The sequence below is a fragment of the Phoca vitulina genome, unplaced genomic scaffold (assembly GCF_004348235.1).
Source record: "Phoca vitulina isolate PV1807 unplaced genomic scaffold, GSC_HSeal_1.0 scaffold32, whole genome shotgun sequence".
NCBI lineage: Eukaryota > Metazoa > Chordata > Mammalia > Carnivora > Phocidae > Phoca > Phoca vitulina.
Window position 1 is genome coordinate 22,512,685 of NW_022589735.1, and position 143,840 is coordinate 22,656,524.

Consider the following 143,840-nt stretch of genomic DNA (forward strand, 5'->3'; position numbering starts at 1 on the left):
ACTTAGTCTGTCAGCACATCAGTAGCCTGAAGTTTTTCAAATTGAGTATTTCCATGTAAGAGTAAGTAAGCGCCATGCTCCTTTTTAATTTTTTTTAATTTCTTCCTTTTTTTTTTTAGATTTCATTTTAAAGTAATCTCTACAACTAGCATAGGGCTCGACTCCCAATCAAGAGTTGCATGCTCTACTGACTGAGCCAGCCAGGCTCCCCAGCAATGTTCTTTTTTTAAAAAGAAAGAGCCTAGATCAAGGAGGCTCTCTGAGTGAACTCCTTAGGTTTCCTCTTTATTATGGCAGTCTCTTTGTGCTCGCCCTCTGGCAGCATGACAGATCTCAGAAAGAACAGGTCTCAGCCCTGATACCTGCTTGGGACCTGGCCCCTCACTTAATCGCTCTGAGGGTTTCCTCGTTGACCGACAAGAAATAATTGGACCTTCCTTTAATTTTAAAATTGTTGCTAGGATTATAAGAGGTAGGGGGAAGGTGGTTTGTAAACTTTAAAACATGTATAAAAAGATATTTTTAACATCTACTCCTTGACCCCATCTCCTTGTACTTCCCCTGAGACCTTGTCCTGCTGGTCTTCTCCCTCTCACACATCTTCATCCCTCCTTCAATGTAGATATTTGGAGAGTGCGTATCACGAAGGGCCATGTAGAAGACTGTCTCGGTGTTTCCTCTGAAGCCATACTATAATCAGGACACCATAATTCCTGTGTGTGCCTACATTTGGATGAGATTGGGCTTGGGGCAAGCTGCAGTCGCAGTTCTGTCACTGGTCATCACCACTTGGTGAGGAGGGATATGTACTCGTGGGTGCACAGAGAGGAAATCTGGTGTCTGAGAATTTCCGAGAAGCCAGGGCCTCGTGCTCGGTGTTGGAGAGGGTGTTAACAGGCACTCTGGCTGAGGCGACACATTACCAGTACGGGAGACCTGTGATTCAGATGCCGTGGGTCCCAGGAAATTGGGATTGCATTTGCCGGAACATGAAACAGAGGGCTGCTCAAACATGAGTCTCTCTGACAGCTCCTGTCAGGAAAGCATCTTGCTGAGCCACACTTAGTAGTGATTTTAAGTCTATATGACTTGAGTAGGATTACACCCATTGAGATCATCAGTCATGGACTGTGGTTCATGCAAAAAGCTTAGATCTACCTTCCTTTTCTCTTTCAATTTGTTTGGTGGGCTTGAGACCCAAAGCTCTAGAGAAGGGCGTCCTACTCAGGGTGCCACAGTGGGCTGGTGTCCTGCCAGTGGGCTCCAGGAATGCTTAGATACCAGCTCCCTCCACCTTGGGGGCAGCCAAGCAAAGCTGTGGGTCTGGAGCCCCCACTCAGGGCGCCACAGAGTGCGGACGCAGGTCAGGCATCCTGTCGTCTGGGTGCTGTGAGGTTAGATAGGCTGAGGAGACTGCTTTGGAGGCCCTCGGCGTGGCCTTCCTTCCTTCCACGCCTTCTCTCCTCTCAGCGCTGCCAGGCGAGACCTCCTCCTCAGAAGTCAGCCTGCGGTTTGGCTGCCCCTGTAAGCCTTTGTCTTCTCCCTTCTTCTTCTTTCTCTGGTTAATCTTTTCCGAGAAGCAGTCCAAATATACTCTTGGCCCTTCTCCACAAGTGGCTTATTCTTCAGCCTTCTATATAAGCCTCAGCAGCTTCGGGAGTTTCTCTTGTAAAGTCACCAGTGATCGACATTTCAAACCCATTGTCGCCTTCTCACTTCTCGCCCTGTGTTTCCTGAAGCACTGGAAGCTGTTAGCCTCTCCCCTGCTTTCTGGAAGCGTCAGGTTCCTCTTGCCCCGCTTCCTCACAAGTTGTTTCTGGCTCCATCACCATGCTTGTGTCTTCCTCTCGCCCCCTTACCTGGACCCACCTTTTTCTTGCCTTCGGGTGGTTCCTCTTTCTGAATCTCAGGGCTCTTCTTGTACTTGCTGTTCTGTGTACGGAAAACCCTCCACCCTCACCTCTAGCTTGCACTTGGCTCTGTTTCATATCCCTAGGTCTTGGCTCCAGTGATTGCTTTTAATTATCATTTTTGAGATTGCAGATCACCCACACACACTCCATTCCGTATCCCCTTTCCTGTCCTTGGTTTTCTCTGTATTCTGTTTTATCATGTGTGTGTTATCTGTCTGTCCGCACACGGGAACGGAGATCTTTACCCGTTTCAGTCACTCTTGTGTCCCCCACACCTAGTACATGTGGCGTGCGCTGAGATGAACGAATGGATGGTTTTATTGGTCCCCCTGTGCTGGTGGCACCAGAACTCTGTTCCAGATCTGTCTTGTTGCTCCGGAGCTGCTGAGTACCCTCCCCACCTGCCTGCCAGGCCGATCTCCGGAGCCCTTCAGCGCCGCAAGCTGCGCGTTTGTAGAGCCATCGTGTTTTCATTCCTTCCTCCCACGCCTGAATGTGTTCCTCAGGAATGTGGAGCCGCTACTTCCGGACCTACTGGTTTTTCAGTCCACAGAAGCCAGAAGTCCAGAATTCGGGGCGTTTGATCTCATGTTCTGTTTTGTTTTGTTGTTTTATTTGCACTTACACCAGTGTTCTCCTGTAGGTCGCCTGTTTATAATCCTTGATCTCCAGACTGAAAGGACTGGAATTTATGATGAAGCAGCTGCCCTGTGCCAGCTACCAGTTAGTCTCATTTAATCCTCACACCAGCCCTCTGGGAGTAGGCATCTGTGTGTGACTTGGATTCCGTCAGAGAGCGAGACCACCATGAGTAGTAAAGAACTGGGACTTATTGTAGGAATAAGATTGTACACAACTGTGGAGGAATATGGAGAAGGAAGGGCCTGAAGGGCAAGTTGGTGGATTGGGGGGAAGTCACTGATAAGGCGTCCTGCGGCCCCGGCCCAGGTGGGCAGCGAGACCTGGCAGGTCAGGTGCATCCAGCGACCAGAGCAGGGCTGTGGTAGAGGAGTCTGGCGGGGGCCGTTGCTCCAGCATCTGACTGTGGGTCTTGGGTCACCAGGGCAAGAAGTAAAGCGGACTTGCATTCCAAGTATGTGGGAGAATCAGGGCAAGGTGCAGTCTCCTGGCACCTCTGCCTTTGTCCCTCAGCTCCTTGACCCGCAGCTGGGACAGTGGGTGCTGCTTCTCTCCTTCCAGCGGGTCCCACACAGACTCCGCGGACTGCGGACCATACAGGGAAGCACCTCTGGCCCAGGCAGGTGGACGCGGAACCAAACCACTGCAGTAGCCATTGTCATTTTTCTCAGACTTGTGACTTCCCCAGTAGGCTCACATATCGTCGGGCATGTAACGTAGCCCACTGGAAACCCTGTGCGTGCTCAGCAGTGCCCCTCATTTTAGTTCTCCGTGTCCGCTTCCAGCCTTGCTTTGTAGACGCGCCCGTGGGCCACCCCTTCCGTGCATCCCAGGCTGCAGAGAACGTGTGCTCCCCCCCATGTTCTCACGGGCCTTTTCCCCGAGGGACGGGGCCTACATTCTTCCCTTGCCCGAAATGCTTCCCCTCCCACCTGCTTCTCCTCTTTCCCCTTTTCCTAACCTTCCGAGTTTTGCCAATCTTCCTGTGGCTGGTTCCATTCTCTTTCAAACTCTTCATCGTCTCTCATCCCTTGGCCCTAAGCAATGCCTCCGTTTTCTGTATTCCAGCCATACTGGGCTCATACCATCTTCATGGCACCTCCCCATTGGCCTTAGCGTCCCCGCTATGTTGTGAGCCAGTAGGTCACATTCGTGTCCAACTCCACTTGCCCTCATACCGTGCACTTGTCAGCAAGTATTTGAATTGGCTATCCTCTCTCCCCCTCGGCATCCCGAAGTGCGGGAGGCTGAGTGTGGGCTGTGCGTCCTCCTGCTGCAGTTCATCGGCTCTTCTCCCACGACTGCTTAGCTGAGAGCGCATTTGTCCTGCAAACCCTTCTAGGCCGTGATCATCAGATGTGAGGATTCCTTTTTATCCTAGTGAGTCTCTTAAGCACTAGCACAGTTGTAGGGTAAAGTGTTCGTGTGTTTGGAAGAATTGGGTTTTCCTGCTCTGCTAGAATTAAAGCTATTTTTTCCTCTCAGGATTCATGATATAAAAGTAATAGTTCACATAAATTAGTTTGATTTCATGGTTCTTCAAAAATCTCTCTACTCCTTAATCCAGAAGAGAAATTTTCAACTCTTTGGCCTAATTTCATGTAAGCATTCAGCTTCTTGAATTTTCCTTATTTTACCTTTTCCGTGGGGTATTTTAAGTGTGAAATGGTGTATTTTTATTTTTATACCTATTTTTAGCTTCCTGCTTCATCTCTAGCTATATGATTGTTAACCTTCTTAAATTATATATTTCAGAGCACATGGACTCCTTCAGATAATTTGCTACATGCAAATAAATAGAAGAGAATGCTTAAAATTGGGCTTTAAAACCTTATGGGAGCAGTAAGTTAGCTTACACCTGTTAAAACACTGTTAAAATGTAAGTCAGTCCTAGCATCCAGGACTAGAGGCAGGAACACCTCCTTCACCCTGCCCCCAGGAGCACTGAGGTCGGTTGTTAGAACCAACCTCGGTGGTCCCTTCCATCTGTGGTGTCCATGACTATGGTATTCTGCACCACACCGAAATGATCCATATGACCAAAGCATCTCCCTTCAGGTGACAAACTCAGCAGGTGCAGTCTTTCTCTTGTTTGCACGTGCCTTAATATGTCTTACTGTAAGAGCCTTCAGTACAGAAGATTCTTTTCATACCTTCTTCAGCCAAGGCATAATGAACACAACCTTCTCTTGATGAATTCAGAAAACTATGAGAAGCAGTTTTGTATTGTACTTTAATGTAATGATGTAATATTCTTTTTTTTTTAAGATTTTATTTGAGAGAGAGCACGAGCAAGCGGGGGGAGGAGCAGAGGGAGAGATACAAGCAGACTCCCCCTCCTGAGCGCAGAAGCCCGCGGTGGGGCTTGACTTCCTGACCCTGAGATCATAACCTGAGCCTAGTCAGATGCTCAACCAGCTGAAGCACCTGGGTGCCCCTGTAATTATGTAATATTCTTGAAATGTTTTGAAGCTTGTAGGAATCATTGATGTAACCTTATTTAGCCCCTTTTGGTGCTAAATAGAATATGAGTTCCTGTGCCCACATTTTTATATTTCTTAATTGACTTATTTATTAAGATGTTACTGTCTTTTCTTGCTCTCTGTATCTGCGTCTAACACTCTAAGTTAATACTGTTAGCCCAGGTTTTTAGAATTAGTTTTTAAGAATTTTGTATAAAATATTTGAACATCTCAGGGGTAAATGTTGGTAAATGAATTTTAGCTTAAAGCATAGATTTTGCAGTAAGTGTTTTTGGCTACTCAGAGCTCAAACTTACTTCAGAAGTTATCATTGTGCAAAGCTGGTGATTTGGGCAAAGTAGAGAGTATTTTTACTTTGAATTGTGCCAGTTTGCTTTAAAGAATCCTAACAAGTAATTTGGAGAGTAACAATTAAATGCCTCTTTTTACCTTTTGGTAGGTTGGTTTTTTTTTTTTCTAAGTTTGATTTATTTAAGTAATCTCTACACCCAGTGTGGGGTTCGAACTCACAACCCTGAGATCAAGAGTTGCATGCTCTTCCGAGTGAGCCAGCCAGGCACCCCTACTTTTTGGTAGTTAATGAGTACATATTATCTGTTGGAGATTTTATATTTAATGATGTAATAATACCTGAAGTCATGGCCAGGTTGTCATGAAAGAGAAATTGAAATTGGTGGGTCACTGAAGAGGAAATAAGATTGGTAGTTGCTTAATAGGAATTATTCTAAAAGGTTACTATAAATTTGTTTTATTTTTCTCTTTTCATTAACTCATGACTGACATAGATCTCCGGAATCACTGGGAAAAATTCTGAAGATTAAATAGTTCTTACTGACAGTGACCTTTTTAATGTGCTGCCTGCCTGGAGTTTTCTAGAGGGAATGCTCACTTTTCTTTTGCCAGAGAATGCATCCAAGACGTGTAACAGTAAAAGGGAAGTTGTAGGATGAAGCGTATTATAAACCCTCCATTTCCGTAGCTGAAATTAATCAGTAGTGGAAAGTGTTGTTTCTTTTCCTGTCTGGAAAAATAAGGACATTTCAGTTCCTGAGGAAAGGAATCACTTTTGTGAGTGTACTGGTTTCCTGTTGCCTCGGACTTAGTGGCATAAAACAACACAAGTCTGTTCTCGTACAGCTCTGGAAGGCAGAAGTCTGAGCTGCCCTTCCCAGGGCTGCTTCCTTCTGGAGGCTCCAAGGGACAGTCTGTTCCTTTGCCTCTGCCACCTTCTGGTGGCTTCTGACACTCCAGTCTCTGCTTCGTAGTTCCATCGCCGCCTCTTTCTGTCATCCCCTTCTGCCCCCTTCATAAGGACACTTGTGGTTGCATTTATCCAGGGAAATCTCTCCGTCTCAAAATCCGTAGTCACATTCACCCAAAGTCTCTTTTGCCGTAGGGGGAAGCGTTGCCATGTTCCAGGGGCTAGGACCTGGACTTCTGAATCTTTGCGGGTCATTATTCAGTCTACCACAGGGAATGGATTATCCCCGCGTGTCTCCTTCCTCATAGGCCCTTCTTCTCTCCCTGCCCCCAACACGATCTCTCCCTCATCCCTCACTCAGACTTGTCTTCCTTAAATTTTAAGCTGAGTAGGTATCATATCTGCATATCTGCTTCTAGCTTGTCTGTGTTATATGTGAAAATTAGTCTGTGGGCTCAGGCAGATGGAACCGCAGTCCATGAGCACTGTGTGGTTTCAAGGGAAAGAAATCAGACTGGGGCGACAGGGAGGAGGAGTCCTAGGTTTTAGTGTCAACTCTTCCATTAAACCATGTAACTTTGAACATGTTCCTTAACCTCCGAAGTCTTTTTTTTTCCCCCCATAAGTAAAATACTTCTTAGAGCTTTAAATTATTTTATTTATTTATTTTTAAGATTTTATTTATTTATTTGAGAGAGAATGAGAGAGAGCGCATGAGAGGGGGGAGGGTCAGAGGGAGAAGCAGGGAGCCCGATGCGGGACTCGATCCAGGGACTCCAGGATCATGACCTGAGCCGAAGGCAGTCGCTTAACCAACTGAGCCACCCAGGCGCCCGAGCTTTAAATTATTTTAAATTCCTGCCTGTTTCATCAAATTAATATTGAAGACTCCAACACCTTCTGGTTATTTTAAAGGTATAATTAATTGTCTTCTAAATTTACTTTATTTTACTGATTTCCAGAATTGTATAACCATTGTTTTTTTTTCTCCAGCCATTTCATGTTATTTTCCTAGGCATCTGATTTGACGTTTGAAGTATTGTGTGGTTTCGATTAACAGGAGGATCGACTTTTTGTGGCATCGCGTCACTGTGTCTGATGGGTAAACTAGAAGAAGTTTTTTCAGAAAAAGAATTGAACCGGATAAAAAGGTGGTGTATAATGAGGCAACAAAATGGTTACCATGGAAGACCTAATAAGCCCGTAGACACCTGTTACTCTTTTTGGGTAGGAGCAACTCTAAAGGTGAGAGAAAGAATAAAATTGAGAAACCTGTACTCTGTGTTGATACAAACTGTGCTTTAAAAGTTTTGGTCTTTGTAATGGTCACTAAATAACGTTAAATTTAGGCTGCCGAGTTTTTTCTCTTGCTCCGGCAAAGCTAATCTCTGTACGGTTTTTCTATAGAATTCAGGTATCTGTTGTGCTGCTTGAAAATTGCCATTCTTATAAAACTTAAGTGGCCCAGAACATAGATGAGAAAGGATAAGGTATAAGGTATAAAGGTTGTAAAAATCTTGTTACCAAAACTGACGGACCAGTAGTCTATCTGGAGCAGGGATCTATCTGAACATGATAGCAGTAAAGGCTTTATGGGAAGTTACTAACCTTAAAAGATAAACCATGGGTCATTCCCTTGAAAACAGTTTGTGGTTTTTTTTTATTGATTTATTTGCCTAACCCTTCTGAATAACTTACTGATTGACACTTTTGCACATTTCTCTCCATTTCTTACCTTTTTGACATGCCTAATTTCATAAGCTTATTAACCACTAAATACCCTCAAGTTTGCTCTGTCTTAAAATTGCCTTTCCCCTTTAAAATGTTTCACCTAATTCTGATATTCTGAAATCTAACAAAAGTCCGTGTTCATCTTTTATATAATATCCTAATTTTTTCTCTTAAATTCTGAAATGCTGAAAACAGAATGATTAAAATGAAGGCAGTGTATCTCCCTCTCTCTCCTCACTCCTAGTGCCATTCCTCGGGTGTACCGCTTTAATATTTTTTTAATTATGGAAAATTCCAGACATATTCTGAAGTAGAATAGTGTAATGAACCCCTGTAAGTCCACAGGTGGACGCATCAGCTTTTATCCCAAAGCCAGCCCCAGTCTTATCCATATTCCAACCCCTTGCCCTTCGCCTCACTGTATTATGTGAGGGCGGATCCCAGATAACATTTTTTATATTATCTGGAAATTTTTCAATATAGTTCCTAACCAAAAATAACTTTCTAAGTAACAGAACTGTAGTGTCATTGTCACATCTGAAAAAGCCCTAATTCCTTGATACCTTTAGGTATCTAGTCATTGACTATGTATATTTCCTTTTGCATCACATCAAGAAGCACATAATCTTTGGTCATCTCCTTTTGATCAAAGGGCTCCAGAGCCGTCAAACCGGATTTATTCTCTATAAAGTCCCTCATCAGCTTTTTATTTTATGATGGCAAAATATACATAATATAATATTTATTAGTTTAACTATTTGTAAGTATATAATTCAGTGGTATTAATTACATTCACAACGTTCTATAGCCTTCACCAGTATGTATACCCAAAACTTTCATTATCCGCAGTATATACTCTGTACTCATTACCATTCCCCTCTCCCTCTGGCCCTGGGTCATCTCTCTTCTTTCTGTCTTTATGAATTTGCCTGTTCTTGGTACATCACATAAGTGGAATCACACAATATGTGTCCTTCTATGCCTGGCTTATTTTGCTTAGCATAATACTTTCAAGGTCCATCCATGTTGTAGCATATATCGAAATTTCATTCCTTTTTATGGCTGAGTAATATGCTATTGTATGTTTATATCACATTTTGTTTACCCATTTATCCGCTGATGGACACTTGGGTTATTTCCATGTTTTAGCTGTTGGGAATAAGGCAACTCTGAACATAGATGTACAAATAACTGAGTTTATGTTTTCATTTCTTTTGTATATTTACCTAGGAGTGGAATTGCTGGATCATATGGTAGTTCTCTGTTGAACTTTGTGAGGTACCACCATGCTTTCCACAGTGAGGGTGTGCACCATTTTACATTCCTGCTAGCAGCGTACCAGGGTTCCAGTTTCTCTATACCCTCAATAACACTTGATTTTTCTGTTTGGTTTTGGTTCTTATAATAGCCATCCCAGTGGGTGTGAAGTGCTGTCTCATTGTGGTTTTGATTTGCATTTTCCTAATGATTAGTGATATTGAGCATCTTCTGATGTGCTTATTGGCCATTTCTGTATCTTCTTTGGAAAAGTGTCAATTCAGGTCCTTCACCCATTTTTTAATCCTGTTTTTTGTTCTCAAGTGTTTGGGATATTAATCCCTTATCAAGATATATGGTATGCAGATAATTTTTTCCCATTCTATGGTTGCCTTTCACTCTGTTGGTAATGTCCTTTGATGTGCAAAAGTTTTTAATTGTGATCAAGTCCAGTTTATCTGTTTTTCATGAAATCATTGCCAAAGCCAATGTCATAAGGATTTTCCCCGGTATTTTCTTCCGACAATTTTTGTAGTTCTAGCCCTTGAGTTTAGGTCTTTGATTCATTTTGAGTTAATTTTTATATATGGTATAAACTAAGGGTTCAACTTCATTATTTTGCATGTGGATATCCTGCTTTCCCAGGTTCGTTTGTTGAAAAGCTGTTCTTTGCTCCATTAAATGGCCTTGGCCCTTTGTGGAAAATCAACTGAACACATACATGTGGGTTTGTTTGTTTGTTTTATGGGCTCTCTATTCTGTCCCATTAGTCCATGTGTCTCTCCCTATGCCAGTACCGTACTGTTTTAATTCCTACAGCTTTTGTAGTAAGTTTCAGAGCCAGGGAGTGTGAGTCCTTCAACTTTGTTCTTTTTCATCATTGTTGGGGCTGTTCGGGCCCCTTGCAGTTTCATAGGAATTTGAAAATTGGTTTTTCCATTTTTTACAAAAAAGGCTATTGCATTGAATCTGAAGATCACTTTGGGTAGTATTGACTTTTAATAGCTTAAGTTCTCCTACAGTGAGCATGGGATGTCTTTTCATTTATTTAGATCTTTAATTTCTTTCAGCAGTATTTTGTAGTTTTCAGTATACACGTCTCTCACGTCCTTGATCAGATTTATTCCTAAATATTTAATTCTTTTATACGCTGTTTTAAATGGAATTGCTTTCTAATTTCTTTTTGGATTGTTTGTTGCTGTTGTATAAAAACCTCATTGGTTTTTTTTTTTACAGAATCGTTTTAGCAGCCATTGAGGTTAACATATGTTTTAATCCATTATATTGTTCTTTTTGATGCTCAAAACATCCCATTTTTAGCCAGTCAGAGATCCTTCAAGTAGGCTCTTGAGTCTTTTCGATATGACCTTGGTAGTCTTTGACAATTTTCTGAAAGCAACCATTTTTAAACATTTTAAAGATTCTTAATTCTTACGAATATCACAAGTTTAACTGATTTTTTTTATTTTTAGAAGTATTTTCCTGTTTTATTTTTTTAAGTAAGTTTTCCACCCACTGTCAGGCATGAACTCATGATCCTGAGATCAAGAGTCACATGCTCTACTGACTAAGCCCACCAGGCACCCCAACTTTAAATGATATCTTAATTTCTCTTTAGACATTATCTTTGATTCCCAACTATGAAGAATGAAGATTTAGCCTCCCTTTTTTCAAGCAGATTATTACTGGTTATATATTTTTTAGTCCTGAAACTTTTCCTCTTGCACCTTCTAATTCTGTCATATTACCTTTACTTTTATAATGTCGAGTTAAGTAACATTCATATTTTATTTAGTAACAGTATTCACATATCTTATGCTTTGCCTGTAGGTTGATTCTAAAATTTAAAAACCAAGAATCAGCACTTACTATGATCGTGTAAATACTGTTTATTGCTGAACCAAGTACATCTTAAGGTTATAGTTTCTCCTTATGTAATGACCCATCGGCCACTTGATGGAAAATGTTTCTAGCTGATGGATTCTAATGAGTCTCTTTCCTTTTTATTGTATTGACTAAATTAAAATGAATGAATGTGTTTCTTATTTGTATCATAATTCTTTTAGGCTTTGTTTCTCTTTTTGAGAAATAATGGTTCTTTAATCACTCATATCTTCTATGGCTCTTTGATTCATTAACATACTTTCAACTGCTCTGTGTCTTAACAGGAATTTTTTGAACCCTCTTGTCTGCTGCCCCACCCTCCCCAATACCCTTTCATAGTTTGAGTTATTCTTTATTTTTTCTATTTAATGGGATCTTGAGAGAGAGAATAAACATATGTCCTAAATCTTAAAGCTACATAGTTTTTTATGCTAAAAGTATACTTGTGTCACCTTTTACCTTTCCTGATTAAAAAGCTACAATTTTTTTACTAGTCTCAAAACTGTCATCTGGTTAATAATTTTTGTTGCTCTTTTTTGAAATATTTTTGGTTCAAGTTACTAACGGTTTGTAAGTAATAGTTCAAAAGCCTATAATAAGAATTAGAATATAGATAGATAAAATTAATAAAATAAAAGATAAAATTGTCCTTTTTAAAAATGACTGATTAAGTTGAACAGATTGGCAGAGTTGTGTTTTGAACCTAGCTAAATGTGATGCAAAGAGATTAGTTGGGCGTGGTTCAGAAGAGGGAAGTAGTGAGTAGGTCAAGGAAAGGAGAGTAGTTGTGATCAGATGACAAAAATGATAATAATGTGGTTGACTGATTCTAAGTGCTCAGGTCTCCAGAGGCTTGCTTTGAGAGCCTTAGCTACAGAAAAGCATATTTAATTGATGTATATCTGAAAATTGAGCCAAAGGTCAATATGAAAGTTTGATGTCAGTAAATTTATATTTGTCCTGTCATTTCAGCTTCTGAAAATTTTTCAATACACCAACTTTGAGAAAAATAGAAATTACATCTTATCAACTCAAGATCGCCTAGTAGGGGGATTTGCCAAGTGGCCAGATAGTCATCCAGGTAATTTATTTTTTGTATGAATCTAGAACAACTTTATTTCTTGAGTAGACCCTTAGGCATCTTTGTCAGAAAGGGCATAAGAGAAAATTCAGCTACAATTGTAAACTTAATATGTTTTTTAAAAAGGTAAATTGTTTAAGTTTAGGGGAAATTTAGCATGTTGAGGGGTATAAAGGAAGGGTTGAATTATCAAGATGTATTGCTATAGTATGCTTTGTTTTCCATATATTTCACTTATCAGTGTTTTATTTCATTTGAGGCAGTGAGGCAGATGGTCTCAATGGGCCCTGTCCAAAATAGAGAATCATTTGGTCCATCCAGAATCTTTAGGATTATTAGCTGTCGCTAGAGCTACGTAGAATGAATTACCAAGTCCAGAAGGGAACCTGTTCTTACTCTGTTCAGAAACCATTACATCAAATATCTCTAATTCTGAAGGTAGCTGTCCCTCACTGTCCATACCCTTGTTCTCTGAATTTCATCAGATTCAGGTTAATTTTTTTAGATGGGTACTTTGCTATCTGAACTCTTATCATTCACTGTCTAAAACTCAGGAGCCAAATAGATTCAGACAATGTGATATTCATTGTTTTCCAAACTCAGGAGTGGCAGAGAAGTAAAGAACAAAAGATTCTTGGGTTTAATAAGTACAGTCGATCCTTGAACCACACAGGTTTGAACTTTGCCTGTCCACTTGTAAATGGATTTTTTCGATAAACATTATATTGTACTGTAAATGTATTTTCTCCTCTTTAATGCTTTTAATTTCTAAAGCCAAAGAATATTTTTTCTAGTTTTATTGAGAAATCATTGACCCTACATCACTGTGTGAGTTGAAGGCATACAGCGTGATGGTTTGGTGCACATCTATAATGAAATGACTGCCAGAGTAGGCTCAGCTAGCACCCACCTTCTCATAGAGATACAGGAGAAAAGAAGATGGTAAAGGGCAAACAATTTATGTTTCTGATGAGCAGTCTTAGGGTTAACTGTCCGAACACGTTTCCTGTATGTCGTATAGCAGGGTGAGCTGAAGTCCTCGTGTTGTGTGTTACACCCCCAGTACTTATTTATTAGTGGCAGTTTGTTCCTTTTGACCCCCTTCTTCCAATTCCCCCTCCCCTGCCACCCCTGCCCCTCCTAAGCACAGGTCCAATCTCTTTTTTTCTATGAGTTTGGTTTTTTGTTTTTGTTTTTTAGATTCCACATGTAAGTGAGATCACACAGTATTTGTCTTTGCCTGACTTATTTCACTTAGCATTACACCTTCAAGGTCCATCCATGTTGTTGCAAATAGTAGGATTTCCTCATCTTTATGACCGAATCATGTTCCATTGTGTATGCATATACCACAGATTCTTTATCCGTTCAGCCATCGGTGGACATTTAGGTTGTGTCTGTATCTTGGCTATTGTACATAGTTCTGTGAACATGGAGGTACAGATACCAAGGTAGTGTTTTCATTTCCTTTGGGGATATTACTGGATCGTATGGTAGTTCCATTTTTAATTTTTTGAGGCTTCTCCATACTTTTTTCCATAAGGGCTGTGCCAGTTTACATTCCCACCAGCCGTGTACAAGGGTTCCCTTTTCCACTTACACGCCGGCGTTTGTAATCGCTTATTCTTTTGATTATGGCCATTCTAGCAAGAGTGACATAGTATCTCACTATGGCTTTAATTTGCATTTCCCTCATGGTTATTGATGTCAAGCATCTTTTCATGTACTGGTTGGCCTTTTGTATATCTTCTTTGGAGAAAGAGCTATTCAGATCCTTTGCCCCTTTTTCAGTTGGGTTACTTGTTGTTGTTTTTTCTGTTGAGTTGTAGGAGTTCTTTCTGGTTTTTTTTTATGTTCTAATTTCTAAAGCAAAATAGTATTTTTAAATTTTGGTATGTGTAACCATAGCTATAAATGTTAGAGCAGTACCTCAAGAAAACTGAGAATTGTCTTGATGACATTATTTTTCATCAGAGCTTGTACTATTTTAACAAATGTACATTTTAACAAATGGGAATAGGGAAATGACAATATCTTGGAAAGCATGTCTGGCATAAACATACTTGAAATACATTTTGAGTATTTACAGTAGATTTTTTTTTTTAAGATTTATTTATTTGCCTTAGTGAGCAAGCGTGAATGGGGGGAGGGCAGAGGGAGAGAATCTTCAAGCAGACTCCCCGCTGAGTGTGGAGCTCGCCAGGGGCTCGATCTCACAACCCCTGAGACTATGACCTGAGCCAAAATCAAGAGTCGGATGCTTAACCACCTGAGCCACCCAGGCGCCCCAGAATAGATTTTTTTTTTTTAATTCTTGAAGGTATTTTCTAGCACTTAGTTGCTAACTTTAATATTTGTGTAAATACTTGGATGTAATACTTTTTACAGATATGGTAAAATGTCTTCAGAACCTGTAAACTGCAGAGCATAGAAAATCTGTGTATCATAAATTGAATTTATGTGGAAAGACCTGTTTAATAGGGCCTTTGGGAAAATCATTTTTTAAGAGTCTTTAAAATTAGCATATTCTTGGTTCTAGTTAATTTAGTAGCAGATTTGACACAGCATTTTTATATACCTTTACAGAAGAAACTTACGAAACTAATGAACTTTTATTATGAAGAAACTATATATTTCAGCATTTGATATGCTTGAATATACCTACAGATAAGTTTTTAAAAAAAGCTTTGAGGTTTGAAACAATTAAGTTCTGGTTCATTGACTTTTACGGAAAGCTTTCTGAGAAAAAAATGTTTTATTTTTCCATTACGTGGAAAGTAGAAGATCCTATTTTATGTTATCCTGGATGGATTTTATTTCTCTTTCAGTTGCATTTTTTCCTAGAAAAGTTTCCTCATTTCTAGTCAATAAAATATAATGTTGCTTTGTGCCTTCTGTAATCTTAGAATAACTACAAGGAAAATTTCATAGTACAGGGGAAATTAAATTTATTTTTTGTGGTCTGAAAATGAGAGAAAAGTGAGCCAGAAGAAACCTAAGCATTCTCTTGAGAAGACATGAAAGGAGATTGACATGGGCCTCCACTAGTGAGATAACATTTTCAGAAATAATCTTGAGTAAGCACAACTATCTGTCCCTGTTTTGAAAAGTAGTTGATACTCATGTAAGTAAAACTTTCTAATACTTCTGACAAAGTTTGAGTCGGTAAGGTGTTCTGAACTTCAGTAGCTCTTGAGGCCATAAATGATGGCCAGTACAAAAATAGGAAAAATGCCTGATGGCTACAAAATCTGTTTTTTTGTAGTATGCCCATAACTGCAGATCTCTGAGCTCTTCAGAGTCCGTATAAGGCTGTCCAGCAGGCAACAGCCATGTGATTCCTGTGGCCACTTGAATGGAAGAGGGTCGCTGCCCCCAAAAGACAGGAAATAGTAGGGAGGCCAGTATAGAAAAAAGGTTATGGTATTTATAACCACAGAGAATGTGAGTTTGTTTTTACTGTCAGGTCAGACATTTTTTGGATGATTGACATTCCCCTAAATAGGAAAACTAAATTTGGTACAGCATTCCACAGCAGATTATTCTGTTTAGGCATCTTTCACTGAACACAGTACTGAGGTAGTATTGGTTACGGAAATGTCAGAGCTAAAACTTAGGGGGGAGGGATATTGCTACTTAGAGTCAGAGGTTTATTTTCATTTTTCAGGAAAATTTTTCCTTTTATGATACAGAGCTAAAGCCCCTTATTTCTGTATTCTGTAGGAAGCAAAGAACCCCCTGAGAGGTCTTGTATTACTGCTACTCTACTTGGTTTTTTTAATCACAGAGGATGTTGGGAATGTCACCTTTTCATTTGAGAACTGTTTTCCTTTGTTAATGATATTTTCTTCGATAAAATATCTGATTTTGATCATCTGTTTTTTTTTTAATTGGTGTTTTGACAAAGACTTTGAGAAAGCACATGTTTCAAAACCTGTATTTAACATTTTTCTAAATTTAATTTTAATGTGCTGGACTAATAGATATGTAGCTATAGTACTTTGCAGTTTGTACAAATAAGAATGCCTGTTATGATAAAAAAAAAAATACCTCGTTTTCAGATGCTTTGCATGCATACTTTGGGATCTGTGGCCTGTCACTAATGGAGGAAAGTGGAATTTGTAAAGTTCATCCTGCCCTGAATGTAAGCACACGGACTTCTGAACGCCTTCGAGATCTCCATCAGAGCTGGAAAACCAAGGACTCTAAACAGTGCCCAGAGAATGTGCACATCTCCACATGACTGACTTCACTTAGGTCGGGAGGGTGGGGGGATTTGTAGCATAACTGTAGCTCAAGGTTAAAAGCCATGTATAACCAATGTGCTCTTTTTTTAAGAGGTAGTCTCACAATCAAATCTCGTGCCGATGTCACTTTGGAATATGGTCTTGAGCCAGTAACCTTTGTACTGGGTTTCAAGAAAATCTTTGTTGAAGTCTGAACCACAGTGGACTCTGTTGTGGTTCTTAAATGTTTCTACTGTATTTCTAAGAAGTTCTTTGGGGCAAATTAACTATATGTATGTAGGTTATATTTTTAAAAAACTCTACGAATTGTATCATACTGTAAAATGGACACAAATCTTCAAAACAAGTTTACAGTTCACATAGCATTGATAATCCTTGGGTGAACACTTAGTGATCATTTAAAAAGCTTGATAGCTGATGGTAGGAAATTGCTTTAATGAATTAAGTATTTAGGATTCTTCTTTGAAAACAGATGATTCCATAATTTTTAAACAGAAGAATGACTTACTTTGTCATATTAAGTGTGCCAGTTAAACTTATGAGGCCTACATAAATGAAATTAACTTCATAGCAAGGATGAATAGGCTTAACTAATACAGTAATTTTCTAAAGGGACATTGATTTAAGAAGACTATTATGTAATTGAGGGAAAAATAATTTAACTGTATGTGATTGTGAATGAGAAAGTTTTGTGCTGTGTGGGTCACTTATTTAGATGTTGTGAGGGTGAATAACAGTTGTGTTTGATTTTAATTTCATTAGTTGCTTTTTCTTCTTTCTGGGGAGAAAATAGTCATCTAGAAGGAAAGACATTGAGTGGTTTGGTTTATTTTTCTGAAATACGTGATACTGTAAATTGTACTTTTATAAGGGAGTTATTTTTAGCTATTGGTTTTTTTTTAGTTTGTTGCCTCCAGTGTGTTAGTGGTTCTGATTTCAAAATGACAATTTTCTAATTTTTTCAAAGTAAATAAGTAAAACTCTCAGTAAAAAACCAGAACCACTAAAGTAAATTTAATGGTGCAGCTCCATACATGGTCATTTATATTTTTATATTTTCAGGTAAGTGGAAGGGAAATGTTCTGTTTAGGGGTTAAAGACTGGGGTGTTGCTTTTGTTCTTCTTGTTTTGTTCATTCTGTGAACTAGCTAATTGTAAAGGAAATCGTGTAAAAACTCATCTTCATTAGTAACCAATTTATCAATAAATCACATCCATCACTGTTGTTGGAATGACGTTCAAAGATGTGAGACAAGTACTGAAATGGAGAAGAAAATCTCTTCACTGAAGGAGATAGGTTAAAGTTAAAGTCTTGGTGATAATAAATGTTGAATTATTCTACACAACTATCAGTATAAAAAATTACTAGTATTACTGTTTAGGAATTATAATATTTAAATTTTAATTTCCTGAAAATGCCCTTAAATGATGGTCCTTCCAAAGGGAAATCTGGTATGTGCTTAGAGAAATGATTCATTTGTTGTTGGCATCCTTAGTTTTAAAACTCCTCTTGCCCAGGTCAACTTTATTATTTTTTTAATTAGAAATAAAATCCATTTTCTGATTGTGGGGGAAAATATAAGCTTAAAAGCAGATGTTATCTTTCAATGAGTTATTTTAGTTGCTTCTATTTAAATCCTGGCAAATTAAGACATCCCTATCTCAAACTAAGTCACTTCCTAGACATGGGGAGTTAAAATAGCATATATGGAATGGCTTTAGAGCTATTATAAAAAACCCAGATTGTTTTTCCTGAATTGCCACTAGCAGTTAGAAGGTAAGAAAGTTAGTAATAATAGTAACCGTATCCGTAAGTGGAAGAGAACTCCCAAGTTTAAAAGTATTTCATAAAACTATTAAATATTTCCTAACTCACTTGTATAATTTAATAGCATAAAATTATAAATTACAATATGATTCTAAACAGTACACGTGTGAGGGCCCTTTTTATGAAATCTTGTGGCCCAGTGAGTGTTCACCTTCCATCGTGACGTGCTGACCAAAACACACAGGCCAGGGACCTGCAGAGAGACGACTCTTGTTTCTAAACAGTTATTTACAAGAGCAGTATTTATTAATAAACTAAATTATAAGTAATATTTCACATACTTATTCTTTGGCAGTGGTATTATAATGAGCAGGGAAGTAGGAAGTCCAAAATCTCAAATAACTCTGTGTTCTGCCCCCACCCTCATTATGGTATTTTTCAGAAGTTAGTACGAGAAGCTTTTTTTTGAGCATCTCCCTGAAAACAAGATTAATCAGGTCATACAACACAGTTCAGTGTATTCATCATCTACAGTATTTTTAGATTTGACCTGTAATATGTGTACATTTTTATCAGATCTTTAAATAGTTAATATTTCATTTCAGTTCACATAGAGGTTTTGCTTACAGTGGTCCATAGTTTGGAAACGGTCGGACCTGCTAGTATTTGAGAGTCTGTTAAGTAAGGAGGTGCTCTGGAGTCTGATGACTTGAGCTTAAATCCCAGGTCTGCAAGTTCAGCACCGTAATCTTGGACCCTAACTTCCCCATCCATAAAATCAGGGAGGGAGGGCTAACTCCTGAGGTTATTCAAGGATGAAATGAGATAATGCATATAAAGCACTTGACATAGTACCTGAAATACAGTAAATTCCTAATTATAATTTCTGTCCTAACCATCATAAAATGATTGTTATTAAAATCTCTCTTCTGTAATAGAGATCCCACAGGGGTTAAGCTCGGGGACGATGACGGCAATAGTGTACTTTCTGAACCTTCCAGTAAGAATACAGAGTAACCAGGGTAGCCCCAGACCCTGTTCTACAAAACTAGATGACCGTTGTCCTCATGAACTTCAAAGTGCAAGTAAGGAAGGAAGGAAGACGACTGGCCGACGTAGTTTCAGCATCTGTGGGAACGGGGAGAGCAGGCAGCTGTGTTTCTGACAGCCCCCCGTTTCTCAGCCGACTGGCAGGGGGCCAGTCAGCAGAAGCTGGAACTGTGCAGGCTTCGACAGGTTCCATTTGCAAGTGAGTGTCACAGCAATGTACCAGGGTATGACGAGTGTGCTAACGTAGTCTGGGCCCAGTGCTGTATGTGTCTCAGAGCTGATGAGACAGAGCCTAGCACTGAGGAGAAACTGCTAGAATTAGGATTCCAGCTTGACAGGACAGCTATGGTAAGGCAAAGAGAAGAGAAAGTCCAGGTAAAGGCTGGGAAGGAAGGTCAATAGTGATGTCCTGTCAACCACTGTCAAAATGAAAATGGAGCTTTAGGGCAGTGGAGCTAAAAAAAGTCATCGTAGAACACGCCCCTCCTAAAAAAGTACAGGAAAACACTCTTCCAAAGAAAAAAACAAAACAAAACTGTGAGAAGGATTACTATCAAATCTCATTGAGAAGTTAAGAAGAATTAAGAGAAGAAGCAAGCCGGCATCCCCAAAGATGGTGAGAGCACACCAGAAAGATAGGACCACAAGACTGATGAAGGCCTCAGTATTTTTTTAAAAAACAGTTATGACAGGAAATTTATAGTATTTAGAACTGTATCATTAAAAATGGGAGAAGCTGAAAATTATACAACCAAGCCTTAAAAACTGGAGGAAAAAAGCAAACCAGAAGAAAACTGAAGGAAGGAATTCGTAAAAAGGGAGAACACAAACCACCAGCGAACCCCTTCCAAGAAAAAAGGGAGGACGCAGAAATACACATTGAAATGACAACTGGAGAAATAACCACAAAACAGGAAATTTTTCAAAATTATAAGACTAATTTTATATAATTAGAAAAATAGTTTAGAAATATGCAGATTGCCAGGATTTACCCTCATAGACACAGAAATTTAGAACAAACCAATTACCATAGAAGAAACTAATAAAGGACTTCTTACCAAAAAAGTGTCAGGCCTTGATGATTTCAGGGGATTTCTGCTAAACCTTTAAGATTAAATAATCCCAATGTTGATACAATTCCAGAAGCTAGAAAAAGAATCCTGAACCTCAAAGTGCCAAAAAAAATTTTTTTAAGACTTCTGAATTGATTTTTATAAAGTGAATACATTAGCATTTCCAAAACTGGACAAAAGATTGTACCAAAGAGAAAATTATAGACCACTCACAAATATCAATGCAAAAACCTTAACAGTGTATTAGCAAACACTCCAACAGCACTTTAAAAAGGTAACAAATCATGACAAAGTTGGGTTTATTATAGGAATGCAAGGATAATTCTATCGTTGACAATCCATCATATTAAAAGAGTTAAGGAGAAACTCATTCCATTTTTCAGAAAAGACATTTGATGGAATTGAGCATTCAGTTCACGCTGAATGTACTCGGAAAACAGAAACTGATGAGTAATTCATTCACATTGTACCTCTGCCCAAACGCCAGCATCTTAATGTCAAAACAAAAGAGGCTTCCACAAAGTGAAACAAGACATGCCCCTATCTCTCTCTACCACTTACATTGTTGGTTTTAGCCAGTGCAGTTTGACAAAACAAAGCCATGTGAATTTCATGGACAGGAGGAGGTTATTTGCAGATACTAAAACTAAAAAATACACTTTTGATCGAAAATTAGACTTTAACAATTTAAAAAGATGTGTCCTATTCTTAAGACTCAACATGAAAACATGTTTTTCTCCCAATAAAAATGATCATGTTTCATGGCTTCTGTTTGAGAGAACATCCCAGAAAAGCTATGGAAACTGAAAAAAAAGAGAGGGACTAGCCCTACCAGACATTAAAACCCACTCTTATTAAATCCTCCATAATTAAAAGTTTGGTATTGGCACATGAATAGGCAGGACAGAGGAGAAATTCCAGGAATAGACCCAATGGTAGTCATACTGTAAAGGCAGCATCTCAATTCAATGAGAAGATGAAATTTTTCTTATTTTTTTAAAGATTTTATTTTTAAGTAATCTCTACACCCAATGTGGGGCTCAAACTCAAAACCCCAAGATCAAGAGTCGCACGCTCTACCCACTAAGCCAGCCGGGCACCCCGAGAAGATAAATTTTAAAATAAATGGTATGGGACTGACCAGTGATTACTTGGTTATCTACATATATTGTTAAAGAATTTATAGCTTCTTTCATTTCGAACCTTTTTTTCTTTGTTACAATGAACATTTATTCTTTTAATTTAAAAAATACGAAAAACAGTGGTAGTCCTCACCCCACCCCACCCCCATCCTATAATTCCTGAAGTTAATAATCACCACTGTTGTGTAAATCCTCAATCCTTTCATCTCTCTCCATACACATGTATGTTTATGTATCTGTATATTTAAGCACTGGTCATTCCAACACTACATACATACTTACAGAGTTACATATGGATCGACATATAAACATGAGGTATGTATTGGGTATTGCAACTTATTTCCATTCAGTGATATATTATAAATGTCTTTCAATATCCATACTTTGTTTTCAACGGTGGTGTAATAGTAGTAGTATTAGTATTACTAGCATTATGTGGCATAAATGTATCATGATAAGTATCTTATTTCTCACAATTACAAAAATATTGTTGCAAGATCCTTGAAATGTATCATCGCCTACTTGGGTGACTCTTGAAGCTAAATTTATGGATGTGGAATGGCTGGGGCAGAGTATGCACATTTTAAATTCTGATAGCTTTTCTGAAAAAGACATGTTTTTCAAAGATTGTGCTGGGACATGCTTCTACCTTGACACTGAGATTTTAAATATCAGAAAATAATCTTCTGATAATAAAATACCTCTCGTAATTCAGAACTGTGGCATTGGAGAAGACCTTAGTGGCTTCATTCCTCACCCTCATTTTACAAACTATAAATCTGAGGCCCAAGATGAAAGATCTCATGCAAGATCATATACATACCATATTCTTAGATAGGAATGTATCTATCTCTAGAACATATCGTATATCCACATATAAATAGAGACATGTAAGACAGAGATAGATGTAGTTTCTAACATACATAAAGTTTGTGGCGGAGCTTTCCATCTCCAGGACAGGGATTCTGCCCACCCCCCCCCCCAACCCGTGGCATTCCTTTGACGGAGGTATGCGTCCTCTTGCCCATTGTCACATTTTTCCAGATGTTCAGTTCTAATAACTTTTCACTGAGGCTCCCAAGGCTTTGACTAAGGGTTGCCATTAAAAGTGTACGTGGGATTCCCTGAACTGATGCCGTTCTACGCCATTGACGAAGCTGGGTGATGGGTGCACGGGGCCTCTTCATAGTTCGCTCACAACCTACTGTGAGTCCCTAAACATTTCAAAAAGTTTTTAAAAGTGTCTGTGGGAACATGAAAGGCATGTAAAATTCACTAGAGGAACTCCAAGCCCTTTTGCTTTCCTGTAAACCAGATGTGCAAGCCAGGAGTTTGGTAGGGCTTTATGAAGTCCCTGAGGAGTGAAAGAAAATCACTGAAGGAATCAATTTGATAAAGTACACAAGTCACTCGCTCGAATGTTAATGGATTTTCATCTTGCATTTGAATTTCAGCAGCTGACTTCCACACGAGAATATCCACAAGCGATACTCTGCTACAGAGTATCTTCCTTTCTGCTACACAACATACTGTAGAAAACTATTCAGTGGTTTAAATTATAGAGACATGCATAGAAGAAGAATCATTCAGGTAATACCTTTTACTTTTATGACTCTTGGTACCGATTTTAATATTTCTCATTCAGGGACATTTGATTATTTCCAACTTACAAGTGTTGCTGTGAACATCATATATGTTTTCCTGTGGGATTTCTAGCAGGCAATTTCTGGATTAAAGGATGTGTACTTAAAAAGTATTGGTAGTTGCCAGGTTGCAGCATCAAAGGAAAAAAAATAGTATTGGTAGTTACTATTAAATTGGATCCAAAAAGAGGGTAGCCATTCATAAGCTCACCCACAGGAGATTGGAATACCTCTTCCTCATATCCTCTGCAACACTGGATATTATCAGTATTAAAGTTTTCCCATTCTGCATACGAAAAAAATTGGCGTTCCCTTGTTGATAAACAACACGTGTAGTCAACAAGCCCTGCCAAGTCTGGGGGAGGTTGATTTGTGCTGTATCAGTCAAGGCTAATTTTTCATGTCTTTGAGAGTGAAATCAGAATAATGTTTCTCCATTAACGTAGGCTTTTAGCAACAGTTTTAAAAGTGTGTGGCCTGCAGACAGGAGCATTGGCATCATCTAGGAACTTTCAGAAATGCGAATCCTCTGGTCCCACTTGAGACCTACAGCATCAGAAGGGGGTGGGGTGGGGAGGAGTGGCTATCTCTGTTTTAACAAGCCCTCTGAGTGGTTCTGCTGCGCTGTCAAGTTTGAGAACCAGTCACTGATGCAGAAGCAGCGGCTTGGGCGGGAGAAGCAGATGAGAACCCCATAAGTAATGGCAAATATCATTTTTAAAAGACGGGTTTTTGTTTTTGTTTTTAATTTAAGTAATCTCTACACTCAACACAGGGCTCAAACTCACAACCCTGAGGTCAAGAATCACATGCTCCTCTGACTGAGCCCGCCAGGTGCCCCTAAAAAAGATAGGAGTTTGAGTCGACAGTAAGCTCAGCATGTTTCAACAATGTGATCTTCACTCCCAGCCCCAAAAGTTGATACTGTCTTTGTGTGTAGTAGTAGGGCTGCAAATGTAGTCAATGCTCAGATGTGCAAAGAAAACGCATTTTCTCAAACGGACCCGGGCTTCATTTGCCGGTAACTTTGGCTCTCGGGGTAGGGCAGGCTCAGGGGTGGGGCCATTTAAATTACGTCAACTGACCGTTTCAGTCTTGGCCGGCATCAGTGGCCGCTTCTGCTCCTTGCTGTCCCCGATGTATGTGCCTCCTGGAGGTTGATGGGGTCTCTCTTGCAGGTTGCTGCTCTGATTTGGTCCCTCACCTGGTACCCACTGAGCATCTGCCGGTCTGATGCATCCATTCCAGGTGGGTTACTGCCATTTGCCTCTGATTACACTGTCCCAGCACTGGGGCCTCTTTGCTCTTAGGCCAGTCCTAGATCTGTATGCCCAAATCTCTGTCTCCATTTGGTATTATCTAGCTACCTCCCCTCCCACTTTGGTGCTGGACGTGGAGCTAAGCTAAGTGTGTTTCTTCTAGGACTCAGCCTCTTGGAGGCTATGCCTAGAGAAGCAGGTCACAAGGCCACCCCATTACCCCATGTGTGAATATCTAAGAGTTACACATCAAACTAGAAAATGATGATGGGTCTTCCTGGTTGACAAATACACATAATGACAGATTTGGAAAAACAGGTCATACAGATAACTGTGAATAACACAAATCCATAATTAACTTCATTTTCCACCCTAGGCCACCATCTGGCAGTGGTGGTTGCTGGCCTGGAACAGAGTGTACCGTGTGCAAAGCTTTCTCCCTGGGGTGCTGGTTGGCCAGTCCTGGCTTCCTGCAGTCCCTGGGGAGATCCCCAGAATAAGTATCGGCTTTCTCCTCTTATTTTATCTATTTATTTTTTTTAGTAAACTCTGCCCAACATGGGGCTTGAACTCAGAATCTCGAGATCAAGAATTGCACACTCTACCTACTAAACCATCCAGGTGCACCATCTTTCTCTTCTTAGAGGGGGTGTAGGGACAGCTCTTTACCCACCTGCACCCTCTCCATCTGAGATGCCACACGGTCTGAGTCAGGCCATCTTTGCTCACATGTCCCCAGCCTCCTACTTCACCAACATCACCCTTTCAGGTGCCTTAGAGAAATGTAAGCCTGGAAAGCCGGGCTCAAATTTAGAAATCTTGGCCTCCTCAAGGTTCCCGGCCTGTGTCCAGCCCTCCTCTTCCCCTCCTAGGCGCCCTCCCACACCTTGAGAAGCTTCCCTCCATCACATCCTGGACCTGGGGTATACACCCTGACAAGCACGGTCCAAAAAGGATGCAGGGAAGAAGCCCATGCAGAGCCAGGAAGTGGGTTCAGGCGGGAGCACCAGGATCTCTGGTACCTGGAGCATGGTCTAGGAAGGGGCCTCACTGATTCCTCATCTTACGGGGAGTGTTGGGATGGGGTCCCCTAAAGTGCGGGGGCGTGGGGGGGTTTGATCTCAGGGCGGTACCCGTGTTCATTCCTGTCGGGACCTTGGGCATCCTGACACCTCCCCTCCTCTGCCCCTGCCTTCTACCCTTTCTGCACGGTCCCAGGGCCGGGGATCACAGAACTACCCCCTTGGCCTGTGGCGGGGCCTTGCCTTTCTTCACTTCCCAGGTCGTCTCTGCCACTGACCTGACGTGTTCATTGGGCTTGTAGGAAATCTGGAACGTCCTCTCCCATGTGACACAAGCCTGGCTTTAGGATTCTCGTTTTGCTATAACCTCAAAAGCTGCCCCTTTCTTCCTCTTTCTCCATGCCGAAATACTCTAAACCTTTGGAGGCAAATGAGTGCTTCTGGAGGAACAGGAAATGCCAAGGCAAATACATTAAAATTTTTCAGAGTTGGCTAGAATGAAGGGAGGAGGAGACACCGGTGGGCTCTGAACTTTCAGGACACCACAGTCTGTTCAAGCCGCCACACATTCAAAAGGTCGGAGGTGGGAAGATCAGGTTTTGGGGGGAGGGGCGGAGGGCAGGGAAAAATAGCCATTTGTCATATTCAGGGGGCTTGAGCTCACAATCTCAAGGCAAGGCCGTCAGTAAGCAGGTGAGTCCTGGAGGACTTGCCTGGAAGGAGATTTGCATATCATTTGCAACTCCTTTTATTTATTAGGCATTTATGTCAGGTTGCTTTAGAGGGAGCAGGTGAGGATTCAAGTGAGTCTTAACCGCACACCCCTGCTTAGCCACCCTCTGGCTCCACCCATACCAGGCTGCTGCAAACCCGAAGCGCACAGAACAAATAACACGTGGAATAATGGAATTAATCCAGGAATAGCTATGTGAGAAACCTACAGAACTTGGGGACATGGGAGCCGCAGGAAGCTGGCCCCCCCGGGAAGCCCCAGTAAGTCCCCTGTGCTGGAGAAGGGGAGGCTCGGCAGGAAAGCAGGGATGGAGCGCAGGTCCGCAGGCTGGGAGGGCACAGCGAGACCCACTTGCAGATGGCATTCGGGCTGGACGGGGCGGTATTTAATGCAAAAACAAACACATGCTTGTTTTATTTATTTGTTTTATTTTTTAAGATTTATTTATTTGACAGAGCACAAGCAGGAGGAGTGGCAGGCAGAGGGAGAGGGACAAGCAGACTCCCCAGTGAGCTGAGAGCCCGACGCGGGGCTCGATCGCAGGACCCTGAGATCATGACCTGAGCCAAAGGCAGACGCTTAACTGACCGAGCCACCCAGGCACCCCCACACGCTTGTTTTATTAACCCATTTCCCTAAAAAGCAAGCATTTAGATTGCCTGCTCCGAACAAATTGCATTTTCAGAGCAAACAGATTATCCTAATTGGTGAGGGGAAGTTCCGTTTGTTTGTTTTTTGTTTTTTTTTTGTTTTTTTGTTTTTTTTTTTTTCAGAAAAATGCTCAGCTCATACATGGAGGGCGAATGGTGGGGATAAAAAAGAACTCTTTTGCAAACACTAATAAGGTCTCGGCAACAAGCATCAATGGATACCAAAGCCTTTAGAAAAGAAGTTGATGGAGAGCTTCATGGTGGAAGGCCAGGTGCCTGCACCCGAATCCCTCAGCTTCCGAGAGAACAAGTGGACCTCACGTGCCTCTCGATGAAGTGCTCTGTGAGGTAAAGAGTATTATCAATGAAGTATCGCTGCCTGCAGAAAGTTGACACTGAATCTTAATCAGTCTGCTAGATCTAACTTCTCAGAAGGGAAGTGGGAACAAGTAAAATGGTACCACACAGAAGCCATCAGCCATACCCAGAAGGTAGGACATCCTAGAGGCGAGCGGGGTTTCTTCAACAAGTCAGTAGCATAAAAAATATGGAGGGCCAGGGATAAGGTAGGCAGCTCTAGATTAAAAGAAATGCAAAAGACAGAAAAGCAAATGCAACAACACGTGGAGTTTGGGTCCTAATTTGTACAAACTAACTTCTTTTTTTTTTTAAGATTTATTTATTTGAGAGAGACAGAACACGAGCAGGCGGGGGGGGGGGAGGGAGAGGGAGAGAGAGAGAACCTCCAGCAGACTCCCTGCTTAGCTGGGAGCCTGACTCAGGGCTGGATCTCATGACCCTGAGATCATGACCGGAGCTGAAATCAAGAGTCAGACACCTAACTGGCTGAGCCACCCACGCACCCCTGTACAAAGTAACTTTTAAAAGACATTTCTTAGATGGTTAGGGAAATTTGGTGTTATGAACTAGATCTTAGAGAATATTAAAGAATTTTTAATTTCGCTATTTGTGACAATGGCTTGTTATATAAAAATTTACTCTTATTTTAGAGATATATACTGAATTTGGATTGACAAATTCAGCACTTTGCTTTATTTTTTTTTAAAGATCTTATTTACTTATTTGAGAGAGAGCACACTCAAGTTGGGGGAAGCACAGAGGGAGAGGGAGAAGCAGACTCCCCGCTGAGCAGGGAGCCCAATGTGGGATTGGATGCGGGGCTCGATCCCAGGACCCTGTGATCATGACCTGAGCCAAAGGCAGACACTTAACCGACTGAGTCACCCAGGTGCCTCCAGAACTTTGCTTTAAAAAAACTATGGGGGGGGGGGGCGCCTGGGTGGCTCAGTTGGTTAAACGACTGCCTTCGGCTCGGGTCATGATCCTGGAGTCCCGGGATCGAGTCCCGCATCGGGCTCCCTGCTCAGTGGGAAGCCTGCTTCTCCCTCTGCTTGTGCTCTCTCTCTCTGACAAATAAGTAAATAAAATCTTAAAAAAATCTTAAAAAAAAAAAAAACTATGGGGGGTGGGGCAGGTGCCTGGGTGGTGCAGTAGGTTGGGTATCTGACTCTTTTTTTTTTTTTAAAGATTTTTATTTATTTATTTGAGAGAGAGAGTGAGAGAGAGGGGGGAGGGTCAGAGGAAGAAACAGACTCCCTGCCGAGCAGGGAGCCCGATGCAGGACTCGATCCCAGGACTCCAGGATCATGACCTGAGCCGAAGGCAGTCGCTCAACCAACTGAGCCACCCAGACGGCCTGGGTATCTGACTCTTGTTGGTTTCTGCCCAGGTCTTGATCTCGGGTCTGGGATCAAGTCCTGTGTCGGGTTCCATGCTCAGAGGCAAGTCCACTTGGGTGGGACTCTGTCTCCCTTTGCCCCTCCCTCCCCCGTGTGCTTCTACGTGCTCTCTCTCTCTCTCTCAAATAAGTAAATCTTTAAAAAAAGAAAGACTATGGGGTGCCTAGGTGGCTCATTCGGTTGAGCATCTGCCTTCAGCTTGGGATGGTCTCAGGCTTCCTGCTCAGCGGGGAGTCTGCTTCTCCCTCTGCCTCTGCCCCTCCCCCGGTTTGTGCTCTCTCTCTCTCTCTCTCTCTCTCTCTCTCTCTTTCTCAAATAAATAAAATCTTAGAAAAAAAAAGAAAAAGACTATAGTGGAGTGCGCCTGGCTGGCTCAGTTGGTGGAGCATGAAACTCTTGATCTTGGGGTTGTGAGTTTGAGCCCCGTGTTGGGTGTGGAGACTACTTAAAAATAAAATCTTTAAAAAAATATTAAAAATAAAAAGACTAGTGGGACTCACCTCCAAAGCTTTTTATTCACAAAACTACAGTAGAGACAAGAATCTTTTTGTTTTTTTTAAAACTCTGTGGGCAATTTTGATGAGAAGCCAGCTTTAGGAATCACTACATTAAATAATTCAAAAGGTCCCCTCTAACAAGGAGACTGTATGGCCTTAAGGTGACCTCAAGCTGGTAAATGCACTGTTTCTTAAAATAGTGGTTGGGAGCCATGGCTTTAGGAGGCTGTTAGGTTTCTAGCAAAAGGATCCCTTTCCTGGAAGGGGCATCAATAGTAGGAAGCCTGGAGATTAAAAAAAAAAAAAAAATCAGAAGCCAAGAACTTTCACTTTTCCACTTTAGGCCTTGCTGGTCTAGGCTATGTCCACCACTGGTAAAGGAAGATGCTGTTATTGAAAACATTTCACAGTGGGGGTTGGCTCTATGATATTTGTCAACAGAAAACATTTCTATTTTATCTCTACATACCTCATAGATGAAACCGGCAAGAGAAGGAAGCATGTCTAAATGTAAGGCCTATTTAATACGTAAATAGACAAATAGAGTTTCAGGAAGCGTGGCTCTCAAATGTCTTACCCACCAGGAGGCGAGGTGATAGGGGACAGCATGACAGAGCTTCAAACCCAAATTACTTTGGCTCCTGTTTTTACAACGGGAATGGACTCACATTACTGTAGAATCTAGAGTTCATGAAGCTCACTCCAGTTTATTAAAATGAAATTGTATTTAAGTCATAGAGGATTACAAAGTGGGTTATAGCCGGTGTATGTTTAATTGTAGTATTTATAAGAGACACAATAATGCCTCTTCCCTGCTTATAAATATATAATAACATAAAGCAGGTTATCCATTCAATGGTAAGAGCAAAGATGGCTTATCTCTGGGCCGTGCTTCTCCCCAAGGTTCTGCGATGGTGTATTTGGGGGCAGAGAGAGGGTGGTGGGGAAGGGCATCAAGGAAGATGCTTGCTTGTGTTAAACACAAATGTTTTCCTTCCGGTTCCTTTTTACGTTGTAATATTGTATCTCCTTTCGCTTATGTTTCACTGCTGTCTGAAGAGAGGGCAGAAATTGTCAGCTGGGGACGCAACTAAAAACAGTTCTGACTTATGGGGAATTGGTGATGATTTCAAAGGTTTATTTCCTCACAAACAGACTCCGGATAATGCAGCAGCGTGGGTTCAAAAACAGGAGACGTAAGGACTTTCCCCTGAAACCCACAGAACAGGAAGAGTCTCCAGGAGGAAAGTGAGTGTTCTACCCGAACCAGCCCAGCGAGGGGTGCTGCAAATGTCATCAAGTTTCCACACATCCAACACGACTCTGACTTTTCTACGATTTTTTTTTTTTTTTTTTTAGAAAAGGTAAGTGATCATATCAGAAAAGTTGTAAGCAGGACAGAAGTCATTGTTGACAAGAAGGCCTCCGGGGCACCTGGCTGGCTCAGTGGGCAGAACATGCAACTCTTGATCTCAGGGTTGTGAGTTCGAGCCCCACGTTGGCAGTAGAGATTACTTAAAAAGAAAATCTTTTTTTAAAAAAAGTCGGGGAAATGCCTGCGTGGCTCAGTTGGTTAAGTGTCCGACTGTTGATTTCAGCTCAGGTCATGATCTCAGGGTCGTGAGATCGAGCCCCAGGTCGGGCACTGCGCTCAGCATAGAGCCTGGTTGGGATTTTCTCTCTCCCTCTCTCCCTGTTCTCTCTCTCAAATAAATAGAATCTTAAAAAAAAAAACAAAAAACAGGACCTCCCTCCCATTTCTTTTCTAGAAATGGACCTGCAGATATAACCAACTATGTGTGAATACGTTTATACTCACACACTTTCTTACAACAGTGACCCAAAGACCAACAGACTCAGCAGAAATTCAAACTGGCATTCACTTGACACAGGCTGGCATCTTCCTGTGCTGGATGGATGTCCATTACTGTCATCAGGAGAAATGGCCAGCCTAATCATCTCCGTTCTGTTTTGAGGATGGACAAAGAAATGACGTAAGGGCACCTGGGTGGCTCAGTCAGTTAAGCGTCTGCCTTCAGCTCAGGTCATGATCTCAGGGTCCTGGGATCGAGCCCCGCATCGGGCTCCCTGCTCAGTGGGGAGTCTGCTTCTCCCTCTGCCTCTGCCCTGCTTGTGTGCTCGCTGTCTCTCTCTCTCAAATAAATAAAATCTTTAAAAAAAAAAAAAAAAGAAATGACTTAATGTATAAAGCCATAAATATAATAATGAAACACTAAGAACCAGGAGGTCCCAGAACGCGATTCTGTGTTTTCAGTCCATCGTTCCTTGGCTGCCACCACGTAACAGAGTCTTGCCACTTTGAGACGGACAGGGGGGCAGCAACAGAAATCACCGCAGGCTGGGATGAACTCAGCCCCACCGGCAGAGACAATTAGGAGTTGAAGTTTAAGTCTCCAAATGCCAAATGCTTAAGGAGACAAGGCTGTGGGCCACGCATGCTAACAGACCCTGTCGGTGGCTTTGGGCAACAGGAGCTGTTGCAACACTGTGGGTTCTTAGCAGAAAGCCAGGTTGTGGCTCTGGGAGCACACAGCTGCGTGTCTGAGCCGGCCTTGCTTCCCCCTTTTCTTCCCATCACAGAATGTATGGAAAATACTACTTGTAGCGCACCTGCCGGAAACCCAGGACGCGGAGGCTCTGGTGGCCCAGGTCCCACTGCGCACCCCTCCTCCCGAAGGGCAGAAGGTATCAGAGCTCAGCACACACAAGAAGCCCACTCCCGCTGCTGGAGTAGTAATGACGGGCTCCTTCAGTGAGGCCTGCAGATCCCGGGGTTGCAGCCCCAGAGCACCTGGGGCTCGTTAGAAATGGCGACACTCAGACCCATTAGACGTCATTTTATTTATCTTTATTTTTTAAAAATTTATTCATTTTAGAGAAAGAGTGAGCAAGCAGGGGGAGAAGCAGAGGGAGGGAGAGAATCCTGAAGCTGATTCCCCGCTGAGCGTGGAGACCGATGCAGGGCTCAATGTGGGGCTGGATCCCAGGACCCCGAGATCATGACCTGAACCAAAATCAAAAGTTGGCAGCCCAACTGACTGAGCCACCCAGGCGCCCCCATCAAGTGTCGTTTTATTTTATTTTACTGACTTTTTTCGAGTATCATTTTAAAGGAGCTCCCCAAGGGTGCCTTGTGGACACTGAAGTTTGAGAAGTGTTGGTCTACAGGGTAATGTCTAATGTCCTCCTCCTTTGCATGCTATATCAGGCCCTATAAATGGAGAGCTGGACCCTACCGACCTTCCCAGCCTCATCTTTGGTCATTCCTCCTCCCCAGCCCAATCACAGTGAAGTGTCTATAACCTCTGAATGCACTCTGCACTCTCTATTCTTTGCACGGCTGATTCTCTGCCTAGAATGTGCTTTACCTGCCCTTCTGAACTCTTGCTTACGCTTCGCTGTCAGTTTAAAAGTCCGGTGTCACCAGCCTCAGCTGACTTAGGCAGAGCAGGACACCGGCCCCTTATAAAGCCTTCCTTCCACCTGGTGTTCCCATGGTCTGACTATGTGACTATTATAGAACACATCATATTGGACAATAATTTTCTTTTTTTTTTTTTTTTAAAGATTTTATTTATTTATTTGACAGAGAGAGACACAGCGAGAGAGGGAACACAAGCAGGAGGAGTGGGAGAGGGAGAAGCAGGCTTCCCGCTGAGCAGGGAGCCCGATGCGGGGCTCGATCCCAGGACCCCGGGATCATGACCTGAGCTGAAGGCAGATGATCAACCACTGAGCCACCCAGGTGCCCCTGGACAATAATTTTCTGTTTACTATGTATTTTCTCAAGCAGACTGCGAGCTCTTGGTGTCAGCAGCTCGGATTTACTCATCTTTGAATTTGTAGGAGGTAACACAGCACATGGTAGGTACGAAAAATCATGCTTATTGGATCCATCAATCAGGGAATCTTGCTGTCCATTTCTTCCAGAAAACCATTTCCTCTAAAAGCAATAGCGTCATGTATGATACGTATAAATCAGCTAAAAATAATTCTCTTTGTATTCCTCTGATTTGCAGCCAGTTTCATAAAATGCAAAATAACATGTAAACCCATTTCTTATCCGTCAAGCCAGATGTAAAATTATGGCCTATCTTTTCAAGACTGAACATATTTTAACTGTAGTAAAGGTTTTGCAAGGAGAAGTTAAATCACATCTAAATAAGTTATAGAAGAAAAACATCTTCTGATATGACCTCTATCTACTCAATCACTGTTCAGTGCTTATGTTTTTAAAAATGTAAGCCTAAATATTGATCACGGTTTTTCTTTCCTTAAAGATACTAAGAAATCCGGGGTGCCTGGGTGGCTCAGTCGTTAAGCATCATGGGAAGCCTGCTTCTCCCTCTCCCATGCCCCCTGCTTGTGTTCCCTCTCTCGCTGTCTGTCTCTGTCAAATAAATAAATAAAATCTTAAAAAAAAAAAGATACTAAGAAATCCTTATGATAGCTGATCTGTATCCACTTTAAAAATCATATTCTCAAAACAAAACAAAACAAATCATGTTCTCCTATTACATCCTTTTTCTTCCTCAATAATTGTAAACATCCCCACACACATCCTCAGCTGGCCTCTACACACACCACTTTTTTTTTTTTAAGATTTTATTTATTTGACAGAGCACGAGTCGGGGGAGGAGCAGAGGAAGAGGGAGAAGCAGGCTCCCCACTGAGCAGGGCGCCCGACGCTGGGCTGATCCCAGGACCCTGAGATCATGACCTGAGCTGAAGGCAGAACCTTAGCCAACTGAGCCACCCAGGCGCCCCAAACACACACCACTTTCTAAATCTTCATCTGGATACTAGGGCCATTCTGCCATGTTGGGGAGATCCATAAAAGGAAGATGTTACAAAAGACCAACTCCCCCCCCCTCAACCTTGGCTGGACAATTATTGGTGTAATTTACCAAAGAATTACAGCCTGGGAGACCACAAGTGTGCTGAATAAAGCCAAACAGAGTTTCTTTCCTTTTCCGAGTTTAGGAAGTGGGTAGGAAGGGGATGTTGACTCTGTCAGGAGATGATGTGAGCATCCGTCTTTGAAAGGGAGAACTTTGGGACACAAGAAGGGGACAGGGTGATGATAGTGAAGACTTCAAGCAGAAGGAGAAGAGGACCCAAAAGGGGGCTGCCCACCAGCCCTCAGAAAACATGGAAAGAGGGAAGTAACTTCAAAATGTATGGAATAAAACTTTGCACAGATGACTGGTGGAGAACCCCCAGTTTAGGCAATTGCTTCTTTTAATGCAGAGACTTACTATTAAAAAGAAAAAAAAAAATCTCTCACATGTGCAAAATGGGCTTGTACAGAGCTTTGACCTGAGGCCGAGAGGCCCAATGAGTAAAGAGAATGCAAGCGGGGAGAGGGAGAAGCAGACTCCCTGCTGAGCAGGGAGCCCAACTCGGGGCTCGATCCCAGGACCCTGGGATCATGACCTGAGCCGAAGGCAGACGCTTAACCGCCTGAGCCCCCAGGCGCCCCTGAAATTACCTATTGCTACTATTACTTGCTCTCCAACCGTAGCACAAGGCCCTCGAGCAGGCAACTGAATCTTGCACGGTTTCAGATTTCCGGTGCTTCCAACACATAAGAGGGGCTAGTTCGCTTTTGTTGAATAGAATTGAATTCCTCCCAGTTTCGCTGCACAGCCTGCAGTGGTCCTTGGAAAGGTAAATAAGCAGGTCTCCCCACCCAGCTATGCCCTCGTCCTGGCAACTTCTAGCACGCCCTTCCCTGTGTCAGATCTCATTACTGTACAACACAGGAATCATAAAATGTGCCACCTGGCTCAGCGGAAACAATAAAAACCAGTGTGTCCTTGTCTGGAAAGTGCCCCAAGCTCTTTAGAGTTGAGAGGGTGTTTGGTTCAGGGTTTTTACAATAAGAGGACAGCGCATCAGCCAGCTCAGGCAAATCTCAGAGAGAACAGGACTTTCGTCTTGTTTTTTTCAAAAAAAAAACTTTTTATTTTGGAAGTTTCAGATTTATAGGAAAATTGCAAAGATGGTACCGAGTTCCCAAATACTCTGCACCCAGTTTTCCCTATTTTTTTAAGATTTTATTTTTAAGTAATTTCTACACCCACCGTGGGACTTGAACTCACAACCCCAAGATGGAGAGTCACACTCTCTACCGACGGAGCCAGCCAGGCGACCCCAGTTTCCCTATTATTAACATCTGCCGTTAGTGTGGTACATTTGCTACAATTAATTAACCAATACCAGTGCATTATTATTAACTATATTCCGATCTCAAGTTTTACCTGGTGTCCTTTTTTCTGTTCCAGGATCCCACGCAGGACAGCATATATTTAGTTATCATGTCTCCTCTTGGTTGGGACAGTTTCCAGACTTTCCTTGTTCTTGATGACTTTGACAGTTTTGAGGAACACTGGTCAGGTATTTTGTAGAATGTCCCTCAGTTGGCCTGTGTCTAATGTTTTTCTCCATATTAGATGGATTATGGGCTTGGGGAGGCAGATCAGAGAAGAGAACGCATTTTTATACCTTTCTCCTTTTTAAAAATCCCGGGTCAGTCCCCACCCCCACGCCCCATCTTTTCCTCCCACCTGCCCCACCCCCACACAAAGCTGTTATTGCTTTGAGGGTGTCTGTTAGGACCAAGGAAATGAGGTTTTATTCTAGGAAGTATTCCAGGGAGTCGTTCTCGCCCAGTCGGATGTCCCTAGCAGGAATGGCTCCTCGGAAAACAATTTCTTGTGGAGCAAGGTGACCTCAGAGCCACAGACCAGAGGCCCTCGTGGGCTTTGGACAGTGAGCTCAGCTGAAGGACCAAGCAAAGGCAAGAAGCCTCTGGCTTAGAGAACAGACTTGTTCTTGTGGTTGCCGGGCCTGGTGGAAGACCCTGCCTGAGGGATTTTATAATCCTTTGTGAGCACTAAGAGAGCGGAATGCAGAGCGACAAGTGATAAAAACATGGCCACCGTCAGAGGCACCTGGTCCCAGAACCATCCCCACTTCCTCGGGTGTGCCCGCGGCCTGAAGAAGAAAGGCAGAAGATGGAGAGGTTATGAATATGACAGATCCCGCATGGTGACGAAGAGCCCGGGCCCTCTCCTGGCCCTGCTGCTACCTCCCAAGGTCACTTTGGGACAGGTCATCCCACTGTTAGTGTCTCAGGGGGCCCGTCTCTGTAGGGAGGACGGAACAGTACATGCCTCCTCGAATTCTGCCGAGACCCAACTGGATGACGGAATTGATGGGATGCGGGGGCTGGGAGCAGAGGGTCAGGAAAGAATTCTTGAGACATTTTTGGTGCAAAAAGGTGGTTTTATTAAAGCACGGGGACAGGACCCGTGGGCAAAAGGAGCTACACTGAGTTTGTAAGGAGTGATTGATGATATACTTTTAAATTTGGGGGGAGAGGATGGGGTAGAGATAAAGGAAGTTTCCAAAGGATTTTCATACGTAAAAGAAAACTTGGGCAGGACCCTGGAGGTCAGGTGATTGGCGAGCTAAGGTTGCTTTTTGCTTCTAGCAGAGCATTAGCAAGAAGGCAGTTTTGAACTCCTCGAGGAACATCCTGCCTGTCTCAAGTATTTGTCGATGGGCTGCAAGTTGTAAGGAAACTTAATTTTATCTACATTTCTTTGGCCTTTGTTCTCCCCATCAGTAATTACTTAAAATAGTGCATGACCCATAGTGAGCGCTCAATACATATTAACTCTTACCATTATTATTATATAAAGATCAGAATGGAAATAATCTGGCAGTCATCCTAAAGTTGAAACCTTAAGGCTCAGAAGGCTTCTAAATAAACTAGCTGGAAAAAAAAAAAAATTCAGGCTTCTGGAAAAGATTCAGGAAGCTGCTCTCTTAAAAAGGAAAAAAAAAAAAAAAGGGCTCTACTTACAACCCACCTATGCACCTGTGGTCAGGTTAGGGTTTCTCCAGAGCATGGCTGAGTTATAATTCCTCATGTCCCCTCCCACATGATTTAAACTTGGAATTATGTTCAGAGGGCAGTTAGCCAGGGCTGAGTACACTGCACCGTGTAGGGCCGTGAAATGGAACGAAGCCAACTGGACCTCGTTGGAACAGCGAACTTGGATATCAGCCCCTGAGCCAGCAAGCGAATGACCTGCCAACGCAAACAAGCTCCAACCTTCACTTCATCCTAGAACTCTGGTAAGGATGAGAGGAACTGTGGTTTCTGAAAATCACTCCGTATCATATGTAAAGTGCTTTTATTTACTTATTTATTTTGAGTATATAATTCCTTAATTTATTTTTTTAATTCCAGTGTAATTAATATCATGAATTCGTTCACATTGTTAATTAACAATGTTACACAGTTTCAGGTGTACAATACAGTGATTGGACAATTCTGTACGTGACTCGGTGCTCATCACAGTAAGTGTGCTCTTGATCCCCTGCACCTGCTTCCCCCATCCCCCACCCCCTCCCCTCTGATAACCACCAGTGTGTTCTCTAGAGTTAAGAATCTGTTTTTTGTCTCCTTTTCTCTTTGTTCATTCATTTTGTTTCTTAAATTCCACATATGAGTGAAATCATATGGTGTCTTTCTCTGACTTATTTCACTCAGCATTATATTCTCTAGATCCATCCATGTTGTTGCAAATGGCAACATTTCATTGTTTTTATGGATGAGTAATATTCCATTGTATATATACATATATATATATATATATACCCCCTCTTCTCTATCCATCCTTCTATCAATGGACACTCAGGTTGCTTCCATATTTTGGTTATTGTAAATGATGCTGCCATAAACATGGGGGTGCATATATCCTTTAGATTTAATGTTTTCTTATTCTTTGGGTAAACCCAGTAGTGGAATTACTAGATCATATGATAATTCTGTTTTCAATTTTTTGAGGAACCTCCATACTGTTTTCTAGAGTGGCTGCACCAGTTTGCATTCCCACCAACAGTGTAGGAGGGTTCTCTTTTCTCCACGTTCTCGCCAACACTTGTTGTTTCTTGTGTTTTTGATTTTAGCCATTCTGACAAGTGTGAGGTGATATCTCATTGTGGTTTTGATTTGCATTTCCCTGATGATGAGTGATGTTGAGTTCTTTTCATGTGTCTGCTGGCCATCTGGATGTCTTCTTTGGAGAAATGTCTGTTCATGTCTTCTGCCCATTTTTTAATTGGCTTATTTGTGGTTTTTTGGTGTTGTGTTATATAAGTTCTTTATATATTTTGGATACCAACCCCTTATCAGATTTATCATTTGCAGATAGGTTGTCTTTTTGTCTTATTGTTTCTTTTGCTGTGCAGAAGCCTTTTATTTTGATGTAGTCCCAGTAGTTTTTTTTTTTTTTTTTGAGATTATTTTCAAATAATCTCTACACCCAACGTGGGGCTCAAACTTACAACCCCAAGATCAAGAGTCTCATGCTCCACGGACTGAGCCAGCCAGGCCCCCTCAGTAGTTTATTTATTTATTTTTTGTTTCCCTTGCCTCAGGAGACATCTAGGAAAATGTTGCTACCACCAATATCAGAGACATTACTGTCCCTCCTCTCTTCTAGGATTTTTATGGTTTCAAGTCTCACATTTAGGTCTTTAATCGTTTTTTAGTTTATTTTTGTGTTTAGTATAAGAAAATGGTCCATTTCATTCTTTTCCATGTAGCTGTCCAGTTTTCCCAGCACCATTTATTGAAAAGACTGTCTTTTCCCCATCGTACATTCTTGCCTCCTTTGTCATAGATCAATTGACTATGTAATTGTGGGTTTGTTTCTGGGCTCTCTATTCTGCCCCATTGATCTGTGTGTCTATTTTTTTGTGCCTGTCCCATACTGTCTGGATGACCACAGCTTTGCAATGTAACTTGAAATCTGGCATTGTGATACCCCTCCAGTTTGGTTCTTCTTCTTAAAGATTGCTGTGGCTATTTGGGGTCTTTTGTGGTTCCATACAAATTTTAGGATGTCAGGTGCTTTTAACTGAGAAGTATTATCCGTGTTCTGTTAAACTCTTTGCCCAGGTCTCTGCCTCTGAAGAATATGACAGGAAAGAAATGCAGTGATTTCTCCTCTTCGTATGCTCTTTCCTTTCACATTTATTCACCCGGGGTGTTATCCCGGTGCAAGTGGATAATAATAACAGAGAGGATTCATTGAGCCCTCTGTGCTGCTTACACTGCTAAGCTCTTTACATGTGTTAATTTGGGTAGTCCTGACAACTCTCTGAGCCTGTGCTATGATAATATGCCCATTTGTACAGAGGAGTAAACTGAGCCACGGAGAAGTTAAATGAATTGCCAAAGGTCAAATAGCCATCATGTGGCTTTATCGGTAGGGACTAGGTTTAGTTGCGTGTAACAGAAAACTCAAATAAATGGGTGAAGGGGAGTAGGAGGTACAGGTTTCCGGTTATAAAACGAGTAAGTCATGAGGATGAAAGGTGCGGCATAGACAAGACAGTCAGTGGTTGTGCGGTGGCCCGTGGTAGCCGATGCCTGTGAGCACAGCATTATGTGTAAAGATTTTGAATCACCGTGTCATACACCTGAAAATGCTAGGACATTGTGCGTCAGCTGTACTTGCAAGGCTGGAATGGCAGCCCCACCATTCCTAGAGACTCAGGCTGGTCATCCTAGCGCGTCACTTCCATCCTCAGGCTCTCCGCAACAGCCTGAGCTGGGGATTCCCTGGAATGCCAGACATCAGAAATGTGTGTGTCAGTCAGAAGAGAGGGAAGGAGGGGCGCCTGGCTGGCTCCATTGGTAGAGGATGTGACTCTTGATCTCAGGGTCGTGAGTTCGAGCCCCACATTAGGTGTCGCGTTTACTTAAAAAAATAACAATAAAGTAAAATATTTGTTAAAAAAAAAAGAGAGAGAGAGAGGGAAGGAGAGGGCAAAAGGACTGTCCAGGAGCCCCACCTAACAACTTCCTTGACATCTCACTGGCCATGTCTACCTGTAAAGAAGGCTGGGAAATTTGTTTTGTTTTTTTAGATAGGGCACGTTTATTAAGGTTCTGTAACAAAGAAAGGGGGGATAATCAATTTCGGACACATGTACCATAAAATATAATTTCTCACACTGGAACTCTGGTGTCGGTGGGCAGGTGAAGAAAGGGCTGAATTACTGTTTTTATTTCCCACTTGTGGCAGTCCCTTGGAAAATCAAACAAAGGTGGTGGCTACGATAGAAAAAAAGGAAAATTAGAACTTTACTAAGATTTCCAGTTTTCCCTACCCTTGAATGAGACTTTGTAATTTCATTGTATTTAAATGTTAGTTAGGCTCTTACAATTAAGCTTAAAAGCAAGACAGAAGTGGTATTACGAAGAAATAATTTCCTTCTGCATTTTTATTCTGAAAAATTTTTTTAAAGATTTATTTATTTATTTATTTATTTGAGAGAGAGAACGGGGGATGGGCAGAGGGAGAGGGAGAGAGAATCTCGAGCAGACTCCCTGATGAGTGTGGAGCCTGACCAGACCCTGGGCTTGATCTCTAGACCCTGAGATCATGACCTGAGCAGAAATCAAGAGTTGGCTGCTCATCCGACTGAGCCACCCCGGCGCCCCTTTTTATTCTGAAATTTTAATCTGACGGCTTTTATTTTCCTCAAGACATCACTCTCAGATTTCCCTTTCAAAGAGTAAATGTCCAATATCAAAGCTTTCATTTGTCTTTTAAGGAAAGAAAGGAAAAGAATATTTGCATTAGCTGTTGAGAGGATTCCATAATTGGGTTAGATACAATGCTTGGTAATGGTCCAAACCTTTCATTTGACCTCAGTTTCTCCAGTTGCAGATATATTCATTTGTTCCTTGAATAATTACTTGTAGTGGGCTTAGTAGGTGTTGGATGCTTTATCTGTGATAGTCATTTTCCTCTCGTTAACAAAATAATGGACTAATGTGTAACAACTGGTTTAAAGTTGGGTGGCTCAGTCGGTTAAGCGTCTGCCTTCGGCTCAGGTCATGATCCCGGGATCCTGGGATGCAGCCCCACATCGAGCTCCCTGCTCCGCGGGGATCCTGCTTCTCCTTCTGCCGCTATAGCTTCCCCGCTCATGCTTGCTCTCTCTCTCTCAAATAAATAAATAAAAATCTTTAGAAAAAATAAAGTTTGTTTCTCAATGAGAGCTTCTATGGTTAAATTTTTTAAAAGTATGCCTGTTCATACAGATAAACCAAACTTGCTACATTGCAAAAAGAAACTTAAAACTCTTTTTTGGAATCATGAGGTGCAAATATTTCAACTAAGTACACATTACACATAGCAAAACATATTAGGACTCTTTGTATGTAAGGATCCTGGAAGATAAATATTAACGATTTTCCTTCTTAAGAGTAAATGACATGTTGTGAAATGCCTTTGTGAAATACAGTGCTTTCCCCTAGCAAGCTGATGTAACTCTACAATGGATATATTTGCAGAAAATATTCTTCTCATATTAATGTAGCCGTATTGCTTCTCTAAGGAAATATTTATAAATATTACTCCTGTGTTCCAGAAACGTATTAGGAGGAAAAGCAGAGTGGAAAACTCCATTATGATGGAAAATGTTATAAAAATGTTTCCCCTGATAGAATTCAGAACTGTGTATGTCTCAGTAAATTAAGAGACATGAGTTCAGAGTCAGAGCCTCAGGCTGTGGCTGTGATGTTGTGGTTTGTCTTGGGTTCCTTACTAATTCTGATTACCTCCTGACACCAGACGAGCCATTCAAACCATTGAATTGTTCCCTTTTGTTTGCCAGCGCGCAGTGCCCCCCGCCCCCCCCCCCCCGCCGTGGGCTGTGGGAGGAGCCTCAGAGCACCGAGGAGCTTTTTGGTACACCAGTTAGAGACCTATCTAAATGTGTGGGCATTGGGGAAAGCCACCCCAAAAGTGGTTTGAGGCCTTAGAACAGAGCATATTCACTTGAAATTAGAAAAGACACAGCACCCTCCATTTCAATTATGGGTCCAAATAAGAAGCAGGTGAAGTAAAGCAGAGTCAATGAGAAGAGAGGCAGCTAGAATAGCGAGACTCTGAAGGAGAATGTTCTGTTGAAAGAGAGTCAGTATGGCAGATACAAAAACGCAGTTAATAAATACACTTCTCAACATGCTTTCCCTGTGGTGCCCTTGATCTTATTCAGAAAAAGATGATATATTATTTTAAATCTATACTATAGCTCCTCCCCTTGCCTTGGCTTGTGGTTTGGAGACAGGTAAAAATGTGCCTACCTCTTGGCCAAAAGGTTGTCCTTCCTGCTCCTCAAAGTCAATGTTATTTTTATAGCAGGATTTGTTTCTCCTCTGCAAATTTCTTCCCAGATATTTCCCTCCCCTATAATAGAACAGCAAGCTCGAGCCCTAGCAAATACTTTAATCAACAGATCAGCCTATATCAGTGGTGTTAATATTCTTTTTTTTTTTTTTTTTGGTGTTAATATTCTTAATTTCAAAATAATGGAGGTACGAACTGTGCCCTTTGTTGAGGAACCCCAGCACAGCAAGGAGATTTTTAATATATACCTTGGTGGCAAAATAGAACAATAGACACACTTTGTCAGTTTTTGCCGGAGCCAGTCAACTCCTTGTTTGATAATTAGCAGCCAATCCTAGACTAATTGATACCTCTTAACATACCCCATCTCCTCATTCACTGCCATCAAAAACAATACTAGATCAGAATCTGAGATCCTATAAATCGTCCCTCCACCTTCCTCCCTGTTTCTTCCCTTCCCCAACAAAACCACCTTCTAAAACAAATAAGGAACAACAGCAAGACGGCTCTTAGAGCCACCCCATTTGGCTTATTACCAGCACCATCTCTGGCTTGTGACATCTCAAAGCAGCAATGCACTTGAGATCCTTCAGGATGGCAAAAACGTCGATGCTGGGTTATGAAGCTGAAGGTTGGCTACAAAGTGGACCTTTGCCCCAGGAAGATGACTGAGGTGCCAGGAAAGGTTCTTCAGCCTTGGAAAGAGTAAACTTTTGTGGCAGTCACACTGCAAGAGGAGAGAAGCAGATCAAAGAAACTAAAAACGGAGTATGTGCTTAAATTATTTATGATGATGCTGCAGCTGTATTGATCAGAGGTGGTTTTCTCTCAACCTTACCTTCCCTGGACCTCCAGAAGCTGCCACCTGCCCCCAAAGCATTACGCCACGATGCGGACAGTGGCAGTAACCCCAGCAGGTTACTGGTCGGGACCTTGGTTAAGAGAAGACTGGTTATCCATTAGAGTTCTGCCGTATCTCATGACAAACAAACCAACGATCTCTTCACATATCTCATTTCCTAGGAAAGAAATGGTGTATCATTTCACAGTGTACCCTGAAGGAAAAAAAGGTTCTGCCCTCCCTGTCCAGATCACATTACCTCAGCATCCAAACGCCTAATACAAAATTGAAGCTTTCAAAACACACGATGGTATCAAGAACCTTGTTTATCGTGTTCACTGCTGAGTCCGCGTTGCAAGAACCCTGCAAGGCACACAGTAGGTGGTCAGTCATGGTTAGGGAGTGAATGTTGTTGGTCTATCGGGATTCGGGCAATGGATGCTGTGTGCTCAACAGCAGGTGTAGGGAGTTTGCTGGCTCCCTGGATAGCCTGAGCGGGCCATTCTAGGCTTCCCCTTGGGTAAAGTCTCATTTACTGCCATCTTAGATCGAGGATGGATTTAGGATATGGGCACACAGTTCCAACTTTGCCATTTGGGAAACCCTAAGACAAGGATTGATCCTTTGTCCTTAAACAGACAATCCCAAAGCAATTTGCCCCACGCTTTGGGCCAAAGATTAGGTGTGGTAAACTCCTGAAAAGAAGAAAATATTAGAAGATATAATGTCCTTTTCACCTCAGGGAAAAGAGACTTGAAAAGAGTTCTATTCTTTTTTTTTTTTTAGATTTTTATTTTCAGGGCACCTGGGTGTCTCAGTTGGTTAAGCGACTGCCTTCGGCTCGGGTCATGATCCTGGAGTCCCAGGATCAAGTCCCGCATCGGGCTCCCTGCTCGGCGGGGAGTCTGCTTCTCCCTCTGACCCTCCCCCCCTCATGCTCTCTCTCTCTCTCATTCTCTCTCTCAAGATTTTTATTTTCATGTAAATTAATTTAAATCTTATTTTTCTAGATTTTGTTTTCAAGTAGATTACTTGAAAAATAATATTGTGGGGCTCAAATTTACAACCCCAAAATCAAGAGTCGGATGCTTCTCTGACTAAGCCAGCCAGGCACCCTAAGAATACTGTTCTTAATGCCGCTGAGGTAATCAACACTTTATTTAAAAAAAAAATCCAATTCTGATATAGAGGAGAAAAAAATTTGGTAGCTGACCGAACTGGTTCATTCCAAGAAGAAATTCTAAGAATTTGTCCCAGATTGGTGCTGAAAGCCATCTAGGAAAGGCATATTGTGACATATCTCCATCACAGACAACTTTGGTCCAGGTACTACCTGTCTGGGGCCCCTGGGTGGCTCAGTTGGTAAGCGTCTGCCTTCGGCTCAGGTCATGATCCCGGGGTCCTGGGATCGAGCCCCGCATCGGGCTCCCTGCTCAGTCAGAGGGAGCTCTCCTCCCCGCTTGTGCTGTTACTCTCTCTGTCTCTCTCAGGTAAATAAATAAATAAATTCTTAAAAAGAAAAGGGTACTACCTTTCTTCCTAATAGTCAACATTTTATGGGATTAAATAAAAAAGCATATTATTAAAAGAAACAGAAATGTTAGGTAGGCATGCCTAGTTTTCTGACAATATTTATTTATTTATTTATTTATTTATTTATTTGACACAGAGAGAGAGCAAGAGAGGGAACACAAGCAGGGGGAGTGGGAGAGGGAGAAGCAGACTCCCCACGGAGCAGGGAGCCCAATGCAGGACTCAATCCCAGGACCCTGGCATCATGACCTGAGCTGAAGGCAGATGCTTAACCAACTGAGCCACCCAGGCGCCCCTTCTGACAGTATTTAAATCAATCAGAGAGTACTTGAGATAATCAGGTTCCAGCAAGAGTGTACAAATGGCATCAGTCTTAGATTTTAGAGAAGATGGAAGGTAGAGCCTATTTCTAGGAATTTGGGGTGGGAGGGACAGAGGGCTTTGAATGGGTTTATCTTTCTTTTGAGTCATTGAGTTCTTGAATGTGTAGATTAATATTTTCCATCCATTTTGAAAAGTTTTTAGCCATTATTTCTCCAAATATTTTCTCTACCTTCTTCTTTTTCTCAACACCATATATATATATGTATTATATATGTTTATATGTTTGTATATAAAACACCATATTTATATTTATATATACAATTTTATTTATTTTTTTAAAGATTTTATCTATTTATTTGACAGAGAGAGACACAGGGAGAGAAGGAACACAAGCAGGGGGAGTGGGAGAGGGAGAAGCAGGCTCCCCACCAAGCAGGGAGTCCGATGTGGGGCTCGATCCCAGGACCCCGGGATCATGACCTGAGCCGAAGGCAGACGCTTAATGACTGAGCTACCCAGGCACCCCTATACAATTTTATTTTAATTTTTTTAAAGTTTTTATTTTTATTCCAATTGGTTAACATACAGTGTAATATTAATTTCAGGTGTACAGTATAGTGATTCAACACTTCCATACATCACCCCGGTGCTCATCACAAGTGCACACCTCAATCCCCTTCACCTACTTCAGCGATTTCCCACCCCCTCTCCTCTGGTAACCATCAGTTTGTGCTCTATAGTTGAGTCTGTTTCTTGGTTTGTCTCTTTTCTCTCTCTCCTTTTTCCCCCTTTGTTCATTTTTTTGTTTCTTAAATTCCACATATGAGTGAAATCATATGGTATTTGTATTTCTCTGACTGACTTATTTGCTTAGCATTATACTGTCTAGCTCCATCCATGTCCTTGCAAATGGCAATGATTCTACCACATCTTTATCCATTTGTCAATTGATGGACATTTGGGCTGCTTCCATTATTTTATATAATGGAATATATATATATCATATATATATACATGTATATATATATACATAATTTGTATGCTATATAAAAACAAGAGTATGGATATAGCATAAATTATTCAAGCATTCCTTTATGGTGAAAATTAAATTTCTTCCAGTCCTTTACCATTATAAACAGTGTTACAATGAACATATTTATACATGCCTCCTTGAAAGGTGCTTCTCTGAATAGATACTGAAAAGTGAAATTGCTGGGTCACTTAACATTGTAATCACTGTTGCCAAGTTGCTCTCCAAAGTAGCTGTTTCAGTACTCAAAACTGGAAGTTCTTAAAGGGACATATTCCCTTACACTCTAGAAAATTTTAAATTTTCAAATTCTTTTAATTTCTGATAATCTAATGAATGCATGATGATGTCTCATTGTTTTAATTTCTGTTTCCCTGATTACTTTTGTGGTTCTGCATCTTTTCATGTTTATTGGTCATTTGTTTTCCCTCATTTACAAATAATTTGTCCATATCCCTTACCCATTTTTCTGTTGGGCTACTTGTTTTTTTCTTATTGATGTGTAGGAGGTTATTCATATATTCCTTTTTTTTTTTTTTAAGATTTTATTTATTTGAGAGAGAGGGAGAGAAAGAGAGTGTGCGCGGGCTGGGGAAGAGGCAGGGGGATGAGCCCACTTAGTGCCGAGCAAGGAGCCTGATGCGGGGGCTCAATCCCAGGACCCTGAGATCCAGACCTGGACTGAAGTCAGACGCTTAACTGACTGAGCCACTCAGGTGCCCCATTATTTATATATTCTTAAATGTATCCTTTTATCTATTACATATATTACAAATATTTTCTCCCAGTCTCTCTGATTTATCTTTGTATCTTGTTGTACAGACTTTTCTCATCAGTATTTGATTTGCCTCTCCTTTTACTGCTGATTCTAAATATCACCTTTAGGTAGGGGGGCAGCCTGATCCACGGGAAGGGCACCCTAGGGGAGAGGAGGACGCGAGGCACTGTGACAGGAGAAAGTGACGAGTGCCCTTCGTTGTCATCCAGGGAGGAGCACGCAGCCACTCTCCCACTCGACCGCCCACGACCAACTCCTCCAGAGACATGTCAACTGCTGGTGCCCGGGCCTTCAGGCCACCTACCACCGGGTCCTCGATAAAGTGGGAGCTCCTGCTGCCGGAGAGATTGAGGCTGGCGTACAACCACCCGGCAGGTCCCAAAACAGTTTTTTTCTGGGCTCCAATTATGAGATGGGGGTTGGTGTGTGCTGGATTAGCTGACATGGCCAGACCTGCAGAGAAGCTCAGCACAGCTCAGTCCGCTGTTTTGATGGCCACAGGGTTTATTTGGTCAAGATACTCACTTATAATTATCCCAAAAAACTGGAGTCTGTTGGCTGTTAATTTCTTTGTGGGGGCAGCAGGAGCTTTTCAGCTCTTTCATATTTGGAGATACAACCAAGAACTAAAAGCTAAAGCAAACGAGTTCCTGACCACCCGAACAATCTAGATGTGGATATAACCACTGGGACTAATTTGATTTATTATTTGGCTATTGATAAGGTGATATTAACTGTGCTGTTTGGAAGGCATAAAATTATCAAACTTTAAACGGGGGGCTAATACTTGATTCAACAGAAAAATAAAGCAAACTTTTAATAAAAAATAAAAAAAATAAATATCACCTTTATTTTTAGTAAATAATTATAAATCATGTAAAATGTAATCATGGGCTTTGAATCTAGAGTTTTTATTCTGTCTTCTGACTCTATAGAGTCTTTATTCTGTCTATTCTTATACCAGTTATTTTAATTATTATGGCTTCATTTTTGATAGAGCATTGTTCTTTTATAAATTTGGGGGGGGGGCATTCTTATGCATTTCTCCTTTGAATTGACTTTAGAATTATCTTGACCAGGGGCACCTGGGTGGCTCAGTCAGTTGAGCATCTGACTCTTGGTCTCAGCTCAGGTCTACATCTCAGGGTTGTGAGTTCAGGCCCTTCGTTGGGCTCCATGCTGGGTGTGGAGCCTACTTAAAAATTTTTTCTTTTAACTTGACCAGTTCCTGGACAATTCTTAAGATTTTTATTGTGATTGTTTTGGATTTACAGCTTAATTAAAAGATTGAAGAGGAGTTCATGACTAATAGCTTATCTTACAAGGTACACTACAGGAAGTCATCAGGGTAAAAGGAAATGCTTACAGATAAGAAGAAATGATAAGCACTGGAAATTATAAACTTGTGAGTAAATTAATTGTTTCTCTTCTCTTAATTTCTTTAAAGAACACACAGTCTTTTGTTAGATTGTGTAAAGCAATACTTGTAACACTGTACTGTTGGGTTTATAACATATATAGATGTGATATGTAATAGATAATGAAGGGAGGAGGATTATAACCGCATTATAAAGTTGCTCTGTTTCACCAGAATTTAAGTCAGTATTAACCTAGTGTAGATTGTGATCAGTTAATATTTTTAAAAATATTTATTTATTTATTTGATAGAGAAAGAAAAAGAGAGGGGGGAGGGGCAGTGGGAGAGAGAGAATCCCAGGCAGACTCCCCACTGAGTGTGGAGCCCGACAAGGGGCTCGATCCGAGGACCCAGAGATCATGACCGGAGCGGAAACCTAGAGTCAGATGCTTAACCTGAGCCACTCAGGTGCCCTGTGATCAGTTAATATTTATATTAAACTCCTACAGTAACTATTAAGAAATAAAAATGTTAAAAATCAACAGAAGAATGGGACAGGTATACTAAAAAGTATTTCACACAAAAGAAGACAGGAAAGGAGGAACAGGAGAACAAAGAGAGAAGAAACCAACTTTACCTAACTGAGTCATGGAACGTTCTACCAACCGCAGAACACATGTTCTTTGGAAGCACATGTGGAATATTACCTCAAATAGATGATTTTCTAGGCGGGGGTCAATGAGCTACAGCCCAAGGGCCAGCCACCTAAATTTTCAAAACCGTTTTTAAGTGTATAATTCAATGGCATCAATTACATTGATAATGAGCAACCATCACCATTAACCACACTCAAAACTTTTTCATCATCGCCAACATAAACTCTGTCCCCATTAAAGAGTAATTCCTCATTCCCCATTCCTTCCAGCCCCTCTAATCAACTTTGTATCCCTATGAATTGGCCTATTCTAGATATCTCATATATGTGAAATCATACAATATTTGTGCCTCTGTGTCTGGCTTATTTCACTTGGCATAATGTTTTCAAGGTCCATCCATATTGTAGCATTTATCAGAAGTTCATTCCACTTTATAGCCAAGTAATATTCCATTATATGTATATACCATTATATGTATATATGTGTGGTATATATGTAAACATATACATTGTGTATCATTCATCTATGATCAACACTTGGGTTGTTGAGTATTGTAAAAAAAATGCAGCAGTGAACATTTGTGAATAAGTATCTGGGTTTTGTTTTTGTTTGTTTGTTTCTTAAGTATCTGTTTGAGTCCCTGTTTTCAGTGCTTTGGGGTATACACCTAGAAGTGGGATTGCTGGGTTATATGATAATTTAATGTTTAGCTTTTGGAGGGACCACTAAACTGTTTCCCACAATGGTTCCACCATTTCACATTTCCACTAGCCATGGGTTCCAGTTTCTCCAAATTATCACTGGCACTTATTTTCCATTTTTGTTTGTTTTAATTACAGTTCTCCTAATAGGTATATGAAGTGGAATCCATTGCAGTTTTGATTTGTATTTCTCCATTGACTGATGATGTTGAACATCTTTTCATGTGGTTATTCAGCTGCTTGTTTTTGTAAATAAATGTTTGTTGGAACGTGACCTTATCCACTTGTTTACTTATTGTTGATGGTAGCTTGCATCCTGTAACTGCAGTGGTAAGTAGTCAAAAAGACCATATGGCTGCAAGTGTAAAATGTTTAATTGATATCTCACCCATTAAGAAAAAATGTGCTAACTCCCATGTTAGACTACAAAAAAAGCCTCAATATATTTAAAATAAAAACACTGAAACCATTTAAGGCATGGTTTTTCAAAACAGAATTAGATTAGAAATCAACACAGAAATATGGGAAATCTAAAATACTTAGAAATTTTTGTTTGCTTTAGACTTAATACTAAATACTTTAGACTAAATACTTAGAAATTTGGAATTATTTGGAAATTAAGCAACATATTTCTAAATAACCCATGAACCCTTGTGAAGAAATGCTAATGGTAATTTAGAAAACATTTCTAAAGGGCAAAAGAAAAAAAGGAGAGAGGGAAATAAGCCATAAGTGACTCTTAATGACAGAGAACAAACAGGGTCAATGGAGGGTAGTGGGTGGCAAATGGGCTGGATGGGGGATGGGTATTAAAGAGGGCACTTGTTGTGATGAGCATTGGGTATTTGTTGTATGTAAGTGATGAATCACTGAATTCTACTTCAGAAACCAATATTGCACTATATGCTAACTAACAAAATTTAAACTAAAAACATATTTCTTACTGAATGACAACAAAAACAATACATCAAAATTTATGGAATATAGCTAAATCAATACTTAATGGTTAAAGACTGAAAACTTCTCTCATATGATTGGGAATAAGGCAAGGATATCCACTGTTGTCGTGTTTATTTGATATTGTACTGAAGGTGCTAACCAAAGTAATAAGGCAAGAAAAATAAAGATTTATTTTATAAATCTGGAAAGGGAATAGTAAAACTTGTTTAATTACAGATAATATGATAAGGAATCTACAAACAAAACATACAGGAATTAATAAATGAGTTTTATAACATCGCAAGATACAAATTAATTATGCAATTATTAGTTGTATTTCTATATGCAAGCAATGAACAGCTCAAAAATGAAATTAAGAAATCAGTTTCATTCACAATAACAAAATATTCAGCAATACTTGTAGCAAAAGGAGTGCAATATATCCAACACCAAAAACTATAGAGCATAGCTAAGAGAAGTTAAAAACAATCTCAATAAATGGAGAGATATTCCAATGGTGTAAAACTGGATTGGATACCTGGGTGGCTCAGTCAGTTAAGCGTCTACCTTCCACTCAGGTCATGATCCCGGGACCCTGGGATCAAGCCCAGCGTTGGGCTCCCTGCTCTGCGGGGAGCCTGCTTTTCCCTCTCCCTCTGCCACTCCCCCTGCTTGTGCATGCACGCTTGCTCTCTCTGTCAAATAAATAAATAAATAAATCTTTAAAAAAACTGGATTATGAGATGATTGCACAACTCCATAATTTAATTAAAAAAACCCTAAACTTTCCACTTACAATTGGTGCATTTTATGGAATGCAAATCATACCTCAACAAAGCTATTTAAAAAGAAAAAAAGAACTGGGTTTTTAAAATGACCTTTCTGGGTACAGGTGCTAGGATGCATTCATGTCTGAAAGCCAGATTTTATGCTTGCACTTTTGAAATAAAAACCTTCGAAGTAAATATGAGGGTTTATTGGGGCACCTAGCTAGCTCAGTTCGAAGAACGTGCAACTCTTGATCTCAGTGTTGTGGGTTCGAGCCCCACGCGGGGTGTAGCAATTACTGAAATAAATAAAAACTTTTTTTTTTTAAAAGATTTTATTTATTCAATTGAGAGAGAGAGAGAGAGCACAAGCAGGGGAAGCGGCAGGCAGAGGGAGAGGGAGAAGCAGGCTTCCCGCTGAGCAGGGAGTCCAATGTGGGGCTCGATCCCAGGACGCTGAGATCATGACCTGAGCCAAAGGCAGACGCTTAACGACTGAGCCACCCAGGCGCCCCAAATATCTTTCTCTCAGGTAGGGAATTTCCCTGTGAAGCAGCATCTGTCCTGTGAGTTTCATTATATTTGAGAACTGTGAGTTAACCTTTTTCTTAATTTTAGTTCCTTTGGGGAAAGAAGCTTAATTGATATCAGGGTGTATGATATTAATCTTCATTTGTTCTGAGAAAGTAAATGATAAATCAGCTTGGGTCGGTGGGCTGTCTGTCCCTGTGTCTTTGAAGTCCACGCGTAGAATTTCAGGGGCAATTTCAGTGTGGTCCTCATTTTGTATGCCTGGCAACTGTGAAAGGTCTTTAACGCTCCACAGTGCCTCACACGCAGACAACAATCGAGAGTGGTAAATGCCACCAGGCATCTGAGTAAATGCCAGGACCCAGCTGAGGTTGTAACTTCTGAATTCTCAGGGGCGAGTCCACTCCTGCCACTGCAGCAGGTGATTCTAAGATCCTTGCCCCCACCCCTGTCCTGGTCTTGGGTAGGAATCTGGGCAACCGAGAGGGATATGTTCCCTGAAGTATCTCCTAGTAGCAAGTGATCAGGTGGACAGACCTTTTATAATAGCAACTGCTGGTGCTACCAGATGGCAAAGGGAGCCTTAGATCAGAGATCTTAGCATTAAGAGCAGGAGGGGTTAGAGACGAGTTAGTTCAAAACCAGTCATTTTACAGAAGAGAAAACCGAAACTCAGAAAGTTGAATGGATTTACCCGAGGGATAGCAGAAGCTACCAGTTTCCTACCCAGTATCTGTTTCTTCTTTATTAACAAGTCCTTGACTATTCAGCCTGGCGATGTTTCCAGAGTGAAATGATCACCTTCCCAGCCTTCCTTGAAGCTAGGGGTGGAGATATGACCCAGTTCTCACAAAGGATATGTGGAAGTCATTGGATGGGGTGTGAGGGAAAGCTTTTTAAGAGGAAACATTTTGGCTTGTATGCCCTCTTTGTCTCTTGCTCGAAATGCAGACATTAAGATTAGTTGTTCACTTTTTTTTTCTAAATTTTTTTTTAAGATTTATTTATTTGACAGAGAGAGACACAGCGAGAGAGGGAACACAAGCAGGAGGAGTGGGAGAGGGAGAAGCAGGCTTCCCACGGAGCAGGGAGCCTGATGTAGGGCTCGATCCCAGGACCCCGGGATCATGACCTGAGCCGAAGGCAGACACTTAACAACTGAGCCACCCAGGTGCCCCTAGTTGTTCACTTCTGACACTGGTTTTTATCAAGTGCCAGAATCCATTCTGGGCATGAAGAACTTTCACTCTGAGAGCAGTATTTCTTCCTGGTAATCTGTAGGGTATTGCTAATACTAGGGAAGAATCCATTCATAAATGCTCCCGGCCTTATTTCAACTCTCAATGCTCCTAGTTTTCTTACAGAAGCAACGACCACACAGGAGGTTCTACAGAACTTGAAAAGGACAAGAAGCTTCCAAGCAAGAAGTGTTCTGGTTGTGTCTTACCTCCTACTGAGCCCCAACGAGGAATACCTGGCTCCTTATCTTTTGCTACTTCGCTCTGAGGCTATCATCATCAGCTCATAGAGGAGTGTAACACATTGAAGAAGGAGCAGAGTTCTGGTAGATGAATAGTCAAGGAGCAACATTACTGGAGCTTTAAGGAGAGGTGCACTGGGGAGAAAAAAAGCAAGAACTTGTTATATAGCTTTCTGGGCCAGAGGGGAGAAATCCGAAAAATGACCCACGGAAGAGGCAAAAGAGGAAAAGCCCCTGTGTCTTACTTATCAAGCCTCCAAAACTGCTGTGTGTCATTTCCATACACCACCCTGCCCACGGATGCTGAGCCCAGAGCCAGAATCTGCCCACCCGCTGAAGGTAAGTGGCTTTGCTCTTGTAGTAAATCTCCTATTCGAGTCTAATCCAATGATGGCTGGCAGATTTTGTTTTTTAGGGAAAAACTCAAGCGGTTATCACTTTCCTCCTTTTCAAGGAAGATAAGAGACAGCCGAGGGTGGAGTAATAGACCAGGGCAGACTCCTGAAGCCAAGTTTTCTTTTCCAAGGGAAGCAAAGTTGTCAGGTATGAATGAAGCAGGGATTAGAGGGTCGGGCCATTTCAGCTGCAGCCTCCTAGGGGAGCTGCTATTTTAAAAAGAAGTAGAAAATGTGAGAGGCATGCCCTGAATGTGTAACTCAATTAATGAAACAAGTTAGTTGGAAAAGTGTTAGTCGTCACTAAGGGTGACAGTGTTTGGGCAGGAACCTTGCTGGCAGAAATGGTGCTTTTTCCTTTAATTAAGGGAAAGTCGAGTATCAGGAGGATACAGAGATACAATCGCCCTTACACACTTAAGAGTGTTAAAAATACAATCCTTGTGTTTGTTCTCATCTCCGAAGCGCTGGGCTTGGGCTTTGTTACCTATTGGATTTCAGGAAGGTTGACTTGAGATGCGGCGTTGCCATTTCCTGGGCCCTCGCATAAATTTTTTTTTTTTTTTTTTTTTCCGGCGCCTGCAGCCAGATCCTTTGTTGTTGCCTCCTCTGCATTCAGTCTCCCTGGCCTCGCACCTCCAGACAGTGGGATGGGGGTTTTTCCCGGTCCTGGCGCCGGGACCTCCGGACGGCCACATTCCCCGGCATCGGCGGAGGGACTGCTTTAACCCTCCCTGGGGGGGGGGGGGGGGTGTCCGGGCTGGGACCGCGCCACGCCGGGAGCGGACCCGCTTTTGTGTCGCTGTTTGTCTCTGCAGCCGCCCGAGCCCGGGCGGGAGGCGCGCGGGCCGCGACCCCCGAGGAGGCGGGGCCTGGGCGGCGGGCTCCGCCTGGTGTGCATTTCACGGCCACGGCCGCCGCCGCCCTGGTTTGTTCCGATACCCCGCCCTGGCCGGAGCGCCGCACCCGGAGCCCGGGACGACGGACGCCGCTGCCCGCGAGCGCTCTATGGCCTCCATCGCCCCCAGCCGCGCTCTGGCCTTCCCCCCCAGCTTGCTCACTTTTCCTCGTTAACCGCCTACGGGAGGGCGCTTGGCAAAACTCAGAATAAAGCAGAGAGAGGGAGGGGGGAAGAAAAAAAGAAAAAAAAAAAAAAAAAAGGAACGCATTCGATGCGCCCGCCTGGCTCCTCCAGAGTTGGTGAAGGTTCGTAACCATGTCTGAGTCGGAGGAGATAAGTGAGTTTGGCTACATCATGGAATTGCTGGCCAGAGGCAAGGTAAGTGCTGGGGCGCGCGGCGTCGCGGCCTGGGCCCCCACCCCGGGCGCTACCTGGCCTGTCGCTGTGGGCGTCCCGGTCCCTTTCCAGCGCCCGCGGAAGGCGGGGCCCCGAGCCCCGGGTCCGCGCTCCCAGCCAGGGCGTCCCAGCAGCTGCAGAATGCAAAGTAGCCGCCTTTTCTTTATCGCGCGGCATCTCTGAAATGAGCCAAGGGGACTTGGCCAGCTGGGCGACTGCGGGGGGCTCCCGGGAGGGCGAGGGACGAGAGCTCAGCTCCCGGGGATGGACAGGAGGGCGGGGCGTTGGCCGTGGGGGGCACTCCTCGACGCCCCCAGGGCTGCCCACTCGTGGTGACTTCGAGGGGGTGACCTCGAGCGTCCAGGCGCGAAGCGGGGAGAGGGGCTCGGACTAGCGGATGAGTAGTCGGGAGGGCGGGGTCGGGTTCAGCGCGCAGGGCGACCGTATAGCGGATAAATAGGGACAGAACCCCAGGTGGCGTGGCCTTGGCGTTTTCAGCCCTCCTTCCAGGTCCCTAGCCACTGCCCGAGGCCGAGAACATTGCCAGCAGCCTGCCTTTGGAGGGGAGTGGGGAGATGCCAAGGAGCCGGATTTCAGCCCGGCACCTGCCCGGGAGCGGATTCGAAACGCGGCTGGCGCGGTCGGTGGCGCCTCGCGACCACGCCCTCGGTCGGCCCGGGTGGCGCCGCGCCTAGGCAGGCAGAAAGTCTGGCAGGAGGCCGGCCTCCGCGCTGCATCCGAGAGACTGCCCAGGGAGGCTCCTAAGGGGTCTGCCGGCCGGAGGTGTCGGGAAATGCAAAGGCCGCCCCGGGCGCGCTCAGCCAGGATGCGCAGCCGGCGGGAAAGCGAGAAACGGCGTCTGCGTTTGCCCAGTGCACCTGGAATTTCGAGAGAGTGCTGGCGCGGGAGAAAAGGACTTCGTGCGTGCGGTCATCAGAAGGATGATTCTGCAGCCCTGGTGTGAGCATCTGAGACTTTAGGCTCACACCTCACCAACCCCAACTCCGCTAGGTTTTAGCTTAAGGGGCGGGCAGTCCCGGCTCCCGGAGCTGGGGAGCCGGTTAATGCATTCTCGGATTCAAGTGTCCCCGGCGAGCCGTGCGCCTCCCGGAATTAAGTCTCCTGCTCAGCAAACACGGGATACGCTCAGCAGAAATAGAATGCTTATTCGCATTTCCAAGATCGGGGCTGTGCTTCGAGCCACCCTTACCATTTGCACCCCGGGACCAGAAGGACACGTGGAGGATCCGTTTTCCACTTTTCTTCCGACCCTAGGCTTCAGCCTGCACCCGGAGGGGCCGATCGCACAGGCGTGGGGACACCCGGACCACCACATCCAAGCTCCTCGTCGCCCCAAGCAGCTTCCGGTTGGCCACCCCCCGGGGCCTGGGGTGCATGCCACAGCCCGCTCTACCCTCCGGGGGACCGACCCCGAGGAAAGGAGGCGGCCAAAAGGAAGCGGTGGCTCAGAGGAAGAGGCTTGCAGCCAGGGGGTCAGAACCTGGCCTTCTAAAGCGCACAGCAGGACCCTGGCTGTCCAGGAACTCTGGGGGGTGGGATGGGGGTGGGGAAGAAAGAGGATGCCTTTTGTTGATTACAAAATAAATGGACCTCTCTCGTTGGGGCCAGGAATGGGGTGACTGAGAGGTGAGTTCAGGCATGTGGCAGTCTGCAAAGTCAGAATTGCACTAGTTGGCTAAGAGTTTCCTTCAGTACAGGCAAAAGTTGAAATTCTGCGAGAATAGTTCTGCAGTGGGACCCAGGAATCTGCATGTTCACCACAGGGGACTGATTAGTAAGCAGACAGATGAACTTACCATCAACAGTAAGTGGGCAAGTAGGGCACCCTTAAAACTTATGACAAAATCAGGTACACAAAACCAAAAGCAAACCTCTCAGAATTACCAACGTGTTCACAATATGCTTACTGTAATGAAACAACAAAACCAGAATGACCTGGCATCATCCGCTGGATTTCTCTGCCTCACTCAACAGGCACTCAGTCGCTGACTCACTGGGTAGACCCTCTTTGATAGGATTCAGCAACCTACCTGCAGCAAAGACATGAGCCTTCTCAGTTGACTTCCAACCTTAGAGAGGCAGGTGTCCCTCTGAAATCTCTGAGGTTGGAAAGCAGGCTTGCACTGTAAGAACTTGGTTCCTCCCTCTGCCTTTTTGTTGGGGTGGAGGTGGGGGATGAGGAGTAGCCTCCTAACCATTTCCGCTCAAGCTTACTCCCTGCCCACTCTCCTCATACCTCCGCCTCCACTCCTTTTAAAACCCTCCTTGTGCTTGTGGTTGTCCAGGAGTTGAACAGCTGAATACCTCTCTGGGTACTAGCCAGGGAGTAGCAGAGCTTGGAGGCTGACTCGCTTTATTTTCCTTTGAAAAGTTAGGTTCCACTTTGTAGTTCAGGTTTGTAATGTAAAGGATGATATGAAACAGCTCTAAGGACGCCAAGCCCCCTGAGTTAAATTAGGAGAGCAGAAGCCCATAATCCTCCTGCCCCCTCCCCTCCAGTCCTCTCTTCTCTCCTCCTCTGCCCTTCCCTTGCTTTCGTTCCTTAGAGGTCGAGACCAATGGGTTGATGGCCATCACCCTGGTTTCTTTCACTTTTCTCTGATGGCTTTAAAACTCGACGACAGGGCGTCTGGGTGGCTCAGTTGGTTGGGCGACTGCCTTCGGCTCAGGTCATGATCCTGGAGTCCCGGGATCGAGTCCCGCATCGGGCCCCCTGCTCAGCAGGGAGTCTGCTTCTTCCTCTGACCCTCTTCCCTCTCGTGCTCTCTATCTCTCGTTCTCTCTCACTCAAATAAATAAATAAAATCTTTAAAAAAATAAAATAAATAAAACTCGACGACATTAACACGTGCTTGTTGCGGAAACAGCCAGACTTTACAGAAAGTTTTACAGAGTAAAAAATGGACTTTTACTCCCACCTCCAAAACACTGCGTTCCCCAGTGCAGCAGCTTCTCATGTGTCTATTTCAAATTAAATTAGCTTATTGTGTGTTCTCTGAATGTGGGGAGTGAGCCTTTCATCTTAGGGTAACCTAAAACCCACATGGCGAACTTGATCAACCTATTTGATCAGCTTGTTTTACTCTATTGTGATGATGACTTTAATATTTAAAGTCCACGGGGGACCTCTACCATTGTGGTCTTTCTGCTCATCACACAATACCCTGTAAGTATAGTTAATGCCTATGATAATTCTCAAGAGGTTTAAAATTCAACGTAAATGGATTTCCTTATATTTCACTATTAGGGAAAGTTGTACCATTTCTCGAAGATACTTTTTGGTTTCTTGTTTCTTTTGTAGCTCACTTCTTTGCACTGAAAGAGACCTTTCCAAATCTGTAGTCAATATCTAGGATTACTCAAAGCAATGTTTTCAAACTTTTAGGCTCTAGAAAGATTTGGCTTATTTTTTTTTTTATCATCTCCAGTCACCTTTTCCCTTCACACCATCACACCCTCCTCTGGAATCATCTAATGAAGATTTGATGATGAGGAACATAGAAGAATTTAAATTTAGTATACCTCTTTATATTTAGACATTTTAACATACTTATATTTATGTATAAATGGCCAGAAAGTACTTGTTTCCCATAGTTCAGTAGTTACTGTTCAGATACCTCCAAGGAGTGCGATAGTTTGAGCGAAATAAAAGAGGCTTTGGAAAACTTACATTTAACTTTGGTAGAGAAACAGGCATTGATTCTAAAATCTGGTGGATTATTACTTTTAACTTCGAACATCTCTGAGGCCTAAAAATTTCAAGACCTTTCACAAACACAAAATTTACCGTAAAGCAAGAAGATACTTGTACTCTGAAAGAACTAGATTGAGAAGATCCTCGAATCTAGACTAATGGGAAGTCTTAAACATCTCCTGGGACCAAAACAAAAATACCACCAAATGATCTGTTTCAGAGGGCTCAATGGGTAGTTGCTCACACAACTGAAATCTAAACAGGGTGAGAATACTAAGGTTGGGTCCACTGCAAAGTATTCTTTAAAATATATATTTTTTTTATATCTTGGGATTGGGTGAAATGCGTGCATGGTGGGGGGTAGGAAAGGCACACAGAAGATGTAGACTTTAGCAATATCATTTGAAGCTAGCTAGTTTCATAAATATAATTTTCCTCTGATTTTTTTTACCATATTGTACAAAAGATAATTTGAAAAAGGAGTATCTTAAATTACTTGGACAAATAATGCTTAAGTCATATTTTTTATGCAACTAAATGACATGTTTTATTGTCACCTGTGGGCGGGCAGGGCAATCGGGAGGCTGGAGGGAGACCCAAGTTTGAATCTCAAGGCTCTTTGGCATCTAGGCATGTGACCTTGAGGGTATTACTTAATCTCTGGGTGGAGGTGAAGAGCCCTTGTGGTTGTCACATGGTCCCTTTGAAGGGAATCATACCTACTCACAGGGTTATTGCTAGGATTAAATGAATATTTTATGCAAAGTTCCTCATACTGTTACTGGCACATAGTAGGTCCTCAATACATGAAAGGTATTACATCTAGCTGCTGTGACAAGTGTTGGGTGTTGAGACACCTCTATCCAAACTGTGATCATTAACAAGAGGACATAGGGAGTTGCCAGATAAAATACAGGATGTAGAATTACATTTGAATTTCAGATAAACAACACATAATTGTTTTACTATAAGTAGGTCCCTTGCAATATATGGGGCATACTTTTTAAATTTAATTTTATTTAAATTCAATTAGTTAACATAGAGTGTATTATTAGTTTCAGAGGGAGAGTTCAGTGATTCATCAGTTGCATATAACACCCAGTGCTCATTCCATCAAGTGCCCTCCTTACTGCCCATCACCCAGTTACCCCACCCCCCTACCTGCCTCCCCTCCAGCAACCCTCACTTTGTTTCCTATGGTTAATTGTCTCCCTCTCTGATTTTGTCTTTTTTAATTTTTCCCTCCCTTCCCCATGCTCCTGTTTTGTTTCTTAAATTCCACATATCAGTGAAACCATATGATAATTGTCTTTCTCTGATTGACTTATTTCACTTAGCATAATACCCTCTAGCTCCATCCACATCATTGCAAATGGCAAGATTTCATTTTTTGATGGCTGCGTAATATTCCATTGTATATATACACCACATCTTCTTTATCCATTAATCTGTCGATGGACATCTGGGCTCTTTCCACAGTTTGGCTATTGTGGACATTGCTGCTATGAACATTGGGGTGCAGGTGTGGGGCATACTTGTACTAAAAAAATTAATTATGTGTCTGGAATTCAAACTTATGTGGGTGCCCTGTGTTTTTGCTAAACCTAGCAGTCCCAAGTGTAGGAATAACATGTAGTCAAAGGGGACCTGCTTATAACTTCTAAATATGGCCAGTGTGGTTCCCCTCAAGTTGGACAAGGGACCCCTTTGCCCACCAGTGATGCAGCCTGTACACATTGCCATTAATGGAAAAGTGTCTACCAGAGCAGTACTGTGTTCGTCTCATCAGATTTCAAATTGCTGGTCTGGTGCTACTGTTTAGTAAGTAAATGTCTACTGGATTTTCTCTTAAACAAACAAACAGAAGCTTCAGTGGCTGGGAAGATAAGGCTTACAAGACATCAAACATTCATGTACGAAAGGAGAGTATGTAATCGTGTTCAACTGAGTGGAAAGACTCTTAAGTGCCCAAGGAGTTCAGAGTCAGGGGAGCTGATCAATGAAAACGAGACCAAGGGGGGAGGAGGCTCTAGATCTGCAGCCTGAAAGATGAGTAGGATTTGGCCAGGCAATGGACATCTGAACTTCCGGCCTCGCTGGACTCCTCTCCCCGGAGGTTGTTCCCATAGAAACACTTTATGACAGGTAAGCTTGGCCTCTCAGAGGCTTGGGTCAATAACTGATAACTGCCATTCATTGTCCTTCACCTGTAACCTCCTCATGCCCAGCAGTGTAGACAGTGCATGTGCCAATCTACTGGGAAACCCCGTGATTTACTTCCTTGCCAGCTACCTTGTTCCCCCTAAGTCCAAGGGCTCTCTTCATTTTGTCCCCAGGTTGTCCAATGACTAGGAGTCCCCAGCAGGGGGCAACGTGTAGGAGTATGCGGCCACATCCCGGTGTTGTGACTTCTTGTTGAGGACATACTAACAGAATGGTACCCTGGCTGTTGGATCTCAGACCAAACAGATTAAGAGCCATAGTGTCGCCCAGCACAGACTGAAATATGCGCCATGGTTGTGAGGAGCTGACTCTGCCCGGAACTTAATCTCTTGCTGGGTATTAGGAGTCAGTATGGAAAGAGACCAGGTTAGTTTAGTGAGTAGTGGATAGCCTAAAGGGTAACAGGTTTACATTTTAAATGTCAGGTAATGAACACTTACTGAGCTGCTCCTTTACCAAACCTGAATGGTAGAGAGAGAGAGAGAGAGAGAGAGAGAGAGAGAGAGAGAGAAAGTGTGTGTGTGTGTGTGTGTGTATGTGTGTGTTGGGGGTGTGGTGGTTGTTGGCAGTTGAAGTAGGGGGAAATTGGCAACATTCTTCCCTGACCTTTTGGACTTGATGAAATAGACGAAGACAGCTCACGCCTCTGTGATGGAAGAGCAATTAAGCAACACTGCATGAGATAATGTAGGCAAGAGCGCTGAAGGTCTGTGGACTTGCTGGGAGCAGTGATAGGTGTGGAGTGAGGCTTCCTTGGGTTGGACCTTGACCCCTATTTTTTTTTTTTTTAAGATTTTATTTATTTGACAGAGAGAGACACAGCGAGAGAGGGAACACAAGCAGGCGGAGTGGGAGAGGGAGAAGCAGGCTTCCCGTGGAGCAGGGAGCCTGATGTGGGGCTCCATCCCAGGATCCTGGGACCATGACCTGAGCCGAAGGCAGACGCTTAAGGACTGAGCCACCCGGGTGCCCCTTGACCCATATTTTAAAAGAAAGTCTTGGAAGCAGAGGTGCTAGGATACTCCAAACTAGGAAGGGGTAGGTACCAAGGGATAGCACGTGCAATGTAAATTGGGAGAATAATGATTGAAAAAACCAAACAATACAGATCGCTCATGTCATTCCCACTTAAAAGCCTTCAGAAGCTTCCTGAAGTCTACAGAAAAGAAGCGTGGCATTCCAGGCCCTCCGTACTGTACTAGACTCATTTTGTATTATTGCAAGTTCACCACCCCTCCTGTCCCTTGCCCCCCAACATGCCAACATTCAAATACATTAATTCACATGCACATACAGCCCTCCCTGTTATAGTCCCACACTAAGCTCCTCGTAGTCTAGGACCTTAGCTTACTCTGCCCGTCACAAATGGAGCTGTAGGGACAGCGATACCCATATGGAATGTCATCTGTAAATACCTAATTGATAGGCTGTTATTGTAATCTAGGTACGGGGAGCCGAGAAGGCTCAGGGTGGGCAGGAGAATTAGCTGTAAGGATGAGAAAGGATAGGATCTGAGAAGGAACAAGAGGATTTGAAGGCTGATCAGAGGTACAGGGGAAGCAGAGAGGAAGATTAGTTTTTTTTTTAATCTTCCTACCAATACAGCCTTTTGTTTTTAAAACTTTATGGGTTAATAGTTTAAATGAATATGGATTAAAATGTTTATGGATTAATTATGTAAATTGCATTAAAAAGTTTCCAGAAGTAAAACATGCACATATCAAGTGCAAACAATGCAATACAATGTGAGTGAAAGTGTCTTCCACACCTGATTCCATCCCCTTCTCTACAATCTTATTGCTATTTTTTGTGCTTTTATGTCAGAGACTTATTTTATTTACTTATTTGCCTATATAAGCTTTTATGCTTGTCTCACTTTTTTTTTTTTTTTGGCCAAAGTGGCAACATAAAGAATCCAATGGCTTTTTACTTCTTTAACACAATGTTTTAGAAATCCTGCTCATCAGTACATTCACTTTATTTTTTTTAGTACATTCATTTTAACTGCTGCACAGTATTCCATGCTATTGTTGTACATCATGGATGATAGTTTCTATAAATAAGGTCCCAACAAGATCTTTGTACACGTTTTTGTGCACACATGCAAGTCTTTCAGTAGGAAAATTCTTATAAGTGGAATTGCTTAGTCAAAGGTATACGCATTTAAAATTATTGATAGGATTTGCAAAAATTCCCTTCCAATAAGCTGTACCAATCTACAGTGTCACAAAAAAGCTTGAATGTGCCTAGTTCCCCACATTCTGGCCAAGTGAGTTAAGATAATTTTTGAACCTTGAGAATCAGGTGGAAAATGCTATCTCATTGCAGTCTGATTTGCATAATGGAAGGAGGGCTTTCAAATTTATTTTCAGCCAAATATTGTCTGTACATGTTTAATCTTTAGCTCATGTTAATGAAACCTTCTAATCTCTCTTACTCAGTTAACTAGTTTTGGACCAAAGCGCTATTCAGGTGGGCTGATGTGAGATTACAGCCAGAGGGGAATAATTTAACTCACAGGCCAGTATTAAAAACAAACATTGATATATAATGCTTATTTCATGGCTGAGTCTTTTTTTTTTTTTTTTTTTAAGATTTTATTTATTTGAGAGAGAGAGAGACAGCGAGAGAGGGAACACGAGCAGGGGGGAGTGGGAGAGGGAGAAGCAGGCTTCCCGCTGAGCAGGGAGCCCGATGTGGGGCTCCATCCCAGGACCCTGGGATCATCACCTGAGCCGAAGGCAGACGCTTAATGACTGAGTCACCCGGGCGCCCCTCATGGCTTGAGTCTTTTAAAAAAACTCTATGGGAACATGGTGCCCTATGCGATACAGGTAACCAAATTATGCAGGCATTTGTTATCTTCCTCATTTCCCTCCAGATTAGGATGTTTCACAACCTGTGGAAGGAAGCAGCCTCAGCTCCAGCACGTGGGGCCGCAGAGCCGGCATTAATCCGGATCAGAACAGGCCAGTCACTGCTCGGCAAGGCGCCCACCCTCTCTCCACCTCATCTGTAAACTGAGGGCATGCCATTAAGGACAATTGCTACTCCCTTGCCGCTCTGAAGTCCACACTGCTACACCATTATTTAACCGCCGGCTTGGAGAAAAGGCCACCACTGCTGACCGTGCTGCGGGAAGACGGTGGGAACTTTTCACAGCGACAGACATCCCCCCAGATGGAAAATAAAAGTGGGCAGCATTTCACAACCTGAACGGGATTCCTCTGCTGCAGCTGAGGTCCCTTCACGCAGCTGTTTAGAGCTCCCGTTTTCTCTGTCTCTACGGAAGGATGGAGTCAGCCAGCCGGGAAGGCAGTGGCCTGATCCCCTAATAGGGCTTCCAACCATCCCAGGTCATTTGTTTTCGGTTCGCGGTGAAGCGAGACACGAGAAAGGCGCTTGGGAGCCGTGGCAGGGAATCTGGCGCCGCCGGCCCCTGAGCCGGCCAAGCGCCGCGTGGCTGCGCGGGTGTCGCCGGAGCAGCCCAGGACCCGCGGCGCCCGTTTGCCCCGCGCCCTCCGTCCCCAAGGGGGCACCGCAGGGCGGCTGTCCGGGCTGGGGAGGGGGCGGCGCTCCCGCGTCGCCGGCTCGGAACCCCAAGCCCGCGCCACTTGGCGAGAACGTGTCGTGCGTGACAGCGCCGCGCCCTGGGGTGTCGAAGCAGAAGTCGAATACGAGTGGTTGGCGACCAGTCGGGGATGTGAAGTTCACCCGACGAACTGGGCTGGAAGAGAAGGAGGAAGAGCCGGGCGGAGACCGGGACCCACTAGGGGAACCCCCCGGCCCGGGAAGGGGTGGGGCGGGCGGCGTCTCGCAGTGGTCATCGCCTCCCCTGCGCGCGCGGCTCTGCAGCGCTCGGTGCGACGGCTCCGGTAAGGCGGCCCGGGCCCGCCCCCGCCCCCGCCCCCGCCGGCCGTCTAGAGTCAGGAAACGGGGCCTGGAGGTGATGATGCCTCGCCCCGCGCTTCACCAAAGCGCAGGGAAAGCAAACTGAAGAGCAGAGGGGCCGCGCCGGCCCGGCAGCCAGGCCTGCAGTCAGCCGCAGCCCCGCCCACCGCTCCACCCCGGCCCCGCCCCGGCGCCGCCCTCCGCCTCCCCTGCCCCTCGCTTCCGCCCCAACGAGGCTTCCTACCGCGGCGGGCGGCGACGGCGGCGGCCGTCCGGGAGGGGGCGAGCGGCCGGGACCCAGGCGGCGGCGGCGCCGGCGGCGAGAGCCCAGACCCCAGCGCGCGCTGCAGCCCCGCCCGGCCGCCGGCCGCCGCCCCGCCCCCTTTGTGCGGTGGGCGCTGTTGCCCGGGCGACGGCGCCGCCCCGCCCCGGCCCCGCCCCTCCGCGGCGTCTGCGCCCAGGTCTCCGCGCGGCCGCCCGCCCCGCCGCAGTCCGCAGGAGCCGCCGCCGCCGCAGCTGGCCGCGGGGCGGGATTCCGGGGCCGTCGCAGGGAGCGCAGCTCGGCCCTCCGCGCCTGTGCTTTCGCCCGCCCCGCTCCTCGCCGCGTCGGTCCGCTGGTCGGGTCCGGCTGACCAGCTCGCCCTCCGGCTCCGAACCCAGGCTCCCACGGCCGCCGCAGGGACCCGCCCACCAGACCCCGCCCGGGCCGCCCGTCTGCCTGTTTGGACCCTGCCGTTGATGACACCTGGCAGAAGGCTACCATGGAAGGGGATGGTTCCGACTCGCTGGTGAGTGGGCGACAGGGGCCGCCGCCTCACGCTTCCATGGCGGCTCCCCGGGGCTCCCCCCGGCTCTCTCTCTCCCCTCCTCCCTGAGCCGGAGGGAGCCTCTCCTCTCGAGGAGCGAGGGCGGACGTGTGGTGGCCCCGCTTCCTCTTCGCCTTCCGCGCCCCGGGTTCCGCAGTCCGGGGCGCCCCCTTTCTGCCCGTCGGAGGGCTGGACCCTGGGTCACCTGAGCCCGCGAGAGGGCGCCGATCGAGTGCGGCGATCGCCCACCTGAGCACCTTGAGGAGTCCGGGCGGGGCTCTTTCATGGGGTCCGGGCTGTAGAATTCATTCGCCTCGGGGAGTCGGGTGCCCGTCGCGGCTCGGGGCGCGCGTGCCCCGCGCGTGTCCGGCCGTCCCTTTGTCCCGGAGCGTCGTGGGGCCGGCGCTCGGGCCCCGCTCGGACCCCCGCGGGCGCGGCCCAGCCCGGGCGAGGCTCCTCCCCGGCTTCGCCAGCTCGTGCGCGGGAGGCGGGCTGGCCCTGGCAGCTGTCGGGGTACAAGTGTTTTTGTTTGAAAGGGTCTGATCTGCAGTTCTTTCCGACTTGTTAGTTTCCCGTCGAACCCCATTGATTTTGAGACAGCTTAATTGTGGGAGCCGCCACTTCACCTTTCTCTTAATCAGGTTGTTTCCCTCAGTGGCTCTAAAAGGAAAACTCATTTTTCTTTTGGGTAAGAATTACTTTATATCTGCCGTGCTTAAAAAGCTTATGTCCTGCTTTTTATGTACCAGAAAGATGGAAATAATTTGAGATCTTCCGCTGGGAAGTAAACCTTCCATCAAATGGGAATCTATCTTGGACCTTCAGAACAGTATTTTTCTTTGAATCTATTTTGGACATTCGGAACAGTATTTTCCTTTGAATTAGGTGTCAAATTCTTTGTGAAATGAGATGGGATGTGAATATTCTGTTTTCTTTGCTGTGAATTGTGAAGTGTGGTGATCTTCCAAATTTAATAAAATCCTGAGAGGATGTGGGCTTCTCTGAAATATTTATTGAATGATGCAGCAAGAAACACATCAAAGACCATGGACAGTGATAAAGCCAGTTGGATGTAGTGCTATTGTCAGGGGTTATTAAAGCACTTAGTGTCACTGTAGGGGGAATAGAAGAGCATACATTTTTATTTAATTAAAATAAGTGAATTAATTCAGTTCTAATTTTCTATGGAGCTCCAGTAATTGAAATGATTGTACAAGGTTAGGAGGACTGTAAAGCTACAAGAAGGCTGAATATAGATTCATAGCACCTGCAGTTTGGGGGAAAAACTACATATGGAAAGGATGGGAAAATGAGTATGAGGTCATCAAACCTTTTTGGTTGTGATAAGAGACTGAATGTTTCTCATGGAAAATAATGCAAGCCTCTAGTACTGAGAGCGCTTACAATGGTGCTTTCTAGTCCTCTCCACCCTTTCAGTATTCATCAAGTGCTTTTAAGATAACCACTTTGCTGGGCAGCAAGAGAACCTCAAGCATTTTAGCTACATTACAGTTGCAGCATATGAAAATTGGTCACATTTAATGTAGAAAATTGCTGATGATTCAGCTTGTAAATAGATTTCAAGGAGGCTTCCACGAACATGCCGGCTAACCCAGTTTTTGCCAGCTCTCTTCTGGCTGTAAGAGTTAGTGTGCTCAGGGGGCGCCTGGGTGGCTCAGTCGTTAAGTGGCTGCCTTCGGCTCAGGTCATGATCCCGGGGTTCTGGGATCGAGCCCCACATTGGGCTTCCTGTTCGGCGGGAAGCCTGCTTCTCCCTCTCCCTCTCCTACTCCGCCTGCTTGTGTTCCCTCTCTCACTGTGTCTCTCTCTCTGTCAAATAAATAAAAATCTTTAAAAAAAAAAAAAAAGTTAGTGTGCTCAGGAGGAACATGGTCTTATTCTTAGTGTGCTATCTTTTATTGAAGTCATCTACTTTTAGGATTTCTCAGATGTCCTAAATCAGTGAATTCATGATGATTTGAATAATTTCATAATTGATGGAATACTACAGTCCCCTCATATCTTGTGCTGATTTTTCTCCGACTTCAGTGTTTTCCATGTCTGTGTCCCTTCAGTTCTAGGCTGTGGGTGTTGGGGTGGGGGGCGATGGTATGGGAATTTCATTGCCAGAAAGGAATTTCAGATTATACACTGTTTCTTAATTCCTTTTGGCATGGTAAACACACGTACTCATCCAAGAGGTATAAGGATGTTAATATATTTACCCACTAACCATGCAAGACTGTGGACTCTGAGAAACAAACTGAGGGTTCTAGAGGGGAGGGGGTGGGGGGATGGGTTAGCCCGGCGATGGGTATTAAAGAGGGCACGTATTGAATGGAGCACCGGGTGTTATATGCAAACAATGAATCATGGAACACTACATCAAAAACTAATGATGTAATGTATGGTGATTAACATAATAAAATAAAATTAAAAAAATATATTTACCCACTAAGAGCTCTTGATTCTGATTTCTTTTCCTCAAGGTTACCATTAAGAATATCGAAAGAGAGCTCATTTGCCCAGCATGCAAGGAGCTGTTCACCCACCCGCTGATTCTCCCTTGTCAACACAGTATCTGTCATAAGTGTGTAAAAGAGCTCTTACTGACCCATGATGACTCATTCAATGACGTGGGATCAGACAACTCCAATCAGAGCAGTCCTCGACTTCGGCTCCCGTCCCCTAGCATGGACAAAATTGACAGAATTAGCAGACCAGGTATGTGGTGGAAGCTTGGGGCCTGGGAGTTTCAGCGATAATCTGTGGAGGGGAAATTATTTGTGCCCTTTTGTGGGTTGGTCTTTCTGGGTGAATAAATTAAAACTAGTTGTAAAGGAACCCTTCCCTCTTTTCAAATGTCAGAATGAACTGTTACGCACTTAAAGTTGGATATTGAACACGAGCTTTGTGTTAGACCCCTTAATAACCGTCTGTATTTTAGGGGGTGTTCTGACCCCGTGAGTCCTTTATATGAGGGATGAAATAATGGACCACGGAAGTACTTACTAGGGAATCCTCTGTCTATGGTAGTATGTAAATAAATATGCCAAATTAAGGACAAGACTCCATAATGACTCTTCCTAGAAGGTTTTTTAGATGAATTATTTGCTGTCATTTTGTTCTTCCTGAGGATTTTATCTTCTTCAGCCATTTTAAATCCATTTTTTGAAATCAGGATTTTTGAATATCAACCAACTAGGGGTAGAATTCTGTAGTAATGATAGAAGTAGATCCAGATGTTATAGGGCACATGTACTGTATATTATACGGCCATTGGTTCCCATGGGGATGGTGTTACTTAGTTTCTTCTGGACATCCACTGCAGGAGTAAGGTAGAGCAAAATTAATTTGAAATTCCAGGGAACAGGGCCACTGGGGATTTCAGGCCCAACATCAGCAGTGAGGACCAAGGGGAGGCAGAGGTTTGGGTAGAAATATCTCAATACCATGTTAGGCACACACTTCGTTTGGAGGAGAGGACGTGAGTGGCTGTAAGCACCAGACTTCCAGGCCTTCAGTTCTGCCCAATTTGGGCTTGAAGGTTTTACGTTTGGTCCTTTAGGCCACTCTGTTTATTTCTCCCCCTTGGAGCATAGTAATAATTTTTTAACCTTATAAAAAAAAAACAGCAGAAGAGAATCTCCTTCTCCTCATTGGCATTTAGTGAATGCTGTCTTTTTTGGTCCACACTGTGATATGGAATCTCATCTTTGTGCTCCATCAGACAGTGGGTAAGAGTGGATTTGATCTAAGAGCAGTATTATGCTATTTTAAAAACACGTATTTTTCTTTAAATGGTAATCACAAATTACTTGGAAGCTATTTTGCACATATAAAAAATTATAAGAATATATTTAAAAAGGGACATTAAGTGATTGGGGATGCAGGGAGTATGAGGTCAGAGAGGGTCATGCTTATTGTGAAGTCATCACTTGTATGTTTCCCTCCCTGCTAGGAACTAGCTGGCACGGGGGACGGGGGGGGGGGGGGGGGGGGGGGGGGGGGGGGGAGAGGGGGTGGGGGGACAGATCTCAATAGCTTGAAATTACCTACCAGAGAAAACAGAGATTCTGTTGGTAGATCCTCATTAGCTAGTTAGGGACAGATCCCCTGATTGACTGACCAAGGAAATTCACTTCTTGTATATTAATATTTAGCATAGACCATTCAAAGGAATTTTAGTTATGTACTAATATTTCTATAATTAGATTGTGCTTCTATACATATTATATGAAATCCTGTATCTTAATGTGGGCTCTAATCTTAACATTTGATTGGTATGTGATTCATATGGAGTTTGAGTGAAATATAGATGAATATTCTTAAAAAATATAAATTATATATAATTAAAAATATATAATTTAGGAGCTCACCTAGATAGTACTTGGTGGATGTTTAATAAATATTTGTGGAGTGGTTGTTGAATGACAAACCTCTGCTAAAAGATTTCTACAAAGCATGCCATGATGGCTTTTATTCAATAATAGTGGCCTTTTTTTTTCCCCCCAGAACAAGAGATCCATTCCACCATACTTTACACCTTCTAAATCAGAAAAAGAATTACTGAGAAGTTCCTCCCTGTCCTTTAGGAAGACCCCTGTCAAGTTGGATCATGTCCTGAGAGGGCGGGGAGTTAGAAAACTTTGAAAGGGCAGTTAGGGGAAATAAAAGAGTATTTAACTTTGAGAGGGAGAGACTGCAGAACATGATGGCTGTCTTGTGAAAGAGAAAGTAAACTGGGTATCTTCACAGCAGAGATTCCAGATCAGTGAGTGAACTAGGAATGCAGATTTCCAGGCTCAGTGGGAAAGAAAACCAATAGGACAGGCTTTCCAAAGATGAGACTGTCATCTCCCTGTCCGTGGAAGTGTTCAAATGCGGGGTCAGATTGAGATGCTGCAGGGACCAGATACATTAGGGAAGCAGGTCCCAGGCATAGTAAATACAGGACCCTCTTTGCTTTTACTTATTTGATACAGAGACAGTAAAGAGTTCATTTTCCCATCAGCTCAGCTGCCGTCAGAAAACCAGCAGCCTAGGTATCAGCGGCCAGCTGACTCCAGGCCTCGCCTGTTAGGAGACAGCGGTGCATGGTTCTGTAGACTAGACTGGATGCCTTGTCTAAGGAGGCCACAGCCCCTGGGCACTTGGCATGTGTGCATTATCATATGGGTTTGGGGGTGCCAGATTGTCAGATTTACTGTCCCCCCCCAACAAAAACCTGATAGTGGTTTTGATGTGTCATCTGTCTGTTGAACATTGGCAGTTAATTCAGATCATTTAAAAACTCCATGCCAGCTCAGCATAGGATAGGGTAGCCAGAACACATCTTGGACTATGACCCATCCAGCATTTGGGCCATCAGTATTTGAAGTCTTTGTTTTAAGCAATGGCTGAGGGACCACCATTTGCAGACATTGTAGAGGGGATTTCCGCCTTGGGTGGTAGGTCGAGTCAGTTGTATATCAACTGCTTTATCTTCTCCAACACTGAAGTTCAATACCTTGCATTCATTTGCATTCATTCAGTCAACAAATATTTCATTTACCTGCTGGTTGCCGGACATGGCTAAATGCTTGAAGAGAGGTGAACAAGATAGATCCGTCCCTCCTTTTTAAGAAGCATATAGCCTGCACTGTACAGAGCTTCATAGTTAGAACCCAGTCATTCATTAAGAAGAGCGTACAGAGCAAATTAACGAATACAAATAAAGCCCTCAGAGGGTGGGAAGGCCCCAAGTGTAGTAATCATTCCTGGAGGCTTTTATCAAATGAATGTGGATTTTAGGATTGCCCTCCTCCTCATGATGGGAGTTTTAAATTAGTAGAGGTGATTATATTACAAATATAATGCCACCCTCCATTTATGGGGCATTTGCCTCTAATTTTTCTTTGGAGAGATTCAAAGAGAAATTCATAGGGAAGTAACGTTTCCCCCCCCTCCCTTTTTTTTTCTTGGCAGGTTTCTTTTTCTATTTTTCCTCATTTAGACATACTTGGGAAGGAAAACCTATTCTGAGCAATTGGTGTGGGAGGAGTAGAATTCTAAAAATTAGTTTTGCCACTGGCTTAATAAAGGGATTAATTAGACCAGGACTGCCCAGAACAGTAGCCCCTAGCCCCGTGTGGCTGTTGAGCACTTGAAATGTGCTAGTCTGAGCTGAGATGTGCTGGAAGCATAAAATATAACTCAGAATTTCGAACACTCAGAATGAAAAAAATATGAAACACCTCTAGTAGTTTTTATCTCTTAAATTTTTGAGGGGATGGTATTTTGGATATATTGGGTTAAATAAATAACAGGTATTATTAAAATTAATTTCACTTGTTTCTTTTTCATCAATCTGGCTCCTGGAAAATTGAAAATGGCAGATGTGGCCGACGCTGTTGGCTCACTTGGCCCCTTTTGGATATCATTGCCTTGGAGACTTGACAGATTTTTACAATAAAAGGGTGCCTCGAAAGGCTGGTAGGGTTTGTGTGTACGATACTGTAACACATTCGATTAGGTAAAAATAGCCACATTACTGTACATTTTAGGTCACATGTGTGCAAGCTTTCCCCACATTTTGTATTTCTTTTTGTCGGGAAGATACAGTCCATTTTAGCAACGTTTATGTACAGGGTTGATACACATCAGTAAAAAAAAAAAAAAAACCCAACAAAAGATGCTTGCTATTACTGTGTCTTTTCAGCAGTTACCAGAAATACGATCCTTTACAAATGCGAACCTACAAGATCGGGTTTGGGCCTTTTGAGGGCTGCCCCAACAATGAGTAATTCTGAACTCCAAGGTCAGCTTGATGAACGCTCTTTTAGAGGCTGGTTCCATTAATACCACGTGTGCCAGGGGAAAAAGCACATTTTCTTACTGTTAACTCAAGAATTGTGTTGTATACGGGACACAGTTGCTGCTTTATCTTTTGTCAACAAGTTGTGAATCTGCTCTTTGAAATTAAATTCTAAACCCAGCTTTCTGTTCATTGTTCACAGCGGCGCAGCGGAGATCTTTGGGGTGGAGAGGTAGAAAATGCTTTCTTGCTTGTGCGGCCTCAGGCAGTGTAGTGTGAGATGGTTCAACTTAATGACCTTGTATTTCATAAAGTTCTGAAACATCAGTGGTCAAGTGTTGTAAATTTTCTCGAAAGGGGACAAATTGGGCCGAATGACTTAAAGGTCAACAGGACTAAATTTCCACGGGAGGCGTCTGGGGTTTTTAAAGGGAGCTCCGATCCCGCATGCTTCCTTTTTGCCCATCTGCATGACAAGATGTTTTTGAAGAAAATGACATACCCGTGTTGTGAGCTTTTTTTTTAATAACCTTAAAAATCCTCTCCATTTACTTCGTGGACCAAAGCTCATATTCACGGCCATCTTGCTACCTTGGGGAGGTTAAATGAGCCAGTACTTTCTTCTGCATTTAAAAATTTGCTGAAAAAAAAAATTTGCTGAAAAGCACTGGCAATTTTTTTGTACTTAAGAATATAATCTTGTTTTGTGCATATGGTGTCTTTCCTCTGTTAATGGTCTAAAGTGTTTTGAGTTTTAACATTGAGGTCTCACCCATTTGTGGGTAAATAATGTACACACACTGCTTTTTTAGGCTTTCCGAAGTATTTGACTGTGGGCTGGGCGAACGATGGGCCAACCCTATCTTATTAAAAGGAATTTTTTTTTTAACTCCAGTTGACCTTTAAAGTAACATTGGCTACTTTTTTTTGTAGAATGCTGGTGATACCTTATATTTTATTGGAGAAAATAAACACCTGAAATGTTATCCCTTTTCTGTCTTCCTTACCTTCCTCTCTGCGTGCCTCAATTTACAGATCTTTACAGTTCCAAAAGCCACATGTCATCCTTTCTCTTACAGGCTTTAGTGAGTCCCTGAGATTTTTCAGTGTCGAGATTTAGTAAATAGGAGGAAAGGTAGGAGAAGTTTGCTTTAAAAAAGTTCATTGCTTGTTCCAATTTTTTTTATTCAGACAGTAGTTGAGAAAAAGGCTTTTGCAGGTTGAAAATGCTCATAGTACTCAAAAGGTAATTGTAACTCATAAGCATCAGATGGTCAGAATGTGCTGAAAGAGGCATCAGCCCATTGCCAAGCACCTGGAAGCCCAACCTGAATGTCCAGCATAGAGGGAGATACCCACTCCCTGCCTGGGAGGTAACAGAGGGTCAGTAGCTGGGAGTCAGAATATGGGAGAGGATGCAGCTAGCAGAGGTTTTGAACCTGTTCTGAATTGACTCGGTTTTGAAATACTTGATTTTCTCTTTGATATTTAAATGACAAAACTTAATGGCTGAAAGCTCATTCTGGGGGGAAATTTGCTACAAACCAATTGAAGATTTTCTGGAGTCCTCATTTTAAAATTGTGTCATGTTAAACAAATTTGTTTAATTTGTCTTTGAGGTCAAGGGATATGGGGGAAAAGAATTGATTCCGCAAGGTGACAGTATTCAGATAATCCGCATATATTGGCCCCGTAAATGCAGTTTGACATATACAATTGCATTGCTTGGCATGCATTGCTTCTTTACCTTTCAGAGTCATCATTACTTTCCTTTTCATTATGTCATGCTGTCGAGGAGTCTTACCCAATGGAACATTCTGTGATCACGGGAATGTTTGTTTGACCCTGCACTATAGAGTGTGGGAGTCACTGGTCAAATGTGGCTCTTGAGAATTTGAAATGTGGCTAGTGCAACCAAGGAACCGAATCTTTGAATTAAATTTAGGTAGTGACGTTTGGCTAATGTTTACTCTAGTAGACAGCACAGCTATAGCGAGTAAAAAGTTGACTCTATTACATTTCATTTTTAGTTCCACTTTCTTGATTTTTTTTTCACTAGACTTACTTCCCAGAATATCCTTAGATCTGTTCTGTTTCCTTATTGCCCAGAGCATATATTCTGTCGTTTGTTTTTGAAAACAATGGTGGAAGTCCAAGGCAGGTGAAATAAAACATAAATGCTTTGGAATTCACGGAAAAATGGGAGACTTTTTTACGGAAAAATGGGAGACTTGTTTAAAGGTCTGTTTAGGAAAACAGCTGAGATATGTTGACTTAATATTTTGTCTGATTAGGCTAGTGTGATGCTTTACACCTTATTTTTGTTATAAAAATAAAAGAGGTTTACAGAAAAGGGACAAAACATCTCATTTGAAGTTTCTGAACATGAAGGCCACAATCTGGGTGTCACCAGTATATAGTTTAAAGCATGACATGACTTTGTTGTCATGATTTAATTTGGTTTGATCCTGTTCCTTAAACTGATCGCCACTTTCAATGAGTAAAACCAGTAATAACCCATTTTTTTTCTTTTTAACAATCTTCATTTTGATTTCTATCACCTGGATCATGTGGGGAGGCATGCAGTTAAATGTGATTTTCCATTTGTTTCAACTTGACCACTGCACTCTTACCACTTCCAGAATTCTTTGGCTTGTCTTTTCACTGAATGAAATTTTCATTAGCATGTGCCTTAAAAGTGGCTTTGCTGCTTATTTCGTTATATGCCTGCTGTGTTGTGAACTATCTTGGACTTGTGTTGCATGTTTTAAGAATTATTATAAGAATATATTTTATGTAGAGTTTTCTAATTTTTATGGGGCAAGCATTTCTGGTCATGCTTTTTTTTTTTTTTATAGGTTTAGAAATGTAAAGGTAAATGAAGATCTTAAAAATACTCTGCATGTTTTGGCATTAAGTAGTTTTGGGTACCCAGTCCCACTTGGCATGCTGTAGAATCACTTCAAATGAATACTATTGTGGGCTGATTGCTAAATTTTACCTTAAGTGTTACCATGGCCAGACCTATTTGAAGACAGTGTTTTCAGTGATGATGGTAATGTGCCAAGGCAATATTAACATAGCTGTTGAAAGACCTTTGCTAAATGTGGTATACTAAGTTTAGCCATTCGTTTTTGGTACTGGATCCATGGCAGAATAAAGGAAGGCTTTAGGTTAAGAAGTTTGTGTTTATAATTAGGTACTTTGTGGCCAACCGAGACTGTGTCCTCTCGGGGTAGATTTCTAAATGAGAGCAGGGAATATGATACGCATGCGCTTAGGCTAAAGGGACAACCCCAGATTCTCGTGAACCTGTGGGTAAGGACGGTCATGCCTTGGTCTCTTGATCTGTTAAAATCAGGATACTATTGAACAAAAGTGGGCTATTTATGGTCATTGACTGTATATTATATATATATTAGAAAATTATAATACTTTTTGGGTTAACTTGTGGCTTACTGAATTAAGTAATTTTAATGATTCTTTTTTTCAGGTCATAAGAAGATACTAAATGGTTGGTCCCTCATAAAGTCACTAGATTCTAGGTCTATGGATGAGCTTTTCACTCTTTGATAGATTGCACTCGGTTAACTAATGATTTAGCCTACCCAGATAACACAATACTACCGTGGGAAACTCTCTTTTGCAGTGGCTCTTAACCGTTTTGTGATCACATATTCCTTTGAGAATCTGACCAAAGCTATGGATTGTTGAACTAGAAAATAAGCATCGGTATATAGATGCAAAATTTGCATACAGTTTCAAATAGTGTACAGAACTATTTGGATCTTTCTGGAGCCTATCCATGGGGCACTGGGTAAATGACTCCTGTCATTTACATATGAACTCATTTCCTATCCATCAGCCAAGGCTGTGTTCATTTAAATGGAAACCAAATTACTGTGGATATGATATATAGAAATAACAGTAAATGTTAATTATATAATTCAAAAAAATCCTGACCCTGTGTAGTATTGTATTCTGTGTTTTGTCCATATATCTGTTTGGTTTGATAAGGCTTTTGTATGGGGTTTACTGTGGATTTTCCTTTCCTCTTTATACCCATTTAATAAGTTGGGTTTGTCTTTCATATACCAAGGAAAAACAAGCATTAAGCCTTTTCAGCATACAGACTGATTCAAGTGGAGCCACTTTGAGTATTATTTCGGGGGGTGGGCGGAGGGGGAGCTATATTATGTAGATCTGTCTTTCCAAAACATCACTCCTTTCTTCTTCAGTCTGTTCGTTTTCCTACTGACATAACTAAACAAGGACTTCCAATTACACAGGCTGGAAGCGCGGTTCCCTGACCCCTAGGACAACCACTTTTCCTTGCCCCGGCTGTGAGCACGATGTGGATCTGGGAGAACGAGGAATCAGTGGTCTCTTCCGCAATTTCACTTTGGAAACTATTGTCGAGAGGTACCGGCAGGCCGCGAGGGCGGCCACGGCCATCATGTGTGACCTGTGTAAGCCGCCACCCCAGGAGTCCACCAAGAGCTGCATGGACTGTAGTGCGAGCTACTGCAATGAGTGCTTCAAGATTTACCACCCTTGGGGTACGGTGAAAGCTCAGCACGAGTATGTGGGTCCAACCACTAACTTTAGGCCCAAGGTAAGGCAAGTTTTGATTGAGTTAGAATAGTCATATTGCAAAAGGAATTATTACGTGTCCGGAGCTTGACAGCAAGAATGGAAAGAACTTGAAAAGCCTATATAAGAGGGCCTCCCCCCCCCGCTGGCCTATTTGGTTGAGCGTGCGACTCGATCTCGGGGTTGTGAGTTCAAGCCCCACGTTGAGCGTAGAGCTTACTTTTAATTAATTAATTAATTAATTGGATGGTTCATGAATATAGAAGCCTATGTTTAGTTCGTTAAAAGAAAATGAGAACATTAAAAAAAAAGTCCGTACAAGAAATGAAGGCCTGGTATCTGGAGTTACTTCGTATGTGGCTGTACACCCCCACACGGCCTAACGGCGGTATTCTGGATCGCTGTGTAACACATACGTCGTGTCACACACGAACGCTCGTTGGGATTCCTCTGCAAACAGGACAGGCTGAGTCATCTCAGAGGTACTCTCTTAAGATCGAAACGGTTGTGAAGTTCAAACGCTTTGTGCTTTAATGTGATAAACCCGTAGTTGTCTAAAAGATTTGACTGGGAAACGTTTTTCTGACGTTTTTAGTTAGCTAACCTTGTGCTGGGGATAAATAACAGTAAGTACAGCCTAAGGTTCTGAAGCTTGTGGTATAACGTTTATATAATATCTGAAGTGGAATTAGCATTTCTTAAATACTCTGGGTAATCTCTCTAATAATGCCCAGAAAACCTTTATGCACTATTGTTTGCTCTGCTTTGTGACCGAAAAGCAGAATGATGTTTGGCTATCCTCATTTATACTGCTTTCTGATTGAGATAGATTTAAAAAGAAAAAAAACCCAATAGATTCTTTTGATTAAAGTTCTTATTCCTTCCAGTTTAGTAACTTGTGTGAGTATGAAAATCTGTTTACATTCTTGAGCATAAAACTTTGCTCTCACTTTAATTTGTAGTAGAAAAATGGGGGACACCTGGGTGACTCAGTTGGTTAAGTGTCTGACCATTTATCTCAGCTCAGGTCTTGATCTCAGGGTCTTGAGTTTGAGCCCTACGTTGGGCTCCATGGTGGGCGTAGAGCCTACTTAAAAAAAAAAATAGGAAAAAAAAAAAATCCCAAAAGTTATCTTGAAACTATGAGCTGAGTATTTCTTAATTTTTTTTTCTTTTTTTTAAGTAAGCTTTATGTTCATCGTGGGGCTCGAACTCACTAACCATGAGATCACGCGTCACGTGCTTTACTGACTGAGCCCGCTGGGCTCCCCTCTGACATCATTCTCAGTAGTGCAGGACTGGTAGATTAAAACAAAAACAATCTGTGCTTCCAGCTTTGACTCTTCAAACTGGGTCAGTGTGGCGATAGATTTATCAAAGAGTTTTTAATCCCCTATTATGTTCCTTATCTCATTTTAAATGCGCCAGGTCACAGACTCTTAAAAATTTATGACTTCAACTTGGGGCTTTAATGTCTCTTTTAGAAGATTAATTAAGTTGATTAATACTATTCCATTATGAAAGAACCTATGATTATTAAATGAATTATATTAGACTTGGGTTTTTATAATTTAAAACACATGAAGTCTCGAGTAAAATTTTTTGCATATAAGTTGCAGACTTATTCTACTTACAAATACAATAAAAGATTGGTAAGAGAGAACTGAAGAGGTAGGGGTAGGTTTTATTGAGGAAAATACTGTTTTCCTTAAATTACAGTGTTATGCCATATAGTAAAATTCTACAAACTTGTCCCTTATGGAATATTTGCGTCTAACTTTGAGTTCTTACCATCCTTCCTTGTAGAAAGCCAGGTTTTATATTTTGTTAAAATGTAATGAAATGTAATGGCTTTGAAAACTAACGTAACATTGTGTGTTAACTATGCTGGAATTAAAATAATAACAAAGAAATAAATGTAGTGGTTTTGAGAATGTAGGAACTTGGACATGCTGGAAATTTTGAATTTTTTTCCAGTTGTTTTTCTCCTGGTCCTGCACATTGGTATTAGGACTTTTCATATTGGACATTTTCTTTATGTCTTGATATTATCAAACCAGTTGTGATTGCTGGAAGTCGGAACTGTTGGAGCCACGGACGACTTTTTGATTTCATTGACACACTAGTCTACACACTAGTCTAAAGGCATCTCCTCTTTCTTGCAAATGTGAAACCAGTTATTTCATGTACAATACCTATGGTGATAGTTTATAGAGTAAATAAGAAGGTAGAAACTTAAATCAGAAAAACACAGTCCAAAAAAAAAAAGAGAAAGAAACACAGTTCTAATTTGGTCAACGTGTACATGATTAATATGTAAAAGCAAACATCTGGAAGCTTGTATCAGAAAGTGTTTCAAGACTCCTTAGTTAGCAGATTGCTTTTTTTTTTTAAGATTTTAAGTAATCTCTATACCCCATGTGCAGCTCAAGCTCACAAGCCCCAGATCGAGTTGCATGCTCTACCAACTGAGCCAGCCAAGCGCCCCCTTAGTAGCGCATTTCTTAAGAGGATGGTGAGAGGCCCTGGGTCCCATGAGTTATTTGTTATGGTACCTTACAAAAATATTGGTCGTGTCATTCAGATTTGCCAGTCAGTGTGGCCAGAGGGCCTTTCTGGCTGGATTCAGAGAGTAAGTCTGATAGGAATGAAATTATCACCACCTTAACACCAAGTTTTAGTGGCAGTAACATCTGCATATTTAATCGATTGTTTGAACCCTCAATTTGAAAAAGAGTAATTCTAATACACCAAATGCTTTTACACTTTTATTCATTTAAATGGCTTTATTTAGTGATTTTGTAAAGCACGTCTTTGTGTATCCTGCAAACTCTGAGGACCCTTAATTACACCTTTGTTCTGCACTCAATAGATTTTAATGTGCCCAGAACATGAAACGGAGAGAATAAACATGTACTGTGAGTTATGTCGGAGGCCAGTTTGTCATCTCTGTAAGTTGGGCGGTAATCATTCCAATCACCGGGTGACCACCATGAGCAGTGCCTACAAAACCTTAAAGGTAGGATTTGTGTGTTTGGGGAACTAACTTTTGAGTCTTTTATAACTTTGGTTTTACTTTATGCCTTTAACTTTGTCTTTATAAAATCATGGTTGCCGTGTGGTCTTGTTTTACTGAAACGAGTCAACAACGTAAAGGGTCCCTCAGTGATCCAGTACAAGGTGGTTAGTGTGTTTGAGTCGGCAGTCTTTGGTCATACTGTTGGGCTAGCTCTGAAGAAAGAGGGATGAAGGCCACGCCATGATGATCCCCATGTGAGCCTGGTGCCTGCAGTTGAGTGTGTGTGTGTGACAATGACACGCCTGTTGAGTGTGTGCGTGGAAATGACACACCTGTTGAGTGTGTGCGTGGAAATGGCACGCCTGTTGAGTGTGTGCGTGGAAATGGCACACCTGTTGAGTGTGTTGGGGGAATGGCACACCTGTTGAGTGTGTGTGGAAATGGCACACCTGTTGAGTGTGTGTGGAAATGGCACGCCTGTTGAGTGTTGGGGGAATGGCACACCTGTTGAGTGTGTGTGTGGGAATGCCACACCTTGAAGGACGGTAGCCATGTTAAGACACTTGATTCCTGTTGCTTGTGTGTAGAAATAGTGGAAACTATTTACAATAAGGGTCTGGTGGGACCCTTACCAGCTAAAACTGAGTTACTTCCTGTCTCTGAACCTTATACATGGACCTTTGAAAACTCTCAGACTTGACTGATAATCTGCAGCAAGGTAGGCAATGGTATGATGCTATTTTTTGTTTTACTCTTTTTTCTTTCAAATGATACCTTCATTGTAAATCCACCACCCATTTTAATTAGTTTCCTTTCTACCTTTAACAATATGTACATGCCTTTGGGGCCTAGATCTAATTCTTATTTATCCACACAGCTTTATCTTTTGCATTTGATTTGTCTATCACTGAGCTCAGTCTTTCTTCTATTTGAATACGTGGATTATGGGTATAATCGTTTTGTTGTCCTGGTCTGCTAATTCTGCCATCTGTCATTGCTAGGTCAGTTTTGTAAGTTTTACCTTGTTGGGCAGTGGATCTTCTGTGCCCTACAGATATTCTTGAGTTTTCTTCTAATGTGTGATTAAGTTACCTCAGAACAGTTTGTTGCTTTTGGGTCTTGCTTTAGGCTTAGTTAGGACAGAGTAGCATTTAATTCTCTTACCAGACTATTCTTCTCATTTACTCTTCTCAATGACTTTTGGATTTTGAGTTTTGTGAGGTTTTTTGAGAGGTTTTTAATTTGTTGTTTGTTTGTTTGTTTAGTTTGGTGCGTCACGGGCAGTATTCCCAGACTGGTGTGAGCTCCTGGAATTGTTCCTTGTAATCCTCTTGGGTGATCCTTTCCCTGGCCTCTGAAAGCTTCCTCACACATGGGAATTGGTCAGTACTCTGCTGAATAAGCCAGAGGAACCCTTGGTACATTCTCCAGAGTTCTGTCATTTTCTGTTCTTGGGGATTTTGCTTTACAAACTCTGGTCTCCCTGGACTCTTGGTTTCGTCTCTTCAGCTGCTGGGAGACCCTGGATCCACCTGAGTTCTCCTCTGCCCTGGGCCTTGGAGGACGCCGGGTCTAGACAGGATGGTGGTCACAAACATGGGCCCATCTTGTTTCCCCTCTCTCCATGTCCAGCGTCTTGGGAGCCATTTTATATTCTGTTAGGTTTTAAGATTTTTTTCAGGTCGGAGAATCGATCCAGTCTTTGTTACTCGTCTGTGCCCCCCGGTGGCATTACCTTTGTTTGCTAATTAAATTTAACTTTTTATTTTTTTAAGATATTATTTATTTGACAGAGAGAGAAAGCGGAAGTAGGCAGAGTGCTAGACAGAGGTGGAGGGAGAAGCAGACTCCCTGCTGAGCAGGGAGCCTGATGTGGGGCTCGATCCCAGGACCCTGGGATCATGACCTGAGCCGAAGGCAGATGCTTTTTACCCGACTGAGCTACCCAGGCGCCCTGTTATAGAGAGCGTTGCAAGAACAGAAGAAAGATGAGCGTCACAGTGGTGTCACCTAGTCCACCTGACTGCTGCTGTTTGTTGAAAGGACTGAAGCTGGGGCCAGGCTTCCCATCTGCCTCTGTTCGATCTGGCTTCTAATACTGGTCGACTGTGTGGTAGTGTCTGGCCTCTCCTTGGAATTTCTACCAAGCTATGTAATTGAGGGTGCCCTTCCAGTTGCGGAAAGTGCTGACGCTTTCTGGTGAACTGGCCTAAATAGTGAATAATGGAGAGGAATGGTCCTGTCCTGTTGGCTGGCAGTCTTCTGTTCTTCTGTTGGGGTGAGACGTGTATTTTTTGTTTTGTTTTTGTTTTTGCTTCCACATAACCTCATTCCTCCTGGTAATCCCCGGATAGAAAGACACCTGCCTATGTGGGCATACGCTGCAGATGGCGTGGTTCCATTTCTTTTGTAGCTTGCCTTTGTTTATTGACCTCGCTTTTCCAGCAATATGGAGCCCTTCCCACCTTCCAACACAGGAAACCATGTTCACGCTCTCCTCTGACCAGTTTGGACTGCTAAGCCTTCGGAATCCTGCTTTGCCCTGAACAAGGCCCCGCCATTGGGTATTTATTGTCTCTTCCTCGCCTCATCTCAACACCCTGCTTCTCCCAACTTTGGGTGTTAGTGGGTTTTCTAGGACTTTTTCAACTTCTCACACAACTGTACCGTTTTTCATTAAGGAGGGTTGGTTGTAGGGCACCTGGGTGGCTCAGTTGGTTAAGCGTCTGCCTTCAGCTCAGGTCATGATCCCAGGGTTCTGGGATTGAGCCCACATCCGGCTCCCTGCTCATCAGGGAGTCTGCTGCTCCCTCTCACTCTGCCGCTCCCCCGCTCATGGTCTCTCGCGCACGTGCTCTCTCCCTCAAATAAATAAAAAATCTTAAAAAAAAAAAAAAAAAGGAGGGTTGGTTGTTAGCTCATCCTTCTTCATTTGTGTACTTTCTGGTAGTTGGTGCACAGTTTACTGAGGACTATTTCCTGAGGAGTTTTTCCTACTTTTATTTTTTCTTTATTTCCATAGATTTCTAGGAGGGAGTTAATGGTCTTGTTCATGTGCGGTTATCTCTTCTGGAAGGGGTGGCTTTGTGATTTTAATCATAATTGAAAGATTGGAAACTAGGACTTAGAAAAGTAGAAAATGTACACATCCCAATACCAGTCCCCATTGAATGAGAAAGTAATACTGCTTTTGTATTTCTGGGGTATGTGAAATTTGTGGTGAATACAATATTACCCTATTTTCTGAAGTCATTTGGCACTTGACTAAGATGTATCATTCTATACTTTTTCTTCCCATCATTTTATCCTAACATTTTCAGACATGTAGCAAAGCTGATAACAACTTTAAGGTGATATGCCCTAAGGGGACAGGGACCATATTGGTTATACGTTACTCTCCTAGCCTACTCCCATGAAAGATATTCAGTGTGATTGTTGAATGAATTTCTCTCCCTTTTTCTCTCCCTTCTCCCTTGTTTTGTGGACTAATGTTTCTCTGGGTACCTTTGACCCGTGACCTGATTAAAAGCAGGAGAGAGTGGTTCTCAAACTTTGATGGGTGTTAGGATCACCTGGAACACTTGGTATACACCACAGAGGCCAAGACCTGCCCTACTCGAGGGGCTCTGTGGTCCCGATTAGCTCTCAGGAGACTGATGCACACCAGCTTTTGAGAACCACTGTTCTAGGGGAAGGCTTTGGAGCAAATTCGGCATCCTTGAGCAGTTAGCCTCTGGTCAGTTCCTAAAGAACTGGGGCCCTAATGTAGCTAAAGGATTTAAAACATTCCCCCATTAGATGTATTTCCTGAAGGTAGGAGCCATGTCTTTTTACATTGTCCTTTTCAGTGTCTAGGATTGGTGTCTGGTGCTTATACTTTTTGGAGGCCTATGAATAAATGGACACACTGATTATTGGTTAATGCATGTCAACGTATCACAGGCTGCCTCGTTTTGAGGGGCCAGAGAGGACTCGAGATAAAGTCTGTAGTTGGCCGGAGACTTTGGCTAAGCATTCCTGCTCCCTGCGAGTGAACCCTGGCGCTCTTTGACTTTCGACCATCCTTTCTTCTCCAGCCTGTCTTGCACTCCCAATGTAAGCTGTCCTACCACTAAGTCCTACTTCAGGCGAAATGGCCCCCTTCTTCCCTTCGCTGCTGTAGCGACAAAGGAGTATGACCACCTGCACCCCTCACTGTGGTCCCAGCACAGGCCTGCCGGGACGGTATGGGAGGAACTCCTCTCCCTTGCAGCCTGGTGCTGAGGAAGCACCTGTCAGCCTGTGGAATCGTGGTCAGTGTGCTGAGCAGTGAGGAACCTTCCAGCTCAGCTACTGACTGTGTGATATTTGCACTCAGTGAGCTTTGGTTTCCTCATCTGTAAAACATTGGATCAAGACACAAGATTTCATGTCTCTCCTTGACTCCCTGTCCTTAGCCCTCAGAAATCTTACTCCTCTAGCTCATGGGTCCTTCTTCTGTCCCTCCAGTGAGCCTTCAAGCCATCAAGGAAACTCAGTGTGTCTGATTGCTGGGTGTTCCAAGGAATTAAAGACGGGTCCTGCCATAGGCCTGCCGTATTAATTTCAACATACGTTCTCTTACCTTATTACGTGGTCTAAGTGAGCAAAGAGGAAAACGATAAAGACAGGAGACTGACTTCTTGAATTCCAGAAGTTAGATCTCTGGTCCTCTTCTTTTCTTACCCACCCTTTCATTCGGGGCAGCCGTGATTGAGAAATGCTCAGATCCGCTTGTCACGGCTCCAGCTTGGGTGGAGTTTTCTGGATGACGTTCTTCTTATTTAGACTGCATACGTTTGTCTCTTATAACTTTGTACCCCATGGTGCTTCAAGGGGTTTTTGGTTTGGTTTTTAATATACTTCAGTCATACATACTATTTTTTCTGGGTTAAATTAGGGATCTCACCAAAACCTATGATGTTATCTCTATGGTAAGCAGAGAGTAACTACTTTATAAATACTTTAGTAAGCTCTGGGAGCTTAATGAGCTCTGTTTTTATAAATCTATATTATTATGTATGTGTAATTTAATGAATAGTCTTGGCTAGGCTGCGAAGGTCATTTTGGAGGGGTCTCTGTTGCTTTTTTGGGTCTTTGTGTGTATGTGTGTGTGTGTGTGTGAGAGAGAGAGAGAGAGAGAGAGAGGGAATGAATGATAAAATCTGATGGAAGGCAATCCTATTTGAATTGCTGTTTTTCTATTTACTTAGAAACCTGGGGAGGAAGACCAGGGAACAATGAAGAGACAACAAAAATGTATTATTTATGTATTCTGGTTTTTTGACTAATCTGAGCATCACTGCCTTGTTCTTTTATTCAGCCTGCTTCTCATCTCTCATAGATCCGTGGGCCTCTGTGCTCAAGGCCAGTAACTGTTTACCCTGGGTTAATAACGAGAATCCTTAGGGTTGGTTTTACTGCCTGTTCATCATAGGCTAAAGAATTGTGTGTAAAAATATAATAAGAGGACAGAAGGAAGGAAGGAAGGAAGGAAGGAAGATAGATCTGCAAAGCCTTTGTTAAACTTCTGCTTATTTGTATTACTGATATATTCTAACAGGAAAAGCTTTCAAAGGATATTGATTACCTTATTGGCAAGGAGAGCCAGGTGAAGAGTCAAATTTCTGAACTAAACTTGCTAATGAAAGAAACAGAGGTAAGTGATAAAGTGGTTTACGTATTTTTATTTCTCCATCTAGAGAATTTATTCATTCATAAAATCTGGAAGGTAGTAAATGAGTTGGGAGTACAAAGTTGTGTTAGATTTCACCCCTGCTTTTACGGGACTAGGAAAACCAGTATAAAAAACAGGTTCTAATGTGTGATCAGTGCCCGAGAGAGGTGGTGATTAAATGCTACTGAAACACAGGGGGAAAGAATGACTGACCCTTTACGTGGGCAGTTTTGATCTCAGAAGTAGTAACATAAAGTAAATTTTGGAATTTTTAACAATTATCTGTATTTTACGAAATTAACAGATTGCTTTTGAAGTATGTACTATATGTTGACTTAAAATGCGCTATTCCCAAGTATATACCTGAGACATGTTCACCAAAAGACATACATTGGAATGTTCATGGCTGCAATCAAACAGCTACAAAGTGGAAACTACCCAAGTATCCCTCAGCAGTGGAATATAATCAGCCTTAAGCATGAATAGCTGCAACTAGATGCAACAGTGTAGCTAAATCTTGCAATAATATTGAAAGAAAGATGCTGGAGCAAAAGGGTACAAACCCTGTGACCCCCTTATAAAAAGTACCAACAAAGGTGAAACTGTTAGAACTCAGGAGAGGCATTGTTGAAAGGTGGGGGAGGGGAAGGATGGGTGTCTGGAAAGATTGACGTCTGGGGTCTGGGTAATGTTCCTTTGCTTAATCTGGATGAGGGTTACATGGGTGTATTTGCAAAGATTCGTCTGTCTCCACACTCATATATATTTTTCTGTGTGTATATTATACTTCAATAAAAAAATGGAGAAAATCGATAGCATTTAAAAAATACGATAGAAGAGGATAGGACTGGGTTGTTTTAAAATTCCAAATATTCTTCATTGATTTGGATGTGTTTCTCTTCTCTAGTTGAAATAAATTGAAGAGCCATTATTCCTGATCACTTTTAGAAGTTATGATGAAATAGAAAAATACCCTGGCTAGTATGAGACTGTTAATTTCTTGAAATTTCATTTTCCAAAATGGGTAAAAAAAAATTGAGACATTATGCAAATTAGCACCAGATAACCAGCACTGCTTTTGTTTTTAATACTCTTTTTCTGATACTCACTAATTGCATTTACCACCCTAGTAAATTGTTCTTCCATGTACTTGAAAAGCGGGATTTTGTTTTTCTCCTTTTTGTCTGATGACCCACTCTCTCAGTGCTGGATCATCCCCCAGCCCTCTTGGCAGGTGATCACCTACATGGAGGAGTTTGCTCCAGAGATCGTATCTTGGGTCATTTTAGGTTTGTTTCACTCCTGGTCCTCAGTCATGCTGCCCTGACTTCTGAAATAAGGGAGCTCCAGCACCATTGCTGAGTTGTTGATTCACATCAAGTGTTCATGCAGACACTGAGTCCTTGGGATCCTGGAGAAATTACTTAGCTTCTCTGTGTCCCTTTGACCAAAGCTGCATTTGTGAGCTTATTAGCAAGAATCTCCTACACTGGAGAATTTGTCTGCATTCTTGACTTTTCCTCAGTGAGGACTGTGACACTGTTTTTTTTTTTCTGTAATTACAGTTAGCTGGGGAAAAAAAAAAACAAAACCCTTTTTACCTATGTGGAATGATCTTTTGAATTTAAGGTTGCGATTTTTATCACTGAAATACTACCGAAATGTCACCACCCTCAGTCCCCCTTTCTTCCTTCCCTCCTGCCCACCCTTTATAAAAATTTTTGCCTGTTGGGTTTAGGAAACAGAGAAAGGAATCTGGAAAAAATTTCCTTTCATCAGAAATGTTGGCCAGAAGCCATTGGGAAGTGCACAATGCACTTCTTCCATATGTTGTCAGCTTTTAAGAATGTGTTTGAAGACATTTTTTTTTCTGTTGGCTGTTGCTTATGGGTCTGTAATGATGATTGCGTATGTGTGCTCTGCTGGTCTTATTTTCAAAGTCAAGTTGGTCCCTGATTTTATGGACATTCAGAATGTTTTGTAAGCACTACAGACAGGATCATTTTAGGACCAAGTAGAGGAAGAGCTGTGTGTGCAGTGAGTATAATAATTCTGTGTACAGACAGAGTATGTGCCGTTGTTGTGGGCATTTTATATACATAATATTTTTCAATCTTCAAAAAAACCCAAATCGACACCTGGGTGGCTCAGTCGGTTAAGCGTCTGCCCTCAGCTCAGGTCATGGAGCTCCTTGCTCGGCGGGGAGCCTGCTTATCCCTCTGCCGCTCCCCCTGCTTGTGCTCTGTCTCTCTCTCTCTCTCTCTGTCAAATAAATAAATAACAACAAAAAAAAAAAACCGTTAAAAAAAAAAAACCCAAATGGTTTCTCTTATCCCCAGCTTTCAGAAGAGAAAAACTCAAAGACATACAGAAGTTACATAATTTGCCTAAAGTCACACAGGATTTAATTCTAATTAAGTTATATTAATTTGAAGAGAAGAGTTACAGTTTTGGATCTTAGTAAAGGATGTCATCTTCCTGAGTTTCATGCTGCGATTTAAGTTTTCTTAAAAAAATTGGAAGACGGTAGAAAGGGTCAAAAGTTGCCCAAATTAGAAACTCCAGAATTGTATTGTACAGTGTCTTCGGTTAAATCAGTTAATTTCTGCCTCAGATGCCTTTGCATCCACGTTGAAGGTTGTTTCCTTATGGGATTATTTACTGCTGAACTCTGGAGATGAGAGTTTAAGGAGAATACAGTATCTTACGATCACAAAGTATGTCTAAGAGTTGGCGATCATTCCTCGCTAAGTGTACTCGATGCCAGATTATTGTTCTGAAAATGTCAGAGTCGGACAAAATTAAATTTTGGTTATTTTGAGAAAAGACATTTGGATTTAGCAGATGAGGTAACACTTTCACTCGTTTTATAATAGTGTAATGGAGAGAGAGCAAAAGAAGAAGCAATCACACATTTTGAGAAGCTCTTTGAAATCCTAGAAGAGAGGAAATCATCTGTTTTGAAAGCGATTGATGCTTCTAAGAAGCTAAGACTAGACAAATTTCAGACTCAAGTGGAGGAATATCAGGGGCTTCTAGAGAACAACGGGCTGGTGGGATATGCCCAAGAAGTGCTTAAGGAGACGGATCAGTCCTGTTTCGTACAGACAGCGAAACAGCTCCACCTCAGGTACGTTGCTTTGAATTTAGAATCTCCTTGGCAGCGACCTTCAGTGCCGCTCTGTTTCACCTTGAGCTCTCGGGGTTCCTAATGCAGTGCTCTGCAGAGACCCCCTTGCTGCACTCTTAACTGGAACCTTGAGCGACGTGGTGTTTTTTTGGTTTTTTTAATCACATTGCAGTTGTTTAGTCTGATGGGCCTTTTACGGAGTTGTTTTTATATAAACTCTGTCTGTCTGCAGAATACAGAAAGCTACGGAATCTTTGAAGAGCTTTAGACCCGCGGCTCAGACTTCTTTTGAAGACTATGTTGTTAATACATCTAAACAAACAGAACTGCTTGGAGAATTGTCCTTTTTCTCTAGTGGTAAGTTTCAGTGACGGGCAAAAGCTTCTTACTCTTGTAGTCGGAATTCACATTACATGGGAAAAATGCACTCTTCGGTTTGACAGTATGAAAAACCATGTTTTTCTGCAAAAGAGTATATATTCTGTTGGTTTGTGTGGTTTTTAAACATTGTATGGGTGGCTCAGTCGTTAAGCATCTGCCTTCGGCTCAGGTCATGTTCCCGGGGTCCTGGGATCGAGCCCCGCATCGGGCTCCTCACTCGGCGGGGAGCCTGCTTCTCCCTCTGCCTCTGCCCCTCCCTCTCCTGATGCGTGCGTGCACGCTCACTCTCTCTAATAAATCAATAAAATTTTTAAAAAAACACATTGAATAAATGGCATCACATTGCATATGTATCCTTTCTGTGAATTGTTTTTCAAGAAAATGAAGTTTAAGATACTTGTTACTCACAAAGTTCTGGTTGAAAGCTATATTTTAGCTGTGTATAGTATTTCATTATATAAACCATTTCCCTACCAAGAGACAATTTGTTTCTGTTTTTTTCTCCATTGCTGTGTTGAACACCTTCGTCAGTGTTCACTTGTGCACACGTATGTGGGTTTCTCTAGGGCAGAAACCTAGAAATGATGTCTCCAGGCTAAAACTGACTCCAAGAGGTTTTAAGTGTTTACCTGGCTGTATTAATTAGTTTGTGAGGGCTGCCGAAACAAAATACCACAGACTGCCTGCCTTGAACAACAGAAATGTATTTTCTTCCAGTTCTGGAGGCTCAAAGTCTGAGATCAAGGTGTTGGCAGGATTGGTTTCTTCTGAGGCTGTTCTCCTTGGCTTGCAGATGGCGGCCTTCCAGTGTCTTCACGTGGCCTTCCATCTACATGTCTGTCTAAATTTCTACTTATAAGGACACCAGTCATGCTAGTCATGGTGGATTAGTTCCCATCTTAATGACTTCATTTTAACTTAATTACCTCTATAAAGACTCTTTCTCCAAATAAAGTCACAATCTGAGGTACCGGGGGTTAGAACTTCAGCATGCGAATTTTGGGGCCATAACACGCGCTTACGATTGTGTTTTGCTGTTCCCCATTGCGGAGGTCTTCCTTTCCTTTTTCCCTTCTTGCCTGGTTCGTATCCCCCCCCCGCCCCCCCACCCCTGGTTTCTCTTCTAGTGCTGGTGAACAGTTCAATCCTTAGAATGGAATACTTATGGATTGATGACTGTATAAGGATGTATGTGTGGATTTGTACTCATCTGGAGGAAATTTGTCTTGTTTGAAGTTACAAATTCTAGGGGTTCCTGGGTGGGTGGCTTAGTACAGCATCCGACTCGATCTTAGGTCTTGACCTCAGAGTTGTGAGTTCAAGTCTCACATTGGGCCTGGAGCCTACCTAAAAACAAGAAAAAAAATTAAAGTTAAAAACTCTGAAGGATTATTACCACGACCTGCTTTCTTTCAAATCTGTATCTGAATCTCCTTTCAGATATGTGCTTATCTTTTTTTTTAAAAAAGATTTATTTATTTATTTATTTTTAGAGCGTTTATTTATTTATTTATTTTTAGAGTGAGAGAGTGCACGCGAGTTGGGGGGAAGGGGGAGAGGGAGAGAGGGAAAGAGTCCTCAAGCAGACTTTTCGCTTCGTGTAGAGCGTGACGTGGGGCTCAATCCCAGGGCTCAATCCCTGAGATCATGACCTGAGCCTAAATCAAGAGTCGGACACTTAACTGACTGAGCCACCCAGGCACCTGAATGTGTGCTTATTTTATTATAACGATCTTCTTTTTCCAAATATGTATTTGTTACTCTTTCAAATGCTAATTCTACTTCAGGTACTATAGTCTCCCTTTTTCCAAAACGTATACTTGAATTGTTTTTCATATACATGCTAGTTTACTTAGGAGAACAAGGTCCTCTCATCCCTGGGGGTCCCAAAACAGTCCTTGGAAAGATGATGTTGAAGGTTGGTAATCTTGGATTGGACCTAACAAAGAACCAAGTGTAGAGGATGGGTGACCATGGAAGGTTGTTACCCAGCTTCTGACTGATGGATGGTCTCATTGTTTCCTGCATGCACATTTTTTTAGTAAGCTATGTTTCAAAAAAAGAAAAGAAACGGGTATGGGGTGGAGTATGTACTACTCATGTAATTTTGCCCCCCAAAATGTATTTTGAATGACTTTCCAGATCTCATACGGCTGTGTAACATTCGGTTGCATGAACGGACCATACACAGACATGCGTCTACGTTGCTTATATATATCTGGGGGAGGCCAAGAGGGGGACTTTTATGTTCACTTCATCTACTTCTCTGATTTGATGTAAATGTGTGTTATGTGCGTGTGTGACTTTTATAGCTTATCCTAAGCACTTAAGCTTACTGGAATTTCTTCTATGGAAGGGATTCTGCATATGCACAAAGGTTAAGCTGTGATACTTTTGTATCATAGTTTTTATGAAAAACTGGAAACCCGTTTCTGAAAATTGTTAAATGTTGATACAGCCGTGGAGTGAAATGCCAGTGGGAGAAAAATACTGGCAGGATCTGTACAAAATTATTGTAGTGATTATCTTTGAGTTACTTAAAGTGTCTTTTATGTAGTTTCTGATTCTCTTACAAAAAATACTATGTATCATATTTTCAGATCTTCATTTTATAACACCTTGACTCTTTTTTTTTTTTAATTTTTTTATTGTTATGTTAATCCCCATACATTACATCATTAGTTTTAGATATAGTGTTCCATGATTCATTGTGCATAACACCCAGTGCTCCATGCAGAACGTGCCCTCCTCAATACCCATCACCAGGCTAACCCATCCTCCCAACCCCCTCCCCTCTAGAACCCTCAGTTTGTTTTTCAGAGTCCATCGTCTCTCATGGTTAATCTACCCCTCCGATTTCCCCCCCTTCATTCTTCCCCTCCTGCTACATTCTTCTTCTTCTTTTTTTCTTTCTTAACATATATTGCATTATTTGTTTCAGAGGTCCAGATCTGAGATTCAACAGTCTTGCACAATTCACAGTGCTTACCAGAACACATACCCTCCCCAGTGTCCATCACCCAGTCACCCCATCCCTCCCACCCCACCCCCCACTCCAGCAACCCTCAGTTTGTTTCCTGAGATTAAGAATTCCTCATATCAGTGAGGTCATATGATACATGTCTTTCTCTGTTTGACTTATTTCGCTCAGCATAATACCCTCCAGTTCCATCCACGTCGTTGCAAAATGGCAAGATCTTATTCCTTTTGATGGCTGCATAATATTCCATTGTATATATATACCACATCTTCTTTATCCATTCATCTGTTGATGGACATCTTGGCTCTTTCCACAGTTTGGCTATTGTGGACATTGCTGCTATAAACATCGGGGTGCACGTAGCCTTTCGGGTCCCTACTTTTGTATCTTTGGGGTAAATACCCAGTAGTATAACACCTTGACTCTTAAGCAAAACAAGTTTTTGTGTTTTTTTTTCATGATGGAGTTATAATGTGTACCTTGTGCTTGGCTGAAGACGTGGTCTTGGAAGATCACTTATAAATTGAACTTTTATTGTATGTGGTGAGGTGAGTGGATTCAATATGTGATGAAGTTTGAGAGTTTTAAGGTACTTTGTCACTCCTTAATTTGTTTCCCCATTTTGATTCTTTTTGCCCTAACTGATCTCTCCACTTTCAGGCAAAGCACATCTGACAATAAGTATCTGTAGCCCAGAAATGATTTTCCTGGTAAAATTTGTTGAGTTGCCAGTTCTGCTCATAACTTTAACATGTGACATTTAAAAAAAAAACAAAACCTTTTTTTTTTTGAGTAATCCCTCCCCCCAAGGTGGGGCTTGAACTCCGAACCCTGAGATCAAGAGTCGCACGCTCTTTCGACTGAGCCTGCCAGGTGCCCCTCACGTGTGACATTGGAATTCCTTCTTAAATGTACCTAATATGCCTTCACATTGTTGGGTGGTGAGGAAGCCTAAAGACATTTGTAAAATGCTGTAGACGTCCGTACATTGTAGTACGAGTCGAAGCAGTGATCTAGTGGGAGTTGATAGGTTTGGAGGAAAGTTGGTGTGCTGCCTTGTTAGGCAAAGTTAGATACTTGTTTTATATTTGGCAGCAGGAATTCTCACAGCATTGACTGCCTGTGTGATTCTATGGAACTCGTGTCCAAAGTAGTGGTTGGTGTGGATTTTTGCTTTGGATTCACGTGAGTTTTGTCATTTAATATCTGTGTGATTGTATTTTTTATTTATTTTTAAAATTTTATTTATTTGAGAGAGAGAGAGAGAGAGAGAGCACAAGCAGGGGGAGTGGGAGAGGGAGAAGCAGACTCCCCACTGAGCAGGGAGCCCCACCAGGAGGATCCTGGGATCATGACCCGAGCGGAAGGCAGACGCTCAACTGACCGAGCCACCCAGGCATCCCTCACAACGCTGCTTTTCAACAGCATTCCCCAAAAATGGTCTTTTCACGCCATAGATATCTTTTAGGAATGATCAGAATATCTTCAAATACACGATTGTACCGGGGGAATCATAAATAGTATGTTCACCTGCTATTACTTGCCTCTAATGTCCAAAGCCAAACTGGAAGAGGTACATGAATCACTTGAGGTAGAATTCAGACAGATAAAAATTAACTCTAGATGCTGAGAGACCAAGATCATAGGGCCCAGGTGTCTTTCTTTGTTATCACGTAACAAGGAGCCGGCGCTCATAACACGCAGAGGAAAAGATTTCAGGTAGTCCGTGTTAGTCCGAGTCAAGCATCAGCTTCGCAGGGAAACTTAGTTCAGCGTGGATTTCTCGGGCTGCTCCAGGAGCAGGGACGGACTGGCTAATTAAGAAGCCACAGCACGTGTTAAAGGCGTGCGGCTCACCTGGGGACCTGGTTAACATGCAGGTTTTAATTGAGCAGGGCTGAGCGGGGACTGGAGCGCCTGCATGGCTAACCAGCTCCAGCTGAGGCCAAGGCGGCTGATCCCCGGCTCACCGCGTAGGCTTTAGCTGGGCTTTCAGATGCCTAAGGGACCTGGGATCGGAGGTACCAGAGCAGAATTGGTTTGCGGTGAAAATGGAGCCGGCTCGACTGGAATGGGAGCCGTGCTCCAAGGTAGGCCTCCTGAGATTTACAGGTAAGGGCCAAGTTTTCTTTTACTGCAGTTTTGAAAGCTTGGGCATTAGGCAAACATTTAATTGAAACTCCCCACGTTCTGTGTCGTATGGTGTAAATGTTGAGGCTTCCAAAAGAACGCAGAGGTTCTCGGACTCTTCAGCTCTTTAAGGAAATCAGCCAATTCTCAGCATGTGTCTTTCGGAATGTGAATAGAATTTGCTTGATCCTGACCCGTGGTCCCCGAGGATACTAGAATGTGTTAGTTGCAAAATGTGCCCACAGCTTAAAAGACTTGCCTCGATAAAGGTCGATCATTTCAGAAGTTGGCCGTGTATTGACTGCTGTGTTCCAGAAACTAGGCTAACTGCGTATCAGAGACCTTATTTGAATTCTCCAACATTGCTAAGGACAGTGTATCATTTGTTAAAAAACAAAATCCAGGGGCGCCTGGGTGGCTCAGTAGTTAAGCGTCTGCCTTCGGCTCAGGTCATGATCCCAGGGTCCTGGGATCGAGCCCCGCATCGGGCTCCCTGCTCGGCGGGGAGCCTGCTTCTCCCTCTGACCCTCTCCCCTCTCATGCTGTTTCTCTGTCTCTCTTTCTCTCAAGTAAATAAATAAATAAAATCTTAAAAAAAAAAATCTTTATTGCTTATTCTTTTTCTTTTTTCTTTTCTTTTCTTTTTTTTTTTTTTAAGATTTTTTATTTATGGGCGCCTGAGTGGCTCAGTCGTTAAGCGTCTGCCTTCGGCTCAGGTCATGATCTCAGGGTCCTGGGATCGGGCCCCGCATCGGGCTCCCTGCTCAGCGGGAAGCCCGCTTCTCCCTCTCCCACTCCCCCTGCTTGCGTTCCCTCTCTTGCTGTGTCTCTCTCTGTCAAATAAATAAATAAAATCTTAAAAAAAAAAAATTATTTATTTATTTGACAGCGAGCACAAGCAGGGGGGAGGGGCAGAGGGAGAAGCAGGACTCGATCCCAGGACCCTGAGATCATGACCTGAGCCAAAGGCAGATGCTTAACAACTGAGCCACCCAGGCGCCCATGCTTAATTCTTTTTCATTTTCAATTTTGTGGTAGGAGCACTTACCTCGAGATCTGTTCTCTTAAATTCTAAGTGTGGAACACAGCAGCACTGATTCTGAGTGTGATGTTGTACTGAGATCTCCTTCTTCGTTTTACTTGACTGATATTTCATGCCTCTTGATTAATAACTGCCCACTGCTCCCTCCCCCAGCCCCGGCAGCCAGCATTCCAGTGTCTGATTTTGTGAACTCGGCTCTTGGAGATTCCTCGTAGAAGTGGGATCGCGTTGTCAGCGTATGTCTCTGGTCTCTGGCGTATTTCAGCTTGTGTGTCCACAGGCCCGTCCGTGTTGTTGTACGTTGCCGGAATTCCTCTTTTCCTTATACACAGCATTACAGACTTAGAAAATTCTTGGACCGGACAGAAATCATTGAAGTCTCGTCGGTACATCATTTTTATTGAGGAACATAGAGGTTCTGAAAGACCGATATTTTAACATCTTTTGTTTCTTGATGCTTTCAGGCATAGACGTGCCAGAGATCAATGAGGAACAGAGCAAAGTGTATAACAATGCTCTGATCAACTGGTACCATCCCGAGAAGGATAAAGCGGATAGCTATGTTCTTGAATATCGGAAGATTAACAGAGATGAAGAAATGCTGTCTTGGAACGAGATTGAAGTGTGTGGCACGAGCAGAGTCATCTCAGACCTGGAGAGCAATTGTAACTATGCTTTCCGAGTCAGAGCCTACAAGGGTTCGGTCTGCAGCCCTTGCAGCAGGGAGCTGATCCTCCATACCCCTCCAGCTCCAGGTATTGTGAATACTGGGACTCAGAAAGTCTTAGAGTCGGAAGAGACCTTGATAAAAAATAACCTAGCCAGCATCTCTGTCTAGATCCACGTTGAAACCAGCTCTCGTTTAAAAAAAAAAAAAAATTCTAGAAAATAGGCTCCATCCCCAGCTAGGATTTAGAAATAGACTGAATACATGAATTTCATCAGATAGTCTGGGAACGGGATTAGAGTTTGGCCTGACATCAGATACAGAAAAACATGACATTTGAGTGAGCAGGGCTATTAATTTGAGATTAAAATGGCATAGATGCTACCTTACAAGTTTTAAACAGTAGAGTTCTGTGTTTTTGATAAGTTTATAGAAATCTCTGTAACAGGGGTGCCTGGGTGGCTCAGTCAGTTAAAAAGCGTCTGCCTGGGGCGCCTGGGTGGCTCAGTCGTTGGGCGTCTGCCTTCAGCTCAGATCGTGATCCCCGGGTCCTGGGATCGAGTCCCACATCGGGCTCCCTGCTCAGCGGGAACCACCTTCTCCCCCTCCTCTCCTGCTCTCTCTTTCGCTCTATCTCTATCTCAAATAAATAAATAAAATCTAAAAAAAAAAAAGCTTTACAACATAGTTCTAGGTAGATTTTTTTTTAAAAAATTATTGTTATAATATATCATTGATTAACCTCCTTCTGACTTGTCCAGATTTTCTAACTCAGTGATTCCCGGCAGGCGGGGTTGGAGGGTGTATAGTAGAACCACATGGTAGCTGCCCCCTCCCCCAAAAGCTCCCCTTCCCAGCCCCCTCGCCCACCTTCCGAGGCAGAAACTACTGCTGCCCCTTACAGTAGAGCACCTGTAGATTTTTATAGAGTGAGAATCACCAGGTTAGATGCTCCCTGCAGCGTCTCTGTGGACAACACGGTTTCAGAACCAAACTTGTGCTCCTTGTGCTTAGCAGGAAAACCTTCTGGCCTGTTGGTCACTGCCTTCGAGCTTCCTCCAGTTGGTTTCCAGACCCCACTGCCGCCACCAGATTGCAGTGGCTCATGTGCCCGGATTTCGTACACTATTGTCTTTCCTTCCTCTTTTGTCCGAAGTGTACTCGCCACTACTTTCAGGCCCATTGTGGCCAATTTAAAAAAAATTAGAATACAAATACAAATCAGGGTTGGCTAGCATTGTTCTTCTTGAATTTGAATAAAATCCAACAGAGAGTGTGGGGATGGATTTGTAAGTGTTAAGTGATATTTTACCATTTATGTAGTTTCCCCTTTCTTTTCTTGTCTCTCTGACTGAAAGTGGAATTAAAAAGAAACCTGGAAGTAGCTGCAGTTTTCGGTGATGTGGTGGACGGGGAAGGAAGCAAGGACATGTTCCAAGTTGTCTTTTTTTTTTTTTTAAGATTTTATTTTTAAGTAATCTCAACACCCGATGTGGGGCTTGAACTCACAACCTCGAGATCAAGAGTCGCTCGCTCCGCTGACTGAGCCTGCCAGGCGCCCCCAAAATTGACTTGCTTTTTTCTGAGAGAAGCTGTGTGAATGGGGTGACCCATCAAATATATTTTGCAAACTGGGAGACTTTTGAGATCCCCTGGAAGCAGGAATGATCACAACAGGATAGTAGACATTACCAGGAAGAGTGGTCAGCCTATAAATGGAGAATGGCTTTAGCTTACTACTAGACATTTTTTTTTTTATTGTGGTATATGATATAGTAAAAAGTGATCATTTTAAACATTTTTAAGGGTACAGGTCAGTGACATTAAGTACATCCACACTGTTGTGCGGCCACCACCACTCACATCTCTGGAACATCTTTGTTTTTTCCACATGAAATTCTGTGCCCATTAAACACGAACTCCCATTCCTCCTTCCCACAGAGCCTGGGAACCTCTTTTCTACTTTCTGCCTTTGTGAATTGCCTGTACCTCATAGAAGGGGATTGGTCTAATCCTTCCGTGCCTGGCGTATTTGGGGCTTCATCCTTGTTGTAGCATGTACCAGAATTGCCTTGCTTTTTTTAGGCTGAATACTATTCCACTGTATGGATAGACCACATTTTCTGTATCCATTCATGTGTTGATGGACATTTGAATTGTTTCCACTTTGGGGCTAACAGCCAATGCTCATGTATTTGAGTTGATAGAGACTTAGGAGAGTGGCATTATGTCCATCCTGTAGTTGAGGAAATTAAAGGTTCAGTTAAACTCCATTTAAATCCTTGAGCAGGGATTAAAACTCTCATCTCTCTAAAGCCAAAACGTTTCCTTTTTTTTTTTTTAAACATCATGCACTGTGTCTCATGTCTGCCATACTGATGGATAAGGAAGAGCCCCTACTAAAATTGCTAATATTTTACACATTTATAAAATGTGGAATACATGTTGAGGAAAATGTACAGGTAATTATGAAAATGTACAGTCCCTTACTTTAAGGAGAACAGGGACAGATCCGGTAGTGTGAAAACGTTTAGAAGAGATCTGCTCTATCTGTTGCAAGGAACCCCACTCATAGGTTTTCTCATCCACTTAAAATGCTTCCTTCTGCCTTTTTTCTCAAGATGTTCTGGTGTAGAGAATTTCCTGGAAGTGATTTCCCCATCAGGGAGTTGGTTTGTCCCAGTTTATCGAGGGTAGTGTGAACCATTCCTCTTCACGGGTCATTTCGGTCATTTCTGGTTCAAAACCCGATCGGATTTAACCGCCAATTACAGAAATGCTAACACGTAGTCATCAGACTAATTTCAAGCTCTCTTTGCAGTTTTCAGTTTCCTCTTTGATGAAAAATGTGGCTATAATAATGAACACCTCTTGCTGAACTTGAAGAGAGACCGCGTAGAGAGCAGAGCTGGGTTTAATCTCCTGCTCGCTGCGGAGCGCATCCAAGTAGGTCATTACGCAAGCCTGGACTACATCATTGGAGATGTTGGAATTACCAAGGGGAAGCACTTCTGGGCCTTCCGTGTGGAGCCGTATTCATACCTGGTCAAAGCAGGAGTAGCTTCCAGTGATAAACTACAGGAATGGCTCCGTTCTCCCCGTGATGCCGTTAGCCCAAGGTAGGTTCTTCTACTGATCTAGAACTCGAGAGTCCTTTTACAAGTAAACATCCTTGTTGAGCAAGGCAAGCCCGGAAATCCCCTTGGGTCTACTTAACACAGATGGAGTGCGTTCCTTAGACTCTGGGGCTTTGGCTAAGGAAAGGGGTCCAGTTGTCTTGTAGTCCCATGGTGAGTAATGAGACTTCGCAGTTCATTTCTGGTGCCATGAAGAAATAAGCCTGTTTTGGATACCTCTCGACTGTGCTTTGCAGTTTAAAATTTTGAAAGGTTTTCATATCCATCACCTTACTTCTGTGATGATAAGCATTACTCACATGTATGGTGAAATGCTTCTAATTGCCATACTTCCAAATTGATACAACGTTGTTCTTTTGTTACGAGACATGATTTTTTTAAACTCCCTTGTAAGGACTTTACAAAATTGGGTCATGGGACACAGGTTTCCACATCCAAGAATTCTTTCTTTCTTCCTTCCTTTCTTTCTTTCTTTCTTTTTTTTTTTTTTTTTTAAGATTTTATTTATTTATTTGACAGAGAGATACACAGCGAGAGAGGGAACGCAAGCAGGGGGAGTGGGAGAGGGAGAAGCGGAGCCTGATGTGAAGCTTGATCCCAGGACTCTGGGATTGTGACCTGAGCCGAAGGCAGATGCCTAACCCACTGAGCCACCTAAGTGCCCCTCAATAATCGATCTCCTAAGAAACTGGAATTCTTGGGGTACCTGGGTGGCTCAGTCAGTTAAAAAGCATCTGCCTGGGGCGCCTGGGTGGCTCAGTCTTTGGGCGTCTGCCTTCAGCTCAGGTCATGATCCCAGGGTCCTGGGATCGAGTCCCACATCGGGCTCCCTGCTCCACAGGAAGCCTGCTTCTCCCTCTCCCACTCCCCCTGCTTGTGTTCCCTCTCTCGCTGTATCTCTCTCTGACAAATAAACAAAATCTTTAAAAGAAAAAGAGATCGATTATTGAACCGAGATTGTATGGTTTCGTTGTATTAGATGGCATAAGGTCTACTAGTCCACACAGATCATTTTTGACCCCATCATTGTGTGAACAGAATCCCAAATGAATAATCTGAGTTAATAGGAAAAGCTTTTTGCACAAGGGTGAGAAATTGACAAAACGATGAAAATTGTAATTGGGACATGGTCAGTTAAACACAGTACCATAGACCTAGAATATTGATAGAGTATTCGTATTAATGTGTAAAAAGCTTGTAACATAAAAAATATTAGAAGTGAGAAAACCCGATTAAAAGCGTCCATGTAATGTAATCACAAATATATAAAAAGTGAATTATGCATAGGAAGAAAATGGAAGGACCTTTGTATCAAAAATGTATATAAACTGCTACTGTTTTATACTTGTGGGAAAAAAAAACCTTCGTGCTTGCTTACCTCATAGATCCATGTAGAAATCCCAATCCAGAAAGAGGGTTCTTAGGACCATGAAACATGACTTTTTCTCCTGCATTGTTTTGCAGTGCCCATGTATTTTACTTTAGTTTGGTAATTCCTTGCATTAGGGCACACGTCTTGGTTTTATATATATTTTTTTACATATGATTATGTGCTGTGAATATTTATTTTTTTTTTTTTTAAAGATTTTATTTATTTATTTGACAGAGAGAGAGACAGCGAGAGCAGGAACACAAGCAGGGGGAGTGGGAGAGGGAGAAGCAGGCTTCCTGTGGAGCAGGGAGCCCGATGTGGGGCTCGATCCCAGGACCCTGGGATCATGACCTGAGCCGAAGGCAGACGCTTAACGACTGAGCCACCCAGGCGCCCCTGTGCTGTGAATATTTAATCTACGACAGTTCCCTTCAGTTTTCTTCCCCCACTTTATTATTTAAGTAATCTCTACACCCAATGTGGGGCTCGAACTCATGAGCCCGAAACCAAGAGTCTGAGCCAGCTAGGCACCCCTCCCCCACTTCAGTTTTGATAGGCCAAAGTCCTGAGTTATTTTACAGGTTTTTATTATTTTTCTCATCTGCATGTATATATAGATGTTTTATGATATTTCGTGACACAGAATTTGGGGCTGAGTCTCTGGTACCATTCTAAATGGCAGTGTGTAGTCGTCATGTTTTTAATTGATCTTTGTTTTAATAGAAAGTTTTTGATGTATGGTTTAATTTTAAAGCAATGTATAGCATCTTGTGACAACGTTTTGAGGCCAGCCGAAGGCCTGTGGCTGGCGACCCAGCTCAGACTGTCGTGTGTTGTGTTCTAGATACGAGCAAGACAGCGGCCATGACAGTGGAAGCGAAGATACGTGCTTTGATTCCTCACAGCCGTTCACATTGGTCACCATAGGCATGAAGAAGTTCTTCATCCCCAAGTCCGCCACTTCTGCCAACGAACCTGAGAACAGAGTTCTCCCCATGCCCACAAGCATAGGGGTTTTCCTTGACTGTGATAAAGGCAGAGTGGCTTTCTTTGACATGGATCACATGAAATGTCTTTACGAGCGCCAGGTGGACTGTTCGCACACCATGTACCCAGCATTTGCATTAACGGGCGGTGGAGGAATTCAGCTTGAGGAACCCATCTCGGCAAAATACCTAGAATACCAAGAGCACATGTAGTTTAAGCATCAGTGACTTAAGGTGGAAAAGGGAAGCGGAATAATGCCTTGGTGTTAACCTTCGTAACTAATTACATATCATCTAAGTAGTCCGTGGCCACACTTGTTTTTGTGTGTGTTTCTTCTTAAATCGGAAAACCTAAACAATCCTGCCTCGTCCGTATGGTCGTCCTGACTTGCACAAGCCAGGGGAGAGTAGAGACCCTCTCTCCTGGTTAACTCTCAAATGGTTAACTCTGTAACTGGATTGTGTTTCTTTTTTTACGAACAGGAAATCTAATTTATTTATGTCAGCCCTGTTGCTGATACTTATATTTCTTTTTGGGGGGGGATACAAAAGTATTTATTATGTTTCTTTTGTGTTTGGTTTTTCATTTTGTATCATGTTTGTCTTAAGAGATTTTTTAGATGCCTTATGGGTGGGAATTCGTACTTAGCCTTGTGTCTCGCATGTTTTTCATAGGAAAACAAAAGTATGGATAGGTAAAAAGGCCATAGAAATGGTAGTATATTTAAATGGAAAATTATGTATTTTGAGGTGTATAATGGATATTCAGAGTATATTCCCTGGAAAATGAATACTGCTTTTTGTTTTCTTTTAAGACTACAAATTGTATTTTTAAGGATATTTTGAAGAGTTCCTTTAGCTGTAATGTCCACATCTGCATGTGTAGTTAAACATCGTTTTTTGGTTTTGTTTTTGTTTTTTTGCAGGGAACACAGAGTTCTTGGCTAACACACGAAACTTTTCATGTAAAATTTGTCTTCAATTTTTCTTACTCTATGAAAGTATCTGAGCTTATAGCAAATAATTTATTTTTCACAAATATTAGTGACGATTCACTGATATTTGGCATATTTGTTCTTTTCCTCTCTTATCGTGTCCTATGATTTTATGATTTTCATTTTTTGGCACTGATACTATATATCAGATTGTCCTGGCTTATGTTTACATGTTTGGAAAGTTCATGATTTATTTTTAATGTCATTAAATTATTCTAAAATATGGAGTAACTGGTCAGTTGGATGTTATTTTCTATGGCCCATTGTTTGGTAATAAGCATTTGTAAAGGTAAGTAAAAGACAAATTTAGTTGTTAGGAATAATAACGAAAATCATAGTGACTGTGTGTACCCTTTTAAAAGTTCTTTTGATTTGCAGAATTAATATTTTAGTTGAAATTTTACATTCATTTTTGAAAGGTGCCTTTTACTTAGATGTTTTTTATTTAAACTGCTTATTTTTTAGAAGTTAAAATGTTCAGAAGCTAGACTGCTATACATTGTAGCACTCATGATTTTGAAAGGCTTTTGACCTATTTTGATAGACCAACCAAAACCTTAGGCCTTATCTGGTTTCCTTGTTTGTTTGTTTTTAATATATATTTCTAAGTGGAAGTCTGTTCTTCAGGCTGGTGGCATCAAATTAGCTTTTTTATCCCCAACCCAAGTAGGAGATACTGTGGCGAAATTCAGTGTTGAGTAGACTTTGTTACTTTCCCACCGATGAATAGCACTTTACGACATAGGCTGAACTAAACACATCTGCAGTGTTCCGTGGACCATTGTGCATGAAGGCTGCTCACGTCACCTGTGTGGTAAGGTTTGAGTCTCAAGCCTGTGTAAGCACATATCCTGTAGACATTTTAAACACAAAGCTTTAACAGGAATAGGGAAGGCGCGTAAAACCTCGTATAGTTGTATAGAAATCGTTCTGGATTTCTTTCGTTTTTAATAAAAATTGAAATAAGTGTAATTATTGAACTGCATCCTGGGAATTCTCTGTATTTATGTGGAAAATGGAGACAAATTGTTGATAAGAGATGTTCAGCTGAATATATTGACTCAGAGCTAAGGTTTTACATGAAGTTGTTTTGGGCATGTACTTAACTAGCTCTAATTCTTGTCGAAGTGATCATTAGAAAAGCTTAACATGAAACTAGTTTACCTCAGCTAATTGATCAGATTGTCTCCTATTCCTTTTCTGCTCCATAATCAGATTTTGATCAGAAGACTGTTCTTTAGTTCACATTCATATTCTTGGGCCATCAGGCTCTAGGAGTTGTGTGTCACAATGAATTGTTACTCATGCTTGATGGGTCTTCATTAAAAAAAAAAAAAAATCAATTCCAGGCTATCCCCGTGATACTGTGTAATAACTTAATTCTCATATTCGCAGTTGCTTTCGGGAAAGTAGTAGGACTCAGAGCTATCTCTGAGGCATTGAATACACTCTGGGTCGTCGTCTGATTAGACCCTGGGAGTGTGTCCCACGTGGGAACATCATCAGTCCTGGCCTTCCTACAGAAAGCAGAGAACCAAGCATTAAAGGCAAGAATCTGCGTAAGAAATTACGTTCGACCAGAAGGTGTGCATTCACTTTAGAGGATGTTTACTGTCTTGTTAATGGCGATTAACATCCTGAGAATTGATTCTTAGGACTCTCTTGCTTCGACAAATAAACCTGAAGGAATTTAGTTACGTTTTTGATTGGGAACCCAGTTCATTTATTTACAGAACGTTTTTAACTCCGCTGTTTCTGAGACATTGAGCTGTTGTACTGGGTGTAAGGTGACCAAGACCGCCCAGCCAGGTTCCTGCTCTTAGGAGCTTCCTTTTGAGGAAATGGAAAGTGCTGGAGAGTGTTTGAGGAGGGGGCTCTGTTAGACTTGGCGGCGGTCAGGGACACCCCTCTGAGGAGGCACTAGAAGTTTGACAGCTCACCACGAAGCAGCTGGCCGTACAAAGAGCCAAGGGAAGTGCATGCTGGGTGGAGAGAACAAGGAGCTCAAGAAGGCTTTGAGATCACGAACTGGTGAGCGTGCTGGCAGGAAGTAGCCTTCACCCTAGAGGGTTCCGTTGAAACACTGATGAAAGGGTTACTGAGACATGAGCCACCCTGAAGAAACGAGTGATGGATGGTGAGACCCTGGGAGGACGAGCCACCACCCGAAGCAATTACTGCCTCTGGAGCAGGGACAGCAAGGGGAAATCGTGTTCCAAGATGTTGGGGGGAGAGAGACATTAAGAAAGGGTTGCTTAGTGGGAGTCGGGTTCACCGTGAGAGGCAGCTAACCCCTGAGATGGGGCACCAGGACACGGAGTCAGAAATACTCTTCACTGGATCTGTTGGTGCTGCCTATTGACTAAACCCTATGGGCGGCCACCCAGCAAGGGCTCTCTCCAGATGCGGACAGCGGGGATCATCTTCCTGGGGTGGAGATGGGGAAGCAGGCATCTGCTGGGGGGGTCTGGGGGGGTGGCTTAAATGGAGAACAGTTGGTGCAATTGGGAAGGAGCTTGGTGTACTTGAGGGGGAAAAGGCTATTGGCCATTGTGCCAACTGCTTAAATAAGGGTATTTATGATGTCCTGAAATAATAAAACACAAAAATGAAGACTTAGAAAACCATTACCTGGGAGATCTCCTGTGTCCTTAACTGTCCCTGAGTCACTTCTCCAGTTTTCTTCAGAAGCTCCACCTCCTGTCTTCTCTGAAAGGGATGAGTAGTGGTGGTGGGCCAGGCCGGGCAGGAGAGCTGGGAGGGGCCTGGGAAGTGGGAGCCAGGGTTTGGGGAGGGGGGTTCGCTGTCCCCTACACTAACCTTCCAACAGTCCCTTGGCTCAACCTTGGGACCATCCAGAGTCCACTTCGCCCCACCTCTCCGGTACTGCCAACATTCTCACCTGATCACTGTAATAGCTTCCTGTCTGGTCTCCTTCCTTCAGCCGTGTATTAGTTGCATAACTAAATTCTCCTAAGAAACCCTGAGACCTCTGGACTTAACATATGGATTTTTGGCTCTCAAAATCTCTTGTAGCCCAGCCCTGGCTTTCCTCCGCGGTTGATGCGAGGGTCAGGCTCCCTACGCTTTGCGATGCCATCTTAGCACGGGGTTTCTAATGTTGCAAGTTTACATAGTTTCTAGAAAAAGAGGCTGGAAAGTCCCCAACAGCTACTAAAGCCCCAGCACATCATTTGCATTCATGTTTCATTAGCTCGAACTAATCGCGTGGTGCTAAAACTGGCAGGCATGGCAGTGAGAAACTTCTCTGGTTTTCTCCAAGTGCCCAGGCGGAAGACCACCAGATCCGGGGGAGCATTAATAATGTCTATCTCAAGCCCTTGCACCGTCACTTTTTCTCAATTACAAAAAAAAGCGTGAGACTTTTGCAAATTCCTGCTGCTCCAGGTCACCACACAATCCTTCACCTTGATCTTTTCTCAGCAAGAACCCTAACTCCTCTTTAAATTTTTTTTTAAAGATTTTATTTATTTGATAGAGCACAAGCAGGGATAACAAGCAGAGGGAGAGGGAGAAGCAGGCTCCCCGCTGAGCAGGGAGCCCAACGTGGGACTCGATCCCAGGACCCTGAGATCATGACCTGAGCTGAAGGCAGACGCTTAACCGACTGAGCCACCCAGGAGTCCTTAACTCCTTTAAATTGTGTCCTTCCCCCCAACAGACCATACTCCCCATTCCCTGCTTGAGTTGTTTTTTTTTTTTTAAAGATTTATTTATTTTTATTTATTTGACAGAGACAGCGAGAGAGGGAACACAAGCAGGCAGAGTGGGAGAGGGAGAAGCAGGCTTCCCGCTGAGCAGGGAGCCCGATGCAGGGCTCGATCCCAGGACCCTGGGATATGACCTGAGCCGAAGGCAGACGCTTAACGACTGAGCCACCCAGGCGCCCTGCTTGAGTTGTTTTCTTGAAGCACTTAGACATTTCACTTTTGTCTGCATCCTCTAAAATATTAGCTCCACCAAGACAAGAGTTGTATCCAGTTTTTATCACTGCGGGATCCCAGCACCTCGAATCTCTCCTGCTTTCCAGCCCTAGGACCCTCTGCTGCCTTCCTCTATGTGGTCCCTGCGGGTCCTGAGCCTGCCGGGGATCTGCGTGGGTAAATCAACTTGCAGCTCACAGGGTCCTCCCTCTGCAAGCTTTCAGGTTTGACTTTCCTCCACCAGGTCATTTGCCATTCATCCATCTGCTCTCACATCCGCATCGTTAATGGTTACACAGGTCTCCTGGTTGCGGTGAAGTTGGAGTTGGCTTTTCAGTTTCCTGCGTATTTTTATTTTGGGGTGATTTTCTTTTTTGTGGGGGCGGGGGATGACTTTCAAGAGGAAGAGGCAGTTAGGATGTTGCCATCTTGGAACTAGAACAAGTATTTTTGCAATGATGGATCCATAAAATTAGTATCTTTTTCAGATCTTCATTTTATAACACCTTGACTCTTAAGCAAAACAAGTTTTTGTGGTTTTTTTTCATGATGGAGTTATAATGTGTACCTTGTGCTTGGCTGAAGACGTGGTCTTGGAAGATCACTTATAAATTGAACTTTTATTGTATGTGGTGAGGTGAGTGGATTCAATATGTGATGAAGTTTGAGAGTTTTAAGGTACTTTGTCACTCCTTAATTTGTTTCCCCATTTTGATTCTTTTTGCCCTAACTGATCTCTCCACTTTCAGGCAAAGCACATCTGACAATAAGTATCTGTAGCCCAGAAATGATTTTCCTGGTAAAATTTGTTGAGTTGCCAGTTCTGCTCATAACTTTAACATGTGACATTTAAAAAAAAAACAAAACCTTTTTTTTTTTGAGTAATCCCTCCCCCCAAGGTGGGGCTTGAACTCCGAACCCTGAGATCAAGAGTCGCACGCTCTTTCGACTGAGCCTGCCAGGTGCCCCTCACGTGTGACATTGGAATTCCTTCTTAAATGTACCTAATATGCCTTCACATTGTTGGGTGGTGAGGAAGCCTAAAGACATTTGTAAAATGCTGTAGACGTCCGTACATTGTAGTACGAGTCGAAGCAGTGATCTAGTGGGAGTTGATAGGTTTGGAGGAAAGTTGGTGTGCTGCCTTGTTAGGCAAAGTTAGATACTTGTTTTATATTTGGCAGCAGGAATTCTCACAGCATTGACTGCCTGTGTGATTCTATGGAACTCGTGTCCAAAGTAGTGGTTGGTGTGGATTTTTGCTTTGGATTCACGTGAGTTTTGTCATTTAATATCTGTGTGATTGTATTTTTTATTTATTTTTAAAATTTTATTTATTTGAGAGAGAGAGAGAGAGAGAGAGCACAAGCAGGGGGAGTGGGAGAGGGAGAAGCAGACTCCCCACTGAGCAGGGAGCCCCACCAGGAGGATCCTGGGATCATGACCCGAGCGGAAGGCAGACGCTCAACTGACCGAGCCACCCAGGCATCCCTCACAACGCTGCTTTTCAACAGCATTCCCCAAAAATGGTCTTTTCACGCCATAGATATCTTTTAGGAATGATCAGAATATCTTCAAATACACGATTGTACCGGGGGAATCATAAATAGTATGTTCACCTGCTATTACTTGCCTCTAATGTCCAAAGCCAAACTGGAAGAGGTACATGAATCACTTGAGGTAGAATTCAGACAGATAAAAATTAACTCTAGATGCTGAGAGACCAAGATCATAGGGCCCAGGTGTCTTTCTTTGTTATCACGTAACAAGGAGCCGGCGCTCATAACACGCAGAGGAAAAGATTTCAGGTAGTCCGTGTTAGTCCGAGTCAAGCATCAGCTTCGCAGGGAAACTTAGTTCAGCGTGGATTTCTCGGGCTGCTCCAGGAGCAGGGACGGACTGGCTAATTAAGAAGCCACAGCACGTGTTAAAGGCGTGCGGCTCACCTGGGGACCTGGTTAACATGCAGGTTTTAATTGAGCAGGGCTGAGCGGGGACTGGAGCGCCTGCATGGCTAACCAGCTCCAGCTGAGGCCAAGGCGGCTGATCCCCGGCTCACCGCGTAGGCTTTAGCTGGGCTTTCAGATGCCTAAGGGACCTGGGATCGGAGGTACCAGAGCAGAATTGGTTTGCGGTGAAAATGGAGCCGGCTCGACTGGAATGGGAGCCGTGCTCCAAGGTAGGCCTCCTGAGATTTACAGGTAAGGGCCAAGTTTTCTTTTACTGCAGTTTTGAAAGCTTGGGCATTAGGCAAACATTTAATTGAAACTCCCCACGTTCTGTGTCGTATGGTGTAAATGTTGAGGCTTCCAAAAGAACGCAGAGGTTCTCGGACTCTTCAGCTCTTTAAGGAAATCAGCCAATTCTCAGCATGTGTCTTTCGGAATGTGAATAGAATTTGCTTGATCCTGACCCGTGGTCCCCGAGGATACTAGAATGTGTTAGTTGCAAAATGTGCCCACAGCTTAAAAGACTTGCCTCGATAAAGGTCGATCATTTCAGAAGTTGGCCGTGTATTGACTGCTGTGTTCCAGAAACTAGGCTAACTGCGTATCAGAGACCTTATTTGAATTCTCCAACATTGCTAAGGACAGTGTATCATTTGTTAAAAAACAAAATCCAGGGGCGCCTGGGTGGCTCAGTAGTTAAGCGTCTGCCTTCGGCTCAGGTCATGATCCCAGGGTCCTGGGATCGAGCCCCGCATCGGGCTCCCTGCTCGGCGGGCAGCCTGCTTCTCCCTCTCCCACTCCCCCTGCTTGTGTTCCCTCTCTCGCTGTGTTTCTCTCTCTCAAATAAATAAAATCTTTAAAAAAAACCCAACAAAATCCATCCGACTAAGTTTGGGGATCATTGGCTTTATCAAACAGTTCATGGATTGGGCAACATCTCGTGGGACAAGCCGAGGGACAGGTACAAAGCAGAAGGCTTTTATAGAGGAGGGTGGGATAAAGTTTTTAGCAGAAGAAAAGGATTCTTACCGGTAAGACTGCTTTCCCATCTGGGAGGAAAGCAAGGGGTCTTGTCATGTAGATGACCTTATCTTCTTTTGGGGGGATGGAGAGGGTCCCCCTGAATGGCTGACTCCCAGGCACTGATTGAAACATACCTGACTGACTGATGGGTTAAGACCTTTCTGGGAGAGGCTGAAATGCAGTTTCATTGGGTACTAAGCCCCTTAAAATGACAGTAATTGAAAATATCATTTCCATCATTAAATCTTAAAAAACAAGTTTTTAATGACAGCACAGAATTTCACTGTTGGATGGTTAGATTTTCTAGTCTTTGCTCTTACACTTTTTTTTTAAAAGATTTTATTTATTCATTTGAGAGAGAGCACGAGCCAGAGGGGCTGGGTGGTGGGAGAGGGAGAAGCAGACTCCCCACTGAGCAGGGGCCTGATGCAATGGGGGCTCAATCCAAGTGATGTAGGAAAGAGCGTTAGGATTCAAAGCCAACAGCCAAGAAAGAATTCTTGAGACGTCCTTGGTGCACAAAGGTGGTTTTATTAAAGCACCGGGACAGGACCCGTGGGCAGAAAGAGCTACAATGGGGTTATGAGGAGTGGCTCATTATATACATTCAAGTTGGGGGAGGGGGTTAGAGATAGTGTAAGTCTCTAAGGAATTTTGGAAGCAAGGTTTCCAGGACCCTGAGGGGGCTAGCCGTTGTTAGGAAAAGGTCATTTATTATCGTCTAATAAAACCTTAGTCATGAGACCCTTCAGATGTATATCAGTGGGTCATGTGCTTGGGGGATGATTGCCAACGTGTATTTTGGGATTTAGAGACAAAGAAGTTTCCAAAGGCATTTTTATATGTTAAAGTAGACTTAGAGGATCTGGGAGGGGGGAGAGGGTTGGGCTAGGATTGTTTTTTTGCCCTTAGCAAAGTATCAACATCTAGGCAGCTGAGTCCCTAGAGGAATGTCACTCTTCCTGTTTCAAGGACTTGTCAATGGGCTGTAGGTAGTAAGGAGATTTAGTATTTTTCTTCTGCTTTTGTTTCCCACCTCACGGGGACCCTGAGATCATGACCTGAGCTGAAGGCAGACGCTTAGCACTGAGCCCCCCCCCCCGGCGCCCCTCCTCTTATAATCTGACCAAGGTACAGGGTTTCAGAGTGGCCACTGCAAGGAGGAACGTGTCTGCATGTGTTCTTCTGCTTCCTTGTCTGTAAAAATACCAATCTTGTACAAAACAACGAGAACTTGAATGCTTTCCTGCTCTTGGGCAGGGCGTGCGATCTTCTTAGGGTCACCTTCTACCATTGTTATTTGCTCTGCCTCTGAAAGCCTTTGAGTTTTTCAAGGCTCACAGGTTTGTTTGTTTTTTTAAGTAAGCTCTATACTCAGCGTGGGGCTCGAACTCACGACCCCGAGATCGGGAGTCGCATGCTCCACCGACTGAGCCAGCCAGGTGTCCCAGGGCTCAGAGTTTTGAAACGGAGGCATAGTGAATTGGGAAGATGAGAAATTCTCAGTCTTTTTGAGCTCTTTAGTGGGCTCAGCATGTAGGAAACTAGGACTCTGAAGTTGGTCATGCCAAGTGATTTGTCGAGGGTTTTGGTGGTAAGAAGTATTCATAGGCCATTTTCAGATATAGAGGATCAATTCTAAAATGGATGGAGTTACTGGATTTTACCTAGGGGAAATTCCATAGTTTTCTACAGAGAGTCTAGAATTACCGTCAGGTGGCACCTTGTCCGGTCATGAGCAGAGACGTGTGTACTTTGGTGACGGTGCCCCCAAATCTGTCTTGATTCATATTCTATACTATCCTTCATGCTGTTCCTTTTCCCTAAAATATAAATTGCTTCAGAAAGTGTAGCCAGGGGGGCGCCTGGCTGGCTCAGTAGGTAGAGCATGTGACTCTTGATCTCGGGTTGTGATTTTCAGTCCCATGTTGGGCGTAGAGCTTACTTTTGCTGCTGAAAAAATCGAAAGGCAGAGAGGAGTGGTGGGGAAACAGGAAAGGACTTATTGCAGTGAGGCCAACACCAGGAAGGCAACGGACTGGCCTCTCAAGGACTGTGTCCAAAGCGCTGAAATACTTCCAGGTTTATATAAGGAAAACGCAGGACAAAGATCAGGTGCATGAGGGATGCCTGGGTGGCTCAGTCAGTTAAGTGTCTGCCTTCGGCTCAGGTCATGATCCCAGGGTCCTGGGATCGATCCCGGTGTTGGGCTCCCTGCTCAGTGGGGAGTCTGGTTTTTCCCTCTGCCTGCCCCTCCCCCTGCTTGTGCTCTCTTTCTGACAAATAAAAAAATCTTAAAAAGATCAGGTGCATGCAGGTGGGCAGTGAAGGTCACGTCGATCCTTGTCTTGGGGTCTGTCACATGGGGTCTTGCTGGCTCAGGGCAGTCCTTATTGCTTGCAGGGGTAGTTTTGTTCCCATCAGGGGATACCTCACCTGCAGGGTCTTTGGCCAGAGGTAAGAGATAAGCTGGAAAGAAGAACTTAATCCATTTAGAAAGTCTGAGGTCTAAAAGGAGGTGGTTGAAGCCCTCTTTGAAAAAGATTTTTATTTTTTTACAGATTTTATTTATTTATTTGACAGAGAGACACACATCGAGAGAGGGAACACAAGCAGGGGGAATGGGAGAGGGAGAAGCAGGCTTCCCGCTGAGCAGGGAGCCCGATGGGGGACTCGATCCCAGGACCCTGGGATCATGACCTGAGCTGAAGGCAGATGCTTAAAGACTGAGCCACCCAGGTGCCCCTGAAAAAATTTTTATGTGTGAATATGAGGCAGGCAGGACAGGGACCCAGGGGAGGGTCCCACAGGACCAGCCAAGAGCGTCCTTGGCTTCACCCAGGATAGAACTCCAACGTGAGCCAGAAAAGGGAAAACGGAGTTTATCCAGTGGCGTGAGTGACAGAGAATAGATGGAATGTCTGGGAGACTCGGGAACCAAGAGAAGAGTAAGTGTTGTCATTGCTTGGGGTTAGGGGTTTATATTAGAAAAGGGTCTAGGGAATGTATTCCTTCAGGAATTCAAGGTAAGGTCTGATCACAGGTGAGTGTCAGGTGAACAGTGGGTATTACTCCATAAATTACTGAAGGTAGGGGTCTTGATGCCAGTCAAGCCAACTTTTGTTTGAAGTGAGTGTTCTGGAACATATTTGGGATCTGGCTCTTCTGAGGTGTTATCAGGTGCTTGGGGTCTTGGGCGAAACTCAGACCATCAATAACTTTCCTGATTCCCCCTTGAATTGGAACATAGCTTCTTTGGCTTATTCAGAGGCAAAATCTAGATCATGAGTAAATAGGTCTAGCAGAAAAACAGTGGACATGGAGCCTTCCTAAAATGGAGTCCCTTCAGCTTGCCTATCTCAAATAGTCTCATCGAAGCTCTATTGGAGAAAACTGCTTCTCCCCCTGCAAAATTTTTTGCTTCATCCATTTTAATTCAACCAAAAGACACAAAAACCTCTCTTCAGGTTTTCAACCTATCCACAGTTCATTTGTATGTAGTTTGACCACTGATGTTACTTGATACTTGAAAAGGTTATTTATGGAAATGAGAAAGATTTTCAGTCTATATTAACCTCCATATGTGATTTGGGGCAAAGAAAAAATCATCACATTGAACATGGTCCAAAAAAATTTTTTTTAAGATTTTATTTTTAAGTAATCTCTACACCCAACAGGGGGTTGGAACTCAGAACCCCAAGCTCAAGAGTGGCACGTTCTTCAAACTGAGCCAGCCAGGAGCCCCAGTCCAAAATGTTTTGGTGATGGAGATACATGAAATAAAGTTCAATTATTTGAGTCAATTATGTCAGTTCCCAATTAATCTAGGAATGTAACTCACTGACCTAGACTTAATTTATGGGCTTTAATATTCTTAGATTATGGTTATCCATGATGTTGACCTTTTTTTCCCTAATGGCCTTTTTTAAAAAAAAATTTTTTTATTTAAATTCTAATTAGTTAACATATCATGTAATGTTGGTTTCAGGAGCAAAATTTAGTGATTCATCACTTAAATAGAACACTCAGTCATCACAACAAGTGCCCTCCTTGGTACCCATCACCTGTTTCACCCATCCCCCACCCACCTCCCCAGTTTGTTCTCCAACTGGCCATTTTTCTAAGTCTTTCCAAGTTAGGTTCCCTGTGATATAAGGACATTAGGCTACCTTTGGCATTCGGTGACTGTCCATTTGGATCTAGACATCTGGGGAATCTGCTCTTGCATTAAAAGAAGAGGTGGGTGCAGGATGACTAGCTCAGACTAAGGCATTAGGTACTTACATGTGCTATAAAAATAGCGACCGAAATTAGGCAGGCCATCCTGGTCTTTACTAGGGAGCTTGGATTGCCAATGCGAGGAAATGTGTTACAGATCGGATCTCTTCTACACAGATGAGCTAAGTCTTTAGAGAAAGGTTAGAGAATCTAGATCATGGCATTTTTTCTCATGCTGACATTCTGGGAGAGAATTTTGAGTAATTTTAGACCATCTGTGTTTGCTTTTAGGGTTTCAGGATTTTGCAATTCCAGGCTGTTAATTGACATTACCGACATAATGGAGCTCTAACTCACATCATCCTCTCCCTTAGATCTTCTCATCTTTGCACTTGACTTCAGTAACCATCTCTTTGCCAATGGTTCCACAGTTTGTCTCCAGCCTAGACCCCTGAGACCCAACCCCATTTATATAACTGCCAATTTGCCATGGTGTGACTTTGTGGTTTATAATAAATATACATTTGGTCTTTGTCCCTGTTCCTGGCCTGGAGCTCTTAAACCCTTGGAACTTCGTAAGGGAAGAGCTCACCAAAGATGCCCTCTGTTACGTTAATAAGGTGACTTTGGGATCGCACCTAAGGATGGGGGGTGGTTGCTGGTGGACCCAGCCAGGTAATTAGAGGGTTGGAACTTTCAGCCCCTCCCCACCCCACCTCTAGGGGCTGGAAATTGAGTTAAATCACCAGTGGCTGGTGATTTAATCAACCATGCTTTTATAATGAAGATTTCATAAGAACTCAGAAGGAAGGGGTTTGGAGAGCTTCTGAGTTGGGAACCCATGGAAATTTGGGGGGAGTGGCATGCTCAGAGAGCTTGGAAGCTCTGTGCCCCTTTCCCAAAGGTATCCTTGTCCTATGCATCTCTTCCATCTGGCTGTTTCTGAGTTATATCTTTTTATAACAAACCGGTGATCCAGTAAGTAAAATGTTTCTCTGAGTTCTGTGAGCTGCTTTAGCAAATTCATCTATCCCAAGGAGAGGGGTCATGGGAATCTGATTGATAGCCAGTGGTGACTACCACAGAACCACAGGTGACTACCTGGACTTGTGATTGGCCTCTGAAATGGGAAGAAGGCAGTCTTGTAGGACTGGGCCCTTTGTTAAATAACAAAATTCAACCAAGTACATTTGAAGATCTCATTGGCTTTATTGAATGATTCATGAATCGGGCAGCATCCCATCCAGCAAGTAGAGGGGAGTTCTGAGGAGTTGTACAGAATGGGAATGTTTTCATGGAAGGACCATAAGGCAAGGAAATTATTAGCACAAGAAAAGGAAGGTTCTAGGTGAGGCTGCTTTCTAGGGGGGACTAGCAAGAGCTCCTACCCCACAGATGATCTCTTTCTCTGGGGGCATGGAAAGGAACCGAGTGCGGACTCTGCGCGGATTAAAAAAAATTCCTGACTGACATGTTAAGACTACATTTCTGGGGGAGGTCAAAAATGCAATTAGATTATGTATTAAGCACTGGTTTGGGAACTTGGGTCTAAGTGACACCATTTTGGGCCTCTGGGTTTTTTTGTTTTGTTTTTTTAGTCTTTGTTGTTTTGTTTTTAATATCTTAAACTGTAGAATCCGATGCTTTGTCTGGGTAGGTAGTGTCAGAATTGAGTTAAATTGGGGACACCCAGCTATTTATCCAGAGAATCACTTGGATGTGTGAAGAACCCCGCCCCCCACATTGGAATCGGGTGTAGACCCTTACACGGACATGTGTATGGCCCAGTGGTACCTCATAAATAAAGTGCAATTTCCCAGGACTTTCAACCCTTGCTCTGCCAACTTGGCAATTCTTATCAAAAGACAAGCTATTAAAAATCTTTTATTTAGCCCTCTCAAGCTTCTCCCCGGGGTGGCCGCGCGGGAGGGAGGCCGAGATGGCAGATGAGATCGCCAAGGCTCAGGCCAGGCAGCCTGGTGGCGACACGATCTTCGGGAAGATCATTGGCAAAGAAATCCCAGCCAAAATCGTTTTTGAGGATGACCAGTGTCTTGCTTTCCATGACATTTCCCCTCAAGCACCAACTCATTTTCTGGTGATACCCAAGAAACCTCTATCTCAGATTTCTGTAGCAGAAGATGATGATGAAAGTCTTCTTGGACATTTAATGATTGTTGGCAAGAAATGTGCTGCTGATCTGGGCCTGAAGAAGGGTTATCGAATGGTGGTGAATGAAGGTTCAGATGGGGGACAGTCTGTCTATCATGTTCATCTCCATGTTCTTGGAGGTCGGCAGATGAATTGGCCTCCTGGTTAAGCATGTTTTAAGGATAATTTTCCCTTCTCTAGGCAATGGTCAATATTTCCCAGTGCCAGTATGTTAAACAGTATACTTACTTTTGCCTGTGTATGGAGAGATTGAGGAAATAATTTTTAAAACCCATACATAATAAAAGACAGTGTTGCATGGTTTACAGTAAAAAAAAAATCTTTTATTTATTATTAAGTAATGTGGTGCCCAATGCAGGGTCCAACGCGGGGCTTGACCTCACAACCCTGAGATCAAGACCTGAGCTGAGATCAAGAGTTGGATGCTTGGCTGACTGAGCCACCCAGGTGCCCCTATTACAAATCTTTTACAAGATAGAATAGTGCAGGGACGCCTGGGTGGCTCCTGTGGTTAAGCGTCTGCCTTCGGCTCAGGTCATGGTCCTGGGTCCTGGGATTGAGCCCCACATTGGGCTCTCTGCTCAGCGGGGAGCTTGCTTCTCTCGCTCCCTCTGCTGTTCCCTCTGCTTGTGCTCCGTCTCTCTCTGTCAAGTGAATGAATAAAATATTAAAAAAAAAAAAAAAGAATAGTGCATCAGAGAGATAATCTAGAAGATCCATTTGGTGTCTTCAATCACTCATCAAAGTGCACTAGAAAATTTTGTCATCAAATCTCTATACCACTTCTGGAAGCCTAATAAGTTATAGATAAAGGCTGATGGCTTCTCTGGTAAATTCTCCCCACCTCCCTAACTCAGTGCCACTTAAATCCTGGCTCAGTTGCTCTCCTGGATTTTTGCCAACAATGTTTTCATTTGGCACGCTTTTTGGATCCACCACCTGGGGATCCTGGTGCCGTGTAAGGAGCTCTGCCTGGAGCGAGGGAGGCTTGAGTTCAAACAGCAGACCTGCTCCTCCTAGGGGGTGACCTTGGCACAGTTTCATGACCCCTCAAGGCCAGTTTCCTCATCCAAAAATGGGTAGGGTTTTGAAGTAATGTATGCCTAGCGTATAAGTACTCAGTGAGTGTTACCTTCACAAAACCCCAGTTTCTCTAGAAGATTCTTTACAGTTCTGTCACCAGTGGAATTTATGTCTCAGCTCTATTCAGTAACATGAGCATTCCTTTTATCTTGGTAGGTTGGAGAAATAAGGTTTTTTTCTTCCTTCTGTTTTGCTTCTTGTCTGGTGGTGAGTGTCGTGTTAATACAGAATATGTTTGAAGGAAAAGGAGATTTTTTTTTTCCTGGTATTTGAACCATTTTATTTTTCGAGGTAGACCAGTCTGTGGGATGAGGTGGTGGAAAGTTGCTCTTAGATTGCTGTACTGCTTCTCGAGCGGTGACCTTGGAAGGACGTGTTGAGATGAGTTCCCTCCGTAGTTTGCTTGGCGTGGCGTTTGGCATACAGTAGGTGCTCCGCCAAGTCCGGACCCAGTCACATCACCACGTCCACATTAACATCTGCGTGGCAGTCTTGACTTGTAGACTGGCAGCCCCTGGGAGTATCAGACATAGACTCCGGATCAGGTTTGCTTGCTTTCCCTCTTACCCCCTAACCCCCTCTGCTGTCAGTGAGTAAAAGACTTGAATAGACATGTTATGAGAGAGGAAATCTAAAAGACCAATACATGTTCAGGGATAGGGAAAAACAGCATCACATTGAGATATCACAGATCAGATTGACTAAAAATTTGAAGTCTGATAATAGGGGCACCTGGTGGCTCAGTAGGTTAAGTATCTGCCTTTGGCTCAGGTCATGATCCCGGGGTCCTGGGATTGAGAGCCGCATTGGGCTCCCTGCTCTGAGGGAAGCCTGCTTCTCCCTCTGCCCCTCCCCTGCTTTTACCCTCTCTTTCTCAGTCAAATAAATAAATAAAATCTTTAAAAACATAAAGTCTGATAATAAAAAATATTTGCAAGGCTATGGATCAGTAGGAGTTTGTACATTGCTAGTGGGAGGGTAAATTGGTACAACTGTTTTTGGATAATAATTTGAAGATTTGCCTACCCAACAACCTAGCAGTTCTCCTTATAGGTATATGTCCTAGAGATTTCGTGCTCATGTCCATCTGGATACAGGTACTAGAAAGCTCATCGTGAGGCTCCTGGGTGGCTCAGTCAATTAAACGTCCAACTCTTGGTTTCTGCTCAGGTCATGATCTTCATGTCCTGGGATTGATCCCTGAATCGGGCTCCGAGCTCAGTGTGGAGTCAGCTTGCAATCCTCTCTCCCCCTCTCCCTCTTCCCCTCCTCCACACGCACACCCTCTCTCTCTATCTCATATAAATAAATCTTTAAAAAAAAAAAAGCATCATCCAACCTGGAAATGAACCCAGATGTTCATCAGGAGTAGAATAAAGTAAATAATGAAACATTTGTACAATGGAATACTACAGAGAGCTGTGAAAATTAACTTCAACTACATACAACAAAGTAAATGAATCTTACAGTGTTGTGCAAAAGAAATACAGTTCTCTATGCCTGTATGACATTTATATCAAGTTCAGAACCAGATTCAACCTGAATTTATTAGAACATAACCCCATGAGGGGAAGGATCTTTATTACTATTAATTTCAAGTGCTTAGAACTGAGACTAGCACATATTAGATGCTCAGTGAAGATTGAATAACCTTAACCATGTTGTTTAGGGATATATACGTGGGTGCCGAAATATAAAGAGAAACCATTACCATAAAAGTCAGGATAGGGTTACTGGTAGGGATGAGGGAGGAAGTTAGGAGTGGGAAGGAATGGCCAGGGAGGTGTCTTCCGAAGTGCTGGTAATTTCTTGACCTGGGTGGTGATTTTAGGAGCGTTCACTTTAATTTACTCCTTAAACCATACATTTGTTTTATGTGCGTCTTATATGTAATATTTCACAGTGAAAGAACTAACGCAACAGTCTTCTAGTTTATTTGGTTTCATTTTTATATCCTTGTTTTGGAGCATAGGCGAGAGAAAGGTACAAATGGGGACTTCGGGAAGATCACATGGCAACCGTTCTCGCTGGGTCTGTAGGGGAATATGGTGGACCCTTTATTAGACACCAGCAACCACAGAGGTTTTCATTCGTTTGCACCAGGGCATCTTGGGGGTGGCTTGGGTACCACAGACCTGGGTTCAATTCCTTCTTCTTTTTTTCTTTTTTTTTAAGATTTTATTTATTTGAGACAGAGAGAGAGAGAGAGAGAGAGAGAGCATGAGTAGGGGGAGGGGCAGAGGGAGAAGCAGGCTTCCCGCTGAGCAAGGAGCCTGATGCAGGACTCGATTCCAGGACCCTGGGATCACGACCTGAGCCGAAGGCAGATGCTCAACCGACTGAGCCACCCAGGCACCCTCAGCTCGATTCCTTCTTTACCACCTACTGGCTGTGTAATCCAGGTGATCTAGAAGTAGACCGTTTCCTCCGCAGTGAAATGCATATGACCAGAGCCACCGAATCGGGTTGGAGAGATTAAGTGAGGATTGAACAAAATAAGCCACGTATAATGCATGTTCACTGCCAGGGCCCCAGCTAGCCCCTGGGGTGCTTTTGTGTGAGTCAGAAAAGGCATCTTCCTCACAGACACTGCCTCGGGGGGTACCCAGCCTGGTGAGCAAATGGCCGTATTGTGTGGATTTAGGAAGAGGCACCCGGGGGAGTGGGGATGGATGAAACAGGGGAAGGGGATTAGAAGGTACAAACTTTTAGTTATAAAATAAATAAGACATGGGGATGCACTGGACAGCATAGGGGATATAGTTAATAACACTGTAACAACTTTATGTGGTGATGGTTGGTAATGGTGACGGATGGCTGGTAATCACTGAGGTGATCACTTCGTAGTGTATAGAAATGTTGGATCCCTATGCCGTATGCCCCAAAACTAGCATCACATTGTGTGTCACGTACACGTCAATAGCTGAGTTCTGGCCCCACCTCACCCCCTTGCCCTGAATACTGCTCTTCCGGCAATAAATTGCGGAACTCTGCAGCCACCTTGTGGGCTTGGCATATAGCGAGTGTTTCCTGTAACTGCCACGAGACAGACCCAAATTCCTGTCCACTGAAAACACAGGCTAGGCATCCGCTGAGCATCCTTGGCCGAAATAGAGCTCAGTTCTTTGTGTTTGAGTTTTTATTATTTTATTATTTATTTATATTTTTTTTAGAAAAGATTTTATTTATTATTTATTTGAGAGAGAGCACAGACAAACAGGGGCAGGAGGGGTAGAGGGAGAGGGACAGGGAGACTCCCCGCTGAGCAGGGAGCCTGACATGGGGCTCGATCCCAGGACCCCGAGATCATGACCTGACCCGAAGGCAGACGCTTAACCGACTGAGCCCCCAGGAGCCCCCGGAGTTTTTTTAAACCACTCACAGGAATCATCGTTGGTTGACCCTATTGTGGTGATATTTAAAAAAAATTATTTATCTAAAAATTTTTTTAAATCTCTAAACCCAACGTGGGGCTTGAACTTAGAACCCCGAGATCAAGTCACGTGTTCTATTGACTGAACCAGCCTGGCACCCCTCCTATTGTGTTTTAAAATACAGTTTTACTGGAAAGAGTGGTGACTGGGAAACCTTCAGATCCCTGGCTCTGGTCTTGGAGCTGGACCTGGAAGATGTGAATAGTAAATCTCTGTTTTTCAGTTTCCTCCTCTTTTTTTTTAAAGATTGATTGATTGATTTGGAGAGTGTGCAGAGGGGTAGGGGCAGAGGCAGAGGGAGAAAGAATCTCAAGCAGACTCCCTGCTGAGAGCAGAGCCCACGTGGGGCTCCCATCTCATGACCCCAAGATCATGACCAGAGCTGAAACCAAGAGTTGGACGCTTAACAGAGCCACCCAGGCGCCCCACAGTTTCCTCATCTTTAAAATGGGAGTTGAACTGGAACTGTGTGCGTGTACCTTGCTGGGTGGGAGCAGGGGTACTTCTGTTAGCTGGACGGGACATGATGCTGGTGGGGCTGTGCCGAATGGGTGAGGCCAGGAGGCCCCCCCCAACTTCACCCCACGAAAGACATTACCTTCTAACTTTTTTCTAAAATACAAAATTCTGGGGGCGCCTCAGTGGCTCAGTCAGTTAAGCGTCTGCCTTTGGCCTGGGTCATGATCCCAGGGTCCTGGGATAGAGCCCTGCGTCCGGCTCCTTGCTCTTCAGGGAGCCTGGTTCTCGCTCTCCCTCTGCCCCTCCCCCTACTTGTGCTCCTTCTCTCTTGCTCACTCTCTCTGTCAAATAAATAAATAAAATCTTTAAAATATATATATAAAATCCTGTATGAGTGTACTGGGTGATGCTCTTAAGCCCTTCTTCGAACATTCTCTGACTATTAAGACGTCTGGATGGGAGCCTAATACAGGGATTAACATGTGAGTTTGGGTGTCAGACTCGGCTCTACTCCCTTCCTTCAAATGGACCTTGAGCAAGTTACTACCTCCGGGAATTTCGGGTTGCTTTGAAGGTAAAATGAGTAATACGTTTTGCAGAAACATAAATGCTGAAAAAAATGTTAATCATTTTATTTTATTTTATTTTATTTTAATTTTTTAAAAGATTTTATTTATTTGAGAGAGAGAGGATGAGAGACAGAGAGCACGAGAGGGAAGAGGATCAGAGGGAGAAGCAGACCCCCCGCTGAGCAGGGAGCCCGATGCGGGACTCGATCCCGGGACTCCAGGATAATGACCTGAGCTGAAGGCAGTCGCTCAACCAACTGAGCCACCCAGGCGCCCAAATGTTAATCATTTTAATTGAGAATTGCATAGGGCCTGGTATCATAAATTTTGCCTTTTCCATAAACCTCATAACCAGTCTTCCAAGATAGAGGTTTCCTCAAAATTGACCTTGCCTTGTCAGTAGTGTGCCGAGTAACCCTGTATTTTATGCAGTTTCAGACACTGAGGAGGGCCTGCTGCCCCGGAGAAAGGGGAATGTGTTCCCCAAGCAGTGAAGGAAAGTAGGTTGACTTGTTTTCTGCGGTTCCGGTGATGAAGCTTAATTAAGTAATAAATTCCCTGACCTCCCTCCTTCTCTGCTGCGGAGTGATTCCGTTTAACGACGTCTGGGAGAAATTTCACTTCACTCTACCTCCCTGATTTTGAATTCTCAGTGCCTGGGTGAAATTCTCTCTTGGAAAACAAACAAACAAAAACCCCCCAAAAAACAATAGTTTGGTTTTGAGGGCGGGGTGATCGGGCAGTGAGAGCAGAGGCTGATAGGGACTTTGGGTTTTGCTTACAGAGTACTTCACCCGGGAAATCCCAAGTTTTAACAGCGCAGGTAAAAAATCAGAATTAAGTGACTATTCTTGGGGTTTTCAGAACAGTTGGAGAGCAGGTCCTTCGCGGTGCCCAGGTGAATTCCGGATGGCACTTCATTTTCTTTTATGTACTCTTTGGATTCTTTTCTTTAATTGGGCAAATGTAACTGGGAGGACATAGCAACAGTTGGTTATGAGTAAGTGGCAAGTAGATTCTCCGTGAGGACGTTGCCCCCAGTGCTGGAATGTAGCCCAGCCAGGAGCACGCCCCCAGCTCAGACCTCAGTTGAACATTTTGACCAGAAGGGCCAGAATATTGCCCTGATGTGTGATTTATTTGTGGGTTCGTAAAAGAATTAATGGTAATTACACAGTGTCATAGAAACTTACAGTTAACAGTAACTGTTGCCCTTTTGGGTACTGGTTGGAAAGTGAACATGAACGTTTCCAGGGACTGTAATTTTCCATAAGTATAAGGTAGAGATGGGGGCACCTTTAGAAGGAGCAGCTTATTTCCTTGGCAAGTTTTGACTCAGAAATTTTTTTTTTTTATTCCACATTTGGGGTAAGTGGTTGATGGCTATGTGAATCTTGCCTCTAGAATATAGAACCTTTTGTCCTTCATGGAGGATAATCTTAAAACTCTTTATGTACCTTGTATTAAATATTGTTGGTGTTCTTTTCTGTGTACAACCTCAGGCTATTGGATTCAGTGTTTTTAAGTCGGCAAACAAGGCAGACAAAAGGCTTATCTGGGTTTTGTTAACAGGGAGATTGAGTGTGTTAAAATGGCTCCTGTCTTATCAGTCAGGGTCCAACCAGGAGACCAAAACCACACAGTAATTTGAAAAGGAAAAAAGCATAACTAGGAACTCTTACAGGCACCGAGGTAACAGGGAACTTGGCTAGTCAGGACTAAAGAAAACGTTATAGCAGCTCTAGGGGCCAGCTGCCACCCCTAGGGAGGGAGGGAGCTCACTCAAGGGGAGAGCAGATCTAAGAGACCCTCCCACTCCCCGCCAACCCCTCCCCACCCCCCTTTGTCAGGTCTCTGGGCCGAGTTCCAGACCTGTGTGGACCCACTCCACGGTGGAGACATCACTGAAGGGTCACATGGGTGGAACTTGCTAGAAATAGGTCTTCTGGGGATGCTCGGGGAAGCTGTTCAAAGGGAGGTGCCATGCTCGGGGACCAGAGGGGGTGTCGGAGGAAGCTGACGGGGAGCTGCTGCTGGCTGCCAGCCCCCTGCCCCCTATATCGCCTGAGCCGGGAACCCCAGCAGCTAGCAGCTAGGCCCTACTTGAGGAGATGGCTGAGGAGCCCCGAGGAGCCAGGAAGAACACTCAGCCCCAGCCAGTGTTCCTCCCACGCCCTCTACTGACGAAGCATAACACTGTGCCAGTCGGCAAAGGCCAGACACAGCTCCCTCTCTTCGGGGCGCAGGCGGACTGGGACCCGCGCGGCCGTAAGTTGGCTACAGTCCCACTGCGTTTTCTACACCTTTCAATAGTGCAGGGCATTCAGAGGGATCTGCTATCCTGACAGTATAACCACTGTCCACATTGTCCCTGCTGTGCCGGGGGTGCTGGGGGCTGAGGACATACCGTGAATTAAGCATTCGGTGACGTCTACCTCATAGTTCATGGGGAGAAGAGCCCCCCTCGACGGATAAGCAACCTTGGCCATGGGAGTCCACTGGCAGAGACTGGGGTCTGGGAAATTCTTTGGGAAGCAGGGAAGGCATAGGAGGTGTAGGAAATTATTAGGGGAATGATGACTTTACTAAGGCTGGAGGGTGTGATGCAGGAAAGGGATTGCTCTAGACTGAATCTGTGGTCTCCCCCCTCCCCCCGCCAAGATTCACAGTGGATGATGGTATTAGCAGATGAGCAGGCAGGGCCTTTGGGAGGTGACTAGGTCATGAGGGCAGAAGCTTTATGAATGATCAGAGTGTCTTTATTGAAGAGACCCCCCCCCCCCCCCCCCCCCCCCCCCGCCGCCCCGCACGGAGCTCCCTCTCTCCTTCATGGGAAGACAGAGCTGGGCTGTTTAGGAACCAGGAAGCCAGCCCTCCCTAGACACCAAATCTGGCAGTTCCTGATCTGTTTGCTTTCATCTGTGATACACACTGGGTAGGCCGATCAGGTTTTGATTGAATAGCCTCTTCTACTTAAAAGACAAATGTCATGTAAGGGTCCTTGAAAAACCATTAAAAAGCATATAGGTGAATAGGTAATTAAAATGCAAACCTCCCTTGGAAACCCTGGGTGCCGCCCTCAGTTAAGCATCCAACTCTCGGTTTCGGCTCAGGTCCTGATCTCAAGGTCATGAGATCGAGCCCCGTGTTGGGCTCCACACGCAGTGTGGAGTCTGCTTGGGATTCTCTCTCCTTCTCCCTCTGCCCCTCCTGCTGGTGCTCTCTTTCTCTCTCTCTCAAATAAATCAATACATCTTAAAAAAAAAATTCAAGCCTCCCTTTATCTCTGGTGCCCACGCAAGGTCAGAGTGGGAGGCTGGCAGCAAGAGAGACTCTGAGATACATGCCCCTCTGTGTGGTTCCGTCGTGTTTGGTGTGTTTCCCAAGCTTCTCACTGCCTCCTTATCCATCACTGAGAATTCCACCAGATGGGACAGCTGAGGACCTGCAGACAATTACATGAAACACACTCTGATATCCTTTCCCACTCACTTCTTCGATTGAACTTTTCCACCCTTTCTCTTACTTCTAGAACAAACCACTAAAGAGCTCCCATACTTGCTATTTCCTTGCTTCTTCCCACTGTTTCTTGAACATAATCCATTCTGGCTTTCGTCCCCTCCATTCAGGGCTGGTTGTGGATTTGTGGACCTGAAGCTTCTATAGTTTTTTGGGGGGGTTGGGGTAGCCTCTGTAAGAAAATGAATATCAAGTTATGAAGCAGAAGTAGGCATGGAAAGAAGTGTTTAGGATGAGAAAATGAGTGGTGACAACTTACGAATTTAAAAAAGCTGGTAAATACTGCAAATATTGCAAAATCCAGGAAAATAGTATATTTTGTCAAGTGACATTCTTTTATACAACTTTCCCCCTACATTTCTGGGTTCTGTATGCTCTTTGTTTCCTCATCGGATAAAATTTTATAATCTTCTAAAGAGGGAATATAGGAGCACCTGGGTGGCTCCATTGGTTAAGCAATGGACTCTTGACTTGGGCTCAGGTCATGATCTCAGGGTCGTGAGATCAAGCCCTGAGTCGGGCTCCTTGCTGGGTGTGGATCCTGCTTGAGATTCTCTCTCTCCCTCTCCCCTTCTCTGCCTCCCTCTCTAAAACATAAAAATAAAAAAAAAAAAAATAAAGAGGGAATATAAGGATAATTTAGTCTTTCCTCTAGCATAGTTGATCACTGTTTGCTTGCTTGTTTGTTTGTTTGTTGATAATGGGGATACATAAAACCTCCAGCTTTACCCAAGCCTTGGGTATTCTTTGTATTACGGCTACAGGCTGGTACCTGACAAACATGGGACCTCTCAGAACTCTATTGTGCATCATCCACACACAAAAGGAAATAACAGGCATATATTAATAATTGTATTCACAGCATTATCAAGTCTATTCTTGACAGGAGAGAATTTTCTTTTTTGACAACGTTGTGATGAGGACGAATAGCCTGCTCATACATCAGTAAGTTTCTTGGTCCATATATTTCCAACCGCCCCTCTTTTCCGCTGCCTGACTATTCGTTGTGCAGGTTGCCCGATCCAGGGACTGTTGATCGGTCCTGCCTTTACCTCTCAGCACTGCCTTCTCAGGGAAACACGTTTTCTCTTGCTTTCTACACCTTCATATTCTCCTGGTCTCTGCTTTTGTCACAGGCTGTTCCTTTTCTGTCTCCTCTGTGCCACAGGGCTCAGTACTTGGGCTTCTTCTTGCTTAAACTCACTCGCTAGTGATCCTGTCCTGCCTCGTCCTTGTACGTACTGGTTATAAATTGACGCCTCTCAAATCTACACCCCTGGCTTGGACCTCTCCCTGAGCATTAGACGTGTAAGTTATTGATCTGCTATTTCCCTTCTTGCCTGTCTCACGAGCATCTCAAAAAAAAAAATGAGTATGTTCAGGGATACAGCTTTCTGGTTATGGAATGAATAAGTCACAGGAATGTAGTCAATGGTATTTAAAAAAAAAAAATTTATTTGAGATAGAGTGAGAGAGAGCATGAGCACGAGCTGCAGGGGGCTGGTGGGCAGAGGGAGAGGGAGAAGCAGGGAGCCTCATGCGGGGAATGGATCTGGGCACTCCGGGGTCGTGACCTGAGCCAAAGACAGACGCTTCACCGAGGAGCCACCCAGGTGTCCCTCGTCAGTGGTATTGTAGTAATGTCATATGGTGACTGATGGTGGCTACACTCGCGGTGAACACAGCATGACGTATAGATTTGTTGAATTACTATGTTGTACACCTGAAACTAATGTAACATTCTGCATCAACTATAGTCAAATAAGAAAAAAATGAGTATGTGCACAATGAAACCCAATCCCGCCATTTACTCAGTAGGTCAGTCTCAAATGGAGTGGTCACTGTTTGATTTCTCTCTTTGTCCCTCCTACACATCATGGCCAAGTGCTCTCAAGCCTACCTTCAAAATATATTCTGGATCTGACGATTTTCACGGCCTCCCCCCACCCCACCCCCGCCCAGCCACCCTGGGTCCAGGACCATTGCCACCGTTGCCTGAGTGTCTGTCATTGCTCCCCAGCTGGGTCCCTGTTCCCCGCTTGCCCCTTACAGACAGTTCTCCCTCATCCTCTGCTCAGAAGCCCCTGGATTCCCATCGCAGTTAAACCATCGTTCTAGGTGTTACCACGATTAGGCTCCATGTCAGTGGTTCTCAAAGTGTGGTCCCCAGGCTGGCATATCACCTGGGAACTTGGCAGAAATGCACATCGTCCGAGTCCGCCTACTGAAGCAGGAACTCTGGGCTGGGGCAGGAGGGGCAGCCATCCGTGTTCTCATTCACCCTCTGGCTGATTTCGAGGTGGGCTCCTTGGGTCTGCATGGCCCGTCCCGTGGCTGGGCCTCCGCCTCATCTCCTAGGGCGCCCCTTTGCTCATCACATTCCTGTCTCCCTTGCCTGGTTCCTCCTGGAACAGGGGCCAATGAAATCCTCAGAGCTTTGGCCCTTGAGGGTCCTCAGCCTACACCCTATTTCCCCCAGCCGTGTGGATGGCTCCCCCCTTGCTTCAGGCCTGGCTCTGTGCAGAGGGCTTTCGTGGCCACTCTGAGTCGCTTGCCCTGGCCTCTTTCCTTAGCCCTACTCTGCCCAGCCACTGACTTTGTGCAGGGGTCTGAGCCCTCTGAGCACCAGCTCGCTCTTCGGGGACACAGGCCCAATTACACCCATATCCCCAATAGAGGTAAATTACAGATTAAATGCATATATGTCACCTTTCAGGTTGCTGGACAGTGGTGGGTGCTAAAGACTGTTCATTTTTCTTTCGAATTGAGTGCTGTTGGTTTCTCAACAATGGGGATACTCCCCGAAGGCCCCGGGGGATGGCTTGACTGTCCCTGGGTTGGTGGGAGGCGGTTTAGAGGGAGGAAGATTCTCATCTGCTAAGAAAGCTCAGTCCAAAGCAGCTCCTCCTCAGAGGTGTTCAGCATCTGGAGGCCCTGCAAACTATTTTTCTTTCCCCAGATGAGCTTTCTTACCTTTCTGGAGGTACTAACTCATGCATGACCGACTGTTTTCATGGTAAAACCCAGCAAGGTGTGCAAATGCAGGGAAGGGCCGGTGGTGGCCAAGGGGCTGTTGAACACCCACCCCGAGGCTATTTCTCCTTCTTGTGAAAAACCTCTTTATTTATTTATTTTTTTTTAAGATTTTATTTATTTATTTGAGAGAGAGAGTGAGAGAGAGAAAGAGCACAAGAGGGGGGAGCGGGAGAGGGAGAAGCAGACTCCCTGCTGAGCAGGTAGCCCGATGCGGGACTCGATCCCGGGACTCCAGGATCATGACCTGAGCCGAAGGCAGTCGCTTAACCAACTGAGCCACCCAGGCGCCCTGAAAAACCTCTTTAAAAGGGTGGGTTCCCAGGACGCCTGGGTGGCTCAGTGAGTTAAGGGTCTGCCTTCCCCTCAGGTCATGATCCCAGGGTCGTGGGATCCAGTCCCGCATCGGGCTCCCTGCTCCACAGGGAGTCTGCTGCTCCCCCTGCTTGTGTTCTCTCTCTGACAAATAAACAAATGAAATCTTAAAAAAAAAATAAATAAAAGGGTGAGTTGCCGAAATTCTGTAGAGGCCCCAAAGGCTGACAGGGTGCAAGGGAGGAGGTCTGTTAAGACATTCTGTGCCTGTCAATTCTGTGTCTCCTCAGGTGGACCTTAATCCTAGCCGGTAAATCCCACTTCAGCAGTTTAGCTTACTTGGGAGTCTAGAATTTTCTGCCCAGCTTTGTGCCTTTTGGATGTGTGTGTGCCCAAGGGGCATGCCTCCAGGCACCACGGAAATGGCTAGGAATGTGTATTTGCCCTCGGAGGAGTCTCCTCTCCCCTCTGGTCTCCGTTCTGCCCTTGGGGCCTGATGCTACCTTGAAAAACATCCTTCCGGAAAGGCACAGTGGGAGTTGGCAAGGCCCAGACAGATAGGCCTGTTGCGATTTGCATAAGAAACCAAAGGCCTTCGAGAGATCTCTGTGAATTAAATTTCAAAGGTTGAGTTTCAGTGGAGGAAATGGGGGAAATTATCTGTGCTGGAACCTTCCTTGGGTTCCTCAAATGACAGCCTGTATTGAGAATCTGCTTCTGTGTGGTTATCAGTCTCCGAGGAATATAAGCTACTGCTTTCCTTCGAGCTATGTGACATCTTGGGTTTTGGGCTTGTTTTTATTTGTACTTTCTAAGTTTAATTTAATTAAAAAAATTTTTGAAGAATAATTGGCATGCAGTGTTGTGCTCGTTTTAGGTGTCTGAAGGAGTGGCTTGATATTCATCTACATTACAGAGTGGTCGCCACCATGGGTCTGGATACCACCTGTGACCAGTGTTGTTTTTATCAAAAAATGATCTAAAAAAAAGGATCTCCTATTTTATTTTGTGCTTCTTTCCAAGCTTGCCAAAACAAACAAAGCAACAACCAAACAAACCTATGGAGTTGTCAAAACATCTGCTTATTAGAAATCGAGCTTTTGTTGAATGATTTCCCCATTATTTGTTTTCCCTACAGCTTGCTAGGATTTTTGTAACCTTTTGGGAAGTCCTCGTTCTCTAGTTGAAATATGCTGCTTTTCAGCCCCAACATGACACTTCCTTCCTTTTCCTTATTTTGCTTGGTGTAAAACCGTCGAAGTGAGCCCACGTGTTTTCTGGATTCTTCCACAATTTCTAGCGGTTCTGCCGCCATTGATAAATGCTGACTTCTTTTTAACCAGAAAAATGTTGAAATTTTTCTCTTCAATCAGCATAGGGTTCCAAGTGTCTGAGAGCTGACAATCTCTTTTAGGGCAAGTATGTTGGTAAAGCTTTTGAATAAAGATTAATCACCATCTGTCTCCTGTTTTTTTTTTTTTTTTTTAATTTATTAAGGATATTAACCCTTTTGCTGCATATAGTACAAGCGTTTTTTTTTTTTTTCCCCCGGCTTATTGTTTGGCTTTTGAGGGTCTGTTTTGTCCTCCAAATGCTTTATATTTTTGCATGATCAATCTTTTCATCTCTTTCATGTATGCTCTGGCCTGTGACTTAAGTTCCTCTGTTTTCTCTCAGTGAAAAAGGGAAAATGTCCAATGACAGAGGTCACATGAGGTCAGACACTTGGCTGGGGCACCTGTAGGGGCTTCGGGGAAAAAGATTGGCAGGCAGTACCCAGGGGGATAGCGATCTGTCACTGAGTTGTGATTTGTGACTGTTGAGGAATCTAAGACGGACGTCAAAACATACCGTGCGTGGATGTCTGCCCTCGGCACTGGGGCACTATTGATCTTCCTCCTTTGTTTAAATTTTATTTTATTTAAATTAAATTAATTAACATAGAGTGTATTATTAGTTTCAGGGGTAGAATCTAGTGATTCATCAGTTGCATATAACACCCAGTGTTCATCACATCATGTGCCCTCCTTACTGCCTGTTACCCAGTTACCCCATCCCCCCACCCACCTCCCCTCCAGCAACCCTCCGTTTGTTTCCTGGAGTTAAGAGTCTCTTATGGTTTGTCTCTGATTTCATCTTATTTTTCTTTCCTGTCCCCTATGTTCATCTGTTTAGTTTCTTAAATTCCACATATGAGTGAAACCGTATGATAATTGTCTTTCTCTGACTGACTTATTTCCCTTAGCATAATACCCTCTAGTTCCAACCACATCATTGCAAATGGTAAGATTTCATTCCTTTTGATGGCTGCATACTATTCCATTGTATATATATACCACCTCTTCTTTATCCATTCATCTGTCGATGGACATCTGGGCTCTTTCCATATTTTGGCTGATCTCCCTCCTTGAAAGACTCCTCTCTCAGCCCCAGAAAAGCAATGATCAATCTACATGTATTATAAACATACACTCTCACTTGCTTATAGTTGTAATCAGAATAGACAATTGTCTTCAAGTGAAAGTTGTAATACATGTTCTTTCCGTATTCCTATATACTTATTTTCGTTGGTCACTTATTATTCTACTAGAAGAACTATATCAAAATTTCCTTCACTTTTTTTCTGTCTTAGCCTGGGTTTCCCCTAAAAGTAGACCTGAGTCAAAAATGTTCCTATGAGAAGTTGATTTGGGGGGTAACATGTCAGGGAACGCATTCTTTGCTCAATAAAGTCATTTGCTGTCGACTTTATTTCCAAGACTTTATTGTAAAACTGTTGTAGCTTTAAGGCATCTTCCCCAATTCTAGGGCTTGTGATGTATTTGGACTGCCTGCAACCCCCCTGGCTTCTGCCTGGAACGCTCTGTAAACCTCTGTTCAAAAGGCATCTCCTTTAGAAAGTCACCCCGGTGCTTTGGGTAGAATTAAGTTTGCACGAGTTGGTACCCACCCAGATTAGAGTGGTTATCTGTTTGCTGTTTTGATTTAGCATGGGCAAGCACTCGGGGAGCGGTCGCTGTAAGGCACTGCCTAGGTGTGTTCTCATACTGTAGATTCTTACCTCTGAATTCTTGGTATCCTTTCGATCTCCATTCAGTTCAAAACTCTTTTTTTTAAATTTATTTTTATTTTTTTAAAAGATTTTATTTATTTGACAGAGAGAGACACAGAGAGAGAGGGAACACAAGCAGGGGAAGTGGGGGAGGGAGAAGCAGGCTCCCCATGGAGCAGGGAGCCGGATGCGGGGCTCGATCCCACCTGAGCGGAAGGCAGACGCTTAACGACTGAGCCACCCAGGCGCCCCCAGTTCAAAACTCTTTGAGGTCAAAATCGTATTCTGCTGTTCTTGTCATTTTCAGTTCTGTACAAATCCTGCCATGTGACAACTTTTGAGTGAAATTAAATGCCCTGGACCAACCAGCTTGAACCTGTGAGTTTATGGATAGAAGAAAAACCACTTTGCCTTGTCACATAGGGCACGTGGCAACTAATGGTCGACTCTTCAGTGATCCCTGATATCATTGCCAAATGCTATTTTAATTAAAAAAATTTTTATTGTGGTAAAACATACAAAACATAAAATTAATCTTTTTAACCATTTTTAAGCACTGTCCATCTCCAGAAATTTTTTGTTTCTCCAAAATGAAACTCCTTATCTATTTTATTTTTTTTTAAATCCCCCCTCCACTCCTTGTCTATTTCAATTTTAAAAATATTTATCAGGGGTACCTGGGTGGCTCAGTTGGTTAAGCAACTGACTCTTGGTTTTGGCTCAGGTCATGATCTCAGGGTCCTGAGGTTGAGCCCTGCGTCCTTGCGGCTCTGCGCTAAGTGGGGAGTCTGCTTCCCCCGCCTCTCTCCCTCTGCTCTTCCCCTTGCTCGTGCACTCTCAAATAAAAAATCTTTAAAAAATACTTAGCAGAGGGCGCCTGGGTGGCTCAGTTGGTTAAGCGACTGCCTTCGGCTCAGGTCATGATCCTGGAGTCCCTGGATCGAGTCCCGCATCGGGCTCCCTGCTCGGCAGGGTGTCTGCTTCTCCCTCTGACCCTCCCCCCTCTCATGCTCTCTCTCTCATTCTCTCTCTCTCAAATAAATAAATAAAATCTTTAAAAAAAATAAAAATAAAAATAAAAAAAATAAAAAATACTTAGCAGAGTAACATGTGCACACAATTTAAGAATAATATAGTACAGTAAATATTATAAAGAAAAAGATCAGGGGTGCCTGGGGGGCTCAGTCAGTTAAGTGTCTGCCTTTGGCTCAGGTCATGATTTTGGGGTCCTGGGATTGGGCCCGCATGGGATCCCTGCTTGGTGGGGAGTTTGCTTTTCCTTCTTCCTCTGCCCCTCCCCGCTCCTCTTGCACGCACATGCGCGCTCTCTCTCAAATAAATAAAATCTTAAAAAAAAAAAAGATCAATTTTCTACTCATTCACCATCTCCTGGACTCAACCTAGAGACAATTACATTCTACTCTTTTAATAGTTTCTTTTGATATTTATCTCCATATTTATAAATACTAAGTTTTTACTGCTATTTTAATATTACCTTACTTTTTACATCTTTTTATTGAAGTATACACCCATTTATGGCTCTTTTTATTTATTTTGTTTTTAGGTTTTTATTTTAATTCCAGTTCGTTAACATACAGTGTTATATTAGTTTCAGGTGCAATCCTATTTTTAAACCTAACAATTTAACATTGTCTGCAGACTTCCAGAACAGGAGTTTTAGTTCTGGCTTTCTTCTCTCTACTGCCTTTATTCTCAGTGCTTCCTACAGTGATTCTACAATTTTTGGTTAAATCCATAATAATTGTGACATCATTTTGGTTCAGTCAGTAACCACTGTTTATACTATTTGAGCTCGTAGTAACTAAAAACCTGGCTGCTGGCATTCTTGGTGCAGGTGAAGGAGAAAGAGCGAGTTACTCTGAAGTTTTTTATTTAACTTTTTTTTTTTTTTTTGTTCTAGAGCCCCATTGGGCCCTCTGCTATAATATGCTTAGTGTCTCAGAATTTTGAACCTCTAAGGTTTGATTTCTCTAGAGAGAAATCTCCAGGGTGGATGGGGCAGGGAAGCAAGGGTGGTGAGGACTGTAATTCCCAGACTCCGTGGGCCTGGGGTCGGGGCTGGGACCTGGCTCCCAGCTGCTCTGACCCATTCCTTTATCTCTAGCTCCTTGCTCTACCCCCGCCTTTGATTCCAGATGCCTCTCAGCACACGGGCTCTACAGAGAGAATCTCTATGCTCCCCACCGTATCATTCTCTCTGGGCAGTTAGGAGGAAATGCCAGTGGTCTGTAAAATCTTTTGGTCCTCATTTTTCCACACATGTACCAATATCCCTTGTCTCCTCTTTTTTGTCCTACGGATGAACGCTTTTTAATTTTGTCACCGTCCTTCTGGTAGCGTGTAGGGAGGGAAAGGAAGCGAATATGTGCGGTCAATCTGTCACGACTGTCTTGAGATTCACCCGCACCCTAAACTGAGCAAAGACCCCAACATTTAAATTTTACTTAAGACCCATCAGGCATTTTTGCCAATTTCTGACAAGTGGGAGCAGAGGGGAGTGCAAAAGATGGGGCAGTCTTCCTTCCTTATTCTCCTCTTTGAGGAGAATTTGAATGTGGAGGAAATTAGGGTACCGAATTAAAGCTTGAAAAAGAAAGTCAGTTTTGGAAGGACTCGCTGTTAGTAAGATGTTCATGATGTCCCGAGGGTGTGGGTGTGACAGTGAGAACACACTGAAACCCAATTTGCATGCTATGTTTTTGATGATTTTGATAGATTTAGAAACTTACCATTTTATAGGACTTGGGCAAGGGTATTATGATTTTTTAAAAATATTTTTATTGTTATGTTAATCCCCATACATTACATCATTAGTTTTAGATGTAGTGTTCCATGATTCATTGTTTGTGCATAACACCCAGTGCTCCATGCAGAACGTGCCCTCCTCAATACCCATCACCAGGCTAACCCATCCCCCCAACCCCCTCCCCTCTAGAACCCTCAGTTTGTTTTTCAGAGTCCATCGTCTCTCATGGTTCATCTACCCCTCCGATTTCCCCCCCTTCATTCTTCCCCTCCTGCTACCTTCTTTTTTTTTTTCTTAACCTATATTACATTATTTGTTTCAGAGGTACAGATCTGAGATTCAACAGTCTTGCACAATTCACAGCGCTTACCAGAGCACATACCCTCCCCAGTGTCTATCACCCAGTCACCCCATCCCTCCCACCCCACCCCCCACTCTAGCAACCCTCAGTTTGTTTCCTGAGATTAAGAAGTCCTCATATCAGTGAGGTCATATGTTACATGTCTTTCTCTGATTGACTTATTTCACTCAGCATAAGGGCATTATGATTTTTTAGAAAACCTTTCCATTGGCAGGTCAACACGAGGGTTTGGTATGGGTTCTAGCACCTTCTTGACGTGCTTTCAAGTTGGGGCTGACAAGTCTGTGAGGATTGTGGAGACGGTCCTCTGCCCCCACCCCCACCACTGTGGGCTCCTGCATTCTTGACCCTGTCTCCTGCAGATGGTGAATCCTCAAACTCTTCCCACCTGTCTTTAGAAGCCTCCCCTGGAAGTTCAAAGCTGCCCCTTCTCTCTGCTGCTTTTCCTTGATGTGCAGGGTCTTAATGGAAGGAAATGCCCATGAAATGCACAGAGACCATTCACTTGCTCGTGTACTGTTTCTTTAGGGAGACCTAGACATCACACCAGCAGTGGCGGGGGGCGGGGGGGACCCCGCCTCCGACTGTTCCAGCTTTTGCCCTGTGTGTCCGGCCCATCCCGGGTTTGGAGGATCCGAGGGGGCGCTGGAGTTCAGCGGAGGGCAGGGGTGCGGTTCGGCTCCTGGCCTTTCTTCTGTGTCCTTGCTCCCGCTTCTTGCCAGTAGGTGGCAAGCAAGGCCTGGCAAAAAAACCACAGAAAACAAACCCACCAAGAACTGTGGGTTGTGCGGAGTTGGTTTGATCTTGCAGGGCCGGCTTCCCCAGGCGTGCGGTGCTGTGAAGAATTCTCTGAAGCAAGAGCCAGGATCGCGAGCAGGTGTCTCCTCAGGCTAGACAGGGGGTCATCGTCCCGTTCACCGTGTTTCTGAATGTGTTGGCGGCTCTCTTTGTCCCAGACGCTCTCATCAGTCTTTCATATGGTTCCCACATTCTGATCGTTGCTGGCATCCGGTTCAAGGGCTGCTGGTGTGACTGATGGAAGTCCTCTGAGGAGTGGATTAAGCTCCGGGGAGAGGCCAGGATTTGGGATAAAGCAGACCAGGAACTGAAGCCAGAAGCAGAGGAATTGGGGTCACCTCAGCGAGTCAAGGCCGGGACTCGGTCAGGGACGGCTGCGGGGAGTCCGGCGGTGCGGGTTCACAGACTGGCCATGACCGCTGGGGAAGGGCTGTGTCTGGGGGTGTCCCGGGCACCAGCCCCGTAATCCAGTTAACCCTGGGCCAGCCCCTCTGCCTCTTGACAGGCGTGCGTAGTGCGGTAGCGACAAGTTAGGTATTGGGGTCAGAGAGACCGGAGTTCGAGTTCTAGCTCTCGCAGCTCCTTGGACCATGAGTTGGGACATATTACACGCCTTCTCTGAGCCTTTGACTTCTCATCTTCCAGATGTGGTGATAAGACTCTAGGGGTGCTCTCCATGGCAGGTGCAAAGGACTTACTACCATCCCTGGAATCGAATAGGTGCTTTATAAATGGTATCTTGTAGTGCCGTTAGTCATTCATTAAAGCATAATGAAAAGGAAAAATAAAAGGGAGGCATGTCATACTACAATCTTTGGTCACAGTGGGAGATAAATCTGGGAAAATAGTACTCAGTGCACCTGTCCTGCCATGGGAGGGTGAGCTCCACCTTCCCGCCTTCCTGAAGGCAGTACAGTATATCTTGGTGATGGGTGGGAATGCTCCTAGCACGTCTCAGCAATGTGCCTTGAAGGTGGCAGTAAAAACATAAGGAGGTACGTCCTTCAGTATTCACTGTTAATTTGTCTTATTTCTATTCAGATAGTCACAGTATTTTCTAGTCCATACATAGGTAGCCTCATTTAGGAAGAAAAGAGAGGAGAATGTCCAGAACATTCACAAATATACTTTCATTCATTCATTCATTTATAAATATTTTATGTATTTGTAAGAGAGAGAAAGAGAAAGCAAGCACAAGCAGGGGGAGCGGCCGGCCGAGGGAGAAGCAGGCTACCTGCTGAGCAGGGAGCCCAATGCGGGGCTCGATCCCAGGACCCTGGGATCATGACCTGAGCCGAAGGCAGATGCTTAACCATCTGAGCCACCCAGGCATCCCCTATACTTTTAAATATAATAATGAAGCCACATTGTGGAGAGCAGACACCAGGAACAGGGACATCGCTCCTTTCTTCCTTCTTGGCTTCCCTTCACCTTTTTGGGGTGAACAGCATCACCCCTCAGACCCACATACCAGCCTAAGCTGTGGAAAGATTCGGGTATCTCAGTGGGTGGAATTTCTTTTGCGGGCAAGTGTGTTGCGTGTCACACGTGGGATACAAGACATTCTGGTTTTGAAATCTCATGCTTTAATTTTATTTAAATTTACTTTTTTTTTTTTTTTGTTAAAGATTTTATTTATTTATTTGACAGAGAGATAGCGAGAGAGGGAACACAAGCAGGGGGAGTGGGAGAAGGAGAAGCAGGCTCCCCGCTGAGCAGGGAGCCCAATGTGGGGCTCGATCCCAGGACCCTGGGATCATGACCTGAGCCAAAGGCAGACACTTAATGACTGAGCCACCCAGGCGCCCCTCTCACGCTTTAATTTCACTGTGCTCTGACTTGTGCTCTTCACTGGAGAGCTGGTAATAATGGCCAACCTGTTAAGTTTATATAGTTGGGGGGGAACCTTGTGGTCGTCTTCTACTTCCAAGTCTTGTGCTGAGGGTCTGTGGGATACGACCAGTAGGCATGAATGAGCTGGAGATGAAGACATATACCCCACAGAGGTAAACCCTACCCCACAGCTGCAGGATCTGAGTGAATTCAGATCATGAAGGTATGTGGTTTGATCACAAGGAGCTTAAGGATTAAACCATGGGAGGTGAACCCAGGTCTCACTGAAAAGTAACTGTTGGAACCACCATCCCATTCCAGACATGTCAGTCATATTATCTATTGACACAAAAGCCAGTACCCTCAGTTAAAATACCGTTTTTTTACATTTCCTACTTAGTTTTAAAATGTGATTTTATTGGGCCAGTCCTGTGAAAGTGTCATTTTCTATTTCTGGTTGGAAAAGAAGGCAATTGCTGATTTGATGTAAGAGGAGCTTGGAGAGGATTTGTGAAGGTGGCATTTCTTTTGTTCTTTGAATCAAAAATGCAGGTGGCAAGTTTCAGACAGGCCAGAACATTTGTAGGTAGCCACCTGCCTCGCTTTGCTGTCTAGTCCCCTGAAGCCACAGAAGAACTTGATCTGAAATGATGGTTGCTAAGTTTTCTATCACTAAACATCTTTAAAAAAATTTTTTTTTCCTATGCCCAAAGTGGGGCTTGAACTCACGACCTGGAGATGACTGAGCCAGCCAGGCACCCCACTAAACATCTTTTTTTTTTTTTTTTTTTAACAGAGAGAGAGAGAGAGAGAGAGAGAGAGAGAGCGCTTGCGCATGTGCGTGACGGGAAGAGGGAGAGGGAGAGTCTTAAGCAAGGTCCATGCGAGTGTGGAGCCTGACCTGGGGCTCGATCTCACGACCCTGAGATCATGACCTGAGCCAAAATCAAGAGTCCAACGCTTAACTGACGGAGCCAGCTAGGGGCCCCACCAAATATCTTTTTTTTTTTTTTTTTTTTTTTTTTAAAGATTTTATTTATTTATTTGAGAGAGAGAATGAGATAGAGAGAGCATGAGAGGAGGGAGGGTCAGAGGGCGAAGCAGGCTCCCCACTGGGCAGGGAGCCCGATGCGGGACTCGATCCCGGGACTCCAGGATCATGACCTGAGCTGAAGGCAGTGGCTTAACCAACTGAGCCACCCAGGCACCCCCCACCAAATATCTTTTTATGGTTATTTTTGCCATCAGGACCTCAGGGGCAAGCTATATTTATGAAAGCATTTCTCATTTCCTTTTTCATTAAAGCATTAAATATGCTTATCTAATATGCCAGTTATATTTAAGCATCTTTGTGGCTAGGTAGTTGGTAAGATATCTGTTAAGACCTTTGGTATACAAAAAGATTGTTCCCTAATCTCTAAGAGGTTCAGGAATGCCAGTTGGGGGACTGCCTTGTTCAATGTTTTCTGTATTCTTACAGTTTCTCCCTTCCTTCCTTCCTTCCTTCCTTCCTTCCTTCCTTCCTTCCTTCCTTCCTTCCTTCCTTCCTCCCTCCCTCCCTCCCTCCCTCCCTCCCTCCCTTCCTTCCTTCCTTCCTTCCTTCCTTCCTTCCTTCCTTCCCTCCACTTGTGATATCTATCCATGAGTACCCTACTTACTAAAACCAACACTTGGGATGTATGACCACAGGCTAGGATCGAGAAAATGGAAATTTTCCTGGAAGTTCTTAGACACATGATCTTGTTAACCGATCTTGTAATATTCATGACAATATCAAGATTTACAGCATCTTAGCCATAAGTCTTATAATACATTTATTGATAAAATACCCAGAATTATTGCTAGTTTTATTGAGAATGTACTATGTCCCAGACACCGGGCTAAGTCCTTCACAGGCACTAAATCTTGCATGTCATAACAATACTGTGAAGTAGATAACAGCTTAATTTGCCCAAGGAGGAAACTGATGCATTGATCCCACTGTTAGGGAGTGGAAGAAGTAGAACCCAGTTCTGTCTGTCTGTGGAGGTCATGCTGTTAGTTACTCTGTGGTATTGGTCCTCTGTAAATGGAACCCAGGAAATTGCAGGTTGTGTTGGGGACATTGGTTTACTTTTGAGTTTTTTCTTTCTAGGCAGATGAAAGAGGAAAAGTACATTTGTAATAGATATTCTTTTCCATCTTTGGACGTGCTTTCTCCTCAGCACCACATCATGACCTGCAAAACAGTGCAGTGAGGACAACAAAAGCCTGTGGATAGGAAATGGGGTTGCCGTAACCACTGTGATCTTCCTTGTGTGGCTGTTGGATTTTCCATCAGATAATATTTGAGAAGAAAAATAGTTCTCCGCGAAAACCTCTGGGAAGCTTCTCCGTGTTATTTGGTTTGGTTTCAAGTGTTCTCCACTGGATAATATTTGAGAAGAAAAATATTTTCCCTGAAAACTCCGAGGAAGCCCCTGAGTGTTGTCTAAGATCTGGCTTCATCTGTTTCTCCTTTTTGGTGTTCAAACTAGCAGTAACTCTTTTTCTCCTGATCGGTTCTCTACTGATATACTAGGAATGATGATCTAAATCTAGCAGTCTATCATTTTTTCATTCTATCTGTCTACCTACCTACGTACCTACCTGCCTAGGACTGATGTGATCTTGCTCCCTGGACAGAATTTAGCTGCTACTCAGAAAGAAGGGTCAGAACAGCCATACAGAACCCTGGATGATTCTGAACAGTCATGAAATTATGCTTACTTGGATTAAAATGGCTTCTTACTTTGGATTATATTCCTCTTTTGCCACCCATCTGTGTTTGTAACGTAAGGAATGAAGTTAGGTCTTCTTGCTGCCTGAAGAATGGAGTTGTGGCTGTCTTCTTTTAATGGCCCAATTTATTCTGCTTCTTCGTAAACTTCCACTCTGTTCTCAGGGACTCTGGGTCCTTTGTGCATGAGAATGGGAAACCGAAGGGTCCAGGAGGGAATGGGTGGGAGGGAAAGAAGGGAGAGTGAAAGATGTTATTGAAGAATAACATATGTATATATGTATATATACATATATGTATATACATAACTTTAATAATAGATAATGAACATAAAAAATTAAAAAATAACTATAATTTTATAGTTATTTCATATATATATGGAAAGATGTAATTAAAGAATAACTTTATATATATAAAGTAGGCTCCACATCCAGCATGGAGCCAAATGAGGGGCTTGAACTCATGACCCTGAGATCAAGACCTGAGAGGATATCAAGAGTCAAATGCTTAACTGACAGAGACACCCAGGTGCCCTGAGAAATGAATTCTTAATTCTTCTAAGACATTAGTTCTTAACGCCTTGAGCCAACTGGGCTTAATTTGAAAAAAAGAAGTGGAAAGGGTGCCTGGGTGGCTCAGTTGGTCGGTTAAGCGTCTGACTCTTGATTTCGGCTCCGGTTGTGATACCAGGTTTGTGAGATCGATCCCCGTGTTGGGCTCCACTCTCAGTGTGGAGTCTACTTGGGATTCTCTCTCTCCCTCTGCCCCTCCCCCCCCAATAAATACAATCTTAAAAAGGAAGTGGAGGAGTTTCAGATGACTTTGACCTTATGAGAGCTGCATGTGTTCTTTAACCAATGAATGAATGAATTTTTGGTACAGGGGGCTGTCTGGGGCTGGAAGAAAGAATTTGCCTCATGGTACCTAAAAAAGCCACTCTACCCAGCATTGTGACTGACCAGACAGAACTGGTGAAAAGATCAGACTCTAAGTGTAGGGCAGTTTTTTTTGTTGTTGTTATTGTTGATTTTCATTATTGTTTCCCTTACTGCTTTTGTGTGTGGAGCCCAGTGATTAAATTTAGGAACAGACAATAGATTTAGTTGATGGCTTTAAAATCAGGACAAATTTCGCTACCAGGCAAGACAAGAGTCTGTTAATTGCGATAGAACAGTAAGAATTCAATACTCAACTTCCAGCAGCAAGTGCTCATTTAGGTTCTAGAAAAATGACCAGGAGTCCTTTTTAGAGCCTCTGCATGGTTATTTTCATCATGGTGCAGCAGGTTTTCTGATCCACTCCAGCCCTGCAATGAGATTTTAAACCAAGAGAAGCAGAAAGAGGCTCGGAAGCAATAAGGTGGCTCCAAGATGGTTCCTTCTGGAGGTCAAATGCATCACCGGTTGTGTGAGAACATCCCAGTGGTATCTTAGGAAGGTGAAGTGTCCTGTCCTTGGAGTCCAAAGATGGTTTTCACCCACCTGGAATATAACCTGTAGTTGGCGTCTCTAGTCAGTTACTTCATCTAGTTGATGGCTTTGTAGAGATCCACCCACACCCTTGTCCACTCTGCCTTGGGACGGGCAGGTCTCAAGGACAGGTCTGTGAGCAGGGCAGTGGGTCCAGCGTGCCCTCCCAGAGCAGTCTGAACACCCGTGGCCTTGGTCTTCAAGTACGCTTTGCAGTTCACGCAACTTTTATAATAAGTGACTCACCAACTTAAAACACATTGGAAGTTATCTGTGAACGAAGAAGGAAATAGCATGAAACCCCTGCATCTTAAGGGTCTAGGAAAATTGATGGAAGTAGTCAAATACCAGATTCATGCAGAATTTATGATGCCAAATCTAGGTCCACCAATAATGTCTTACCGAAATTCTCATCACCCGAGGCTTATGAATTGCTTCTTAAAATTTTTATTTTATTTTTTATGAGTTGCTTTTGAAGGAAGAGAATATAAACAGAGTAAAAGATGGCACCCTGTGATGTCACACCATCTGGATGGAAGTGAATACAGCTCAGGTGGGCAGAGAATCTTCAGACTGTTTAGGACAGACATTGGACTTCTTTCCTTTGTGATTTTCTTATCTTTGGCAGCTAGCCAACTCCCGAGTTCATTGTTCTTCAGAGAATGTGGCAAAGTCGTGTTGACTGGAGTCAACTTGATCTTAATATGTTTTTATTTGTCCTTTGCTGGGGGGGAAGGGCAGGGTCAAGGTGGGGTTAGGAGGTGGATCAGATTATCGGCAGAATGTTTTTAAATTTTAAAAGAAAACAGCACGCAGGTGCCTGGGTTGCTCAGTCGGTTAAGTGTTGAAGTGTCCAACTCTTGATCTCAGCTCAGGTCTTGATCTCAGGGTTTTGAGTTCAAGTCTGGCATCAGGTTCCATGCTGGGCATGGAGCCTACTTAAAACGAAAAACAAAAACCCAAACGAAACAACATAAAACAAAACAATACGTTACTTCACTGGGAAAATGCAGAAACCATTCTATGAGTATATGCAGGTCTGTCTGGTACTTGGTTTTCCTCTAAGTTGGGATCCCTGAAGAGAAGCATTCCTTAAATGGAAATTCGGAGTCCCTGGTTGGAATAGCTAAGCTTTAGAAATACATGGATTCCAGTCATATCAACTCTTAAAGCTTGAGGGGATCCCAGAGACAAAGTGACTTACTGAAGGTCATGTAACTCATTAGTAAGTCCGAGCAAGCTGGCTTAGCGCCATATATTCTTGATCTTGGGGGAAACTCCTCCGCATGGATAAGGAATCAGCATGATGGTCAAAAAGGAAACCTCTAGAAGTCTGTGTGGAAAGTACTCGCTGGGCACTTAAGAATTTAGAGAAGAATTCAGCATGGTCTCTGATGGTAAGGAGGGTACAAGTTAGTGTAGAGAAGGAATAATAATAATAATGATAGTAATAATAATACAAATAATAATCACAAGTGCCAGACAGAAAAAATGTTGGTGCCTCGCTGACAATAGGTATTTGGTAAGTCCTTGTTGAGTGAATGAATGAATTTGGGTCACCCATGAGGCGCCACCGCACGGTGGGTTAGGTCTGCTGGGAAGAAAGGCCTCATGAAGAAGAGTTGGCTAAATGGAGAATTCCAGGAATATTAATACATCTGGAAAATCTGACCTTTCAGCTGAGTTAAAATCTGGGAAAATCCAGGCCATTTCCCTGCAGGGGCACGTTCTTGACGGGGTGACTTAGACCCACTTACAGATTTTTAGTTGTGAGGCCACGGTGGACACTGCTACTGGCTCTGGATGAAAATTCTGATGTCGGGTTTAAGGCGAGCCAATTTGGAAGCCGGGAATAGAGAACAGTTTGAGTGGTGAGTGCCCAGGCAAGACCAGGGCTAATTAAAAAGCCGAGTCAAGACGCCGCAGGAAAAATAGTAATGAACTTGGTTAACACTTACGAAGCATCGACAGTGTGCAGATGCTGAGCTACCTTTTTTCCCCCTTTGTACTCAAAGCAACCCTAAGAATGAGCTTTCATTCTTACCCTATTTTATAGGGAATGAAGTGAAGATCTGGAGAGTTTAAATTACTTGCCCAAGGACATGTAGTAATGATGGTAGGACTTGAACCCATCCCAGGTTGGCCTCTTTCCAAAGCCATGTGCTTAGCGCCCCCCCGCCCCCTTCACTCCCACCCCCCCCAATCCAGCCTCCTGCAGGCCAGTGGGTAGAAACAAAGGGGAGAATCTAATATGTACTATCTTCTCAGGGCCTGGAGAATGTCCCCTTCCCCAAGGTGGGCTGGGAGCCAGACCTATCTCAATGATTTACTCAGAGGTTTCACTTCCTATTCCTAATTTCAGGCCTGAAGTTCCTAGGAGAGGAGAGCCTCTAAAAATATAACCAGGTCTTGGGACGCCTGGGTGGCTCAGTAGGTTGAGCATCTGCCTTCGGCTCAGGTCATGATCCTGGGGTCCTGGGATCGAGTCCCATATAGGACTCCCTGCTCAGCGGGGAGTCTGCTTCTCTCTGTCTCCTTCCCCACTGCTCCTGCTCTCTCTCAAATAAATAAACAAAATCTTTAAAAATATATAGCCAGGTCTCAAGTGAGCTTATTC

The 143,840-nt window shown here is 43.4% G+C and overlaps 3 protein-coding genes, 1 long non-coding RNA gene and 2 pseudogenes across 5 annotated transcripts in view; 5 read left to right on the plus strand and 1 right to left on the minus strand.

Annotated features, from left to right (window-relative positions):
* PGGT1B (protein geranylgeranyltransferase type I subunit beta) overlaps positions 1-17,661 on the plus strand; it is a 54,085-nt gene extending 36,424 nt beyond the window's left edge. Inside the window, exons 7-9 of the mRNA XM_032425219.1 lie at positions 7,297-7,481; positions 12,081-12,189; positions 16,251-17,661. Of these exons, the coding sequence (XP_032281110.1) occupies positions 7,297-7,481; positions 12,081-12,189; positions 16,251-16,432 (476 nt within the window). The 3' untranslated portion in view covers positions 16,433-17,661. The remainder of the gene's footprint in view (positions 1-7,296; positions 7,482-12,080; positions 12,190-16,250) is intronic.
* A 25,385-nt stretch (positions 17,662-43,046) lies between these two features.
* LOC116645188 lies at positions 43,047-53,436 on the minus strand. The gene is made up of 3 exons (XR_004301919.1): positions 53,185-53,436; positions 43,381-43,484; positions 43,047-43,299 (listed from the first exon to the last, which is right to left on the minus strand). It is a non-coding gene; the product is annotated as an uncharacterized LOC116645188 (long non-coding RNA).
* LOC116645186 lies at positions 46,855-47,557 on the plus strand (annotated as a pseudogene).
* Positions 53,437-54,828: 1,392 nt separating the features above from the next.
* Positions 54,829-64,063, plus strand: LOC116645187 (annotated as a pseudogene).
* Positions 64,064-65,246: 1,183 nt separating this feature from the next.
* TRIM36 (tripartite motif containing 36) lies at positions 65,247-104,895 on the plus strand. 2 transcript variants are annotated; one of them, XM_032425223.1, is made up of 11 exons: positions 65,247-65,526; positions 68,034-68,268; positions 72,543-72,572; positions 76,630-76,955; positions 79,806-79,952; positions 85,534-85,629; positions 88,524-88,777; positions 89,010-89,134; positions 95,775-96,065; positions 98,799-99,096; positions 101,331-104,895. In XM_032425223.1, exons 1-11 carry the CDS (start codon positions 65,500-65,502, stop codon positions 101,683-101,685), a joined length of 2,184 nt encoding a protein of 727 aa, XP_032281114.1. In that variant the 5' UTR covers positions 65,247-65,499; the 3' UTR covers positions 101,686-104,895. The 2 variants fall into 2 exon arrangements, with proteins under 2 accessions (XP_032281114.1, XP_032281115.1); XM_032425224.1 differs by lacking the exon at positions 72,543-72,572 and having other exon boundaries at positions 101,331-104,894.
* A 10,645-nt stretch (positions 104,896-115,540) lies between these two features.
* Positions 115,541-115,921, plus strand: LOC116645244 (histidine triad nucleotide-binding protein 1-like). The gene has a single exon (XM_032425313.1). It carries the CDS (start codon positions 115,541-115,543, stop codon positions 115,919-115,921), a length of 381 nt encoding a protein of 126 aa, XP_032281204.1.
* Positions 115,922-143,840: the final 27,919 nt, after the last annotated feature.

Coding starts and splice junctions, on each gene's coding strand:
- TRIM36 (XM_032425223.1), top strand. CDS start 65,500: ATGGAAGGGGATGGTTCCGACTCGCTG. Junction 76,956..79,805: donor CCACTAACTTTAGGCCCAAG/GTAAGGCAAGTT, acceptor TGCACTCAATAG/ATTTTAATGTGCCCAGAACA. Junction 79,953..85,533: donor GTGCCTACAAAACCTTAAAG/GTAGGATTTGTG, acceptor ATATTCTAACAG/GAAAAGCTTTCAAAGGATAT.
- LOC116645244 (XM_032425313.1), top strand. CDS start 115,541: ATGGCAGATGAGATCGCCAAGGCTCAGGCCAGGCAGCCTGGTGGCGAC.